Genomic DNA, 127,559 nt, shown 5'->3' with positions numbered 1-127,559 from the left:
AACCCCACATATTAAAGGCTAGGTAGGCCATGATGTATTTCTGACTTAAATGCCAAAATTACTTATAAGGTTTTAAAAAGTTAAATTTTAGTATTTTGAATAGAGAAGATATAGACAAAACTTTTTCAGGCCTTACAAAAATTCTAAGAGTCATCTAATTTTTTTTTTCTATTTGCTGATGGACCGCATGCCTTTATTTTGTTTTTATGTGGTGCTAAGTATCAACCCAGTGCCTCACACATGCTAGGCTCAACCACTGACCACAAACCCCAGCCCTAATAGATCCCTATTTAAAACTATTATTTAAAATAACTGTTTTTCTCTAAGAAAGATAACAGAATCAGTAGAAGCCATAACTAAAGATTATACTGTATGTTATCTGGTGAGAGGGCTATGGAATGAATTGAAGAAGGGACTTCATCTTTTCCTACTCCCACAAAAATAATTTACACATACACCCAAGCAGAAGCCCTACATTTAACAAAAAAAAAAAAAATTAATCCGAAATAAGTGGGGTTTTTAAAAAAAATTTTAGTTGTAGATGGACACAATATCCTCATTTATTTTTATGTGGTGCTGAGGATTGAACCCAGCGCCTCATACGAGTGAGGCGGGAGCTGTACCACTGAGCTACAGCCCCAGCCCCGAAATAAGTGTTTTAAACCAGAGTATTTTGTCCTTCGTAGTTTTCAATTTAATCATACTGTTCCCCTTAAAATAAGTTGCCAAAGATCCTAAATATTAGCATTTAAGAACTGTAATCCTGGCTCCTTGGGAAGCTGAGGGGGGAGGATGACGAGTTTGAAGACCAGCCTGGGGAATTTAGGGAGACCCTCTCTCAAAAAATAAAAGGATTGCAGTTGGTAAAGTGCCCTTGGTTTCAAACCCAATGCCAAAAAAAAAAAAAGTCTATTTTAAATATAAAACTCACACACTAAAAACTCTCTTTTTGGTGTCATCCTTACTGTAGAAATTTTGATTTCTTGGGCTGGGACTGTGGCTCAGTGGTAGCCCAATTGCCTGGCATGTGTGAGGCACTGGGTTCGATTCTCAGCACCAGGTATAAATAAATAAATAATAAAGATCTATCAACAACTAGAAAAAAATTAAAAGAAAGAAAGAAAGAAATTCTGATTTCTGAAGACCCGGAGTCTGTAAAAGAAATTCTGCGAGTTCAAGCACATTTGACCTGGTGTTTCCAAGGCTCAAATGACAGGCGCAGGCAGGGAAGAGTTCTGTGGCTTACAGCTCCACACCAGGAGTTCCGGTAGGAACCGCGCACCACCTCGCAGTTCCCACCAGAAAGACACGTCTCCCTTTGCGGGGCTCCGCCCAGAGCGCTGCCCGGAGCTGACCTCGGGCGCACCGCGGTCAAGGGCGCACAGCACCTGCGGGCCGGTTGCCGCCCGCCTACCAGCGGCAGACCCGCGACTCTCGCGACTCTGGGTCGCCAGCTTGCCACTGCCCGCGGGCCTCCTCCAGAGCACGCTCCCCTCTTCACCACTGCATCTGGAGGACTGATGGTGCGTCACAAGCCCGGAGTCCTGGGCGGCAGCACTCCGCAGGGGAAGCCAAGGCGTGCAGGCGGCGAGGTGGCTGCCTCGACCCCCGCCGGGGGACGCTAGCATTGCAAACTCGGGGCTGGACGGAAGCGGACTGCATGACGGGAAGGCTGGGGTTGCTTTTTGTCTTGTCTTTTTATAACTGATAGCAATTCCCACCACCCTCCTAAAGGAAACGCGGGTCACTCCAGTGACCACTGCCCAAGGCCGATCTTCAGAGGGAGCAGGAGCTGCACGCCCAGGCCCTCGCTCAGCGCCCGCAGGCCACCGACCCAGCGGCCAGCCCGCCGCCCAACAGTCCGGCCGCGCCCGGACCCGAGGACACCTTTGGGAGCAAGCGCTCTGGGCACCAGCCCACCCCTCGGCCAGGGACTAGAAGCCCCACCACACTCCACACATTGCATCCAGCCCGCTGCCTTTCCAAACACGGCGTGGGCAGGAGTGGGAGGCCAGCCCGAGACCCCAGGCAGAGGCAGGGCCGATCTCCAGAACACCGTAGTACAAAACCAGCACCCTTCAACCAGTATCCCCTCGAGGGGTACAGACTCCGCGAGTCCGAGTTGAGGAAACAAAGAGTAGGGAACAAGAGAACTGCTCCCACACACTCCGCGTCAAACACGCCACCACAGGTAGCGCGGAAAACAGCTCGAGCCGGAGGGCTTCGTGCGCATGCGCGCGGGGCCACGGCCGGAGCATTCGGGAGAGCTATCCGCCCCCGGTCTCCCGTCAGAGGCCAAAAAGTCGTCCCAACACGCATGCGCAAGGACGGAATGTTGGGGGAGGGGAGACCTGTTCCCTTCATTGTGAGATCGGCTCCCGCCAGCGAGCGCGCGCGCACGTCCCACTCTCACACTTGGGCGTGCTCCGTGCTTTCCTCCAGACCTGTGGCGCATGCGCAGGGACGGAGGCAGCGGCTGCAGCGCCTGCGGCTTTTTGTTGCGTTTCCCAGAGAAGTTTCTGGAAAGACGGAACCTCGGGGAAAGCGGAGGGATGGGAAACAAGCGTTTTCTGGAAAAAAGCGAAAAAGCACACCGCCACCGCCCTTCTTCCACCGGTCCAGCCACGGCCAAAGCAGAACCCAAGCCTCCCGAGACACCCACAGCAGGGGAAAAAGCGCGGGGACGGCGGCTGCGCTTCTCCCCCTGCCCGCGCGGACAGCTAGCGCGCTAGGGACGCTTTCGAGGCGGAAGGAAGTCGGGCCTGCGGGGCTGCCTTGGAGCGGCCCTTGCCTTAGGGCTCAGCGGGCAGTGGAGTCCTGACTTTGGAGCTGAGCCCCGCTGTCCTTAACTGCCCCGCCTCCGCGGCTCTGACGGCCCCTTGCCCCTGATTCACTTGGGGGAGCTGCGGGTGTGCACACGCTGGGAAAGGGGCCCGGGCGATGCCGCTCTCCAGAACGCAGGCCAGGCCTGCGGACGCGGCGTGGGGAGGGCGGGCGTGCCCGTGGCCAGGGCTCCCATGGCAGCGTTGGCGCGGGGAGGGGTCGGCACACCCGCCTTCGGCCCGGCCGGCTGCCATTTTGTGGTGCGGCCGCCATTTCGCGCGGCCCGCGGCAGGGGCGGGGCCGGGCGGCCCCTTTGTTCTTCCCGCCCGGTCGCAACGCCTAGGAGGCGGGCTGCGTGTGCGCGCCCCGAGCGCCTGGAACGTAGGATGTGCGCCCCACCCGTGCAGGCTGGAAGCGACACGTTCTGCGCGGGGAGGCTTAGCACGCAACCGTGGGAAGGCTCCCCGGAGCTCGCGCCAATGGCCGCCGCGACACCTGACGGAGGGGCTCACCCCGTGTAACCGGGAGGTTGCCCTCTGGGAAGAAAGAGCAGGCGCGGGGCGGTGTCCGGGGGCGCGGCGGGCGGGGCGCCGCTCTGGCCTCTGATTGGCCGGCCGGGCTCGCGCTGCCCCGCTGCGGGAGGGGGCGCTCGGCGCGCAGCGCGTGTCGGGGCCGCGGCGGAACAGTCCTGAGCCCCGCGATTGTGTGGACGCCGGCGGGCTTGATACCCTCCATGCTGCGCCAGCACCCTTTAAAATCCTGAAAGAGCTATTGTCTCTCGTTTCAGGGGAAATATTTAAATGTGGGTCCTGGTGCTTTTAGTGTTAACGTGTGGCTCCAATCAACAAAGCCAGGAAATTCTAGAGCAGGCTGCTAAATTTGTCTTCCAGCCTTGCTTTTGTGCGAGGGTTTTTGTTGTTGAATGACAGTTTTGTTTTTCTTCACAAGAGGCTGAGTTCATGAAGGAGCCAGTCCTTCCTGGCTCAAAGCTATGGGTGTCTCAGCTACAGGAGGCTTTGGGTTTTTGTTATTTTTTCCCCTCCTTACTCTGTATAATTACAGGGATTGGTTATCTGTTTCAGTAATAGGAGAGTAAAGCTCATAATGACAGGATGAAAAGGTCAAAAACGTTGTTGCTGAGGGAACCGGTCAGGATTTGATGGCTTCCAGATGGAAGAAATATCTCAGGGCTTTTAGATTCCAGATTCTGTTCCATTGTGAGTGGGAGCATTGCATAGAGCTTTAAATTTTGTGCCATATCTTAAGAGTCTAAATATTTTTAAATGCTTGCTTTTTGCATTGATTTCTAAAAAACATGTTAGGTGTTTAGTGCTATTTTGTTTTTTCTGTACATCCAAAGTGAAAGTACATTAAAATATTAGTTTTAACGGGAAATAATGTAGGCAGAATAATAAGCTGGAAGTAGAAGTTCAAAAAACAATTGCCCAGTACTTCATATAGACCCAAAGGTTCTGTTTAAGCAATTCTAATTCCTACAGTTTGTTTATATTTATGAAACATGTATTTGCCATATCTTTGACCATTATTCAACACAGCCAGGTGTGATGACATAGCTAGGGAGGCTGAGGCAGGAGGATGGAGTTCAAGACCAGCTTGGGCAACTTATGGAGACCCTGTTTCAAAATAAATAAAGGGCTGGGGATGTAGCTCAGTGATAAAGTGCCCCTGGGTTCAATCTCCCAGCACCCCCCAAAAAAAATTTTTTTTTTAACACAAAGTGCTGATTTGTATTTTCTTAGAGTAGTTGGTATTTTCATTGTTGACGTTTTCCTATGACCTATGGCAAATGTTTGCACAACAAATAGTTGAACAAAAGTCCAGGGATAACCTTCTCTCCTATCATAGTATTGGCCTTAAAACATTTTTCAGCTTTTAAGCCAGAAAGCCTGAACATTGCTGAACAGGTGAACTTTGTGCAGAGAGCTGTGTTCAAATAAATAGATTTTGAATCATCACAATCTCATGATCTGCCCCAGGGGTGAAAAGGCCTTTGTATATGTAGTCCTAGATCTCATTTGAGTTTAATCCAGCCAGACAGAACTAGTGAATTCCAGAATAGCCAATTCAATTCGTTGTCCCTTTAATATTTGTTTTTTGTGTTCTAAACTGAGGTGTCTGAATTAATTTGAACCCCATTTTGTGAGTAGGTAATCTTTGGTTCTACCAAGTTCCCTGAGAGGACCAGTGAAAAATAGAAATGGTATTAGCTAGGGCCCCTTTGGCTCATGTCTTTGGATTTGCTTATTTTTTTGCATTTGGTGAAATTTGTGTGCTTTTCTTCTGAACAATAGAAACACTAAGCTTCTCTGTCCATTGTTCCAGGAAAGTACAGCCTTTCATGCCAAATTTTGACGTAAGTTAAAACAATAACAATAATAATAACCTTTTCCTGGTAAAGATAAATGAGCTCTTTTAGAGACTTTAGTAATATGGGAAGTCCTTCAAAATATTTTTGGCAGCACTTAGCACTCCCACATACTGTAATAGGTTTTTTCCCCTTTGAGGCAAAATGTTTGGATAATTGGTTGTAAAATGCTTCCCTACGCTTCAGAAGTATTGAATCTGAAGGAACAAAATCTTGCTGCCAACAGTTTGCTTCTTAGAAAAAAAAAAGAAACATCTATAAAAGTAAAACAAAACAAAACAAAAAAAACTCCTAAAACATCCAACATTTGTTTGTCCTGTTGGAGTGGAAAAGGTCATTCCTAAAATAAAATTCTGTTCTGACAACTCTGCAGATTATATGGAATCTATAGATTGATCATTCTGGCATCATGATTTAATGGCCTACTTAACTACTATAAAGTCAGGATTTTAATTCAGTTATCCTTATAGTAAGCATCAATCAAGTACTAGATGCAACTCCTGATGCTTAGAATATATCACTGACTAAAAACAAGACAAAAATCTTTGTTGTTATGGAGCTTGTTTTGATGGAGGGTGGAAGGAGGCAGTGGCAGAAAAATATAATAAGAAAATTTAAAAATAGGAGTGGTAAATGCTAGAAAAATACAGAGGGGGAAGTATAGGCTGAGGATGGAGCTCACTGGGAGAGTGCTTGCCTAGCAAGACCCTGGGATTTTTTTCTGCAATCCCTCCACCCCTTGTAGTATTGGGGATTGAACCTGGGACAGTCTACCACTGAGCTACATCCTCAGCCTTCTTTATTTTTTATTTTGAGATAGGGTCTTGGTAAATTGTCCAATTGCAAACCTCAACTAGAGATTTGCAATTCAGGAAGTCTGGATAGAGAAATTTTGCAAACTACAGGAGTAAATTTCAGTATTTTCAATATGAGATGTTTATTAGATGTTCAAGTGGAGGTCTCAGGGGCTGGGGATATAGCTCAGTTGGTAGAGTGCTTGCCTTGCATGTACAAGGCCCTGGGTTAGATCCCCAGCACGAAAAACAAAACAATCGACTGGAGGTCTTATGTGGGTATATGGGTCTTGATTTCTGAAGTAAGTTTTGGATCTATGTGTTTTCATATACGTTACATATGAAATATATTACATGTGTACCTATGCCATAAATATACACACAAGTCACACTTCTCTTTAACAATAGGGATGTGTTGCTAGATATTTCTTCCTTACAAGAACATCATAGAGTGTACTTACACAAACTAAGATAGCTTCAGGCAGTATAACCCTATGGGACCACTGTCATAATGCTGTCACTCTGACCCTCCCATCATGATGCAGTACATGACTGTATATATTTGTAAAAGTGTGTGTGTTAGAGAGTTGCCGATTTCTTTTTTTTTTTTTTTTTTTTTTGGTTGTAGATGGACACAGTACCCTTATTTTATTCATGTATTTTTATGTGGTTCTGAGGATTGAATGTGCAAGGCAAGGGCTCCACCACTGAGCTACAACCCTAGCCAAGATGCCAACTTTTAAGCAAGCTTGAAACCTGGAAATTGATTAGATCACTGATCTAGGCAAAGAAGGAAAGAATATCAAGGAAGCTCTGGCACACTTCACACTAAGAGGTTTGGAGAAGACAGGTATTTTCAAAGCCTACTGAGGAGAAACCAGTTAGGAGGAGAACCCGTGGTATCCACAGATTCAGTTGAAGAATACAAGGAGGAACAAATGTCCAGTTATGGAGTGCTGCAGACATTAAGGTGCCTGAGAATAGAGAGTTGTATTTAGCAATGAGGAGGTCATTGGTGATCTTGACAACAGCTTTCGGTGAGGCAAAAAGTTAATTGGAATGAATTGAAGAAAGACTGTCAGTGAATCTGACCTCTGGAAAAGTCTAGCAGTAAGGCCTGGAGAGGAAGATGCCATAACTATCATACTGGGAAGTATCTTCAGTTTCAGAATGTTCCTGCAGTAAGCCAGGCATCATGGTGCACACCTGTAGTCCCAGCTACTCTTGAGACTGAGGCAGGAGGACCAGGTAAACCCAGGAGTTCAGAGCCTGCCTGGGCAACATAATAAGACACTGTCTCAAAAAAAAAAAAAAAAAAGTGCCTGCCTCAGTACAAGAGCTAGGCTGGAAAGCTGGAGGAGTTGTTGCTCTCAGGATATGGACTCCTAGCTCCACAATGACATGAATAATACACGTTTTCTTTGGAAAACAATAGTACTTCCTATAAAACCTGCAAATTCTGAACTTAGAATTTGGTCAAATGGGGCTGGGGATGTGGCTCAAGCGGTAGCGCACTTTCCTGGCATGCGTGCGGCCCGGGTTCGATCCTCAGCACCACATACAAACAAAGATGTTGTGTCTGCCGAAAACTTAAAAAAAAAAATATATATATATATATATATATATATATATATATATAAATTCTCTCTCTCTAAAAAAAAACATCAGAGTGAAAGTAATAAAAATATTAAAAAAAAAAAAAGAATTTGGTCAAAGATTTTTCTGGAATTTTGTAACAGTCAGCACTCACCAGCAGTCTGAGATGATTTAGCCAGCCAGGGCTATGCTTAGAGATGCCACAGAGCCAGCTTTGCCCTGCCTTCTGATGTGTACACCTCATGGTCACCAATGGCTTCCTTTGAACGTAATGGAACAATCAGGTGCATTAACTCCTTCTGGGGAATAATAATCCCTAAAGGCCTCTCAGGTGAGCAGTGAGCAGCCTGTCACCAAGCTGCACCCCAGCCTATTTATTTATTTATTGGGCTTAAAGCCAAGGATACTCAACCACTGGGCCACATCCCAGCCCTTTTATTTTTTATTTTGAGACAGAGTCTCGCTAAATTTCTGAGACCAGCCTCAGATTTGGGAGAAGCTTGCAGTCCTCTGCCTCTGAAGCCACCCGGACTATAGGAGTGCACCCCCACACCTCGCTTCAGATACGGAGCTTTGAACTTCAGCACAGAGTTGCAGAAGGTCCTCCTAGAGAGCGTTCTGTCTGTGTGAGTGGCATTGGGAATACATTTCCAGGTTTTCTGTGGTTTCACACTAGAATTCACTAGCAGTTTAACGTGGAAAGCTCAGGTTGCCCCACCCTGAGACCTGGGTCCTCATGACTGTTGGCTGAGCCTACACATTTTCACCCCTGGCACCCATGGTCCATGGGAAAGCTTGTTTGCTTTTTTTTTTAAAGTACCAGGGGTTGAACCCAGGGGTACTTAACCACTGAATAACCACTGAACCACATCCCCAGACCTTTTTATTATTTATTTTTAGAGGGGGTCCGGTCTCGCTAAGTTGCTAAGTGTCTTGCTGAGTTGCTGAGGCTGACCTTGAACTTGTGATCCACCTTAGCCTCCTTAGATGTTTGCTTTTTTTTTTGGTACCTAGGATTGAACTCAGGGGCTCCTGATCGCTGAGTTACATCCCCAGCTCTATTTTGTATTTTATTAAGAGACAGGATGTCACTGAGTTGCTAAGCACCTCGCCATTGCTGAGGCTGGCTTTGAACTCATGATCCTCCTGTCTTAGTCTCCGAAGCCACTGGCATTACAGGTGTGCGCCACCATGCCTGGCTCATTGTTTGCTTTTTTTTTTTTTTAATATTTATTTTTTTTTTAGTTATTGGCGGACACAACATCTTTGTTTGTATGTGGTGCTGAGGATTGAACCTGGGCCGCACGCATGCCAGGCAAGCACTCTACCGCTTAAGCCACATCCCCAGCCCTCATTGTTTGCTTTTAATGTAGAAAATATTACAATACTTTTGCACAACATTACTGATACAGTAGGAAATCGGTGTGAGTGGGAAAGAATGGATAGAATTGGCTAGAAGACTTGTGTCCTTAAGAAGAAAGGGGCTGCGGATGTGAAGGCATTGGCTTTGGATAAAAGTATACATAGCTGCCTTTGGGAAAGGCCTGGAAGACTGTGTGAAGACAGTGGCTGAGCCAGTCCATGCAAGAGTGCCAATAATTCACCAGGAGAGAGAGTTGAGATAATTATCTGTGCTTAATTTTTCCAACTTCAGCTAGGCACAATACACCGGTAAAAATGATTTGGATTCTCAAATCCAAATCCTGGGCAATTTACATAAATGTTCCTGGGCAATTTCCATAAATGTTTTTGGCAGAGTCTTGCTTAGTGTATTTTATTTTCCACTGAGTGCTCATCATATAGACCCCTGCCTGGCAAACAGTAGTTGCTTAATAAATATTATATGGATTAATTTTAGAACTGAATCAACTATACTGTATATGCCAAAACTACCCTACAAGTTTTTTTGTTGTTGTTGTTTTGGTACACTGGGTTGAACTCAGGGGTGCTTAACTACTTAAGCCCTTTTTATATTTTACTTAGAGACAGGATATGGCTATATTGCTGAGACTGCCTTTTTTTTTTTTTTTTTTCAGTTGTACATGGATGCAGTATCCTATATTTTGTTTATTTACTTTTTAAATTTTTTTTAAAGAGAGAGAGAATTTTTTAATATATATTTTTTTTAGTTCTCAGCGGACACAACATCTTTGTTTGTATGTGGTGCTGAGGATCGAACCTGGGCCGCAAGCATGCCAGGAAAGTGCGCTACCGCTTGAGCCACATCCCCAGCCCCGTGTTTATTTACTTTTATGTGGTGCTGAGGATTGAACCCAGTGCCTCACACATGGGAGGTAAGTACTTTACCGCTGAGCCAGAACCCAGCCACCTGAGACTGGCTTTGAACTTGCAGTCCTCCTGCCTCAGCTTCCTGAGCCGCTGGGATCACAGGCATGTGTCACCCTTCCCAGCTCTCCACAAGGATCCAATGAAATGAGATTATAAGTGTAAAAGTGCTTTACAATCTTAAGAATACTATTTAAATCTGAACTGTTTGCCAGGTGCAGTGGCACATGCCTATAATCCCTGAGGCACAGTGTTGAGGGCCACAGCCAAGTCGGGATGGCGCATGGCATTTTGCCAGAAGGAGTGGTTAAGAGATGACTCCAGCAAGCCATTAAGATGATGATAATTAAGTTATAATTGCTGTGGCTGGATGATGCTGGATTGAAACAGGCTGTGTATTGAGTTGTCTATGGACCCTGCTGACCAGCAATTGCACCGGATACTTTGGAGTTCCTTTGAGTTCTCGTGGGGTTTCGGGAGAATTGGCGCACGGAGCCCAGTGGTGGGAGTGTGTTCCCGGGAAGTGTGTGTGGAGTGCCAGTGAGAGTTTGGGAATAAAGAGTTGCTGTTTGAACCTACAAGGTTTTGTGGCGGCTTATTTGTGCCCAGCCAGACTGCAGGCAGCACAGGAGGGTTGCAAGTCCAAAGCTTGCCTCAGCAATTTAGGGAGGCCCTAAGCAATTCACTAAGACCTTGTCTCTAAATAAAATACAAAAGACGGATGATGATGTGGCTCAGTGGTTGAGTGCCCCAGGGTTCTATTCCTGGTACAAAAAAAAAAAAAAAAACTGAACTATTTATGTTAGAATGGAGATAAAGGCCATTGAGTTTTGTTTTGTTTTGTTTTTGATTTTTGTTTTTTTACTTAGATATGCCAAGACCTAAAGATCCGTGAATTATTTTGAAACTTGAGGGTGGCATATGATACTTCACAAGGTCCTTGCTTAGCATCTGGATGGCCATTTTATTTTATTTATTTTTTAGTGGTGCTGGGGATTGAACCCAAGGCTTTGTGCATACAAGTCAAGCGCTCTACCAACTGAGCTATGTCCCCAGCCCCTGGATGGCCATTTGTTTCACTGTCCTGCCCCAGGACATTTCTGAGAAACACCATTCTCTCACACCAACCCAACCCTTAACCACCGAGTTAGGACCTGCCTGGCTCTGATTCCTGAGCCTCCCCCATTAAAGTGCCAGAACCCCAGGCTGTGTTGCCTCTCTCGCCTATAGAGAGATGGCCTTTATTTGTCAGAGCTGACAAATACACTCTTGTGTGGATCTCTGCTTCTCTGTCTTTCATTTCTCGCTTACCCCTCTCTCATTCCTTGCTTTCCCTGCACCTATAAGCCACATAAACTTATAGAATTGACAAAAGTATACAAAGGCCAGAAAACCATCTAAGTCGGTCTTATGTGAATGTCATAAATTTAAGTTCTAAATGACATTTATAATGCTGGGCACTTGGGGGGTTATGTTACTTCTTTCTTTTTCATTTTCCCTTTTTTTTTTTTTTCCATTTTTTTTGGGATCAAATCCAGGGCCTTATGGTGCTAGGCAAATATTCTGCCCTTGAACTTCATCACTAGCACTTTTTATTTTTCTTTTTTCATATTTTTTTCAAGTTGTAGATGGACACAATACCTTTATTTATTTATTTGTTTATTTTCAGGTGGTGCTGAGGATCGAACCCAGTGCCTCCTATGTGCTAGGTGAGCGCTCTACCACTGAGCCACAACCTCAGCTCTTTAATTTTATTTTGAAACAAGGTTTCACTAAAGTGCCCAGACTGGCCTGGAACTTGAAATCCTCCTCTCTTAGCCTCCTGAGTTGGTGGGATTATAGTTATGTGCCACCATACCCAGCTCTTTTTAATTAAAAAAAATAGATTATAGTTCAATCCCTAGTACTAGTAAATAAATAAAATAGATTATAATTTCCAAAGCAAATGTAGTATTGGGGCTATGCATTTACTCTTTTAGGTAACAGAATGATGTTTTAAATGTATGGATGTTTCTGCTGAGAATTCCTAATTCCTTCCCAATTGGTCATACCCAACATCTGTTGCACTGTTTATTTTCATGATGTATCTATGTGATCTTCTCAAATATTTATAGGATTTGTTTGGACCAAAATTTTTTGGGGGGTTGTATGTTTTTGTGGTGCTAGGGATTGAACCCAGGGCCTTGTGCATGTGAGGCCAGTGCTCTACCAGCTGAGCTCTATCCCCAGCCCTGGACCAAAGTTCTGACTGATAAAAATAACTAGGAGGGGCCGGGGTTGTGGCTCAGTGGTAGAGCGCTTACCTAGCATGTGTAAGACACTGGGTTCAATTCTCAGCACAACATATAAGTAAATAAATTAAGGAACTGGGGTTGTGGCTCAGTGGTAGAATTCTCACCTAGACGTGTGGGGCACTGGGTACGATCCTCAGCACCACATAAAAATAAATTAATAAAGGTATTGGGTCCATCTCCAACTAAAAGATGCATTTAAAAATGAAAAAATAAGACTTAAAAAATAACTGGGAAATTCAGTACATTTCCATTTCCTTCTGTATTCAAGGAGCTAAAGCAATGTCTTTGCTTGCTGAAGCTTGAAGGCAGTTTCCCATCGGCTGAGGTTTTCTTCCTTCGAGAAGCCCTTCCTTATCTTTCTTCTTGAAGGAGTATCTGCAAGGAGAAGTGAATCAAGCCATGGCATCATTTTCACATTTTTCATCATAATTGCTGGAGATTAAGATATCACATAATTAGTCAAAGTCATAGAAGAGGATTCAGTGGAATGATGTAGGATTAAATGTAGGATTAGACCTTAGGAGCTCCGTGGGATTCCTGTGTGCTTTAGTGTTGCAGTGTGGGGATGCTCAGGGAGGCCTCCGCCTCATTCTGCTGTCACCCAGCACCAGGGCTTTGGGGATTAATTAGGAAAAGCACTCTGTTCTCAGAAAACCTCTGAAGCTGACTTGAGGACGAGGAAAGATTTTGCTGAGTAATGTGACTCAGTCCCCTTCCTTGTAAAGCCAGAAGTCCTGTGTGTTTTCCTAATTAGCCCCACCAGATTTTTGTAGGCATGACTGTGCTTCATGAAGCCAACCATTTTGTCACAGGGGACTTGTTCTCGGTGAGATTTCTCTGCGTCATCTGATATGGAAGTCAGCCTGTGCAAGTTTCCTGTAGCCTGTTCTGGGTCACACTGAAATATTGTGCCACATGATCATGACCTACTTTCCCCCCTACTGCCTCAGTAAACAACAGGAGTGACACCCACAAAATGTGACCACCCTCAAAAGTAACACCAGTCTGTCTTGCATGTTGCATGGGTACCGCTTAATCTCAAGGATGGCAAATCCCTTTGCAAACATTAATTATACTTTATAAATGTCTCACTGATACTAGGCTGCAAGCCCTATTATCCCCATTTTATGACTGAACATCCCAAAACTTAAGAAATAGAAACTCTTCAGTCTGCTCAGAACAAGGACGAGGGTGGGTCATAGCCCAGTTCTACTCACCTACTTAAGGGTGTCCCCTGGGCTCTGTAAGAACTGACTTCCCTCCATTTCCCCTGTCACTCAGAAAACACGTGTCTGTGTGGCTGCCCTGAAGAGCCTGCTTTGCTCTCCCCACTGACTGGCCTCTGTGCTCCGGTCTAAGTGCCTGCAATTTTTTTGTACTTAAATTTACCTTTGGCAGTTGTTCCAAAAGAAATGAGGGGAAGTGGCTGGCTGTAGTAGCTCTGCGGCTTAGTGGCAGAGTGTCTGCCTGGCATGTGCACAGCCCTAGGTTCAGTCCCCAGCACTCGGGGAGGATTCACCCTATCATGAATGCTTATGGCATCACCAAAAGCAGTACAGGCTTTTTTGATCGCATCATTTCCGTTTTTCCTTTAGGGCAGGACAGTACATCGATTGTAGTTTGAATTGTCTATTTTTACATTTCTTATTTATTTTGCAGTACTAGGGATCAAACCCAAGGCCTCTCAGGCTCCCACTGAGCTACACCCCTGCTATGCTATTTTGGGTGTGGATGAAGAGGTTGTACTTCTAGATTAGACAGGTATGAAACTGAGCAGAGATAATACATAGATAAGGGTCAAAAGTAGTCATTATCATGAGAAAACAAACCTGTGCTTATCTGCCTTTATATGGTAACGGGAAAAGAGCTTTATCAGGGAACCTGAGTTCTCTTTTCTGCTATTGGTTCACTGTGATCTCAGCCAGTTGTTTTCTCTATCTCTGCATCAAGTTCTCCATCAATACAATGGGAGCTTCTGCTGTAGCCTCTGATTCAGCAGAGTTTCTGTAAAGGGCCTTGTGGGCTGTATTATGTCCATGGTAATGACTCAGCTTTGCCAGTTTAGCTCAAAACAGGTAGAACGTTATGTAAGCAAATGGGTATGGAAGTGTTCCAATAAAGCTTTATTTTTATGAACACTTAATTTTGAATTTTATATAATTTGCACATGTCATGAAATATTACTCTTTGATTTTTCTTTTCTTCTGGTACTGGGAATTAAATCCAGGGGTACTTTACCACTGAATCACATCTCTAGCCCTTTTTTGTATTTTATTTAGAGACAGGGTCTCACTGAGTTGCTTAGTGCCTCACTGTTGTTGAGGCTGGCTGTGAACTTTACATCCTTCTGCCTCAGCCTCCTGAGCTGCTGGGATTATAGGTGTGAGACACCATGCCTGGCTCCAGCCCTTTTAATTTTGAGACAGGGTCTTGCTAAATTGGTGAGGGTCTCACTAATATGTTAAGGCTGGCCTTGAAATTGTGATCCCCCTGCCTCAGCTTCCCAAGAGTTGCTGAAAAACCAGCCTCTACCTCAGAGCAAAGCCTGTCCAAGGAAGGGGGCATGACCCTTTTCCTTGGAAAGACCCACAGAGCACTCCTAGGCACATACCTACCCTGCTGAGTTGTTTATCTACAAATAACAGGAGAGATCTGCTACACCTGGTATCCCTGACTCAGGCTAGGTGAGGACCCACAGAAACCCTCTAGCAACCACCAATCAGCATGAGACAGGGAAAATACCTGGGTTGCCAGATGACCCCCAGTAGTTTATGGTGGTTGATAAGGCGTTGGGAAACGACGTAGTTCAGCATGTACTCCCCTCGTGTCCTAAACCAATCAGTTCAAACCTCCTCTTGTACTCACCAATCACCCCTACCCAACTTGTTCCTGCCAGTGAATGTGCTAATCATGTTTTAGAGGTGTTTTATGATTTTCCCACGGTGTGTGATGATTTGCTAAGAGATGCTATGATGTATGTGAAGTCCCTGCCTTCCCCAAAGAGTGTATAAAACTGCTGCAAACCCTGGGCTCAGGGCCTCTCAGCGTCACCAGTTGCTGTGTGCACGCGGAAGACCGAGCTAGCTTGCAATAAACACCTCTTTGCTGCTTACATCGATCTTGGTCTCTGGTGGTCTTTTGGGGGCCAAAATTTCTTTTTTTTTCTTTTTTTGGTACTAGGATTGAACTCACGGGTACTTGACCACTGAGCCACATTCCCTAGCCCTATTTTGTATTTTATTAGAGACAGGATCTCACTGAATTCCTTAGCACCTCACTGGCTTTGAACTCAAGATCCTCCTGCCATTGCTGAGCCTGGCTTTGAACTCAGGATCCTCCTGCCTCAGCCTTCCGAACCACTGGGATTATAGGCATGAGCCACCACACCAGGCTTGGGCAAATTTTCTGACTTCGGGACTGGGGAGTCTCTCAGCCTTTCTGATGTGTCTTTGTACAATTTCCCCCCAAAGTACTGGAGATTGAAAGCACTGTACTACATCCTCAGCACTTTTATTTTTTTATTTTGGGATGGTCTTATTCAATTGCCTAGGTTGGCCTCCAAGCCCTGATCTTCCTGCCTCAGCCTCTTGAGTAGCTGACATTATAGGCCTATGCCATTGTGTCCAGCACCAATTATACAATTTTAAAATCTGACTTAAATACATTTTGCTTCCTTTTTTTCTTTTTCTTCACCCCCACCCCCACCCCGTACTGGTAATTGAACTCAGAACCTTGCACATGCTAGGCAAATGTTCTACCACTGAGCTACATCCCCAGCCCCTAAAATTTTAAGAGATTCCTGTGATGACATATTTCTAACGATGGCTCTGCTCCAGGAGATTATTTGTATTGATTTAAGATTTGTCCTTCATTCAATGTGGTATCCTTGGTAGGCATATTGCATTTAATTTTATCATCATTAAATATTAGATTAGTATTAGAATGTTATAGAAATTTGGGTGTAGATTTTGAGAGGAATGAAGGCCTCAGAAATTGTTTCTGGGAATGGAGGATGAGGAGTAGAGGTGGGGTGAGCTAAGGCAGAAGCAAGCTTTCCCCACTTGTGACCTTTCTAGAGGTTGTCCCTAATGTGTCTGGGTTCACTTGACGGTCTTTTTTAGGGAGAGAGCACTTGATGGGGAATCAGGAGAAACTGGGTCTTTACTCAGTCAAGGACTTACCATGTAACATAAGTAAGTCATTTTGTTCCAGTTTCCTCATTTGCAATATGGGGATAAAAACTCCTGCAAGCCAGACTAAGGCAGGAGGATCAAAATTTGGGAGTCAGTTGTCTCCAGGTACAATGGCGCACACCTGTGATCCCCGCACCTTGGAAGGCTGAAGCAGGAATCTTAAATTTTAAAGACAGCCTCAGCAGGGCTGGGGATGTGGCTCAAGCGGTAGCGCGCTCGCCTGGCATGCATCCGGGTTCGATCCTCAGCACCACATACAAACAAACATGTTGTGTCCACCGAAAGCTAAAAAATAAATATTAAAAAAATTCTCTCTCTCTCTCTCTCTCTCTCTCTCTCTCTCTCTCTCTCTCTCTCTCCCCTCTCTCTTAAAAAAAAATTAAAAAAAAAAAAAAAAGACAGCCTCAGCAACTTAGTGAGGTCCTAAGCAACTCAGGGAGTCCCTGCCTCAAAAATAAAAAGGGCTGGGAAGGTGGCTCAGTGGTAGAGACCCCTGGGTTCAATCCCCAGGACTGCAAAAACAAAAACAAAGCCCCCTGCACACTCTAGAGAATAAGAACTTAATGAGACCACCATGAAGCTGGCCTCACAGGTGAGAAGCCTTTGCCTTGGACCAGCTGTCTCTGGGCTCCCGCTGACAAGCAAGCTATCCTTGGTCCTTTCTGCTGCAATGCTGCTGTCACTACCGCCCTAAAATATCAGATTGGCAGTTCCAGGCCAAGGACCCACCCTGCCGTTAGTAACAGCTGGTCCAAGCTTTCCAACTTTAGTTGTCCCAGGTCACGCAGGCTGGCTTACTAAGTCCTACCTTTCCTATGGTCAGTTTGGAGGCAGCGCCTAGTTGGGTCAGCCCTACACAGCTCATGGGGAAGTGCCACACTACCTGGCAGGAGCTGTTCAGATGGGCAGTGCTAAAGCCCTCCTCAGGACACTGCGGCCGTTTCCTCTGTGCCTTTGATGGATAGTCTTGCTCAAGGTCCAGCTGGAGAAGGCTCTGTGACACCAGCTCTCACTTCCAACACGCTTCATCCCCTGGCCTTCTCTGACCACCGCGTATCCTCCCTCCCAAACCTCCCTGCATCTTTCCCTTGCTTTATTTTCCTTCCTTGTACCTATTTCTACCTGAAATTTCTTGTTATCTGACCAATCTCAGCACACATCTCTATGTGGGTTTGGTTGTTTTGTTTGTTTGTTTGTGGGGAGGGGGTCCTGCGGATTGAACCCAGAGTTGCTGAGCCACATCCCCAGCCCTTCTTTTTTTCTTTTTTTGAGACAACTTGCTAAGTTGCTTAGGGCCTCATTAAGTTGCTAAGGCTGGCCTTGATCTTTCTGCCTCCTCCTCCCAAATCCTTGGGATTACAAGCCTGCACCACCGCACCTGGACCTATGTGGTTTTGTTTTTTAATTTTACTTTTTTGGTACCAGGGATTGAACTCAGGATACTTGACCAAGCCACATCCCTAGCCCTATTTTATTTAGAGACAGGGTCTCACTGACTGACTTAGTACCTTGCTGTTGCTGAGGCTGGCTTTGAACTCTGAGATCCTCCTGCCTCAGCATGCCCATTGTGTGCAGCTGTTTTTTGTCTTTTTTTTTTTAACTGTAGTCCGACACAATACCTTTATTTATTTTTATGTGATGTTGAGGATTGAACCCAGGGCCTTACGCCTGCTAGACGAGCGCTCTACTGCTGAACCATTACCCTAGCCCTATTTTTGTCTTTTAAAAAAATTATTTTTATCTGTTGTTGATGGACTTTTGTTTAATTAATTAATTAATTAATTAATTAACATTCAGCGCTGAGAATGGAAACCAGTGCCTCACACATGCTAGGTAAGTGCTCTACCACTGACCCCCAACCCCAGTCCCTGCGTGTTGTTTTTGAGATGGGGTCTTGCTCTGGTGCCCAGGCTGGCCCCCAAACTCCCAGGCTTGAGTGATTATCCTGCCTCAGCTTCCCAGATAGCCGACTACACAGCGTGTTCAGTGCTTCTGTGTTTGTAAAAGTATTTGTTGGATCCTAAGTCAGAACAGTTAGGAAAAACAGAAAGTCTCAGTAGTTCAGGTAGAAGCGGATTTGTTCACAGGTGGAGGAACAAAGGCGGAGGGAATCCAGAAGCCCAGGCTTGTTTTGATGCTGATGGGCCGTGGCTGGGCCTGATGCTGCCTTGCTCCAGTGGGTAGCTGAGACACTGCCGCTTATCAGTGACGGGTCCTGCTCCCACATATGTTGAAGTTTGAACATTAGAGAAGCACACTGAGGCGAGCATATAAAGCAAGGTTTATTTTTAAAAAGGGGGGCGGAGGCTGTAGCTCAGTGGTAGAGCACTTGCCTCGCAAGTGTGAGGCCCTGAGTTGGATCCTCAGCACCACACAAAAATAAATGAATAAAAATAAAGATATTAAAAAAAGGGGGGGGGGGGTAACAGACTTCTCCCAGGAGGGAGAAGGGGGCCGTGTCTGGTATCCCAGGAAGCCAAGTATTCTGCCCTTTTTATGCTTCCTTTATTCTCCTGCTCTCTTCCCCTTATCTTTTTTTTTTTTTTGGTTTGTTTTCTTTTCCTTCCTGAGTAAGTGATTAGGCCCAGGAAATGCTTGGTGGCAAGGCCAACAGGTGGGAAACAGGTGGGCTGAAGGGGGAAGGGCAGGATGGAGCCACCCAGGACACATTAATTAGCAACCTTATAGCTCCCCTTAGGGAGGGACAATTCCTGCCACAGGTTTCCTTAGCTACAGGTTGGAGCAGGGGCAGGTCTTCATAAGGGTGGAGGAAGGGCTCTGAAGGAATCAACATTTCAATCCTTCAGGGGACAGCCTCCAACTTCTGGGACTCTCTCAAAATTGGCCTCCTTGATCTGAACTGACTCGATTTACCTATTTACACTGCCTGTCTAATTCTGGCTTCAGCTGCCCTGAAACCAAGAACAGCCTAGGCCCATTAAAGAAGTTACTTGACTTACACATCCAAGATGTGTCAGAACTATTATTACTACTAGTAGTGGTCCAATTTACTTCCTCCTCCTCTTCCCCCTGGAGATTGAGCCCACTACCACTGAACTACATCCCAGCCCTCTTTTTATTTTTAATTTTGAGGCAGGTCTCACTATATTGCCCAGGCTATATGCCCTCAGGCTCACAGTCCTCCCACCTCAGCCTCCTGAGTAGCTGGGAGTATAGGCCCTGACAACTTCTGATTTGGTCCCTTGAAAACCTCCAGTTCAGGACTCTCCTTACCTCAAGAAGTCTGGCTCACAGACAGCCTGCTCTGCAGCTGGTACCTGGGTGTCCCAGCCTGCCACCGACTACCAACCCGCAGACATGCAGGGAGCCCGGGTGCTGCTGCTGCTGAGCCTGAGGCTACAGCTGGCCCATGGTGTCATCCCAGTGGAGGAGGAGAATCCAGCCTTCTGGAACCAGAAAGCCGCTGAGGCCCTGGAAGCCACCAAGAAGCTGAAGCCCATTCAGACCTCAGCCAAGAACCTCATTATCTTCCTGGGGGACGGAATGGGCATGCCCACGTTGACAGCCACTCGGATCCTAAAGGGACAGATGCAAGGCAAGCTGGGGCCCGAGACACCCCTGGCCATGGACCACTTCCCATATATGGCTCTGTCCAAGACATACAACGTGGACAGACAGGTGCCAGACAGCGCTGGCACAGCCACAGTCTTCCTGTGTGGGGTCAAGGGCAACTTCTTGATCATTGGCTTGAGTGCAGCCGACCACTTTGACCAGTGCACAACAACACAAGGCAACGAGGTCATGTCTGTGTTGTACCGGGCCAAGCAAGCAGGGAAATCCGTAGGAGTGGTGACCACCACCATAGTGCAGCATGCCTCGCCAGCTGGCACATTTGCACACACGGTGAACCGCAACTGGTACTCAGATGCTGACATGCCAGCCTCCGCGCTGCAGGAGGGCTGCCAGGACATCTCCACGCAGCTCGTCTCCAGTATGGACATTGACATGATCCTCGGCGGGGGCAGAAAGTTCATGTTTCCCAAGGGCACCCCAGACCCTGAGTACCCAAGTGACACCACCCAGAATGGAATCAGGCTGGATGGAGGCGACCTGGTGCAGGAATGGCTGGCAAAGCACCAGGGGGCTCGGTAGGTGTGGAACCGCCAGCAGCTCATTCAGGCGTCCCAGGACCCAGCAGTGACCCACCTCATGGGCCTCTTCGAACCTGAACACTTAAAATATTGAAATCAACCGGGAGCCAGCGCAAGAGCCTTCCCTGATGGAGATGACAGAGGTGGCCCTAGGTCTGCTGAGCAGGAACCCCCGCGGCTTCTACCTCTTCGAGGAAGGGGGCCGCATCGACCACGGGCACCATGAGGGAACCGCTCACCTGGCTCTGACCGAGGCGATCCGATCATGTTCGACTCTGCCATCGACAAGGCCGGCCAGCTCACCAGCGACCAGGACACGCTGACCCTCGTCGCCGCCAACCGCTCCCACGTCTTCTCCTTTGGCTGCTACACGCTGCGGGGCAGCTCCACCTTCGGGCTGGCCCCGCACAAGGCCCAGGACAGCAAGTCTTACACGTCCATCCTGTATGCCAACGGCCCCGGCTACGTGCAGAACTTTGGCTACCGACCCGACGTCCCAGAGGTTGAGAGCGGCGCCCCCACCTACAAGCAGCAGGCGGCTGTGCCCCTGTCGGGGGAGACGCACGCAGGCGAGGACGTGGCGGTGTTTGCGCGCGGCCCGCAGGCGCACCTGGTGCACCAGGTGCAGGAGCAGAACTACATCGCGCACATAGTGGCCTTCGCCGCCTGCCTGGAGCCCTATGAGGCCTGCGGCCTGGCGTCCCCAGCAGGCCAGAGCATCACTGTAGGTCCCCGCCCTCCGCCACCATAGTGTTGCTGCCCTTTTGGTTGCTGCTGTTGCTGAGGACGGTTGTTGCGCCCTGACATCCAGGCCTGCTGAGACCCACCCAGGAACCCCGTAGCTGGCATCTCCCACCAACCGCACCCCCACTACCAGTCCAAAACTGGGCTGCCTATCCTGATGCCCCCACCTTTGGCTCTTACCAAGAGATAGAGGGATACAGCAGACTCAGACCAGGCAGCAGTGCCCATCCCAGCCCCGGACCCTCCATGACCAGGACAATACCGTACCCCCAAGGCTGAGACAATGACATCCACTGCCATCCCTGGGTTGCTCTTGAACTCCAACCTCAAATCCTAGGAAAACAGCAAGCTCAGCCACCCAGTCCCTCCTGTGCCTATACTTTGAGAAGGACCAAGTTAGGCACCAGGCACCCGCCACCGGATCAGGACTCCACCACAGGTGCCTTTGTTGGCCTCAGACGCCAGCACTGGGGTGCCAAAGACTCAGGCCTGTCCTGGAACCAGGAGACCCTGCATCTCGCTGAGCCACCTCCACACGCAAGCAAACTGCAGATGGGGCCTGCCCTGTCACTGCATACAGGGCAATCCTCTGTAACCAGCAGCTACATGCTCACCCCTCCCCAGAGCCAACTCTAGGCTGGAGGGGTGGGACAGGCCACCAGAGTGGCCCTTGGACCCTTTGCCTGGACATCTGGAAGCCGAGTATAGATCTCTGAACTAAGATTTTTCTGCCCTCCTGGGGCCTCCATTTCCCTGGGAGGGACAAAGCAATAAAGGGTTATACAACACACACACACAAAAAGAAGTCTGGCTCACTCAGGCCCGGTGGCACACACCTGTAATCCCAGTGGCTCAGGAGGCTGAAGCAAGTTCGAGGCCAGCCTCAGCAACTTAGTGAGACCCTGTCTCGAAATAAAAAAAAATAAAAAGAGCTGGGATGTGGCTCGTAGTTAAGCATGCCTGGGTTCAATCTCTGGGTCCCCCCCCAAAAAAAAAAGGAACTCTGGCTCAGTGTAGGAATCTAAGAAAATGCTCAATAGCTTTGCTGTGGAATTCAAGCTATTTCCCCTTAACTCTGAGTCAGTCCTTGGCTGCGGGGTGGAGAGCAGAAGAGGGAGGGCCCTGAGAAGGGAACAAAGCTTTGGCTAAAAATGTGGGGAATGTGTCCCAGGAGCTCAGGTCCAGGCTGTGATTCACACCATGATTCAGCTCTTACCCATTGTTATTTAAAGTAAGCAAACTACAAAACTTAAACATGCCTTTTTTTCTTCTTCTTCTCCTTCTTCTTCTTCTTCTTCTTCTTCTTCTTCTTCCTCCTCCTCCTCCTCCTCCTCCTCCTCCTCCTCCTCCTCCTCCTCCTTCTTCTTCCTTCTTCTTCTTCTTTGTTAGGAAAGGCTATAGAAAATGATCATTTGGGATAAAGTGCACCCAGGGCTGGACAGACTTCCATGGAACTCACATTTGGTGGGAGCTTTGCAGTTTACAAGTCATGATGACTTCAGCTCATTAGGGTTTTTTGGTTTGTGCTGGGGATGGAACCTGGGACTCCTGTACACTTGGCCAGCTCTCTGCCACTGAGCTACACTCCCAGCTGAAAGAGAGCTTTTTGATGTAGGCAGCATTATCCCAACTTTTTTTTTTTTTTTTTTTGTACCAGGGATTGAATCCACAGGTGCTTAACCACTGAGCAACATCCATAGCCCTTTTGTTACCACTGTTGACCGGTGACGAGTCCTTGTTTCCCCAATGTTGAAGAATAACACCAGAGAAGCATGCCGAGGCAAGGTCAGAGTGGAAAATTAGAAGTTTATTAAAGGACAGCAGAAAAGACTTCTCCGGGAGGAAGAAGGGGACCCAAGAGATGGAATCCGTGGAAGTGCGGTTGTTTCCCCTTTTTATAGTTCTTTCAGTGATGGAATATAGGTGAGAAGGCCCAAGGGGTGGGACACAAGTGGGCCAAAGAAGTAATCTGGTCAGGAAGGACTTCTGAGTCAGCATCTTCAAGTTTGCTGGGGGCTGTTCATTAACACTTCTTTGAGATGGGCTCTGGGCCTTGGGCTTTTCCCAGACTTCATTAATATTCCATGAGTTGTCCTGCTTTTCCTGGAATTCATTCTCAACATGGCCTCCATTTTAGATCTTACTCGATATTAGACCTGATTTACCTAACTACACTGACTACCTAACTTTAAATCTGGCTTCACTTTTTTATTTTTTTATTTTGAGGTAAGTTCTTGCTAAATTGCTTAGGGCCTCCCTAAGTTGCTGAAGCTGGCTTTGAACTTGGTATCCTCCTGCCTCAGCCTCCTGAGCTACTGGGTTATCCCAACTGCATTAAAGAGAAAACTGAATCAAGTGTGGTGGGAGGCGCCTGTAATCCCAGCACTTTGGGAGACTGAATTCATAAGATCATGAGTTTGAGCCCAGCCTGGGAAACTTCATGAAACCCTATCACACACACACAAAAGAGGAAATTGAAGCTTAAATAAAGTCCTCAGGATGGCAAAGCAAGGCTCACACTTGGACCTTCTCGGCTTCAAAAAGTTTAGTATGGGGCTGGTGTGTTAGTCACGTTTTTGTCACTGTGATCAAAATACCTGACAAGAACAACTTAGAGGAAGAAAAGTTTATTTGGGGGTCATGGTTTTATAGGTTTGAAAAACCAGCCTCTACCTCAGAGCAAAGCCTGTCCAAGGAAGGGACATGACCTTTGTCCTTGGAAAGACCCACAGAGCACTCCTAGGCACATTCCCACCCTGCTAAGTTGTTTATCTACAAATAACAGGAGAGATCTGCTGTGCCAGGTGTCCCTGACTCAGTCAGGCTAGGTGAGGACCCATAGCAACCCCCTAGCAGCCACCAATCAGCATGAGACAGGGAAATACCTGGGATGCCAGATGACCCTCCTAGTAGTTCATGGTAGTTGATAATGTGTTGGGAAACCATGTAGTTCAGCACAAACACCCCTCTTCGCTTAAACCAATCAGTTCAAATGAATCCCCCTCTTGTAGTAACCAATCACCCCTACCCAACTTGTTCCTGCCATGAATGTGCTAATCTGTTTTAGAGTTGTTATTTGATTTTCCTGCCGGTGTGTGATGATTTGCTAAGAGATGCTAGGATGTATGTGGGGTCCCTGCCTTCTCCAAAGAATGTATAAAACTGCTGCAAACCCTGGGCTCCGGGCCTCTCAGCATCACCATTTGCTGTGTGTGCGCGTGGAGGACCGAGCTAGCTTGCAATAAACACCTCTTTGCTGTTTACATCAATCTTGGTCTCTGGTGGTCTTTGAGGGGTCCCGAATTCGAGCATAACAGGTTCAGTCCATGTTTGGCCAACTCCATGCTCCAGGCCTAGTGCAAGGGTGTGATGGAGAAAAGCTGTTCAGCTCACGGCAGCCAGAAAGCAGAAAGAAAGTGCCAGAAATCAGGGGCAAGATATTGTATAAGGGCATATCCCGCCTGCCTAGAGTTTCCACCCAGTAGTGCATTCAAATTATTAGTCCACCAAATGGATTAATCCACCTTGGAGGTTACAGCTCTCATAGTCATCTCACCTCTGAACATTCCTGGATTGCCCAACATTAAAGATCCAAACCATAACATTCCACTCCAGTCTCACAATGCAAAATGCATTTGGTCCATCTCCAAGACTCTCCCGTCGTAGCCTTAACAGTTCCAGCATTGCCCAAAAGTTCAAGTCCAAATTTGAAGCCAGATTTAAAGAAAGGTAGTTAGTGTAGTTAGGTAAATCCGGTCTAATATGGAGTCTAATAAAGAAAATGGAGACCATAAAGAAAATGGAGTCTGGTCTGAGCCCAGGAAACCAGAACAACAGCTGGGAGATTGAAATGCTAATGTCCCCAAGGCCCAGCCCATCCAAAAGAACTGTTAATGAAGCAGCTCCCAGCAAAACAGTGAGATGCTAATCAAATCACCCTAGGCCCTTCCTGCCCCATCACTCTTCCCCAGCCCAGAGGCCCACCTGTCTTCCACCTTTTGGCCTTCCCACCTGCATCCCCTTTCATATGCAGGATAAAGGAAAATAAAGGACAGGAATGTGGGAGGGGAAAATAGATATAAAAGGGAGAAGACCTCCCCTTCCCAGAGATTCTGCCTTTCTGGTTCCCTTCTTCCTGTGAGGGAGGGGAGTCTTTTGTGCTATCCGGTAATAAAGCCTCCACTTTCCACTCTACACTTGCCTCCGTGAGCTTCTCTGGTGTTATACTTCAGTATTCAGGGAAGCAAGGACCGTCATGGTACCCAGCGGTATCAAAGTCTCCTCCAAAACTCGAGGCAAACTCTTTGACTGTAAATCCCTGTAAAACTTGAAAGCAAGTTACCTACGTCCAATATACAATGACACAGACTAAACATTACCTCTCCAAAAGGGAGGAATAGGGTCATAGAAAGAAGACATGGGACCAAAACCCAACCAGGTAGACATTAGGTCCTGTAGCTCCATGTCCAGCATCCAGGACACAGGGTGGCAAGACATGCACTCCAAAGGGCTCTGGCAGCTCTGCCCCATGGCCTTACCAGTTGCAGCCTGCATGGCCTCTCTTTTAGGTTGGCTCTTCTCACTTCCTGTAGCTTTCCTTGGCAATGTTCCATATTCCTGGCATCTATTAGTTCCTGGGGTCTCCCTTCTAGCTTTGGCTTCATTTTATAGTCTCACACATCACCCTCTCAGGAGCTTCCTACAGGGATTCTGACTCTGCTACACTTGGCCTAGTCTCTCAGGTCTTCCTTTGAAATCTCAGTGGAAGCTTCCATGACCCCTTAACTCCAGCATCCTGAATTCCTGCAGAACCAGCACCATAGGGGTGGCAAGGTTAGCTGCCAGCTCAAACAGTAGCCAAGGCCTCTTGGACCATGGATGCTGTGGCCTCTGAGTGTGTGGGTGGTTGGGCATAGAGAAATGAATCCTGGGGACACAGCTTTTTAGGCACCTCTATGCAATCTAGGCACCCCTAAATTTTCTTAAAGGAGTTTTAACTTTCATAACCTTGAACCTGGGATGGGTGGGTCTTGCTGATGTCTGAGATGCTTGAAGGCATCTGCCTCTGCAAAAGGTACTTAGCTTATCTTTAGTGACAGTCATCTCTTTTTTTTTTTTAAAGAGAGAGAATTTTTAATATTTTTATTTATTTTTTTTTAGTATTCGGCAGACACAACAACTTTGTTTGTATGTGGTGCTGAGGATCGAACCCGGGCCGCATGCATACCAGGCGAGCTCGCTACCGCTACCGCTTGAGCCATATCCCCAGCCCGACAGCAATGTCTTCAATGGTCACACTTCATTGGCCCCAATATTATGTGTGCTGCTTGTCTGGTCAAACTGAAAAATTTTCAAATCTTTCCTCTCTGCTTTTTGCTCCCAGTTCTCACAGTAAAGCTGGCCAAAATTTGCCATCAATATCCATGTCATTGTCTGAATGCTGTGCTGCCTTGAAATTTCCTCCATCAGATTAATTACTTCATCTATCTCCTTCCTTGCTTCATTCTTTTTCCATTGAACCTAGAGCTTCTTTACCACTGAGCTATATCCCCAGTCCTTTTTATTTTTTATTTTGAGACAGGGGATCACTAAGTTGCTCAGGACTCTTAAGTTGCTGAAGCTGGCTTTGAATTTGCAATCTTCCTGTCTCAGCTTCCAAAGTCTATGGAATTGCAGGTGTGTGCTGTTAGGTGGGTGGCGGCAACTCAGAACAAAGCAGCCCACTGGGGAAAGAAACATCAATCAGGCGCCCACAGAAACGGCTGTCAATCAGTGGGACACCCTGGCCAATCCTGGAGTTCAGCCAGCTCCCCCGACCAACTCCAGTGGGACAAGGGACCCTAAAAACGCCTTTTCCTGTCTCCAGCCCTTCCCTTCCTGCCGTGAGCCCCATCAAATCCCAGTCCGGTCAAGCTCCCACGCGGTGGTTTCTCCTCAAACCCTTCTCCCGTCCATCCACTCTGTCAGTCTGATTGAGTTCCACCCAGGAGTGAGTCTTAAATAAAGCCTCCTTTGGTGGCCTTTTTAAACCTGCCACCTTTGGTTGCTGCCTGCCTCGCCTGATCTTACATGTGCCACCATGCCTGGCTTATTATCACTTGTAAATTTGTCCTCACATAAAATCTCAGGACATGGATAAAATGTTAACGAGAGCCCTTTTCCAAAATGCAACCTGAATGGCTTCTAGTCCAGTTCTCAGCGGAGTCCTCATTCGGATCTGAAGCCGCATGAGCACAGTCTTTACTGTCCACATTCCTCCTGGCATTCTGATCTTCTGAGCTCCTGTCCGAATTGCCCTTTAAGCTCTGCTTACAACATTCTGAGGTATCCACAGCCTGTATCCCCAAACCATTAAAAAGTCTTCTGAGCCATATGGTCAGGTTAGTCACAGCCATTACCTCACCCTGGTACCAATGTCTATATTAGCTTTTCTTTGCTATGACCAAAATACCCCACCAAGAACAACTTAGAGGAGGAAAAGTTTATTTGGAGCTCAAGGTTGCAGAGGTCTCAGTCCATGGAAGGTTGATTTCTTGGTTTGGGCCTGGGGTGAGGCAAAACATCTTGGTAGAGGAAAACTGCTCTGCTCATGGTAGGCAGGAAACAGAGAGAGCACAAGGAGTCAGGAACAAGATATAGTTCAAGGGCATGTCCACAGTGACCTACTTCATTCATCCATGTCTCACCTGCCTACAGTTACCACCCAGTAGTTTTTCTTAATTATTAATCCATCACATGAATTAACGAGGTTATGGCTGTGATACTCTCATCACATCATTTCTAAACCCTCCTGGATTGCCTAACACTCGAGCTTTTCAGGGGATATTAAAGATCCAAACCATAACAGCTGGAGGTGTAGCTTAGTGGCAGGGTGCTTGCCTAGCTTGCATAGGCACTGGGCTCTACCTTCACACACAGTGGAATATTATCCAATCATAAAGAGAATGTAATTCTGTCATGTGCAGCAACATTAATGAAACTGTAGGACATTAAGGGAAATAAAAAATGGACAAATATCACACGTTCTTTCTCATACGTGGAAGTTAAAAAAGTTGATGTCAAAGTAGAAGAGATTAGAACAGTGATTAGAAGAGTTTAGGAAGGTAGGGGAGGGGTAGGTTGGGTAATGGTAACAAAACAGTCAGGAGGATTGAGTTCTAGGGCCTCACAGCACAGCAGGGCAACCATAGTTCACAGCAATGTATTGTCTAGTTTATGAACTGGACGAGAGACCCTCAAGGGTCCCAACCATGAGAGCTGATTAGGATGTTTAAATGTTCATTACTCTGATCATTCCACGCAGTGTACATGTTCTGAACTACCATATATAAGTATGTATGATTATTACCTGTTAATCAAAATGAAAAAATTCCAAAAGTCAGTCCAGGGACCCGGAGCCTTAGCTTAGCAGTTGAGTGCTCGAGTGCTAGCCTAGCACGCGTGAGGCCCTAGGTTAATTCCCTAGCATCGCAAAAATAAATATAAAATAAAAGCAGGCCAGGTTCAGTGGTGCATGCCTGTAATCCCAGCAGCTCAGGAGGCTGGGACAGGAGGATCTCTGGTTCAAAGCCAGCCTCAGCAACTTAGCAAGACCCTAAGCAACTCAGTGAGACCCTGTCTCTAAATAAACCCTGTCTCTAAATAAAATGCAAAATAGGGCTGGGGATGTGGCTCAGTGGTTGAGTGCCCTTGAGTTCAATCCCCAGTCCTTCCCAAATAAATTTAAAAAATAAAATAAAATCAGTCCAAATTTCCCCATGAAATCAAAAGATGCCAGGGAGAGGGGGACCCTGGAGATCTGCTAGTCCAGCCCTCATCCATGTTACTCATGGGGAAATGAAGGTCTTAAGAAGAGAAGCAGTTGGCCCACATTTACCTGGCAGAGAAAGGATGGTGATTTGGGCTGTAGGCCTGCTGCAGGATTCTTCTTTTCTGTCATTCATTCTCTTCCCTGGGAGCCACCATACCCTTGGGAATTTAGTGTATCACATCACTAAGTCCCATTGCCTCTGCCTGTTTGACACTTGATCTCATATAAATGAGGATATTACATAGACATTCTCTCAACCAAAGCTCAGAGTGCCTACCACGTGCCAGACTGTGGTGAAGTGAACAGAGAAGAGTCCTGCTCTTGCAGAGCTTATATTTTAGAGGGGACGTTTGACAAATAAAGAAATATATGAGACAATTTTTTTATTACTTTAAAAAAAATTTTTTTTAGCTGTAGTTGGACATAATACCTTTATTTCACTTATTTATTTTTATGTGGTGCTGAGGATCGAACCCAGGGTCTTGAGCGTGTGAGGTGAGCGCTCTACCGCTGAGCCACAACCCCAGCCTGAGACAATTTTATTTTTTCAGTACAGGAGATCAAACCTGGGACCCTGTGCATGTGCAGCAAACACTCTATGCTTAGCTACACCTTCAGCCAGCCCTAAATAAGATGATTTCTAACAGAGATAACAGCATGTGCTTAGCATGCACAGGGCCCTGGGTTCAATCCCATTCACAAAAACTAAAAAGTAAAATTACATCTATGCTGAACCTATGCAGATTCTTTCTTTGTTATTTCCTAACTAGTTTATCAACTTCTTATGTAGCTTTACATTGTGGTAGGTGTTGCAAGTGATCTGGAGATGAATTAAAGGGCACAAGAGGATGTGCCTAGGCTACATGCAAACACTATGGCATTTTATATAAGGGACTAGAGCCCCTTGGCATCTGCAGGGTCCAATCCCCCATTGAGTGTACATATTTCCTTCATGAGTAAAGAACTGTCAAGGACCCTTTCACTCCTTTGGATGAGAAAGGAAGAACCTTGCTGTTTAAATTGTGGCCAGGTGCAGTGGCACACACCTGCAGTCCCAGTGGCTTAGGAGGCTGAGGCAGGAGGATCACAAGTTCAAAGCCAGCCTCAGCAACTTAGCGGGGCCCTAAGCAATTTAGTGAGACCCTGTCTCTAGATATAAATAAATAAATAAATAAAATGGGCTTGGGATATGGCTCAGTGGTCGAGTGCCCTGAGATCAATCCCTGATCAAAAAAAAGAAAGAAAATATTGTTTTTAATAAAAAAAAAATGGTGGCATGGGAACCAGTGCCACTGACATCTCCTAGGAGCTTGTTAGAGTAAGTTCAGGTTCCGCCTCAGACCTAGTGACTCAGCATTGTACTTTAACAAGATCCCAGGTGATCTGTGTGTGCATTTTAGTTTGAGCCCACTGGTTTAGAATGGAAGATAAAAATATAGCTGTGTGCGGTAGCACAGGCCTATAATCCCCGCAGCTCAGGAGGCTGAGGCAGGAGGATGATGAGTTCAAGCCAGCCTAAGCAATTTAGCAAGGCCCTAAGCAACGCAGTGAGATCCTGTCTCTAAACAAAATATGAAAAAGGGCTGGAGATGTGGCTTACGAGCCCCAGGTTCAATCCCTGGTACCAAAAAAAAAAAAAAAGAGGGGGGAATATATATGTATTTATTTATTATAAAAGGATTATGTACTTGTTGTAAATAATTTAGGCAATACAAAAATGGTGGGAGTTATCATATGACCTTGTAATTCCACTTTATTTTTTTTCTGGTACTGGGGATTGAACCCAGTGGCACTCTACACAAGCTACATCCTGAGCCCTTTTTACTTTTTGAGACAGGGTCTCCCTAAATTGCTGAGGATGGCCTCTAATTTGTGATCCTCCTGCCTCAGCCTTCGAAGTAGCTGGGATTACATGCTGGGCCATGGCACTCCACATTTTTTTTCCATACCAGGAATTGAACCCCAGGCCTTGAGCATACTAGGCAAGTTCTCTATCACTGGGCTAACATCCCCAGTCATACCAGTTTGAGCTGTGTACTCAAGAGAAATGAAAATGTATGTCCACAGAAAAACTTGGACTTCAATGTGTATAGCAACATTATTTATAGTAATTAAAATATGGAAACAACTTGGGCTGGGGATATAGCTCCCTTGGTATAGAGTGCTTGCCTCCCATGCACAAGGCCCTGGGTTCAATCCCCAGCACCCCGCTAAAAAAAAGAAAAAAAAAGGAAACAACAACCTGTGGCCATCATAGGATATATAATGGAGTGTTATTTCATAATACAAGAAATGAAGTTCTAATGTGTGGTGCAACACAGAGGAACCTTGCAAATATCATGCTCACTGAAAGAAGCTAGTCACAAAAGACCACGTATTGCAAAAGTCCATGTGTATGAAATATTAAGAAAAAACAAACCCAGAGAAACAAGGTAGACTAGTGGTGGCTGGGGACTTGGAGAGGGATGAGGAGTGGGGCGTGAGTGCTGTCAGTGTGGGACTTCTTTTTGGAGTGAATAAAATGTTCTGAAATTATATATAGAGAGTGATGGTTGCCCAAATTTGTGCACATACTGAAAACTACTGGTAAAAAAATCCTTCTAGGCTGGGGTGGTGGTGCAGTGGTGAGCACTTGCCTAGCATATGAGAAGCACTGGGTTTGATTCTCAGCACTGCACACAAATAAATAAAATAAAGGTCCATCAAAAAAAAATCCTTCTAAAGGATTTTATGGTATGTGAATTATATCTCAATAGAGCTACTGTTGGGATAAAAAAAAGGGGGGGGAAGGTAGAGGTAGAAAGAAAAAAGTAAAAATATCTTTACTACTTTTTTTCTCCAGGCCGTTTTACTTTTTATAGCAGAATGCCCAGCACAAAGCCCCTGCCAATCTTAGACTGTGCAAAAAGAGAAGCTGCAAACAGGAGACACGGTGTGTGTGTGTGTGTGTGTGTGTGTGTGTGTGTGGTGCTGGGGATTGAGCCCAGGGCTGTGCATGCAAGGCAAGCAATCTACCAACTGGGCTACTTCCCAGCCCGGAGACAGGATTCTTTTAAAAAAAAAGTTTTTAGTTGTAGATGAACACAATACCTTTATTTTATTTATTATTATGATTATTTTTTAATGTGGTGCTGAGGATGGAACCCAGTGCCTCACATGTGCGAGGGGAGCGCTCTATCACTGAGCCACAACCCCACCCTCCCCCCCTTTAATTTTTTTTTTTTTTTTTTTTTTGTAGTGGTAGATGGACAGAACGCATTTATTTCATTTATTTTTATGTGGTGCTAAGCGTCGAACCCAGTGCCTCCCACAGGCTAGGCAGGGGATCGCCCACGGAGCTACACCCCAGCCCCCAGCCTCTCTCCTGGAGCTGTCCCCAGTCCTCGGCAGAGATGACCTGGCCAGGAAAAGGACGACTGGAATTTCTTTTAATTTTTTTTTTTTAGTTGTTAATAGACCTTTATTTATTTATACCTGGTGCTGAGAATCGAACCCAGTGTGTCACACACGCCCGGCAAGCGCGCTGCCGCTGACCACAGCCCCAGCCCCAAGGCTGGAATTTCTTAAAGGTCCACCAGTGGTCCCTGGTGGTTAAGTATTCTACATTGGTCTCTTGGCTAAAATACTTCTTAAGTCACCCCATTCCAAACTCCCCCCCAGGAAGCCACTCATTCATTCTGTAAATATCTACTGGCCCCGTGCGGGCTGCGGCGGCAGCGACCTGGTGGCCAGGGGACCACTCACCCGGAGCTGAGCCACCTCACACTCACGCCCACTCCTCCCGGCTCCCTGCAGGTTTCACCGGCCCCTCCTCCCTTCTCTCCCTCTGACACCCGACGCCAGCCACCCACGGACTGTGCCCGTTCCCCCCAGCTGTGGCGCGCTCTCCCCACGGTCCTCCTGGCCCGGCCCACGTCCCACGTCGGTCCCACCTCCACTCCCTTCCGCATTCCTCGCACGGTTGTCAGTCTGACCCGAACTAGCCCAGCTCTCCACCTGCTCTGCACCTGCGCCTGCGCCGGGCAGCTGGATGCAGCTGGAGAGCAGCCTGCCTCGGTCCAGCTAGCACCGCCCCCCGCCCTCCGCTGCAGGCCCTTCATGGGGGTCAGTGGTCATCCACCATGAAGGCTGCCCACCCGTCTTCTCCTCTCTGTAACAAAAGAATTCCTTCTCCTGGGGCGTTAGTACCTGGTGAGGTTAGAACAAAGGACAGGCAGTTAGGGTGGACAGATGATTGTGTGGTCCGGAAGGTGGAAGCCAATTCAAAGGACCTTCAGGACACTTCCCCCTCCTCCTCACCGGTGGCGAGCACCTGCCTCCAGGGAATTGTTCCTCCCAGCAAGGAGTTGTTTATGAGCACCCCCTGGGTGGCTCCCGAGGGCCTTCCTGGGCAGATCTGGAAAATAGGGAGAGGTACCCCCTGCAAGGCTCCTTTCCCGCCTTTTGGCCACAGGGTGGGATGAGAGGAGGGGACAGGAGAAGAAAGAAACTTGGAAACTAAAAGAGGAGGAGACACACACCCCTTCCACAGATACCAGCTCTGGATCCCCTTCCAAAGCCACCCCCAGCCTGCCCAGAAGTCCCCCCACCTGCCCAGAAGTCTATCTCTTCTCTCCTTTACATAAAACTTCTTTTTGGCACCTGCCTCAGCATTTCTCAGGTGTTCTACCATCCTCACAGGGGTAGATGGTGGAGGGCAAACTGGACCCACCCTGATTTTCAAGACCCGCATCACTGGCACGTAGTAATGTCATGCCAGATTCCTGGGACCCCCGATAGCCCTCCAGGAGCCAGATCGGATGCAAGCGCACAGGAGTCTTTATTGCAAGCTCGAGCCTGGACTCCGCTGGTTTCTCAAAAATGGAGTCACGTCAGTTTCTCATTAGGTCCTCCATTGGTGGGCTGGTTTCTCTGGGCCTCTCCAGGAGTTCCCTGGTGACTTGGTCTCTGTGGAGCCCCACCCTCCAGCCATTTGTTTTGTCCCAGTGGTTGGGCAGCCTTGGGCTCCCTGGCATGTCTGATCATCCCCCAGACAGAAGGAGTGGAATGTGCCAGAGGTGAGGGAATGGCATGGCTGAGCTCAGCCCAGCACTTCCTGCAGCCAGTGTCCTGGGAGAGGGGTCAAGCCTGACTCAGACAGTGAGGTCAGAAAGGAAAGTTACCAGGGGCTCAGAAAGGGTACCATGGGGGAGATCAGAGAGCCTGCAGATGGCGGCCACCCGCTCTGGGACTAAGAGCAGAGAGAGAACAGCTGCTGCCCTCAGGAATCCAGGCTCACCTCCCTCCAGGGAGCTGGGATCAAAGCCCAAAGGAGAAGGAAGTGAGAACCAGGTGCCCAGCGACACCTGGCATCCACCCAGGGCAAGTCACCCAGGGGACCCACTACGGCCCATCCCCCGGGTCAGCCAATGCACCTGCACAGTCTGTTTCTCCACTCCTGCCCTCCTCCACAGCGGAGGTGTCTGCCTGTGTCTACCAGGGGAGGGGTGCTAAAAGTCAGGACACCTGGGACTTGGCCACTAGCCCCGTGTGAGGCTCCCACGCCCTCTCTGGGTTCCACATTCCACACCTCTGCAATTCCAGAAGCCAGACTCTGCGGGAGAATTCTTTGGGGCTTGCCCCCACCCCTGCCCCTGCCCTCTGGGAAAAAAATCCCAACCTTGTCATGCAGCCTAGGGGGCCCTTGCTGATTTGGCTCCTGCCCCAGGCTGGATCTCATCCCTGATGATGTTAAGCTGTGTCCTGAAACACCCTCCAGATGCCACCTCACCAGCCGACCCCAGGACCATCACTTTCTCCATGGCCTCCTTCTTTTGGCCCACCAGTGGGACATGTGCCCACAGAAACTGTTCCCTTTCCACTCTGCCCCATTTGACTGTGCTCTGTCCTCCAGGGCAGTGACAGGCATATAGAAAAGGTCAGTGAGCCAGGCAGAGCGGCACACTTCTATACCCCCAGCTACTGGGGAGGCTGAATCAGGAGGATTGCTAGTTGGAGGCCAGCCTCAGCAACTTAGTGGGACAGACCCTGTCTCAAAATAAAAGCTAAAAAGAGCTGGGGATGTGGCTTAGTGGTAAAGCACCCCTGGGCTCAGTCCCTGGTACCTCAAAAAGGGGGGGGGGAGGCTGTCAATGAATGAATGAAAGAATGAACAAAATGGAAACTCCAAGCACAATGGCCTGGAACCATTGTTTGTCTCCTGCTCAAGGGATTTGAAGCCATCAGGAAAGGGGAACAGGGAGCTCTGCCGGGGCTGGGAACAGGTGCAAGAGGGAGGGTATCTGGCAAGGGAGGGGGAGGTCTGCTGGGCTCTCTGCAGTGCCACAGTCTGACTCACTGGCTCTGGGAGAGCTCTTTCACTTGTCCGGACCCCTCCTCTCTCTTCCTAGACCCTCAGGGTAGCCCCTTAGGTTTCTCTCCTGCTCCTGTCCCTCCTACAGGCTCCAAGTTTCAAGGTCACATGGGCTTTGAAAAGACCACGTCAAGATTCCTCGGCTGTGTTGCATATTTCAGAGGAATCCTCGCTCTGTTTATGGAGAAAAAAAAAAATCACCTCCCAGGCTAGAGAAAGGGCCTCCTCCTCATCCCTCCGCTCATCTGGTTCTACCTCCCAGAATCCCAAGGCATTTGGGGCGGGCGGAGGGAAGCCACAGCAGACCAGGCTCCCAGAGGCCTCCCGGTTAGAGAAGGGCAGCCCCCAAATCCCTTGTCTCCTCGGATTGCCTGGTCTCCACTCCTTGGGCGGGGGCCAGGCTCCTTCCCAGACGTCAGGTCTGATGGCCCCTTCTTGTCCTCACACCTGGCCGTGCATCCCAGAGCTCGGAACTCGGGTTCTTGGGCTTTTGCCTGTATCCTGTGGCTTTGTTAAACAGTGAACTTTTACTGTGGACTTTGTATTCATAGAGACCTGGCAAAGGTCATTCAGAGTTCCTTACGGTTTCCTTTTCTTCCTTTGTTTTGACACATATTTGTCAAAACAAAGACCCTGGACACCAGCACAGCACGGCTGGGACATCGCACATACCACTCGCCAACCCCGGGCTTTATGGGACTTCAACAGCTTTTCCTGTGCAGGATCCATTGAGGAAGCCACACGGCGCATACCTCATCTGCCATGTCCCTCTAAGTGCAATGAGGACCTCTCAGGGAGGAAGAAGGCATTTGGAGGGAAGGGGACACGGGCCACCCAGTCACATCCAGGAGGTGGAGGCAGTGGGGTATGGGCTTAGAACATGACCAGATTTGGAGCCAGTGTCCACTAGTTCTGTCCCCTTGGGCCTTTGCCTGTCTGCGTGAGGGGATCCCAGGGCTAAAGGACACACAGGTGCGGGCACATGTAGCCCCTGAAACGGTAGCTGCCGCCATTGGGACTGTGGGTGTCATCTACTAAGGGTTCCGGGCAGGTGCAGTCTCACCAGAACCGAGCTTCCTGCCAGGCACAGCCATCACCTCAGTCACCTCAGTCACCCCAGTTACCCCAGTCACCTCACTTCTGCAGCCGCGCCCAAACAAGAATGCAAGAAATGTCCTTCCTCCCCTCAAAGAGGTTGTCTTAAGGTCAAGTGGCCACTTAGGAGCTGAACCAGGGGAAGAACTAGCTCTTGACCTTGTTCTGGCCACCTGAGCAGGCCCTCCCACTTTCCTTTCTCAGAGGCCCTGGGAGGCCACTGCCTCCTGCCCGATGCCCTCAACTCTCCTGAGCAGAGATGCTCTGGTGCACCTCAGTGGTAGAATGCTTGCCAGCACGTTCAAGGCCCTGGCTCCAGGCCTAGCTCTGCAAAAACAAAACAAAAGATTGTTGTTGTTTTTTAATGAAAACCTCTAGGCATGGTGGTACAGGCCTGTAATCCCAGCGGCTCAGGAGGCTGAGGCAGGAGGATGGCAAGTTCAAAGCCAGCCTCAGCAGTTTAGCAAGGCCCTAAGCAATGTAATGAGATCCTATCTAAAAGGGCTGGGGATGTGGCTCAGTGGTAGAATGTCCCTAGGTTCACTCCCTGGTAATTAAAAAAAAAAAAAAAGGAAGGAAGGAAGGAAGGAAGAAAGAAAGAAAGAAAAGAAACCCATGACTCCTACACACCCATAAAAAGAATAAGTAAAGTATTAAGAATTTTCCTAGGGCTGGGGATGTGGCTCAAGTGGTAGCGTGCTTGCCTGGCATGCGTGCGGCCCGGGTTCGATCCTCAGCACCACATACAAACAAAGATGTTGTGTCCGCCGGAAACTAAAATAAATAAATAAATATTAAAAAAAAAAAAAAAAAAGAATTTTCCTAGCCAGGCCCAGTGGTGCACACTTTTAATCTTAGTGGCTCGGGAGGCTGAGGCAGGAGGATCATGAGTTCAAAGCCAGCCTCAGCAATGGCAAGGAGCTAAGTAACGCAGTGAGACCCTGTCTCTAAATAAAATACAAAATAGGTAGGGCTGGGGATGTCGCTCAGTGGCCAAGTACCCCTGAGCTCAATTCCTGTTACAAAAAAAAAAAAAAAAAAGAAAGAAAGGAAGGAAGGAAGAAAAGAATTTTCCTAGTTGGGAACACACCTGTAATCCCAGCAGCTCGGGAGGCTGAGAAAGGAGGATCACGAGTTCCAAGCCAGCCTCAGCAACTTAGTGAGCCCTAAACAATTTAGCGAGACCCTGTCTCTAAACAAAGAATAAAAAGGGCCGGGATGTGTCTCAGTGGTTAAATGCCTCTGAGATCAATTTCTGGTGAAAAAAAATTTCTTTCCTTAACTAACTCATAACTCATAAGGGAGCCAGGTGGATGTAATCACCAGATCCAAAAGGTAGCCCAGAAAACCCACGTTCATAGGTCAGGAATACTGAAATCAAAGAGCAAATGGAGGCGAAACAGGTCTGCAAGGGGGGGATAAATGGGACAGAGTTTTCATCCACACGCAAGTGACAGGGCTGAGAAACAAGGAAAGAGAAGGAAGGTCCGGAATCCATGGCCTGGGCAGCTGTGGAGTAAGCAGCGCAGAGCTGCCCGCAGAGGCCCAGCAGTGTTTTCTGCAGAAGCGTCCCTCCCCAGTCTCACCTGACCCCGGTCGGTCCTCTGGTCCTCTGAGAATCAGCGTGATTCACGCACAGGATGCCAGGCCCTTTCTGGGTAAACTGGGAAAATTTCAACTCTCTTGCAAACAAGAGGCCCGAGGTCTAAACTCGGTTTTTAAGAGGAAGGGCTCAACACATCAAAGATTTTTTTTTTTTTTCCTTCAGATTTGGGCCTCTGTTGCATGACGGCTTCTGGAACATTCTAGAACATGAATGTTTCTGAAGTGAGTCTGTAAAAGAGAGCCAGTTTCTCTGGACAGCCTTGGGCAGTTATACCACCTCTCTGGTGTGCAACTTTCTTGTCCTGAATTGGGCCGATGCTGGGTGGGGGTCACATATCTAAGCATCTGGGTGGGGCTCTGTTAAGAGGAGCCCTGGGGCCCAGTGACCACCGGGAAGGCTCAGGGCTCCCCAGCAACCCCATGCTGTTCTTTGCTCCTGTACTGTTCCGGCTTTGCCCTCGCTGAGCCAGGTTCCCAGGTGTCAGCGCGGGGACTTTCTGGCCAGCCCCTCTTAGCAGGTGGGCGTCTGGGCCAGTGTGTGGGGCTCCTTAGAGGGCATTCCCAGGACAGTGGCAGCAATTCCGTGGCCACCTCACTCGCTCTCTGGTTTTGCAATCTGCTTTCTTCTCTCAGCCTCACGGCAACCCGGTGCGGGGGCAACCAGGGGCGGGGGCGGGGGCCAACCACAACACCGTGCCCCTCCTGCGTTTGGAGAAGCCAGTGAGAGGCGTGAGAACCGTGGCGCAGGGGCCACTCCCAGTTCTCTAGCCCATGCTGCCCTCTAGTGGCTGTGCCCCACTCCTGCCTGCGGCAGCCCAGGGCCAGACCCTCGCAGTTGGGTTTGCAGAGAAGCCTCAGGACCCCACATAGCGGGTCACGACCCCTTGTCAGGACTCCTACAGCGAACTGGTACTTTATCAGCTCCTCTCCCTGTCTCCGAGTATCCATTTTTAGGTACACATATACATATATTGGGTATTTTTGTTGTTGTTTTGTTGCTAGTGGTGGAATGATGGAATCCAGGGTCTGGCGCATGCTAAATTTGGCTCTGCAATTGAGCGGCACTCTCAGGCGCAGCGCGTGCGCACGCATATATGTATTTTATATATTATCATCAATATTAATTATCATCACATTTTAATTTACAAATGAACAGGATTCACTGTGTTATTTCCACACATGCGCACATCATGCGATCCTGCATTGATCACATCTACTCACCTTCTCTGCCCTCTCTCCACTCCCCCAGACCCCTTCCCAGTCCCTTATGATCCCTCTTTCATTTTCCATCTTTTTTTTTTAAAGAGAGAGAGAAGAGAGAGAGATGATTTTTTTAATATTTATTTTTCAGTTTTTGGTGGACACAACATCTTTATTTTATGTGGTGCTGAGAATCGGACCCAGTGCCCTGCGCATGCCAAGTGAGCGCGTTACATCTTGAGCCACATCCCCAGCCCCTTTCCGTCTTTTTTAGCTGACATGAAATCCTCTAATTCCATACATTTTCCTGCAAATGACAAGATTTCGCTCTTCTTCATGGCTGAGTAATATTCTGCTGTGTCTATATACCGTATTTTCTTTATCCATTCATCTGTTGATGGGCACCTTGGCTGAAGCCATATCTTGGCTATTGTGAATAGCACCACAATAAACACTGGGATGCTAACATTGCCTACTTCATACATTGTTATTTTGTTGTCCCTGAAACTCTTGCCTGCCAGCACAGCCTCCTCCCCTCCCCCATAACAAAATTTGCTATCACTTTTTTTTCTGGGGTACTAGGAATTGAACCCAGGTCACTTTACCACTTTGCCCCCTCACCATTCCTTTTCATTTTGAGAAAGGGTCTCACTAGTTTGACGAGGCTGGCCTTGAACTTGCAATCCTCCGTCTCCCTCAGCCTCCTAAGTAGCTGGGATTACAGGCATGCTCCACTGAGCTGGCTTGTTCACACATTTTGGCCACAGTGAATAACACTGCCATGAACATGGGTATAGAAATGTCCCCTTGACACTAGACAATATTTTATCATTTTATTTTTGCAGTGGGAATTGAACCCAGGGGCATTTTACCACTGAGCTTTGTTCCCAGCCCTGTTATTATTTGAGTCAGGGTCTTGCTAAGTTGCTGAGGCTGGCCTCGAACTTGTGATCCTGCCGAGTCCCTGGGATTACAAGGACGTATCGTCACGCTCAGGTACACAGTGGATTTCATCTGTGCCCGTGAACTGCATTCAAAGGGAAGGGAAATTATTTTTGCCCAAGTGCTCTGTCTGTGCTTGGGACATGGCACAAGCCCTCCTAGGGTCAACAGAAGGAGGGAGAAAAGAGGACTGGGGGACAGGGGGGATGCAGATAAACACACAGCAGGACTCTCCCTAGAAGGGTCCTCTGATGAAGTCATTTACAAATGTGTAGCCTGGAAGCCAAGCCACCGCCCCCAGGGTTTCAAGAGGAATCCGCTGGGCTACATTTCACTAGGAAAACCCCAACCAAACTTGGCTACTAAGACAGCGCCGCTGAGGGCAGGCCACTGGCCCCATCCTCTCAGCTGCCCAGCTCGGACAAGGCTCCTCTGACCTGAGGATGCAGCAGCACTCAGCAGACATATCCAGGGCCCTGTGCCTCTGGGCCCACCCCCGACATGGACATGACCCCCAGGGCAGCCTCCGCCCTTCCCTCCCAGCCACAGCTGTGGTGCCCCACAAGGAATCCACCCACCCAATCGAGATCCTCAACTCCTGACAGCACACACCAGGCGCAAACCCCACTTCTGAAGTCCCCCCAGTCTCTTCAAGCTCTGGAGTCCCTCCTCACACCTGCTGACCAGGACACCCGAAGTCCCCCATGTCGTGTGGCCTAATAAACCCAGCTTTGTTGACGAAGAAGGTGTGCTCCTGGTGTTCCCAATGACAGGCACCACCAGCAGGACCCACGGGGCTGTTGACAAAGGAGCGTGGGCTGCATGACCCTGACTCGGGGCCAGGCACAAACCCCACCAGCCTGACCCTCCTTTCCTGCTCGGCAATCCGTGTCCCCAGCTGACAGAGGGGGTGTCGAGGCCCACACCCTGGAGCAGCAGAGGGAGGTGGAGGGCACCAGCCCCTCGATCTGGTGCTCTTTCCCACCAGGCACCCTGCTCTCTAGAGCCGGGCGCACCAGGCCACCCAGCGGTCACTGAGCTCGCAGGGAGGTGGGCCTGGGCAGGTGTGGGCCCTGAGAATGCAAACTGCTCCTCCTACAGGGTTGGTGGCTCTGAAGGGCTCCCTCCAGCAAAGGCTCCCCCCCCACCGGGCACCCTGTAACCTGTCCACTGCGGAACGGGGAGGGATGGGGCTTCCTGGTCTACCAAGCTGAGCCCAGTTCTGGGGAAGGAGGTGCAGGCACTTCCTGGACACAAATGCCACACACATTTTTCCAGGGCCACTACCAAACCCAGCACCACCCCTCGGGTCGTGAATGGATCACAGGCGAGCTTCTGACAGGTGCACATTTATTTGCAAGGCGTAGGAGGGGAAGACACACTCACGCTGTGTGGACATCAGTGCAAGGACTCACTGCTTAGCACGAGGCCCGAATGGAAGTGAAAGAAAGAAAACAGGACATGGAGCTGGCGGAGGTAACAGGACAGGTCTTCGGTTACCGTGAAGATTGAGGTGGCTGTGAAGGCTGAGGCTGGGCCTCGCTGCTCTAAGCTTAACGCAGGAGACTGAAAAGCCGGTCAGAGGGTCTGAGTGGCTCCGCCCCAGGGCCCAGAACCCGGAGCTCTCACAGGTGAGCATGCGGTGGGCCGAGGACCCCGTGGAGAAAAGCTGGTTTTAATCTGTTCTACGGGAGCCTGGTGGTGTCAGGAAGCAACAAGTGATTTTCCTTAAGAGGGAAGAACCTTCTAGATGTGGCCTTGCGGAGGCAGTGGATACAGGGGAGCCTGGGCTGCAGGGTTGGAGTGAGACATGGGGGGCAACCAGGGGGCTGGAGGGACACCTGCCCCGAAACCATCCTGAGGGGGTATTTGTGTGTGTGTGATGTGCACAGCCCCAGTTAAGGCTGCAGGAAGGATGCTCAGCCCCGTCCCTGTCCCCCAGCACACAAAAAGGCACTTAAACCACGTCCTGATGACTGGCTGCAGCACAGGAGGAGGCAGAAGGCAGGTGAGGGGCTGCTGACCTCTCCCCTCTTGCCCCAACCCAGCCTCATTCTGGGGTGGGAAGTCCAAGGCTGTGTCACCAGCAGGTGACATTCTTGTACATTTATGGACCAAGGGGGGATTTGTCCTAAGACTTCGTCCCACCCCAAAGCAAGTTATTCAAAGAAAAAAAAAATTATCTCCACAAATCTGAAGAATATCGTTTCCTATCACCTGAACCTCGAAATTCTTAAAAAAGCACTTTTAAGTGACATTGGAGTTGTTCTTCACCCCGCTTGGCCCTGTGCTCCAGGCTGGCCTCAGCACCCTCTGCTACATAGTTAAGTGTCAGTGACACAGGTGCCACCTGGGTCAGCACTCAACAGGGCCCAGAGGGGACTCTGGGTGTAAGGAGCCTTCGGGGGTAGGAGGAGGAGTTGACAGCCTCGGGTCACTGTGCACCAGCACCCAGGTGGCTCAGCTCCCGGCATCCCCTACACGCTGGGCTGAGCTGCCTGTTGGTCCTAGCGAGGCTCGGAAGGGAGGCTGGGAGACGAGGTCAGGAAGGGCCCCTCAGCAGCAGCCCGCGGCACTGCGCTTCACGTGGCACGGCTTGCAGAAGAGGTGGTCATTCAGCGGGTAGCAGCCTTGGTCCGTGGGCTCCACAGACAGGAGGATGCTGCAGTCCTGGGGAGACAAAGGCATACGTGGGTGTCCCTGGGGCTGGGAGCTGGCTGCATGGAGCCTGTCCAGGGGAGGAACTTGCTTGGGATGTGAAGAATAAACCAACTGGGGGTGGGCCTCCCCCAGGCTCCCCATATGCCCAGGCCCGGTGCCTAGCAAAGACCAGACACCATATGTGGGGCCTTCGAGCCACAGGGGCTGTGAGTGACAACAGCAGAGTCATTGCAGGGAGAGCCAAGGACACTCAGAGAGGGACAACCTGGTGACCCCTTTGGAATTTGAGTTGTGCCAGGCAGGAACCCTGCTGATGGCCAGATCGCAGCCTGGACCAGCCGGGCACAGGCCTGTGTGATGTCTGCTGAACGAGCCCCTGAGTCTAGTCCAGCTCCTCGTTTTGCAGGTGGGGAAACTGAGGTTGGGGGGGTCCGCCCCAGGTCGCATTAGCTGGTTCTAGAGCTGGGAACACACTGGGAATTGAGCTCAGGGTCTCACACAGGCTAGGCAAATACTGGACCTCTGAGCTAGAACCCCAGCCCAAACATTAATATCCCCAATTTCTCAAATCACAGAAAAATTTCAGAATGAAAAGGAGAGGAGGAATTTGGGGCCCAGACTTGATCAAGTCCGCCCTTTTGCCCCCAGTCCACACCTTTGGTGGGCCTCACCTGGGCACCTGCCAGAGTAACCCCGGGAACCATCCCCGTCCAGAGGCCTGGTCCAGGGCACAGCCAACTCCCTTTGGAAGCTGCGCGGATCCAGTCAAGGGGACTAGTCCCCAGATAGACAACTCTGGGCTGGCAGGTGGCCACCCTGACCCAGGGGAACCAGATGCACACCTGCCTCGCTCTGTGGCCAGCTGGGCAGGGCGCCCTCGCGGGGCTCCACCCGGAGGCTCTAGTGGAAACCGGCTGCTAAACCCCAGAATCTGTGTCATTCACAAAGGCTGCTCTTTGGTGTTGTGAGAGCATCAAGTGACAAACCTAAATGGGGACAATGAATATCATCTCCCCAGAGTGTCCTGGGGATTAAATAAGACGGTGTGTACAAAGGCATTTAATTATAAAACCCTACCCATGGGTGACAGTACTGTCACCCTTCCAACAACCATCATAAATACAGAGCCCAAGGCCAGCAGGGCTGTGGATGGTCCCGGAAACCCAGGTCCCTTCCTAGAGAAATGGCACCTCACTCCATTCCCGGCTGCTTGGGTCTGGAGCTTCACCTTCTGAAACATAACTGCTACAGACCTAATGCTGACTTACTTCAGTAGCCACGGTCAAGGTCACCAAGGACAAGCAGGGGGTTACTGCTAATCTAAATCACCACCGGAACCAATAAGGGCGATAACCGCACCTGCTTTTCCTCATTGGCCCTTACAGGTACACTATCAGTTGGACCTTGAACTATAACCAACAAAGACAACCTCAGTACAAGGCAGTTTTCTCCAGGTCCTTGGATGCCCTCAGTGAAAACAGGCTCTTGGGTCCATGTATCTTTTCTGTTTTTCTCCTGGGCTGGGGACTCACCCGTGCTAGCTGGGCAGGTTTCCTACCGCTGACTGAGCTGCATCCCCAGCTGTCTTGTCTTTTCTTTCTTTCTTTTTTGAGACAGGGTCTTGTTAAAAGTTGCTGAGACCAGCCTCAAACTTGCAATCCTCCTGCCTCAGCCTCCTGAGTTTGCATCACTGCCCCCAGCCCCCATGTACCTGTTTAAATGAATGTGAGCAAATAAATGCTAAGGATTACTCATTGACTGACTGAGGGATTTGCCTGGGACTCTCCGCTCCCTTTGTCACCAGTGGTAGAGAAGACAGAAACTTCAATGACATGGGGCTAGCAGCAGGTGTGGGAAGGGATTCTTGGTGCTTCTCCAGCCAGACCAGTGAGAGGGTCTAGGCTCCTTAAAAAAAAAACAAAACAAAAAAAAAAAAACAAGGAATAACAGGATGGTGACACAGGACTTTGTAGCCTCCGTGGGGCCCTGACTCCGTGGGCATTTCTTTTCCATCTTTTGTGGCACTGGGGATTGAACTCCGAGCCCCACAAGGTAGCTCTGGATTGCGGAGCTGCACCCCGGGACCACACCCACCACTCACCATGGAGGTCCCCAGGTGGGTCTCTGCTCCAGACCCACCTGGGGACCTCCATGGCCGATTCCTCGGGCTTGCTGCTGCTGCGGGTTCCACAGGCCCTTCCCTCTTTCTGTTTCCTGACTCCATCTCTCAATACCTGGCAGCTCTGCTCACCTGCCAGCCTCCGTTTAGGCACCACTGCTCTGTGAGGCTGCCTCTCCTCCCACCACCCTGCTCAGCCTCCATCACTGCCTTCTCCCCAAACCCGCCGATAAGTGCTCTCTTCAGCACCCACACAGGACCCGGGTGGCCTTACTCTGCCCAGGACCCGCTCTCCCTGCCTAGGGTGGTAGCAAGCCATCCGCTTCGTAGGATTCTGCCTTCCAGTGCCAGGGGCTGTCAATGCTGCTGTCACTCCTGGCACCCAGACACAGTGATTGGCTCCGAGGGGCATGCGTCACGGGCTGGGCCAATCAGGGGCCTTCTTGGGACTGTGTGGATGCCCTGCGTGGGGTTCGTTCTCGGCAAACACAGAAAAGGCAGAACCATGAGGCTGGGATTGTGGCTCAGCGGTAGAGCGCTCGCCTAGCACAGAAGATTCTCTCTCTTTAAAAAAAAAAGAAAAGAAAGAAAAGGCAGAACCGAGAGACAGAGAGACAGCCCTGATGCTAATCATCAAAGAGGTCACCACTGTGAGCTGACAGGTTTGCTTTCTTGCGGTAAGCAGTGTGACTTTGTGTCTGTCCTGGATACCAGGAATGCTGACGGACGGCTGTCTTTCTAATTCTTCCCATTCTCCTTTGTCTCTGCCACTGCCCAGCAGAGAGCTCGGTCCCCAGCCTGACCTGCCCCCCGTGCCCAGCCAGGGCAGGTGGGCGTGGGCCTCCGAGGGTCCAGGCAGAGAGAGCGCGGTCAGGTCATCGCTGCACCACTCACCTCGCACCTGTAGCAGTTTTCGTGGAAGTTTCTTCCCATGCACTCGATTTTGAAGGCATCCTTCCCATCCTGGGGGATGATGGGATTCTCACAGATGCTGCACACGGGGGCAAATTTCCTAGAGGGAAGGGAACCCACACTCAGGAGGCGTTCATGCGGACAGCCACCAACATTTGCTGGCAGAACTGTGGCTGGCTCAAGTTCACCTCCCAGAGCTGTTCCACACCTTGGGTATTGACGGCTCCTAAGGCCCCAACCACAGCGACCCCCCCTTCCCAGGGGGTAATTAGCTTGGAAGCCCCGGAGGAAGGTCCCTCTCTTTGACTTGCATTACAGATCACTATTTTTTTTTTCTTTCCCTCCTTTTCGGACAGGCACATCTGCCTCTCCCCTCGGACAGGGAGCAACTCCCGGCAGGGAACGAGTCTCCCGGATATCCACCTCCCCACGGCTTCGTCCAGCTCCCAGGGGCGGCGCTGGGGACTAGGGCCCCGGAGCAGGGTTCTGAATTGAAGCTTCGGTGCTTACCAGGGAAGAGCCTGGGTACCCAGTGGCTGCGTGCCTCGGTTTCTGCATTTGGTAAAAGGGACCTCTCGATCATACCCACCTGGGAGGACTACTTTGAGGATTCAATGGGCCGACTTAAGGGAAGTGCCGGGCAGTTAGGTGCACGGCCAGGTGTGTGGCCCATGGAAGCACTAGGCTCCTCTGGGCAGAGACTGCAGAGAGCTCTGCCCGGTCCCCAGCCCTCAGCAGGCTTCTCTGCTCTGCCGAGTCCCGCCCTGCCCCCCACAGCACCCAATGCCCCGTCCCCTCCCGTACCTGTAGAAGTCATCGAGGCAGTACACCTGGTTCTGGCTGTCCAGCGCAAAGCTCTCGTCCCCGATGCACCGGGCGCAGCTCACACAGGTGAAGCAGGAGGGGTGGAAGGCCTGGCCCAGGGCCCTGATGATGTGGTCCCGGACCACCTCTCCACACTGGCCACACTTCTCCAGGGTGTCCTGGGACAGAGGGCCCCTGCCTCAGAGCCGTCCATGGGTCCACCCATCCACGGACCCCAGACTCTTCTGACCAGCCACCCACAGGGGACCAAAAGGCCAGCAGTGCAGGAGCAGCCCGTGATCAGCCCCAAAGTTACAACCCAGACTCCTCCACAATGCCCTGAGCATCGCTCCTCGGCTTATAGCCAGGCACACTGCTGCGGAGCTAGGACTGAAGTCTTGTTACTGCGCCATGTTCGAGGCCAGGGTCTGCCAGAGCTCCTGGGAGATGCTTCTCCTGAACCTCAGAACCAGGCAGAGGAATCCCCAGGGAGTTGGCATGCTTTATCCTACACATGATGGATCTGGAAATTCTTTCCCTTTTCCACTTAACTACCTGGAAGCTTAGAGGCCAATTCTATGTTCTACTTTAGGAACCATGGGAGAGGTCTTTCAACATCCATTTATGGGCACTAACTTCTCCTCTGGTCTTATCTCACTTTCTACTTTGATTTTCCTTCTGTTTGGATTTCTTTCTTTATTTTATTTCTTTTAGCATTATAGGCATTCCTTTTTAGAAACTCTGTGTTCAGAATATTTAACTTGAGATTTGTCCTCTTAAATTGTTAAGTGCACAATATCACCGTGACTGGAGATATTTATAAATAATAATAATAATAACATTATTATTATTATTATTATTATTATTATTTTGAACTCAGGGGCACTCAACCACTGAGCCACATCCCCAGCCCTATTTTGTATTTTATTTAGAGACAGAGTCTCAGTGAGTTGCTTAGCACCTGCTCTTGCTCAGGCTGGCTTTGAACTTGCGATCCTCCTGCCTCAGCCTCCTGAGCTGCTGGGATTACAGGTGTGTGCCCCCACGACCAGCATGAATTATGTTGCAAGATGGAAACCAAGGTCTTGCTGTGATAGATAAGAGCTCTACTACTGAGCTACATCCCCAGCCCTTTTTATTTTTTGTTTTGAAACAGGGTCTTGTTAGTTGCTGAGGGCTGGCCTCAGGTTTTCAATTCTCCCAAGTTGTTTACAGGCAAGTGCTTACCATGTCTGCCCTCCTGTTCATTTTAACTGGATTCCACCTGGACAGGTGCACTGCAGAGAGCCTTTGCCCTTCCCCCTCTGTTGTGGTTTGGATGTGGTTTAAGTGTGATCTGCAAGGGTCCCTGTATTGGCAGATGGGTCCCCAGTGTGGTAATGTGGGAGGTAAAGGGAACCTGTCAGAGGTGGAGCTCACTGGGAGGTGGTTAGGTCCTAGGGGTCCTGCCTTCGAAAGTACTTCTCATAGTTTCCATGAGAGTGAGTTGTTATAAAAGAGCAAGTTTGGCCCTTCCCCAGGCTCTGGCTTCCTGTCTTGCCATGTGACCTCTTCCTCTTGCACACCCTCCTGCCATTGGATGCCATCTACCATGAGGCCTTCACCATAGCCCAGCTGATGCAGGCTACATGCCCTTGAACCTTCAGATCTGTGAGTCAAATTAACCTCTTCTCTTTACAAAGTACTCAGTCTCAGGTATTTTGTTATAGCAACAGAAAATGAACGAAAGCACACTCCCAGGGGCAGCTGTAGCTCTTCTGTCCCCAGAACACTGCTCACGTTTTCTTCCCGGCTGCTTCCAGCAGTAAGCCCCCTCCCTCTCCTCAGGGCCTCACTTCTGCCTGGCTCCAAGCTGAAGGAGGAGGTAGGGAACCCCCACAATGTCAACTGGATGCCAACAGAGGGATGGGGTGGGAAGAGCTGGGTTCCTTCCTCTTACGGCTAGGCCTCGCCGGCCATGGTGGTCACAGGGCTGTGACTGGATCATCCTGATTGTTTGGGATAGTCCCAACTCCAAGGAACCTAACCCCTGAGACCAGGGTTTTCAAGCTCCAGTGCACGTGAGACACTTGTTAAAAACACACTCTGCCAGCGCTTCCACCCACGAGGACACGGCGGGGCCTACACACAGGTGATGTGGGTGGCAGCCACCCAGGTCCTGAGCTCGAGAACTGTGAGTGTCGAGGGCCAAAGAGACTCTGCAGATGCGGTTACGTTAGAGACCTAGGAACCACCAAGTGAGTGTCCCTGTGGGAGCGAGGCAGAGGGGGACTGACAGAAGGGGGCAATGTGACAGTCCCTGGGGCCCCATGCCACACTGCTGGCCTCTCAGCAGGAGAAGGAAGCCAGGAAGGCACAGAAACCAGGAAAGTCCAGGGATGGCTTCTCCCAGAGCCTCCCAGGCTCCCCACCTTGACTCTGGCCCAGGGAGACCCATTTGGAACCTCGACCCCCAGAGCTACGGGAGAATTACAGGTACTGCTTGGCGCCACCGAGTCTGTGGCGACTGGTTACACACACCCCAACAGCCCATGTGTTAGATGCTTGGTCCCCATTGTCACTGTTGGGCTAAGGGGCCTCGAGGGAGGTCCTTAAGGGATATGCACTTTCAGAGGATCGTGGAATCCTGGCCCCTTCCTCTTCTTTTATATATATGTAAGTTGTTGATAGACCTTTTATAATTATTATTATTTATTTATACCTGGTGCTGAGAATTGAACCCAGTGCCTCACACTTGCCAGGCAAGTGTGCTACTGCTGAGCCACAGTCCCAGCACCCTTTCCTCTTCTTTTACTTCCTGGCCATGAGGTGAGGGGTTTAGTTCCACCACATGCTCCCACCATGATGTGCTGTCTCACCACAGACCCAAAATAGCAGGGGCAACTGATCATGAGCTGGAAAACTGTGAGCTAAAAATAAACCTTTTCTCTTTATAAGCTGATCATCTCAGGTGCTTTGTTATAGTGATGGAAAGCTGACCATCACATTATAGCAGCTCCGGGAAACTAATTCATCATGGCTGAGCTCCATCTTTTTGAGTCTCAGCTTCCTCATCCGTGAAATGGGCCTACCCAGGAGTATTGTAGGGAATGAATATAACATCTCCCAAGCACCCAGCTTGGTGCCTGACAGCTGGAGGCTTGCCTCAGGGGTTACCTGGTAGCAGGATTCACAGAGGGGCCGCCCATCCTTCTGGTAGAAGCTCTGCCCGGCCAGCTGGCGGCGGCAGGTGCGGCAGGTGAAGCACTGTGCGTGGTACTGTTTCTTCATGGCCTCCACGGCCAGCTCTCGGGGGGACACAGTCTTGTGGCAGAAGGCACAGATGTCTGGGATAGAGGAGGCACAGGCTATCACAAGGAATGCGGGTGGCCTTTGCAAAGCTAAGGTCAAGAACAGTAGGGCTGCGGGGTGGCTCAGCAGCAGAGCGCTTGCCTAGCCTGCGAGAGGCCCTGGGTTCCATCCCCAGCACTGCAAAAAAACTAAAAGACAAACGATGAACCGAGAAAAGTGGGTGCATCTCCTGCCTCAGACAGGACCCATCTCCCCTCGGGCCCAGGAGCGCGAGCTCTGCACCCAGCACTCCCATCCCCAGTGCCTGGGGCAGGGGTCTGGGTGGCAGGCACTTCCTGCGGTGCTCAAGGAGTAAGAGGCAGCCAGCATGGGTGGGAGGGCAGGTCAGGATGACTAAGTGGGCAATTCAGCAAAAATACCCCAGTTACAATCCTACCTACCCTTGGCCACAGCACTTCCTCTTCTAGGAATGTAGCTCAGAAACACGTGTGCATGGGCAAGTGACCTATCTGTGTGCAAGGTGACTCATCTCAGCAAGAAACCACCTAAGAATCCAGCCACAGGGGTGGTGGCACAGAGCTGTGACCCCAGGCACTCAGGAGGCTGAGGCAGGAGGATGACAAGTTTAAGGCCAGCCTCAACAACTTAAGGAGACCCTGTCTCAAAATAAAATAAATAAATAAATAAAAGGGCTGGGGAGGTAGCTCAGTGGTAAACCACCCCTGGGTTCAATCCCTAGAACCAAAAAGAAAAGGAAAAGTAAGAAAAAAAAAATCAGCACTTTTGCTGTCATAGCAAAGGGTGTGGATGAATATTTAGAAGAATTTTAATTATGAAGAAAACAGGTCACGGCAATAGAAACTAGATGGATGCTCAACTATTAAGCCCATGGCTCCCAGGTGAGCCCGGGCAGGCAGGTGGGTTGCTGTTCCCCTGCCTCTTGCCTAGCAGCCCATCTGGCCCCAGGGCCCTGGGGAGCAGCTGTGGCCATACCTGTGGAGGTGTCTCTCTCCGGGAAGCTGACAGGCTCTTCTGGGGGAGGTGGCAGCTCCTCGTCTCGGGGCCTGAGGTGACCTGGCCGAGGCTGGGCTGAAGAGCCCTCTGCCAGAGCCTGTGGGGACACAGGAGGAGGTCGTCCATCAGGGACTCCCTGGGCCCTCCCAGCTCTGCTCCTACGTGGGTGGTCCCAGCCACCCTTGGCCCCACTGTTCAGAGGAGGAAACTGAGGGTCTGGGAGGAATCAGCAGGGAGCCGTGGCCCCTGGAGCCGGGTCTCCCCACTCCTTGCCCTGGGCTCCCTCCACCAGGCAAAGCTACTTCCATTTCTATGGAATCTCCCAGAAACAGGTTCCCCCAGGACGCTGGGCTGAAGTGACCTCAGCCCTGCCCCAGGACACCTCCCATGTCTAATGGCCCCTGCGAAGGCAGGGGATTAAAGCAGTTTTCTATGCTATAAGGGATTTAGGTCACCAATCCTGACCACCCCCTTGGGGACTTTAAAGGGTCTTGAAGAGGCACTGACCTCAAGCAGAAGGGGCCAAACCACCTCCAGTCTCATAATTCTGGAAAGGCCTGGAAGACCCAGGTACCCCCGCCCCCCGCCCAGGGGACCCAAGCTTCAGTACCTGGGGTGGGGGTGGGGGTGGGGGCAGGTGTAGCTGCTCCAAGTCTGAAATGAGGGGTGTCCCCATTGGGGACGCCTCATCTGGAGGCGGCAGGCATGCAGGAGGGGGTGGCGGAGGCGGCGGGAGGAGGTCCAGGTCACTAAGTGTGTCCTCACCATCTGGGGTGGGAGGAGGGGGAGAGCATCCTGAAACAGCAAGGGGACAGGGGGTTGGCCAGAGTGCCACAGGGGGACAGAGGAGGCGTCTGCTGATCCAGAAGGCAGAAGAGCAGGTGGCCAAAGGCTCAGGTCCAGGGGCACCCAGACCTGGGTTCCATCTGGCTTGGCCACTGACCTGCTGTGGGTCCTTAGGCAAATGACACGATCTCTCTGAGTCTTAAATTGCTCAGTTGGAGCATTTTAAGGGGCTGGTGTTGAGGACATGACAGTGGCAGCGAGTGGCACACGCCAGGGCCAGCAGACAGGGGCTGGGAGAGCCTCTGGAGACCTCTGGGGGACACAAGCCATCAGCCCCTCAGGCTGCAGATCTCAAAGCCCTCTGTGCAAACTGGCATCACCGTCACCTGGGAGCCGGTCAGAAGCGCAACTTCTCGGTCTGCGTCAGGCCTGCAGAGTCAGACACTCTGAGGGTGGGGCCCCCACAAGGCGCTAAGAAACCCTCCAGGTGTCTCAGATGTGGCTCAAGAGGGAACCCCACCCTGACTACAGAAGATTCCAGTAACAATCGTAGGGTGTTGAAAGCATTCAGGTGGAGAGTTGATGGGGACATTTTTTTGTTGTTGTTTTTATACTGGGGACTGAACCCAGTGGTGCTTACCACTGAACTACATCCCCAGCCCTTTTTGTTAATTTTTTATTTTGAGACAGGTTCTTGCTAAATTGGTGAGTCTGGCCTCGAAATTGCCATCCTCCTGCCTCAGCCTCCTGAGTCACTGAGATTGCAGGTGTGCACTGGACCCAGCTGATGGGGAGCTTTCAGAGGAGCCCCGTGGTTATCATCTGAACCCAGCGGCTACCTTGGCAGACACAGGGGTCTCGAGACTCCTGTGACACTATAGGAAGCTGTGGGTACCTCCATGAAATGTCCCCACCCAAAATAACCCCCCAAAACAACCCCTGAGCTGTAATTATAAAATAGAAGCTGACTTCCACTTATAATAAATTTGGGACACAGAGAAGGAAGCTGAATGAGACCACAAGGCACAAAGGGACAAAGTCAGCAGGTGGGTTGGGACACTGTACAGACCCAGTTCCTATTTCTGCAACAAGTCAACAGCCTGAGGAGGAAGGGGGACTTCCCTGGAATTGAGACTGCAGAGAAAAACGACCAACATGATAAATCTGTTCCATTGTCCAACGGAGCCGCTTACGTGTGGCTAAGGAGCTCTTGACCTCACTGAGCGGTGCTCCAAGCCTTAGTATCAACAAAAGAATGTGAAAAACAGAAACACACAAACAAAGAAGAATGCGACCTGGTGGTGCACGCCTGTGATCCCAGAGGCTCCGGAAGCTGAGGCAGGGGGATGGCAGGTTGGAGACCAGCCTCAGCAACTCAGAGACACTCTGTCTCAAACTTTTAACAACAACAACAAAAAGAACATGAAATATCTCATCAACGATTTTTTAATAAGTGATTTCATGCCGAAATAATATGTTAATGTTGGATTCCATAACCCATTATTAAAACGAACACGGCTTATTTCTTGTAGCTTTTTTCAGTGTGGATATATTAGAACATTTCAAATCACATACATGGGGCTGGCTGGCAATTGGGACTTGACTTCTGTTTTTTTAAAAAAAATATTTATTTGGGCTGGGGCTGTAGCTCCGTGGTAGAGCACTTGCCTTCCACGTGTGAGGCTCTGGGTCCGACCCTCTGCACCACATAAAAATGAATAAAGATATTGTGTCTATCTACAGCTAAAACATTTTTAAAAAATATTTATTTATTTTAGTTACTAAGTTTTTTAAAAATACTTTTTTAGTTGTTGGTAGGCCTTTATTCATTTATTTACTTTTGTGCGGTCCCGAGGATCGAACCCAGGGCCTCAAATGTGCTAGGTGAGCGCTCTACCTCTGAGCCCCAGCCCCAGCCCCTGACCTGTTTTAGTTGGACAGCACTGACACAGACCTTATGTGGATCCTGAATGAAAGAATTAGTCACCTCATTTAATTCTCATTTTCTAGACAAGCAGAGGCTACATAGTCCACTGAATTATACAGCTCCAAAGAGAGATGAGAGTTGGGCGGGTGGTTCACGCCTGTAATCACAGCGGCTCAGGAGGCTGAGGCAGGAGGATCATGAGTTCAAAGCCAGCCTCCGCAATTTAGTGAGGCCCTAAGCAATTTAGCGAGACCCTGTCTCTAAACAAAAATAAAAAGGGCTGGGGATGTGGTTCAGTGGTTAAGCACCCCTGGGTTCAATCCCTGATAACCCCCCTCAAAAAAAAAAAAAAGACTACACATTACATAATCCATTCATCCTGCTACAGCAAAAAGGCATTTTCATGACCATCAGAGGAATTTAGTTATAAACAGAGTATTAGAGCATCCTAAGGCATTCCCTTAAATTGATTAGGTGGTGTCTGCATGGTGGCCATGTAGGAACAGGGCTACATTTAGAGACACACTCTGCCAAATGCATGAAATGCCACAATTATGGGGGTGTCTTTTAAAATATTCTGCAGAGGCGTGCTCAGCAGGCGAGAGGCCCTGGGTTTGATCCCCAGAGGAAGGTAAACAAGAAGATAAAATACTCCGCAAAGAGGAAAAAGAAGAAGAGAACAGGAATAAACAAATGTGGCCAGATCTTGGTGACCACTGAACTGATGTGGGTACTCGGGGCTGCAGGTGCTGTCGACCCCACTATCATGTACGTCTGAACACATGCACACGCACACACGCGGGCACACACGCGCAGGCGCGCGCACACACACTCTAGCACAAAGTCATTTCTGTTATTAGCATAGCTGCTCCTGAGACCCAAGACTGACGGAGGCAGGAGACAGGGTGGGCCCCGGGGAGTGGACTCGATCCTGAGTCTGGTCAGTGGACACAGACCTCCACGTGCTCCCGAGGTGGAGTATGAGGGGCTCCCCAGCCCCTCCTTTCTCCTGTAGAGACGACCATGCTCTCTACCGTGTAATGCCACCAACAGAGGCCAGAAGGCGGCTGGGGGTCAGGAGGGAAGCTGTAGAGGGGCTGTGTCATGCCCACGAGAACCTTCTGCCCACGGCCAGGTTCAGGGCGAGCACTGTACAGAGGCCCAGTGAGAAAGGGACATGGGGGACACTCTGCCCATCTCCTGTCACTGGGCACAAGTTAGACCAGGGTCTTGTGAGCTCAGCCTCCACGAGATGCCCATGGAAAGCAATGGAAAATTCCAGAAGCCCAGGAGCCTGAAGACCTAGGCCTCGCTCCGTTCCTAGCCAATTCCCTGGACACCCCAGTCTTCAGGTTTCTCAGGGACAGGATAAAGAGATTAACACGGCTTCCCGGGGCTGAAGGCACTGTGCGGAGGGGAAGGGCGGAGGGGAAGGGCGTGCTGCACACCTGGGAGCACCTGGGGGCTTGTCCAAACACAGACGGCTTCCCCACCCTGTTCCTGACTCAGCAGGGTTGGGGCAGGCTGCAGGAATTTGCATTTCTGGTAAGTTCCCTGGTGAAGCCAGGCCTGGTGCCAGGGCCACACGTTGAGAACCACTGTTCTAGCCCAGAAGTCACACCTCCCTGACCTCTTGGGACCAAACAACAGTTCCACATCCATTCATCCAATGTGGGACACCCAGGGTCAAGGAGTTCTCGGACGGTGGGACAGGAGAAAAACTTCTAATACTCTACGGCACAGGGGACTAGGGATGACAAGGATCCTGCATCCCCAAGTAGGTAGAAGAGAGGGTTCTGAACATTTCCAGCACAAAGAGACGGTACATGTGTGAGGGTATGGACATGTCACTGTCCTGACCACACTGTATGTTTGTTCACATGTGACACCGAACCCCATAAATATGTACAATTATTGTTCCAATTTTTTAAAAATATTGTGCCAGGCCTTGTAGTGCACACCTATAATCCCAGAGACTCTGGAGGCTGAGGAAGGAGGATTGTGAGTTCAAAGCTAGCCTCCGTAACTTAGCAAGGCCCTGAGCAACTCAGGAAGACCCTGTCTCAAAATAAAACGTAAAAAGGGCTGGGGATGTGGCTCAGGTACTGGGCTCGATCCCTGGTACCAAAAAAAAAAAAAAGTTGTGAGGCTGGGGACCAAAGATCACTTGAGCTCAGGGGTTTGAGACCAACCTGGGCAACACAATCAGACCCCTGCGTCAAAGTTCACAAAGTGTGGTCCCCAGACCAGAGCATCAGCTCGACCCAGGAAGGTACAAGAAATGCAAATCCGTCCTCAGGCAGCCCAGCTGGGTCAGAAGCACCCTGGGCGGGCCCAGCTGTGTTGGAACAAGCCCCGGGTGACAGGGATGATGGAGTGTGGGAATTGGGCTCTGGATGAGCTCATGAGTCAGGACTCAGAGCTCCGAGGCAGCAAAGAGCGGTGGCCTCTCCCAGGCCCTGCCTCGGGTTTCCAGGACACCAGCTGAGGAGGGTGGGCAGGAACGCGGGGCCCCAGGTGGCTAGGAAGGTGAGCCTGTCTAGGGGCCAAGGGCAGGAGGAGGGAGAGCAGGTTTTAAGAGAAGCCAAGAGGGGAAAAGCACCTCAGGTGTGAGAACCAGGCAGTGCGTCTGCGGAACGTGTATCTAGTGGTGGGCGAGCGGGCGAGAGAGCAGCAGGAAGCAGCAGATGGCAGTCTGCTGTGGAGATGGCCTTGTCCCCAGCACCCCGAGGTGTGGGCACCCCAGACTCAGGACTGAGCTGCTCATCTGGAACTTTCCTTCGAGATTCCCCATGCTCTGCTTGAGGGCTCCAAGTTGGCAAATGGCCACCAGCCACACTGACCGGTGACCGTCAGGCCACCGCCTCCCAACAGTCTGCTTTTCTCGCACACTCCCGGGGTCTCCTGCCTGTAACTCCAACAACCCCCGACCGTGGCCGGGGCCATCTGGCACCTCAACTGTATTTCCCGAGCGCCTCACCCACTCAGAGGGGCTGCGGGATTTTTCTCCCATTGGATCGCGTGTCCTGACAGTGAAGTCGGGTCAGTGTGGTCCTGGTCTCCAGAGGGAGCAGGCTGTGTCCGTGGGATGTGTGGTCAAGAGGCACACAGGGAGCGTGTCACATGAACATCCCAGCACACTGTCCCTGAGCCCGTGTGTGGCACTTCTGACCACTGTCTGGTTCCTGAAACTGGAACTTGCTATCGGTCTTACCCGCTGGTTTCCATGGTGATGGGTGAAGGGCTGTCCCAGTGTTGCTCTCGGGCAGCAGGACACCTGACCAGGCACCTGGGGGGCTCCAGGGACTGGGCTGCCATCTTAGGCTGGCCTCCTCTGCAGTGCCCTGTAGGGCAGCAGCAATGCCCTGCCCGAGGCCCTGGAATCACCTTCCTCACTTCTATCAACCCAACAGCTGACAATTTCCGTGAGAGTGACAGGGACAGAGGACTACAGCCTTCCTGTCACTTTTTCTCCTTTTTTTTTTTTTTGGTACCAGGCATTGAAGCCAGGGGTGCCTAACCATTCACCCCACCCCCAGCCCTATTTTGTATTTTATTTGGAGACAGGGTCTCACTGAGTTGCTTAGTGCCTTGCTGTTGCTGAGGCTGGCTTTGGACTTGGGATCCTCCTGCCTCGGCCTCCTGAGCTGCTGGGATTACAGGCGTGCGCCACTGTGTCCTTTTTTACAGACTAGAACCCGAGGCGCAGAGAGGGTGAAGCAGCTTGTCAACATCACACAGTTGAGAAATGGCACCAGGATTCGTCCCAGACAGACGGGTTCCAGACTCTGCCTGCACGTGGTGGTCACTCAGTGAGTGACTCAGAGCCTCTCTTCCTCCCCACCTGGTGCTGCCTCCGCCCTGGTCCCCCTGAAGTCACCCTCTTACCTCCGTTGGAGAGCTGAGGTGGTACAGTTGGCACAGGGGCTGCAGCCCTGCCGGAGGGCACCCAGGGGCTGGGCTTCCCCACCGAGGCAGCCCCCGCAGGCTTCACGGAGGCAGGGGTCTCCCAGGGGTGGCCACGCCGGGCCTCACAGGCCGCCTGCCTCACTCCCTCAGTCACAGCCACGTCGCGGCGCGGTGGTGCCAGGGTGATGAACACGGACGAGGCCACCCTCTTCTCCGGCTGGGAGGCCATTGCTTCAGCTCCGGCTGGCGCTGGGGACAGAGTGCGGCTCAGGCTCTGGCCGGACACACACCCGTCAAAGTCAGGGGCACGGAGTCTCCCTCCTGCCAACACAAGGGGACATCGCCCGCCATGCCGGTGTCCCACCCAGTCCAGCCACAGAGGGGGCAGGGCGGGAGTCCACCAGGTGACTTGGCCACAGGGTGGGACCCAAAGCCTGGACTGCACCTCCCCCAAAGCCTGCACACCTGGGGAGCAAAGGGCAGCCCTGGGCGCTCCACAGTGGCTACGGCACCTGCCCATAGGGCCACACCCCAAGTCACCTCCCTCACCTACCTGGACCCCAGTTCTCCTGGGAGAGCCTAATTCCTCAGAGGCTGTCAGGCCAGCTGCCCTGTGGGGGCAGAGAACAGGAACAGAAGTTCAGACAGCAGGGCCGGGTTCCCAGAGACAGAGGGGGCAGAAGGACAAATCAAAGACACCTTTTACCAAGACCTGCTCTGTGCTCACGTTGCCCTGAGCACTTGATGCTTATGAATTCAGAAATCCTCAAAGAGGTAGGCACCATTATTACCCCATCTCACAAGTGAAGAAATTCAGAGAAGTCAAGTCACTCATCCAGGGTCACACAGCAGTAGAGACAGCATTTGAACCTCAAGCCCATCACTTGGCCACTCCGTTCTGCTCCACCCACAAGCCAGTGTCCTTTCCTCCCTGCCTTCTATCGCCCAAATCTCTTCCTGCCCCATCTCCAAAACCATGGCCTCTGTACGGGCCCCAGCAGTGTGGGGGGAAACAGCTGGGTGGTCTCCAGTCCCACCTCCTCTCCTGATCCTTCCAGAGTGCTCATCTGATTTTAACCGACCTCTCTAGGTCTTTCTCTCTCACCTGCCTTGGAGGGTTCACCATTGGCTTTTCCTCTCCGGCACTGCCCCCATCCCAGGGTGAATTTCTGCTTTCCCTTAGAGGCCAGATCCCGCCACATGTCCTCCACAAGGCCTCCCTAGAGTCCAGCCTCAGCCAGGGCAGCTGTCTGCTTTCTCAGGACCATGATGGCTCCCCACAGGACACACTGCCAGCTCCCCATCAATGTGTCTGACCCCCACGCGGCGCTGCCTGCCTTCCGCTGCCTGCACCGTACCGTGCCGTGCCTGAGCGCAGCTGGTCTATAGCACAGACCTGGGAGGGGACAGCACCCGGCCTCAGGGGAAGGCGTCCTCCATCGCCCAGGCGGGTCCTGCAGACAGCAGCCTCTGGTGCCCAGGCTGAGGTGGGGCCACGGGTGGGGAGAGTTGATGGCCCTCGCCCAGCAGTGCTGCCAGGGCTAAAAATGTCCCCCTTTATCTCTCTAGCTCTGGTCTGGGCCACCTTGGATGACCCTGAAGTCCAGCCTTGGTACATGGGGGGAGAGTAAACAGAACGGGAACCCTGAGAAGTGGGCTAGCAGGCAGGAGGGGCAGAGCCTGAGGGACGCTGATGGTGGACTAGGAGCCTGAGTGGTCCCTCACAGCCCTCCTCTGTATCAAGTGCACCATGGGCTCTCTGTGGCTGACGGAGAACAACAAGGGCGGCATCTGCTGCCAAGCTCCTGGTTTATGTTTGGCTAAAAATAAAGATGCTTAGTCTGATAAGGAAATATCTGTTTGCAGTCAGGTGTGGTGACTCCCAGTGACTCGGGAGGCTGAGGCAGGAGGACCACAAGTTCAAAGCCAGTTGCTGAGGCTCTAAGCAACGTAGCAAGACCCTGTCTCAAAATAAAAAAAATAAAAAGGGCTGGGGATGTGGCTCAGTGGTTAAGCGCCCCTGGGTTCAGAACTGGTTACCAAAATAAATGCATAAAATAATAATCTGCCCTGAATAAGGAATCCATATAATAGGAAAGAGCTTTGAAAGTTGTTTAAAAGTGCCTCCCTTTTGTTTCTTGTTTTGAAGGTGATTTTGGAAGTATGTATGCTTATAGAGGCTGCCTTAGTCTTTGGTATTATGCTTTGTTATGAATTTAAGAATCTATTTTTACCCAGGACTACAGCACATGCCCGCAATCCCAGTGACTCAGGAGGCTGAAGCAGGAGGATCACAAGTTGGAGGTCAGTCTCAGCAATGTCGTGAGACCCTGTTTGAACCACGTACAGCCAGAGGAATGAGAAGTTGTGCTCCATTTATGTACTATACGCCAAAATGCATTCTACTATAAAATTAATTAATTAAAAAATAAAATAAAAATGGGGTTGGGGTGGTAGCTCAGTAGAGAGCGCTTGCTGAGCATGGGTGAGGCACTGGGTTCGACTCTCAGCACCACATATAAATACATAAATTAAATAAAGGTCCATTAACAACTAAAAATAAATAAATAAAAATAAAAACTTCTAGGGGTGGAGCTCGGTGGTAGAATGTCCCTAGATTCAATCTGCAGTACTGAAAAAAAAATCTAGTTTCCTACTTGGTTGTCAGAGTGCACCTGAAATTTAGAGAATGAACACCCATGGCACCTACTGGGTGCCAACCTCTGTGCTAAGCGTGCTATGTGACTCAAACTCACCTGGTTCTCAAGGCAGTTGCAAGAAAGGTCCATTATGCCCCCAGTTCTCAGATGGGCCCCATGAAGCCCCAGTAGTTCAAGTGAATGTCACAGGGGGACCAGAGCAGGCAGGAATTCTAACACAGCAGGGTCCAGCCTGGAAGTCCAGGGGTGTCCTAGGACCTGAGGTGGCCGCTAGCCCAAATTCACAGGCCTGTTCTCAACCCAGATGGCCCTATCCAGACTGGGTAGCTTGTGGTCAGCACACTCTAGACGGTCCCCAGAGACTGCTTCCGACCTTAGGGACACAGCCTCCACCCCCCTCCCCAGCTCTGACCCCTCCTCCATTCCTCCGGGAAATCAGATCTGCTTGCTTTCTGGGAAAACGTCCAGGGCTGAGGCCAGATGTTCACAGCTGTGCACCCCCCAACCCTCCCAAAGGTCCCCTGCAGGGACTTCAGGTCCCCACGGGAAGGAGCTGAGTTGAGGACTTTAAAAGAGCTGTCAAATCCCATCCGAGAAAGGGGGCCTGGGCCTGCCCTTGGTGTCCTGCGCCCAGGTCACCCTGGAAGGGCTCAGGGAACCCTCGCCCCACCCTGCTTCCCCCCAAAGGGCGAATCAGAGCGTCAGTTGGGAACGCAGAGAAAGTGGGAACAAAGGGAAGGAAAGCCATTTCCTGTCAAGAGGAAGGAAGGAGGCTGAGACCAGCCAGCCACCGGGCGGCTGCAGGCTTGGGCCCAGGGGCGGGCAAGAGCTGACTGATGGGGGGGCCGCCCCGCCCCCGCTGGCCCCCTTCCTGCTCCTAATTCCCCTCCAAACCACCTCTGAGCTTTGTTCTTTAATACCTTAATAAAGCAGGCCATGTCGGATCCAGAGGGAACTTTGCTGAAGTGGGGAGATGCTCCCCATCCCGCTCCAAGGTCCTGCAGCTAGCGAAGGATTCCCTCCTCCTCCTCCTCCGCCTCCGCCGCCGCCGCCTCCCCCACCCCCAGGAAGAGCACGGAGCTGCGTTGGCTGCGCCCCACCTCTTTCCCGACGGGTGACCCTGAGCAGTCACCCCACCTCTTTGGGCCTGGTTTTATTTAAAAAGTGAGAATCTGAGCCTGTCCTGAAGGGTGGCTGAGAGGACACGAGGAGAGTGAGCGCAGAGATCTGGGCACTTGATAGGTGCACCGAGAAAGACCGCGGGTCACCCGCCCGGGAGGAGGGAGGAGGCGCCCGAGGACAGCTTTCCCATTATTAGGAGCAGGAATCCGGGAGCTGCCCAGCCTCTTCCGGGGATTCTCAGATCTGGGCTGGAGGGGCCCCACGCCAAGATCGCCCCAGGCACACACCTTGGGGACCGTCCCGGCACTCGCCGTCCCAGCCTTCCCAGCCCGAGGGGCATCTGAGGCCTCGAGAGGGGCAGCCCTGGGCCGCTCCTCCCGCAGGGACCCCGTCTGGGGAAAGGCACCCCGAGCTCCGGGAGCTCCAGAAACCCGGACCCCTCCCTCAGGAGGGGAGCAGGGCGGCTGGCCGGGTCACCGTGGGGCGCCGCCGGGGACTTTAATTCGATCCATGTGCGGGACGCTGCCCTCTTTGTGCGGGAGCTTCCGCCCTGCGCGCCGGGTCCCTGGCGCCCCGCTCCGGGGCAGGGACACGACCCCCGCCGTCCCCGCCGCGCCCTCCCCCCCTCGGAGGACACAGACGGAGACGGAAGGACACAAGGACAGGACAGCACCTCCCCGCCCCTCCTCTCGGAGCGCCCGGCCGGGGTCCGCGGCACGGGGTGGGCTCCGGCTGGGCTGCCCGCGCTGTCACCCGAGTGCAGCCGGGACGCGACGCCGGGACGGGACCCCCCCCTCCCCGCCACTTACCTGCGCCCGCGCCGGCGGCTCCAGCCCGACGCCCAGAGCCCGGCGCCTCCCGCCGCGCTCCCGCCCTCGCTCCCTCCGCCCCGCTGCCCCGCGCCGCTACCATAAAAGGTGACGCTCGGGGGAGGGGGCCGGTCCCCGCCCCGCGGAAGCGGCCCCTACCTGCCCCCCCACCTGCGCGGCCGCGCCCCGGCCGCCCCCTCCCCCTCCCTTTGTTCCCGCGACCACTCCTCCCGGTCCCCTGCGCCCAGGCCCGGGGGTGGCGTCCTCCCCCGTCCCCTTCCTTTGTGCACCCTGAGTGGTCCTTATTCTCCCCCTCCCCAGGGTCACCCTGGTTGACCACCCCACCTGCCCGGTCTGCTGGGGGATGGTGCTCAGCCAGGAACTTAAGAGTCAGACTTAGGTTACTGACCCATTCCCTAAACATCCCTGGGCGGCAGGCCATCTCGCTGAGCCTCAGTGGCTTCACGGGAATGTCCCTCTGCCTATCCCTGCGGCCAGGCCTAGGGATAAAAGGCGTCAAAGCCAGTGAGGAGCACACAGTCAGTGCTCAATATATGCTGGGTTTGGGACTTTTTTCAGGAAATGCCTTGGGGAGGAGGGGGCTCTGAGTCTCCAGTGGAGCTGTCTGATTCGCTGTCTCCAGCTGTCACTGCTGGTCTGGATCCCTTAATCCCTCTGGGGGTGGGTCCCAGGGTCCTGAAGGCGTGGGGTGGATAGGTGGGACAGGCAGGGCCCAGCTGGCAATCAGCTTACCTGGTTTGGTAGCCTGCACCAGGCCACTGACCCCTCCCTGCACCTTCCAGTTCCCACCTGCCACGCAGAGCAGATAGAATGGGGGGGGGGGGAGGAGCAGCCTAGGCTCTGGGACCAGTGCGGAGGGGGTGGGCCGCTGGTCCCTGGAGGCCAGAGAACATGGCTGGGAAAAGGAATCCGAGTCTGATTCAGAGACAAACAGATTGTTCTCTTGATTAAAACCCACAGTGCTGGAGGCCAGGGGAGGGCCGGACCCAGTGCCATCTGGGGGTGTCCAGGCAGGTTCTGGCTCTCTCCTGCGCCCCTCAGCTGGGGCTACTACTGAGGGGCTCACATGATGGAATTCAGGAGGGTTTGCCTGGGTACCTGTTTCCGTCCTCCCTGAGCCCTCACCCCCGAGAGCCACCCCTGTCATCCCTTTCCCATTTGATCCTCACAACCTCTGCAACAACAAAGGCCGCAACCAACAGTAGCTGCTATTCACAGAGGTCCTGTGTGCCCAGGTACAGGGCTCTCATTTCAACCCCCCCAGCCCTGGGTGCTGAGGATTCCCGCAGGACTGAGGCCCCAGAGGCTCAAGGCCCAGCAGAGCTGAATTCAAAACAGACCCACGGGTGCCCCTAGGCACGCTGCTCCGCGGGTTCTGGGGTGCGAGACATGCCACGCAGGGTGATGAGAGCTACCACTGCAGATGAGGCCACCCGTGGCCTGTGGCTCCTTCCGGCCTGGCAAGGCGGCCACTCTGTAGCACTGTTAGGAGACCCAGCCTCCTCCGCTGAAGGAAGGAGGAGCCACTGAAGGCAGGGATGGGAGGCGGCACCCAGGGTTTCAGACACGTCTGCAGCAGAACCCCTTCTTCAAGCGCTGGGTGACCCCGAGGCCTATTTAGGTCAGGTCACAGGGGAGGTGCCCGGGAGTGGGCACCTCCGTGGCATTCCCTAAAGCTACCTCACCTGCACTGCCAAATGGGACAATGAGGCCCTGAAGGGTTGACTTGGGGGCTTGCAGAAGGCCACAGTGACTCAGTCTAGGGTGTCCCCGTGTCCCCTCTAGACCACTGAGGGGAGTGTGGGACGCAGCTGAGCTGCTCACCAGCTGTCCAGCACCCCTGGCCACCTCCCTCAGCTGCTGCTCCAGATACGGGGGACCGCCCAAGCTGAGGCTCCCACACCAGCCCCAGGATCAGTGTCCCCGATAGGCAGGTGCCAGACTTCCTGCAATGGAAACCCAGGAAGTGCGCTGGGCAGAAAACATGCCCTTTGCCTGCCAGCTCCGAGAACCTTCTCCCTCCTCCCTCCCGGCCGGGTTCTGACCAGCCTTCTCCCAACCCAGATGCCCCGGCAGGCAAGGGCTTCAATCTTTCACTAGTGTTGAGACCCTGGGTGGCAGGAAGCGGGTGGGAGAGAGGCTGAGGGACAAGGTCCAGGGCAGCAGGGAGGTTTGCTACCATCCGGGCTGCGGGCTGTTCGGCCCCTGCCGTCCACAGTGGAGGGCTTTGACCATGGACACTGGCTAGGCACTTCCTGCATGGGGGAGATGAGTCAGGAGCCAGCGGAACCAATCCAGATGCCATCAGTCCTGTCGCCACAGAACTTACAGGGAGGTGGGGAGATGGCGGCTGTAAAGGAAATTAATATCACCATTGCCCATTAAACTGTGCATTGAAGGAAGGGACTGAGACAGAAAAATGGGCGGGATGGGGCGAGGGACTCTCTGAGGAGGTGGCACTTAACCTGGGGGGGGGGGACAGGGGCTTTGAGGTCCGACCTGGCTGAACAGCTCTGGTGCTGACTGTGACCTTGGACGTTCTGTCCCTCCCTGGGGAGGCGTTTCCTACCTGTGGCCTGGGCAGCGCGGGGTGGGTGCAGGCTTCCCTTTACAGAAAGGTGGGGACAGGGAGGAAAGGGCACACACGGGTCTGGCCCACAGCGCTGAGGATTCCCGCCTCGCTCTACCCTGTGCCTGGAGCTTTTGTTCACCGTTCCCCCCACCCAGGGCAGGACACCCCGGGAAGTCCACTCTGCCTCGGGCAGGCTTCTCTGCAGGCTGTTGCGGGAAGTGCAGGGGGTGAAGGGTGTGGCAGGGTGGGCCCCGGCTCCCAGCACCCTCTGGCCTCTGTCCTGCAGCCTGCCTGCTAGGCCTCAGGGCAGTCCTGAGCACCCCTGTGGGCAGGGCCCTGTGCTGGGCAGGACAGGACAGTGGGCGTTCCCACAGGGTGGCCCCAGCACCCATCAGTATCCCAGGGATCCCAGCTCTGCCGTTTTCTCTGAGCTCCCTTTCTCCCACAGCCCAGGGCCAGCAGCGCCTTGTGGCCTCTTTGTGAGGATTCTTTTTCCCAGGCCTGGAGACGGAACCAGGGTGCTGGACCACTGAGCTCCATCCTTAGGCCTTTTTGGTTTTTTTTATTTTGAGACAGGCCCTCACTAAGCTATTGAGGGTGGCCTCGAAATTGCAATCCTCCTGCCTCAGCCTCCCAAGTTGCAGGGACTATGTGTGAGTGCCACTGTGCCCGGCTCAAACTCTGCACTATCATCACTTTTGGGGGGAAGGTGGGGTGGGTACCAGGGATTGAATTCAGGGGCGCTCAACTTCTGAGCCCCATCCCCAGCCCTATTTTGTATTTTATTTAGAGACAGGGTCTCACTGAGTTGCTTACAGCCCCACCATTGTTGAGGCTGGCTTTGAACTCAGGATCCTCCTGCCTGGGCCTCCCTAGATGCTGAGATTACAGGTGTGTGCCATCGTGCCCAGCTCGTCACCACTTTTAAGACTCTACTGAAGGTTCCAGAGGGCTTAGGGGTTCTGTACATCCCACGGCTGCATCCCAAGGCCGCTGCCTTGCGATTTGCCTTTAGTGAACCCCAGTGTCCTAACCCTGAGAACAAACAGGTGGAAACAAAGGGAGAAAGATGAAAGAAAAGAAAGGGCCATGGGTCAGCCCTGGCAGGGTCCCCTGAGGTCATCCCACGGTCAGGATCGAGGGCCCTGGGCTCCTCAGTGTATTTCAGGAGAGACCTTCCTGCAGCAGCCCAGGGCACTCAGGGAAGTCTGGCTCGCGTGGGACTGACTTGTGGAGGCAGCCCCCACCCCACGGGATGGTCACCTTGATGGTTGTGAAGAGGACCAACGCGGGTCAAATCCCCCTGCCCGACTTGAAGGAGGGAATAAACTTGTGACTCAGGAAGCTGGCAGAGGGCGCCCTGCTCTCCTGGCAAGGTCACCAGCAGCAAACGGGGGTGGGGGGGGGGACCGCAGCGCTTCTGCTTGGAGGTCCCCCCCTCTCAGTCCCTCTCTCGAGCCCTTGGCTTGCGGCCTCCTTCACCTTTCACTCAGAATAAAGTTCTCTCACTTGGCTTTTTGCGTCTGACCCTGAGGTTTTTTTTCGTCTGGACACAAGAACCCAGGGTTGGAGCTGCAGTCCCCCATCTCCTGTGACCCACGACCTTGAGGAAGTCACTTACTCCTGCTCCGCCTCAACCTCGGCTTTGTCCTGGGGAGGCAGACCAGCATCCCCTCCCTGCGAGGCCGGGGAGAAGGCCGGGTCCTACGGCCAGGAGAACGCTCCTCCAGGTGGCCAGGCTGAGGCAGGAGGAGGGCAAGTTCAAGACCAGCCTCGGCGGTTTAGTGAGACCCCGTCTTCAAATAAAAAATAAAAAGGGCAGGGGCGTGGCTCGTGGGGAGCGCCCCTGGTTCCCTTCCCAGTACAAAAAAGAAAAGGAATAAAAGCAATTCCTGTCGGGGAGTTGGCCCCTGAGTGACGATCTGCCAGGGACTCCGCTGTCCCCCAGGGAGGAGCCTGGTGGAGGCGGGAGAGGGGAGGTCTGGCCTCTGACATGGCCCCTGCCTCTGCTCCCGCCCGGGCAGGGTCTCCTTCCTCAAAGTGCTCCCTGGCCCTTCCCCTCAGAAGGGTGTGCTGAAGCCCAGTTGTGTCCACTGTGGGCTCTAGAGGCCCTGGTCAGGGTCCAGGCTTAGTATCCTACCTCCTCATCTTCTCCAATATCTCAGCAAAGGGGGACCCGGGGCACAGAGTGACTCGCTCAAGGCCACGTCCACTAGTGAGTGAGCTTTGTTCAAGTCCAGGCCCCTTTCTTTACCTACTGGGCCAAGTTTGTAGGGAAGTGTGACAGCCGCAGGAGTCCCCACCCCAGGCCCCAGGCCTATGTCCCCCTGCCTCACCCAGCAGGGCCCTGGCTTCCCCAGACCTGGCAGTGTCTGGGCCTTAATCCCCTCCGGGCTGGGGGCTGAGCCAGCTCTGGGAGGCTGGGATTCCCATGGCCTCTGTCCAGAGCCAGTACAGGCTCCAGAGAGGGGTGACAGTGTTGGAGGGCCAGGAGGGTCCCTGAGGCTCAGGACTGGGAGGGCTTCCCTGATGTTGGCCTGTGGCCCAGAGCCCCTCTGCCGCAGAGAGCAAAGAATTCTGGTGTCAGCCGCATGGGAGGGCCCTAGAGACCCCCAGTTCTCAGTTATTTTCGTCGGCAGAGACCCTGTTCCCTCACCAATCCCAGCCTCCTCCTCCTGGAGCCCCATCCTATTGGGAACCTCTGCTCCCAGTAATACCCACCCCCACCCCCAATCCCTGAGACCCCCTCCTTCCAAAAGTAGGATGGGCTGGCCCCTGGGGCTGCCCGTTGCCCTCTCACTTCTCTCTTACCCCAGGGTGACCTGACTGAGAAGCTAATGAAACCCAGGCTCAGGCTGTCCTGGCTCCTGTGAGGACTGGGGGATGCTGGGAGCTATGGAGTGTTGTAGGCAGGGAGGGAGGCCAAGTTCTGCTCGGGGAAGCATTTCCTTGAAATGTTCCTGGCAAACTACCCAGAGAGATGTCAGGAGGACGGACTCAAATCTCTGAGTCTCCAATAATTAATTGTGTTTTCCTTTCTCATTCCAAATAAATATCCCTTTTCAGAAGAGTTTCGTATTATTTTTCCTAAAGGGGTCCTTAAAATGGATTTGCCCACCTCAGTGACAGCCACGCCAACCCTTCCAGGTCCCTTAGAGTACTCTGGAGTCCTAAGACCCCCGCGGACTTCAGTCCACCCCCTTGGCCCATGAACTTATCATCTCACCTGGGTGATTCCAGTTGCTCCCAGACTGGTTGTCCTGTTTCCAAACTGTCTATTCCAAAAGCAGCTTTGAGAGGAATCCTTTGAAAGTGTGCATCAGATTTAGTCACTTCCGTGTATAAAACCCTCCCCTGGCTCCCAACATGGGGAAAAAATCCCGACACTGGCTTTGTCCCTGAGTGGTCTGTCCTCTGTGAGGCTTCTATAATGCTCCAGCGCTGCTCCTGCCCCAGGGCCTTTGCTCCTGCTGATCCCTCAGCCCTTGACAGTCTTCCCTCGGTTTCTTGCCTGGCTCGCTCCCACACTCCGCACAAATATCCTCCTCACCTCAAAGCGGCCCTCCAAGGAAGGCAGCTTCTGAACTGTCCCCAGGACCCTTCCTCCTGGGATTCACCATGTGGCAGTTCAGAGGATGATGGAAACCAGACTTACTTAGAATATGGCAAAGACACTGGGATGCACTGTCAGTATTGGGTTGTCCCTTGCTCTCTCTGAGGGAATCCAGCTGCCATGTTCTGGGACAAGGAGTTGCGGGAAGTCCCCAGCCTTGATGGCACTGCAGCCCCAGCTGACCCCTGAGTGCAACCGGCAAGAAACTCTGAGCCAGACGGTCCAGCTGAGCTGCACCCAGATTCACGAGCCAAAGAAAAAGCAAGACAATAAGTGTCCGTTGTTTTAATGCTGATTTCTGGGGCTATTTGTTACACAGCATGCGTAACAGAGACAGCCTGGCGCCCGCCACGCGCCCTGACCCCTTACCCAGCTTGAGGCCTCTCCAGCAGTTCTAGTCACCACTTGCTATCACCTTGTTTCTGTCCTAGCGGGGAACCTCTGTGAGGCCAGGGCTGTGCCCAGGAGGTCCACCCAGCGGTCCATCCATCACCTCAGCATGCTGGCCACACAGCGGCCCAGCAGCCCCTGACTGAAGGGGTAAGTGAAGGAACGCAGGACCCCCGGGGGCAGGGCATAGCTCAGAAGAGCCCCCGGGGGTCTCAGGAGGGGCAGGCCAGCTCACCCAGTCTCAGCCCACAGCAGGCACCACCTACTCTAAGCAGGGACTGGGGACCCGGCCTGGCACCTCGTCTTTATCTCTGCCATCTGGGAGGGGGACCCAGGGCCTGGCGCCTGTTAGGCAGGTGCTCTGTCCTGAGTCCCAGCCCCCGTCTCTTCAGAAGGATGTCACCCCATTGAGAGCCAGAGCCCTGGGGTCCCTGGGGGAGAGCCAGTCTCCCCTTGGGCTTCACCCAGACCCTGCGGTTCAGATTGCCCCAAGCCCTCGGGACCTAAGGCCATCTTTCCTTCATTTGGTGTGGAGATTTGCTGAACGCCTCACTGGAAAATCGGGACCCGCGGCTGGAATAGAATTCTTTTCTTATCAAATTATTTTGTGAGAATTATTTTGTGTCTGACAAGGGTCTAAAAATTAGATGGCTTTGTTTGCAAAACAGTCTCTGTGCCCATAAAAGGGAAAAGACTTCTGGGTCCAGTCACCACCCCCCAAACCCTGTCCCCAATGGGTCCCAGTCTGTGCCAGGGCCTAAGAGACTGGGTCACCTTCCAGCAAAAACACCCAGCCCTGGTTGGAACCCAGAGTCCAGTCTGGCCCTGCACCCACCCAGCTGAGCCATTTCCGCCTACACGGGCCTGGGCCTGGTTTCCTGCCCAGAGGGAGGGGGCTCTGGGTTCTGTCCTGGAGGAGGGGCTTCCACAGGCACTACCCACCCTCCTGACCGGCCACACCCTGTCCTGGGGGAGGGTTGTGCCCTAGCTGTCCCAGGGTGGTCACTCATGGGGAACGGGTGGAAAGCTCCGTGTCCAGCCCTGGGTATAGCCTGTCCTGAATCCCAACACTGAGGTGCGGAGTGGAGAATTCAAGGCCACCCCCACCCACCTGCTCCCAAGCAGCAGCCTACAGGTGGTCACGGTGGTTTTGCAGAGAGGACTTTCCCCCTCGGAGCCTGGAGTCCTCTAGTACCTTCTCCAGGTTTCAGCTCTTCCCTGCCAAGCCCAGACGACCTCGACTCTCCCACCCGTGGAGGCTGATGGCAGTGGGGTTCCTCAGTACCCTGAGTTGGGGCCCTTGATCCCCAAGAAACCCAATCACCCTGTGGGCTGGATGTCCTGCCTGTCCAGGGGCCTCAGGCTACCCTGGACAAAAGGTAGCCAGAACCACATTCCAGAGCGGGCTGGCCCTGTTCGCTTCCTGGATCCCACATCTCCAACCAAAAGAGGGAGCTAGGAACCCACAAAGCACTTGAGCCCTGGAGATGACTGCCTGCGTTCAAATCCTGAAGCTTACTCCCTCCTGTGTGCCCTTGAGCAAGTTCTTTAACCTCTCTGGGCCTTGGCTCCTAAATCTGTAAAAAGAGATAACAGCTATGGCCTCTTGGGGTTGAGGTCAAAACGAAAGGGGATAAGCCCCCACACCTGGTAGTGATTCTTCCCACAGGCTCAGAGAGCGCCATGCGAAGGCAAGCAGAGGAGCTGTGCCCAGGGCATTGGTCTCCCTGATCTTGGCCCAGAACAGGAATGAGATGGGAAGGATCCTTCCTCATGGTCTTATACAAGAGTCTTGGGATTCAGGGCAGGCTGTATCCAGGGCACCCAAGAGCACAAGAGGCCTTAGGGGGCCCTCTCCAGCTGGTTCTCAGTGTGGGATGGGACATTGTCCACCTAAGACTGCAGGTGGGTGCCAGACTATGTGTCCAGCCTCTCACCTCCTCAGCCACCTCAATACTACACCCTCCACGCCACCCCTGAGCGCCCTTCCTCTGTCTGCAAGGAGCCCGGTTCCCCAGGAACTCACCGAGCCTGAGCCAGCCCTGAGGAGCCTACCCCAGGACTCCAACAGAATTGCTGTGTGGCTTCTGAAAACCTCTTTTCCTTTCTGTGTCTTTGTGATTCTGAGCACTTTAAGAAAATCATATTTAGGGGCTGGGGTTGTGGCTCAGAGGTAGAGCGCTCACCTAGCACAGGCAAGGCCCTGGGTTCGATCCTCAGGACCACATAAAAATAAATAAGTAAAGCAAAGGTATTGTGTTCATGTACAACTAAAAGAATTTTTTAAAAAAGAAAATCATCTTTATTGTTCATGGAGGCGTAAAGGGGTAAAGCAACCTGAGGATGCGGTTGGCCCCCATCCCCCAACCCTGCCCAAGAAGTCAGTCCTGCCCATCAGAGAAGGATTAACTCAGGCCTCCAGGGCCCCCATCCCCCAACCCTCCCCTTCCTCTAGGGGGTGGGGGCAAGGCCCAGGTGGGGGCCAGCCCTGTGGCTGTGTCTCCAGGCAGTGTCCCAAGGTCAGGCCTTGCTGGTCAGCCGGAGCAGGCCTGAGACAGGCTCCAAGTCCTCCCCGAGGCAGGTCAGGAGGGGGCGGTCTTCTGGGACCCCGGGGGTGTGGAGGGCAGGGGCTGGCTGGGAGCTGGTGCGGAAGGCCTCTGGGACGGAAAGCCCTGGGGAAGGCGGGGAGAGGATCAAGAGGCCACCCACTTCCCCTCCCCCTGGGGGCCTCAGACCCCCCACTCATCCCAGACCCTCCTCCCCTGGGGCCTCTGAGTGCAGGCTGCTCCGGGCAGTGGGCGTTCCTAGTGACCTAGGGGACGGCTCAGGCTGGCACGGACGGACGGGGCAGGAGAGATCTCAGCTCCCTCCGCCCTCCACCAAGAGAGGTCACCCTGGCTCTCTTTAAACTTGGGCCTCTGGAGGCGCCAGGGACTGTTTGGGGCAGGGCGCTCGGGCCTGGGGGACCCGGGGTGCATGGGGCCCACCTGGATCTGGCAAAGGTCAAGCAGGGCGCGGACGCCCACCAGGCACCAGAGCTCGCCCAGCAGGGAGACAAGGATGCCCAGGAGGTCCATCCAGCGGCCGACGGTCAGCAGCAGCACGAAGAGGCCGCCCATGCGCACCAGCACCGTCTGTACCTGGCTCTGCAGGCTGAAGCGCTGCTGCTCCTCTGCGGGAGGGGCGCACCTGTCACAGCCTGTCGCGCACCTGTCACCGCGTGCACCAGGCCCCACTCAGACGTCCGGCTGGAGCCACATGGGCCTCTCAGCTCTCGCCTCCCCTGGCTGCCCCCGCATCCACCCCTCTCTCTGAGCACCCACAGGGTGCTGGGCACGCCGGCCAGGGCTCCCGTTCACCTGCTGGCCTCCCACTGGCCCAGGACAGAGCCCCGCAGTTGTGGGGTTGACCCGATTATCTTTCCCACACAGCCTCGTCTGATCCTTCAGCAAGCCCAGTCCTCCACACACGTCCCCAACTCCCATGGCTCCTCCGGGTCCAAGCCACCTCCCAAGGCAGCCCCTCCCAGGGCTCCTGTTCTTTTTTTTCTTGGGGCTGAGGATGGAACTCAGGGTCTCCTGCATGTTAGGCAAGCGCTCTGCCACCGAGTTACACCCCCAGTCCTTTGGCTTCTGTCCCTGCCCCTACGATCCAGTGTGTACTGACCTGCTAAAGTGACCTTCTAAACATGTCCAGGAGATGAAATCATCCCTCTGTTTACAACTTCTCAGGACTTTCTTCTGCATTTGAAAATCCAAACCCAGACCTGGGCCTTACCAGATCCTGCCTGATTTGGCCTGAGCCCACTCCCAACGTCACCGTGTCTCTAACTTGATCCTGCTCACTACCCCAACCATCCTGGCTTCCTTTTAGTTCATGGAGTATGCCAGGCTTATTCCCACCCCAGGGCCTTTGCACTTGCAGTTTTCGCTGCCTGAACACCTCCCTCCCCCTGCCTTTCCTAGACTATCTCTATTCTTCAGCCAGGGCTCTTCCCTAGAGACCAGATCAGACCATAGCACTCTCCCCTGCTGGGAACCCAGCAGCGGTCTCTCAGCAGATGGCCCAACCTGGCTGGCCAGGGCCTTCAGTTAGGCTCTTAAGCATCTAAGCAAGCCTGTAATCTCAACAGCTCAGGAGCCTGAGGCAGAAGGATTTCGAGTTCAAAGGCAGCCTCAGCAACTCAGTGAAAAATAAAATACAAAACAGGGCTGGAAATGTGGCTCAGTAGTTAAGTGTCCCCAGAGCTCAATCCTGGGAACCAACATAAAAGGAAACAGAGCAGGCTGGATGTGGTGGCACACACTTGTAATCCAGCAACTCGGGAGGCTGAGGCAGGAGGATAGCAAGTTTGAGGCCAGTCTCAGCAACTTTTAGCAAAAAGAAAAAAAGCTGGCCAGCCTCACCGCTTCCCAGTGCCCTTTGGGTGACAGCTGCACTGGACTTCTGTCCAAGGTTTGATGGTGCGGTGCAGTGCCCTCCCTCACTCTGGGCTTTGGCACATGTGACTCTCTGCCCATAGTCCCCCTCAGCCTCACCTCTCAGAGGGCCCTGCCCAGCTTTGGAGACCAAACCAGGCACGAGCTCCTCGGGGCTCCCCCGGCAGGCTGAAGGCTGAATCTGCCCTGAGTGGCCTGTGTGCCTTCTGCCCCTGGGTCGGTGCCCTGGGATGACAGTGGGCTGTGCCTACAATCGGAGGAACCCCGCCCCGGGCCCTCACCCTGCATGTGGATGACCAGCAGCGTGTAGCAGATGGTGAGTGGGGTCCAGAAGCGCACGGCCTCCGAGGTGCTCAGGAAGTCCTGGTTGATGAGGACCACGGCCGCCAGGTCGCCCACGGCAAAGGCCACGGCCAGGGCCCGGCCCAGCAGCCGGGGAAGGCCATGAGCCCCGGCCAGCAGGCCCAGGCAGACCCCGCAGTAGCGCTGGGCGCTGTGCAGCTCGTAGAGGCGGCAGACGTGGTGGTGGAGGCGCCGGGCGCCTGCGCTGAGCAGCGCGGCCAGCCCGAGGCTCAGCAGCAGGTTGAGGGTGCTGTGCGGGGCGCCCTCCTGCAGGACGCTCAGGGCGCAGGCCAGCCCGCAGCCCAGCGAGAACTGGCTCAGCAGGAACAGCTGCAGCCGCTCCGCGCTCCGGGAGCCCTGCTGGGGCGGACAGGAGGAGGGTGGCCGCGGGCGGCAAAGGCTCCACTCTGTGGGAGGCCAGAGCCCCCAGGGACCTTGGGACCATTCTCAAGGAGAGCCTGTTGGGACCCTTCCTCTCGCCCGCGTCCCAGCCTCCAAGAGCTGCTGTCACATCTGACGCTGGATGTTGGCCATGGATGAGCCGATGAGGGTCACAGCGACCCCCTGGCCGCGAGCGTCAAACGAGACGAAGCCTCAGAGTACTTAGCGCAGGGCCTGGCACGCGGGAAGCTCAGGTCACGGAACTGTCCCCATGTGCTTGGGACTGGGATCTGGGCCGTCAAAACCCCAGGGAACCACCCGCAGCCTCTTCTCCATCTTAGGGAAACGGGGCCCAGGGGTGACACGAGGGCCTGCAGGGACCCCCAGCCTCACCTTGCCCAAAGACAGCAGCGTGGACACAGCCCGGAGGGAGAACTCCAGCACCACCAGGGCGGCCACCCGGGACCCCACCACCGTCAGGAGCAGGGCCAGCCCGGCCAGGTGCAGGGTCTCCAGCCAGGCCCACTGGGCCCGCAGCCGCTCCTTTTCGGGCTGCCGCTTGGGGTCACTGTGGAGGAGAGTGGGCAGAGGAGCAAGACCACCCTCCTGGGCCTCAGGAAGGGTTTCGAGGCCCAGGGAGGAGGCCAGGGAGGAGGGTGGAGGGACTCCAGTGGGATGGGGCGTGGGCACTCACTTGGCACAGCCCACAAAAAAGTAGACTTTCAGGAGGCTGTTCAGGACGGAGATTCCGAAGGCCCCCACGAGGCCTGCAGGGGGGCGGGGAGGCAGCAGGTGTGGGCTGGGAGGGAGGGAAGGAGGGAGGGAGGGAGGGGACGGCTGGGGGGGGGGCGGGCCAGGTGGCACGGAGGAGGGGCTCACCTTGCAGGAGGCTGTCCAGGAGGCTGGAGCCCCACTCCAGGGAGGGGAGGCTGGGGAGCCAGGAGCGGAGGGAGAACATGGCAGCCCGACCTGGCCCCAGCCTCCAGCCAGGTCTGCACAGGGACGGACCCAATAATGACGCCACCACCGGCCAAAGGTGTCAGTGGAGGGCAGGGGAGGAGCCGGGAGGGTCAAAGGCCCAGGGAGGGAGGAGAGCTGGGGCGTTAACCCTCCGGGCTGCTTGCTGGAGCGCAAGGCCCAGCCAGCTCCACAGCAGCCTGGGGTGGCGAAGGGGTGTCCCTGGGCTGGGCTCCAGTCTCTGTGCCTGATAAAGTCCGTGTCCACTTGCCTTACCCTCCCAGAGAGCTTGGCCATACCGTGCTTTCCTGAAGCCCCGGGGCCTCCGCCTGCCCTGCCTCTCCTCTCATCCCAGGGGCTGAAGTAGGGGCTCTCTCCCCCACAGCCTGAGGTCTGGGGCCTCTCCCCTGCGGCCTGAGGTTAGGCTCTGCCCTCTTATCCTGAGGTTGGGGCCTCCCCCCTGCTGAGCTGGGCTCTGTGGCTTTCCCACGAGGGCTGGTAGCCCAGCTTCCTGAAGCCTCAGCTCTGGCTCTGCCCTTTCAGCGGGTGACCTCCAATCTCTGGCAGCCCGAGCTGGGGGCCCTGCCCCAGCCCTCCCCCGCCTGAACCCTCCCCTGCCTGGGCCCCTGGGCTGCCCATCCTGATGTTCCCCCTGTGTCCACTAGGTGGCAGCCTTGCCTGGCCAGGCAGGGTGGGGCTGGCCACTGGAAACCCTTCTTGGGCTCTCTTCCCAGAGGGGAGCGGGTAGCCCTGGTGGGGACTCAGGGGTGGGGCAACTGAGGCCACGGTGGAGGAAGTCCTTGAGGTAAACAAAGTAGAAAACTTTATTGTTTGGAGTGTGCAGTGGGGCTGCCTCCAGGGCCCGCTCTTCACACCCAGGGTGTGGCAGGGGAGGCTGCACCCACCAGGCCAGTCCTGCCGGCCAGGGAGCTGGTTCCCTTGGCAATACCAAGGTCAGTTCAGGCCTGTGGCAGGAGTGTGGCTGCCGCTGGAGGAAGGGCCAGGGCCTGCTGTTGGCCCTGTCCCTGGCTGTGCCCGCCACTCACCTGGGCAGCCATCCCTTTCCTGGCCTCAGCCTCCTGGTCTGAACCACGGGCTCCCTGAACCTCCTTTCGGAATCATCCGAACATGTGCAATTGCGGGGTCTCAGCGAGACCTAGACCTCAGGTGAGGTCTAGGCTGAATCACATCCCTGTCCCCTGGCCCCATGCATACTCTGAGGTCCCACCCCCAGGACCTTGGGATGGGCCTGCGGTGCAGACAGGGATAATCATCCTCTAGTAAAGGTGAGGTCACTGGAGTGGGCCCGAAAGCAATGTGACCTGAGTCCTGGTAAGAGGACATTAGGACACAGTTACACCAGGGGACACCTTTGCGGGACCCAGGGAGATGGCAGTTGGCTGCTAGCCAGGGGGAGAGGTCAGGAGAACCCAGCCCTGGGCTGGGACGTGGTGCAGTGAGGCCCTGGGCTCCGGCCCCAGCGTGGAGAGGAAGGAGGACCAAGCTGCGGCCCTGTGATCTCAGACTTCAGGCCTCCAGGTGGGAGAAAACGATTTCCCACTTCAAGCCCCTGAGTCCGTGGCCCCTTCAGGGCAGCCCTAGTGAACAGCCCTGCGGTGTCCCCACACCAGTCTCAGCCGCAGAAGTGAAGGAGGGTTCGCTGGATTCACTGCTGTTGGGGACCCAGGGGCCGAGACAGTTCGGTCCCTCGGCTCGGTGCTGCTCACCCAGGTCATTCAGCCAGGACTCAGAGAGAAGGACAGGGGCCACTCTGAGTGGATGCTCAGGGTGGGCTGGGTTGGCCACTGTTGTCCACACGCTGCCCCCACCTGTGGCAGGGCCGGGCCTGTGGTCTACTCTGGGATGGCCGGTCTCATGGAGGAAGGACATCACTTCTGGCCAAGTGCCAAACTGTGCCAGGCTGTGGGGTGAGGGACGAGGCCTAGGTGCCCTGGTGTTGGGCCCCCCGCCGGGCCAGTTTCCGCAGCTCATCCCAGAAGAGCATGCTGAGGATGGTGTGGGGACCCAGGCGCAGATAGGCAGGGCCCAGGCCCTTGTAGAGCGCCAAGGGTCCCTCCTGTTGACAGATCTTCACCAGGCAATCCGCGAGGCCACCATAGAGCTGGCCCTGTGGATGGACATGGACGGGTCACTGTAAGGGCTGTGAGGCCCCAGCTGGCACAACTGGGAAACTGGCACGTCTGTGTGTCCAGGGCTTCTTCTGGTACATCAGAATGCACTGGTCCCCAGCGGGGCAGGCTGCAGATAGGTGATGCTGTAGGTTGTGACATTAGGAAGGAGGCCTCTTCCTTCAGGCAGACACAGCCCGCTGCCAGGGCTCTCAGCCTGTCTTGAGGCACACGGGCACCCTGGTTTTGGGCACATCTGTGAGACTGGCAGTGCCATGGGAAGACCATGATTCCAATCCCAAGTCTCCCACTTAGCAGCTGAGTGACTGCAGGCAAATCACTTGACCTCTCTGAGCCTCAATTTCCTCTTCAGGAAAAAGAATAATAGCTGGATGTTGAAGTGCTTGGCGGTGCCTGGGACACAGCTGCTCATCAAACAACCCCAGGTGACATGCGTGTGTGCCACATGTGTCCCCCAGGCTCTGCTGTGCCTGTGTGTATTGGGGGGTTGATCCCAGCTCCCCACATCCTCCCCAACCCCGTTCCCTGCTCACCCTGCCAGCTCCATCCACAGGCTGATTGTACAGCCGCGTGCTGACCACGTCGAAGGGGGTCATAACAGCAGCCACCGCTACGCTGCTGATCATGCCTCCAGCCAGGGCCACCAGCCAGCTGTCCTCTGGGAGCCACTGTGGGGACAGCACAGACATCTGACCCCAGCAGCCGCCCTCATCCACCCACATGGTGACCCCCAGCACACAAGGTAGAGGGGCTGGTCAGGGAGGAGGCCATGCCCCCCAACACCTGAGCTCCTTCACAGCCTCAGGGTCACACTGCCCTCAACTCCTGCTGGGCCCAAGGGTCAGGGTCACAACATGGATGGCAGAGCCAGGGCTCCCAGCTTCCTCAAGGGGCCCCATCTGTCACCACCCTGGACTTCTTGTGGGGAAGGAGGCGGGTGGCCCTCCCACTCCTGTCTGTGCCGGTAGGCACAGGAGTCCCCAGCCCTCACCTGCTGCTCCTGCACCCAGGCCTTGGCGGAGGCAAAGGTGGCCAGCTGGGCGGCCGAGCCCACCATCACTCGGGGCACAGCCCCCCCCACGCCCCGCCACAGCCCCAGCAGGCCCTGCTGCCGCCAGATGGTCTCCAAGGCACCCAGGACACTCTGCGGGGAGAGGGTGGGAGGTCCCTGGTCAGCTCCGCCCAGCCTCGAACAGGAACAGCCCAGGGAGTCCAGGGCCGGGGCTCACCTGGTGCTGGTGCTGATGCCCCACTGCCATCGCAGCCACCGTCTGCGCCTGCAGCTGTGTCTTGACCTATGGGAGCAGGGGGCAGAGCCTGCAATGCCAGCTGGTCGTGGGAGGGGCCCTCTGCAGTGTGTCCCCGAAACCCAGATGTCTCTGGTTGCTACTCCTGGCCCGTACATCCTGGGCTCCAGGGCGAGACTCCAGTCTGCCTGTGTCTGCATCTTGGTGGGACTCAGGGCAAGTCACTTAACCTTCTCTGGGACCAGGTTTTGTCACTCCTGGAGGACTGAGTGACATGGTGACTGCAGAGTGCCCAGACCAGGACAGGAGGCCTCACCCAGTGCCAGCTCTCATTCTTAACTCACACCAGGCCATGCAGAGGAAACGGGACCAAGCCAGGTTTGAACTGGCACATCTACTGCCACCCTCTGCCCCCTTCCTTGGTTCAGGAGCCGCAGTGTAGGGACCCCAGGGGAGCAAGGGTCAGGGCAAGGGACGGATTCCAGGCCTGGGCCAGATATTCCCAGGCAGCAGCCCCACCCAGCTTGCCCCACCCCAGTGGGGCCACAAAGCCCTGGTGACTGCAAAGTCCCTGTGGGATCGAGTCCCAGGGTGGAGAGCAGGCACTCACCAGGTAGGCAGGGCTCCCCACGAAGGCTCCCAGGGCCCCAGCCACGGCGCCAGCGACCACGATGCCACCTGGCTGCTGGGTGAGGCCAGCTTGGCCTGCCAGGCCGTAGCAGTAGAAGCGGACACCGTTCATGAGGCCCTGGTAGAGGAGGCCGGCGGCCAGCCCCTTCTGCAGGCCCCTCAGCCCATCAGCCCGGGCCACAGCAGCCACAGAGGCCATGAGACCCCGGTAGGGCCGCGGGTAGGTGCCCCGGGCTTGCAGCTCCCCCTGCAGCTGCAGCCGCGTCTTCACCACCTCCAGGGGGTTGGTGAACACGCAGGCCAGGCAGCAGGCCGAGGCGCCCAGCACCAGGTCCACGGCCGGGGGCACCGTCTCCACGGCCTCTGGGCCAGCCGGCTGAGCCTGGGTCAGGGGCGAGGCGTGAGCCATAGGGTGGCGGTGTTTAGGCTGTCTGCACCCCTGCTGGACCACAGGGCTGGGGACCGAGGGGGTTCGGGGCCATGTCTAGAGGACAGTTCCCGGTATGTCCGGCAGCTCCGGTTCGCCCTTGGTCTATCTTGGAAATCCACCTGCTCAGCCTGCTCCGCGGACCAGGGTCTGTTGGAGCCCAGAACACGCCCCCTCCGGCTCCAACCAATCCCGGCCTGCTCTGGCTGGGGCGGGGCTGGACCCTGGGATCTGGGGGAAAGTTCACTTGGGACTGGAAGGAGAGTGGAGGCGGGGCAAAGCTGCCCACTAGCGGGGCACCTCCTCCGGCCCCATTGTCTTCCTGTCCCCCTCTAGGCTCGTCCTGGTCCAGCTCAGAGCCCCAGGCACCAGGCAGGTGTCCAGGGAGACTCCTGACATGGGGTGTGAGCGCCGCTTCGTAGCTGTCCTATCTCTGTTCTGGGGTCTGTGTGACTTCCCCTTCCAGGCCTCGGTATCCCAATCTGGCTCCTGTGACCTCGGGTCCCAACTTCAGCAAGAGCAAAGGGAAAGAGAGGAGTCTGGAGCCCTGCAGAGCTATTTCGCCTCTGTGTGTGTGTGTGTGTGTGTGTGGTGCCTGGCATGGACGCCTGACAGCGCGCTGTCCCTGAGCCATGCTGGCACCGCGCCTTCTCATTCAAGGGAAGCACTTCATAGCTTCTCTTTGGCATGTCCAAATTGCCAGCTATCACTACTCTTGAGCTTTGGGGCTACCATCAAGTAAATTAAGGGCTACTTGAACACAAAATGCCGCTATACCGCCTCAGGCCATCTGAAAACCAAGGCAACTACAAAGCCACTTGTGGGAAGCCAGTGTACAGCACAGGTATATGCGGGACAGAGGGAGGATCCTTCACCCTCCTCAGAATGGTGCACAGCATAAAACTGAAGAATATTTATCCCTTTGATATTTTCCTATTTGCTGGTACTGAGGATTGAACCCAGGGGCGTTCTAGCATTGACCATCATCCCCAGTCGTATTTTCAGTTTTGAAACAGGCTCTTGCTAGGCTGCTGAGGCTGGTCTTGAACTTGTGATCCTCCTCTCTCAGCCTCCTGAGTAGCTTGGGATCACAGACTTGCGTCACTGCACCCAGCCTGTGTAATATTTTTCCATCTGTAGTCGATCTCGGGTAACTGAACTGTGGGAGGCGACACCTCAGATGGGGGGACTGCTTCACTGATGGCCTGCTCCAGAGGGGACTTTGGAGGGCGAAGGTGGAACAGCTAGCGCTGCACTGCACTCAGTAAAAGGCGGCCCCACCCCCACGGCATCTGTGCCATCCCCCAACCCCTGCCCACCCCAAGACATCAGGGCCCCTGAGTGTGATGGAGATAAAAAAAAAAAAAAAAAAAAGAAGGGCATTGTTTGAGGACTGACCTGTGGTTGCAGTCACTTGGCCAGGAGGACCTGCCCACTATCCCAGCCCCTCCTCCTGGTAGTCAGGCAGAGACTCCTTGGGCCGCACACTTCTGGATGGTGAGCACCCATGGGGGAAGCCGCGACTGATGGGTGACAGGCATGTTGCAGAATAGGAGGGTCTGGAGATGACCCTACCTACCTTGCTCAAAAAGGGCCAGTGACGAGTCTTGGCAATATAACATGTCTATTTTATTTTAAAAAACAAAACCCACACCACCTGACCCCTTCCCGGACTCTGGACAAAGATGCTCAGGAAGCCCCAGGCCCCAGCCAAGCAGGGGACAGTTGGGAGATTCAGTGTGTGGTGGGTCCTGCTCTTCTCCCAGTCTCTCCCACCCTCCTCTTTGCTCCTGGCCAAAGGAGCCACCTGATCCCTGGGTTCTGTAGGCTCTGCTGAGGTGGGGGAGGTGGTCAGGGCCACGGCATGCAGGGCGCCTGGTGGCCTGGGCTGGGCTCTGTGAGGCGGGCAGCTGTGCGTGGGGTAGGTTAGTGAGAGGGAGCATGCGCAGACACCCGGTGCTCCAGCTTCCCCGCACAGACAGGAGAGTGTTCAAAAATGAACAAGGGTGGCTGGGCACTCAGGACCCGGGGGCCCTGAGCCTCTGCCCAGGCCCCTGACCTGGGGCGGGGAGCTCCCGCCTCCTGGTCCTTCCACTCCTCTGTAGATGGACATTCCTCTTGTCACCATCCTGAGGTCCTGACCTGGGAGGACAGCTTGTGTCTGCAGAGCCTGCCTGGTTCAGATCCTCTGTCCCCAGTAGCCTCTAGCCACTACCCATTGGGCAGGACACCCAGGTGTGTGGGCACATTCTGGATCCCTGGGAGTGGACAGATCCTGCCTCAAGCTGGGTGGTTCTGCCACCTGGGGCAGGAGTGGGCTAAGAACGTGCGTGGAGACCTGGCTCCGAAGCAGCACAATGACCTCGACCCTGAGCCTGCTGCTCAGCCCGCCTCCGCTTCCCTGACTTCCTGGGACACCACCCAGCTGCCTTAGCACCAGGGGTCCCGGGAGGCTCGGCCACGGCAGAGGCTATCACTTCGTTGCCAGGCGCTGTGGATGAGGCTCAGGGCATCCTCAAACTTCTGCTTGTTGGAGGCTTCCTGGATGGTCTTGTGTGGGAGGTCCACCTGGGTCGGGGCAAGACAGGACCACTGAGGGCTGCAGGCTCCATGCTCCCAGGGGCCACAGGACTCCGGGGCTCAGCCTTGGCCATGGACGCCTATCAGGCCTCCCCCACCAGTCCCTCCACACCTCTCCCAGGGAACCGCTTCCACGCTGCCAGATCCTCCTGCACTCTGGGGAGGGCCTGAGCTGACGGGGTGCTCCCTGACCACCTTGTCCTGGGAAGACCTCTCTCCTCGGTGGCCAGGGAGGTGGCCCTGTGCTCCCAGCAATGCTGCCTGGCGAACCTCTGTCCGAGCCCTTCTCTGACTCAGGCCAGCCTGTTTGGGCTCAGTGCAGGTGGGACAGTCCCCGGCTCCAGGCCAGTGAACTCCTCTCACTCTGGGGTGAACTGCAGGGCAGGTGAGGGTCCTGCCCCTCCTGTGCCCAGCCTGTCACAGCTCCAGAGCCACCGTGAGCACTGTGACTGGAGCCGGGTTAGGAAAGGCCGCTCCTGGACCCGCATTCAGCTTTCACCCCAGCCTCGTCCCTGTCCCTGTCCCAGAGTGCTGGCACACTGCTGTCCTCAGGATCCTGGAGGGAAGGTCAGGTCCTGGGAGTGGCCGGGGCTTCTGGGCAGCTGGGTACCTGGTAGATGGCTCTCCACCCGGAGCTCAGTGCAGACAGGAGCCGGTCCAGTTCAGAAGTGCAGCTCAGGTAGATGACCCAGGGGGCGGGGGGCTGCGGGCCCTCCGGGGAGAACTCCTAGGGAGAGCGGGCGCGTGAGCACCTGGCCCCACCCCGGCAGGCCCCTCCCCGCCGCCCTCCCCACTTACCAGGACGCAGTACTCCTTGCCTGGCTCAGTGGAGACGGCGCTGATGTCGGCCAGGCTGGCAGTGCCCAGGGAGCGGAAGAAACTGGTTTGACAATCCTCATGGCACGTGAAGAGGCGGTCCTCGGCAACCACCAGGCAGCAGGGGATGCAGGGGCTGGGGGCGACTCCCTGGGGGATGACCTGAGGCATTGGCAGAGGTGGAGAGGCGGCTGCGTGTCCAGAGTGCCCAGCCCAGAGGCCCGGCTGGTTCTCTGCCCTCCCTGCAGGGTCCAGCAGGTTCTGCCCACCTCAGGAGTGTGGGCGGGGAGGAGGGTGGGACAGGTGGTCCAGTCCACAGGGGACTCTGAGCTCCAGGTCTGTTCCTGAGATGTCCCCTGGGTTCCCCAGCTGTGTCCTCCCGGGCTGCCCAGGGCTGCTGTTGCGTGTGGGGATGGGCCCCTGGGGTCCTGCGCGGTCAGGCAGGCGAGGTGGGGGAGACGCTCACCCCCTTGGACACGGCCTGGCAGAGGTGCTGCATCCAGCCAGCCATCTCGGCCTCGCTGTCGGCGCTCAGCTCCAGGCAGGGCCGGTCGGCAAGAATGACCTGGAAGGCGTGGGGCCGATCCGTGGTGTTGGATCTCCGGCAGCCACCGCACTGCTCCCCCCTGGGCCAGAGGAGGAGGGTGAACTGGGGGCGAGGAGGCGGGCGGCAGGAGCGGGGCCCTGGGGACATGGGAAGGCTGCCCAGGCCCTCTGGTGCTGACAGCCCCACCCTTGCATCCCCAGAATCGCCAGTCCTTTCTGGACACCCACATGCGGCCAGGTGAGGGAGAGGCAGGTGAGTCAGCCGAGCTCCCCGTGGCGAAGCGGCCCTGCTCGCCCTCCCTCCCCCTCTCCGGGGGCCTGTCCCCACCAGGCTGCAGCTTCCCCTGCAGACGCACCCTCTCCAGGCAGGCAGCACCGCTCGGTCTCTGCCCTGCCTCCTGTGGGTTGCCCTCAGCCTCAGGGTGCAAACCCCAGGGCACCAGTCAGAGCTGCTGGACGGGGCTGAGGGACAGACACCTCACAGGGGAAATGGGAAGGTCCCAGGCTTAGCCTTGACGCCCTCAGGCAGCGACACTCACCCCATGTTGACGGAGAGCAGGGGAATGACGTCGGTGCGGTCAGGGTACTGGTAGAGGATGCCATTGCTGCAGGGACACGCACAGTGGCGGTGAGCCTGGCCAAAGGGGGCGGGCTCCATGTCCCAGGGCCCCCAGACTAGCCATAATCCCAAAGGCAAAGGAAGCCAGGCCTGCTTTCCAGGAGGGAGGATGAAAGGAATCAGAGAGGGACAGCGGAGAGCACTGCCTCAGTGGACCTGGGCAGCGGCAGGCCCTCCGTGGCTGGCCCTGGTCCCTAGCTGAGGCATGGGGCACTCCTGGGCCTAGCTCACTCACTGGCTTTATAGAGAAGCCCTACAGCTCTGGACCGTGTCCACCCAGGGCCCTGTAGAGGGGAGGCACCTCCCTCAGACCTCTCTCCCCAGTGAACTGCTGCAGGAGTCCCTGCTGGGGACCTGACAGCCCGATGCCCTGGCCTGGGCCGGCAGCGCAGAGCCCAGGGCTCCCACCTGAGCACTACGAAACAGGTCTTCCAGTGCTCCCTGCCCAGGTAGGAGGTGCCCGCCTTGTAGTGCAGCATGCCTTCTTTGGTGATGGCACCCTCAGGGGGTGAGCAGCGGCAGGGGACAGGGCCCAGAGACTCATCCGCGGGGTCCTCCCAGTGCACAAGCCCATAGAAGTGCACAGTCACAGTGGATGCCTGGGGTTGGGGGCAGAGGACAGAGTGAGCAAGGCCAGGCAGGTAGCTGGGCTCACCCATGGCACAGTATCAGGAGTACTCGCTGAGAGAGAGGCACAGGACGGGGAGGGGGAGGAAGTGACCAAGAGATGCCAAAGCATCACCTGCTTCACTTGTCTCGAGCACCAAGGCTGGCCACCACTGGCCCCTCATGGACTACCCCGAGCATCCTCTCCAGCCCCTCACCTCACACTTGGATTCCTGGGCCACAAACTTGGCAAGTGCCAGCTTCTCCATGGTGGCATCGGTCAGGATGCTGGGGTAGGGTGGTTCCCGGCAGCCCTTGATCATGGCTGACTTCAGAGAGGCCAGGAAGAACCTGCACAGGGAGTGGGTTGTCAGAGGCCTGGGGACAGGCTTCGTCCTGAGAGCTCCTGACCTGGAGGGGTCACAGAAATGTGGGGGAGGGGCCTGGCCCACGCAGCACTCAGGGCCTTTTGGGGCAATGATGTGGCTGGGTCTGTGCTCGTCCAACAGTGACCAGAAAAGGCCTGACTCTTTCCTAACAGCCCAGGGCCTTGGATCTTGGCAGAGGAGGAAGACCCGAGATGCTATCAGCAGGACTTGAATGAGGGACCTCGAGCTGGTGCCGTGACGTGACTTCATGCATGTGATTTCCATGTACTGGCGGGCAGGCCCCGGCCAGCAGGGCCCCGTCTTCCTCCCCGTCAGATGCTCACGCCAGTCCCTTTGCCCTCTGCAGGCCACAAGGCACTGAGAACACCTAGGCTGCCACATGAGTGGTGGGTCAGTGACCGTCCACTGTCCTGCCTCTCTGACCAGACTGTGGGCTCTGGAGAGGACACACTTGTTTTCACTTTGATGTCTCCCACTTCCCACCCTCCACCCCATGCCACGGCCCCGCAACTCACTCAGCCAAGGCCACGTCAGCTGTGTCCAGCAGAAACTGCTTCCTGCGATTGGTGCACACCAGCCTCACCGTCTGCTGGTCAAGGCCAACCTGCCAGAAACCACACGGGCTTGGCTGCTGCCTGGCGGAGGAAGCAGTGCAGCCAGGCAGCCAGGCAAGGGCAGGGAGGGAGGGAGCACCCAGGGTGGCCACCAGTGAGGCCTTCAGACGGAGCCCCGCAGGAGCTGCGGGCAGCCAGGCCTCGCGCTTAGCTCTCGTCCCCAGCACGTGTACAGAAGCTTCTCTGAGAGTCAGGTTGGTGCCCATCCTTGGGACGAGCCCTGCTCCGGGCTCTCAGGGTGGGTGGCCCAGGAAGCCCTGCGCCTATGGTGGTCCACCAACTCGGAGCCTGAACTCACCGACACATAGTCAAGTTCATTGTAAGAAACGGCCTCTTCCACCAGGTATGGCTTCTCTGTGGCCCCTGAGAGAGGAGACCCCAATGCCTGTTACCCCCTCTGGCCTCTTGTCCCTCCAGGCCCCATTTTCTAAGGGCTGGCCCCTGGCAGAGAGGACCCCTCCTTGCCCTGAAGTGACGGAGCAAGAGAATGACATGGGTGCGAGTGGCGGGGTCAGGCCCACCTCAGCCAGCCACACCCTCCTCAGAGGCCTTTCTACTCCTACATGCCACTGGAGGGGGCGACGGCTGGGGAACAGGGGTCTCAACCTCAACCCGCTCTCGATCTGGGGCGGCAGGCACCTTTCCGGAGCAGGTAGACGTAGCAGTCCGTGAGCAGCACGAACAGTAGCTGCAGGTTGCCCTCCATGTGCCCAGTGCTCATCCGGATCATCTGGGGGCCAGGCAGACAGAGGTCAGGGGCAGGCCTGGATTCTCGCCTTCTGGGCAGGCTCAGGCCATCTGCCTGGCCCTTGCTGGGTCTCGCTGGCTCCTGAGTCCCCTAGACTTACTTTGAAGAGCTGTTCTTCGTTTTCCCGAAACACGTGGATCATCAGCAGGAGCAAGTGATTGTTGTCCACCCTGTGAGAGGGACAAGTATCGGGAGGACGAGGGTCAGGCTGGGTGGCGAGATCACGTCTTTTCCCACCTCCCACACGGGTCTGGGTCCTCCGGGAGCTGGGCTTAATTCACTGGGAGGTCAAGGACTGGCGGGGTCCCCTACCAGCCACAACTGTCCCTCACCTGAACTCAGAGGCGTGTGTCACCTCGGAAGGGCTGCCCTGGCCCTCATCTACCCCAGAGTCCTCAGCGCTGCTCAGGCACGGGCTGGGCTGGTCCCGCTTGAGCTGGCAAAGAGCCTCCTGTGTCCCAGGCTCAGGCTGGGGCTGAGGCTGGGGCTGAGGCTCAGGCACAGGCTCCTTGCTGACCAGGGGCACCTGGGTGTCCGGTTCCTGGGTCTCCAGCTCCTGATCCTCCCGTGGCGTGTCCTCTAGGGGCCCAGGAGTCTCTCCCTCTTTTCTTCCTCCCTCTTCTTCTTGGCCAGCAGCCGCAGGGCCACCAGGAACATGCAGCGGTTGGCCAGGCCCTGCAGCGTCATGGTTGCCACCACCTGATGTAACAGTGCTTGGACTCTCAACGGTAAAGCGGTAGAAGTCCATGGGGGCTGGAAGCCCCTCACTAAAGTCGCCAAATGGCGGCTTCTCCGGGGCATCCCCGGGAGAGCCGGTCCGAAAGGACTGGTCTGGGGGCTCGACATGGGAACACCAGGTGCTGGGGTCCAACTGCCCGTGGAGCTGGTCGATGACCTTGCTCAGGGGCTGTCCCAGGGAGTCCATGGAGGTGTCCTTCATCTCAGGGATCAGCAAGCCCATCTGGCCAAACTCCGAGTGCTTGCTGCTCTCTGCTGCGCTGCTGGGCCCCTCTCCCTCCTCCTGGAGGGTGGCCCCGGGGTCCTGGGCGTCCTGCCCCAGGCCTGGGCAGACCCGGCCAGCGCCATCGCCCTGTGTGCTGAACTTCTGTTGGCCGGAGGCGGGGTGCAGCGGACTTGCCTCCTCATCCGACCTGGTTTTCTTCTTCTTGCCAGTTTTCTTCTTCTTGGTGACCCTGGATCAGCAGTAATGGGGAGGGACTTATACCCGAGTGCTGGGGACCAAGGGAAACCAGCCTGGGTCAGAAGGGCCAGCCTGGGCACATGCCCTCCAAGGTCAAGACCAGAGCCTCTTGGTCTGGGCAGTGTGGGGCCCTGAAGTAGTCCCTGGTGCTGGCAGAGGCAGGGGTAGGGCCATGGGCTGGGGACAGCACAAGGAGGCAGAGGTGGCAGTAGCCAGGGGGTCCCCTAAACAGATCCTACAAATTCCAGCTGATAAAATTAAGCTGGTCTTACCCGCCTAGGGAATGAAGCCAGGCTGTGGTCAGCCAGGCCAGCACTCCCCTGGGCTCAGGTCTTCTCTTAGGATGAGGACATGGGTCCCTGCTGACCCCACTACCCGCTAGGTGTCACCATGGATAAATCACCGAGAAATATACTCAGTTTCTAGGCATAAAGTCCTGCCCCACCCTGGTTCCATGTTAGTGGAATGGGCCTGGCCAAGCCACCCTGAGGCTGAGTGGCTAAGCTGCTTGCTTTTTTTTTTTGTTGTTGTTACTAGAGATTGAACTCAGGGCACTTTACCACTGAGCTACATCCCCAGCCCTTTTTATTTTTAATTTTGGAATTTTGAGGCAGGGTCTTGCTAAGTGGCTGAGGCTAGCCTTGAACTTACAATCCTCCTGCCTCAGCCTCCCAAGTTGCTGGGATTATAGGCATGCACCACCATGACCAGCTTAAGCTGCTTTGTTCTGAAACCAGCCTGTGGGTTTCAGGCCCTGGGGAGCAATGTCCCTTCCTCAGGCTAGCATGTCTGACCAGTATATGGGGCTTCTCTTCTCATTCAGAGTGGAGAATTCTAAGGACCGGGCCCAGGGAGGTCAGGCAGCCCCCACTCTGCTGAGGCTCTGGAAGAGCCCCCAACGTGTCACTGACCTCCTCCCTCGCCCCATGTACCTGTCCATATGACAAAGATACTTTTCTTCCAATGAACCAGGCTGGACTAGGTCTCTGAACTGGCACACTGACTTCTAACAACTTCCTCAAGAGGAAGTCCAATCTGAAGGTGTTTTTTGATCTTTGGGGGTGTGTGTGTGTGTGAGTGTTTGTGTACTTGGGATTGAACTCAGGGGTACTCAACCACTGAGCCACCTCCCCAGCCCTATTTTATATTTTATTTAGAGACAGGGTCTCACTGGGTTGCTTAGGGCCTCACAGTTGCTGAGGCTGGCCTTGAACTCGCCATCCTCCTGCCTCAGTCTCCTGAGCTACTGGGATTACAGGTGTGTGCCACTGCGCCCGGCTGTTTTTTGATCTTGAATGGACCAAACAAAATGCCCCAGTAGCCTAGGCATGGCCTCAGAAGCCAGCCATGGTTGTTATGTGTACAGGCCACCTACCTCCAGGGCTTGGGCCGTGCCCTGGTCCCAGTGTTTGTTTCCCTCCAATTTCCATGTGGAAGCTATAATTCCCATGTGGTGGGATCAGGAGGTGGGGGCCTTTGGAGGTGAGAGGTCCCGAGGGTGGAGCCCTCTTGTGCCCACACAAGAGCAGCTCCAGAGAGCTCTTTCTCTGCTCTGCCACGTGCAGACAGTGGTGTGGATGTCATCAAACTTGGAAGAGGCCCTCGTGGGAACGGCCCATGCCGCACCCTGATCTCATGCTCCGAGCCCCCAGAACCTCGGGAAGTAAAGGGTGCTGTTTAAACCGCTCTCTCTCCTTGTCCTGGTGGCTGCAGGACAGGCTGCCGACTCCTCTGGCTCCAAGGACTGCCTGGGGCTGGCAGGGCTGCTTCTCAGCCTCCAGAAAGGGGCTCCGCCACCATCAGGGGACACCCACCCGCCCTGGTCTCAACAGTGAGGCAGGAATGGACACAGACGCGGGGACACTTGCAAACTCCCCAGGCCCCTCCCTGCTGACCTGATGACCTCCAGCTCTGTGCAGGCGTCCAGGAGGCCCAGGGCCTGGGACTCCCCCCTCTCCTGAGAGCTCCCTGTGTGCACAGGGGTGGTGTCGGAGGAGGACACGGTCTCCGCCTGCTCCTCGTTGAAGGGGTTGTGGCGCTGGGTGGGGCTCTTGGTGGACGCCTTGCTGCTGGTCAGGTCTGAAGCAGTGGAGCGGGGGCCGCTGACAGTGTCCGTGAGGTCGCCATCTGGGAGGACAAGGAGATAGGAGACTGCCCATCAGATTCCCGCTGGGCCCCAGAGGATAACCACTGGGGGGGGGGGGGGGGCGCGAGTGACTCCTCCAGGGAGGCCTGACAGGGTGGCCCTGTTTAAAGAGCTGAAGCCCCAACCCAACAAGTCATGGGACTTGTGCTCTAGGAGCAACCTGGAGGGACCGCCATCTCGCCACCCCGGGACCCTCAGGATCTGGCCTGTTAAGGTCAGTGGTGAAGCAGCTTCTAGGCCCAAGGGCAGGGTGACCTTGCTGCCTCCAAGGGAGCCAGGAGGGACAGGCCGCACACCTCCTAGATGAACCTAAGAGCGCTCCTGCCAGAGGACAGGCGCCCGCCACCTCCTGCAGCCCACTCCCCGCTCGCAGGGCTGAAGGAGGCCCAAAGTCCTCTGAAGGCCACAGACAAGAGACACAAAGGAAGCAAGGAGAGTGGAGGAAGACACCGGAGAAGACAGGGGGGGGGGGGCTCAGGGGGGAGCCAGAGGGGGCCTGGTGGGCAGAGCGCAGGGGGAGAGTGGGAGGGCCGACAGGAAACAAGGACCCGAGGCGAGGGGGGGCTGCCCAGACGCCTTGCAGGCCCTTCAGAGGGTGTGGCTTCTCTTCCCAGCCCCCATCAGCACTCCCCGGGGACAGGCCAGGCGCCCCTTTAAGGGTGGTGCTGAGAGCCCGGTTCCATTCAAACCTCAGCTTGCTGATGGGTCCTCTTGGGGTCACCCCCTCACCCACTGCCCCTCCAGCGCTGGCCTAAGCAACTTCCCCCGACCCCCTTCAGCCACCTCAAGTCACTGGGACAGGCAGGGGGCACCGCCATGACAAGCACCAGGCTGCAGTGGCAGACGGGAGCTGGCCAAGCAGAGAACTGAGCCCAGATGGTGCAACCACATGGGCAGGTCAGCGGCCAGGGACACAGCTGTTTCTGCCCCATTTGCTGGCATATGGACAGCTTGCTGGCCATTATCTGCCCAGAAGAGAGGTGACAAACACGCTCCCCTCAGCCCCACTGGAAGGGCCCAGTCTGCTGTCACCTTCTTAGTGGAACTTAGAAACCATGGGCAGCTGCCTGCTGAGCCTGCACATCAGCCGTTTTTAAAAAAAAAAAAGAGCACCGTCTTTTGCTATAGAAATCAGGAGGGAGCTGGCGTAATCTCCAGCTATGCCGGAAAACAAGAGTGACCCACGAGGCTCTCATCAGATCCCTGGGACTCTAGGGCCTGGCTGTCAGAGGCTTTCAGGAAACCATGCCCTGACTCCAGAGCCATCTCCTGCTCGGCGTCCAGCCCTATGCTGTCCTCAGCATGTGAGCTGCCCATGGGAGGGGTTCTAAGAGGCAAGGGGGCAGACCCCTGAAGTGTTGGGCAGCAAGGCAGAGATGCCACCAGCCCTGCAAAGAAGCCAAAGACCACTGAGCATGGTGGCTCATGCCTATAATCTCAGAGACTTAGGAGGCTGAGACAGGAGGATCACAAGTTTGAGGCTCTCTTTAGCAACTTAGTAGACCCTGTCTCACTAAAAATTAAAAAGGCTGGGATGCAGCTCAGCAGTGGAATGCTCCTGGGTCCCTAGTACCAAAAAAAAAAAAAAAAAAAAGAAGAAGAAGCAGAAAAGCTTGAAATGGCCACCCCCATCCCACCCCAGGGCCCTGAAAATTTTTTTTTTTAAATGTCGATGGACCTTTATTTTATTCACTTATTTGTATGCGGTGCTGAGATGGAAACCAACGACTCTCACATGCTAGGCAAGAGCTCTACCCCCGAACCACAACTCCAGCCCCCAGGGCCCTGAATTTTGAGGTCCCCTAAGTCCAGTTCTCCTCCAGGCCCCTGGGGAAGACGGACCCTCCCTAGGCAAGTGCCCCAGCATGCTCAGGAACTCTTCAGCGCTCAAGGAGCTTTGGAAAGCAGGAGGTTATGGTCAGTGGAGACACATCTCCCCCTGCCCTGGGCCTGAGTAAGCACTGCATCTGGGCAATTGGTCCTCAGGCCCCAGGGAGCTCTGAAGGGCTGCAGAGGCCTGTCAGGCCCTGCTTGTCAAATGGTGTAACAGGCACGTCAGGAAGGGTTAGTTGTTAGAGTCAGAGGGAAAACCAACGCCTGGCACGTGTGCAGTAGACAGGCTGAGAGGTGGACCAAGTCCTGATGGAATTCTGGGTTCAGGCTGATTAAACTAGAACCATTCGCTTGGCCAAGTGACATGATTTATTTTTCCCAATGCTGTATCCTATTTCCTTCAAAGTTAAGCTATTTCATACTAAAATTACTTGGGAAAGATCTTCTGTCACCTATTACTCGGAGATCATGTCTTTAATGTAGGGGAACCCTTGCTCCTCATCCTTGGGAGGGGACCACCCTCCGGCTCCCGGCAGCAAGCCCTTCAGGAAGGGGGTCTGGGATGGCCCGAGATGTAAGGAGGACACATTGACCTATCAGAAATGCCAGCTCTGCTCGGAGTATCACAGCAACCTGGGCAGCTGCTTTATGAATTTATGTAAGCCCAGCAGCAGGTGACAGGCAGAGAGGTGCCCACACGCTGCCACTGCCCAGCAGATAGGGTGGGAGGGTTGGTGGATCTTATTTTTGTCTGACTTAAAACTCCCAAGAGAACCTCCTGGAGGCCGTTTCAGCTCTGCCTGGGCAGCTCCCTGACTTGGACCTCAGTCTCCTTCAAAATATCTTCAAGGTGCCATCAGGAGTGGACCGCCATGGTCAAACCCTCTCCCAGACCCTCATCTAGCCCAGGGAGCTCACAGCCCACAGGTTTAAGGGCCTCATTCTCCAGAACAGCCTCTGCTCACTGGGTCAGGCCACTAGGCCCCACAAATGAGCCGCTCCCTCTGTACCCCAACTGCCCCTGCAATCAGGAAGGCGGATCTAGGAGTCCCGAACAATCACTAGTGACCCCCGACCCCTGTGCAGAGGCAGGAGCTCCCTGGGGAGCAGGGGGGGCGCCTGGGCTAAGGCCAAGTTCTCCTGCAGAATTCCATCGACAGAAGGCCAGGCCTGGCTTTGTTACGATCAGGGATTATCGTCAGTAATAGGGAGCTGATCTTGAACATGCAGCAAGCTTGGCATGGAAACATCGCACAACAGGAAAAGAGGGTCACAGCGGACTGTCCCACCTTCCCAGTCTGTGCTGGGTACAGACGGCACTGCTGGAAACACATCTCCAAAATCATAATCTACAAAAACGAGGGACAAAACTGAAGATTAGAAACACAGGAGTCGAGGGGGGTCACGAGGGGTCATGGGGGGACATGGGGGGAAACGGGAGGGAGCTCCCTACCTCTTTCCTAACCAGGAGTCCGGAAGCCCAGCTCCTGGCCAGCTGTGGGGCCTCTGGGGGCCATTCCTTTCCACACCCAGAACCTGCTCTGGCAGAGACGAGCAGGGGGGCCCTCCGCCTAGCCTCACGCTCTGCTCCTTGCCTCCTTTCCCTCCAGGCCTGGGGGGCAGCAAGCCCCCCCGCCCCCAGTGCCTGCGTCTACTCTACAAGCTGCCAGGATGAGGCGGCTCGTGGGGGGTCTGGCGGCTTCTTCAAGGCCGTGCCCTGACTGCTCCTGAGGCGGCCCACGCGGCCAGCAGAGCAGCTGGAGCCTTCCCCGGGCACAGAAGAGTGCAAGTCGCACCCCAGCCGGGACAATGACCCATGGCACAGCAGAAGTGAAGAAAGGGGAAGGTCAAGGCCCTGTGCTGAGGCAGTTCTAAGGAGGCAGAGGGAATCCCCTTCCCTGGAGTGAGGTGAAGGGACCACGGCCCCCACAGGCACGAAGCCGGGGCAATGGCCAGTTTAGAAATGAACACCAAGCCCTAAGGTTTGAGAAAAACCAGGTTGTTCTATCGGATGTTGGATTGAAACAGAATGACCAAAGGCACCTCTCGGTCTCTGCACCCACGGTGCACCCGGCCCTCCCACAGCAGCAGTGTAGGGGGAGCTCAGTGGACTTGGGCACACACAGGGACCTGGCCAGCATCCCTGCACGTCTGACCTGCCAGCTCTCTCCTCCTTCCAGAGGTGGCTCGGCCCGTCCTGCCCAGGACCTTGTGTGGTGCAACCTCCCCAGGGAGGCAGCACTCGCCCCGCCACGGGAGGCAGGCGTCTCCAGGACACACCGCAGCTAACCCTCCTTGCTCAGAAATCTGCCCTGGGACTGCGACAGGAGCTTCTGGAAATGTGTCTAATACTCATAAAATCTTGTTTTGGCTCTTTGTGCCTGGAATCCATTCTTCAGCCACCACAGGACTCGGTTGGCTTTGCTGGACTGCAAGTCTCAACCACTGAATCAAAACCACCAAGAGAGATGTCACCAGCCAGGCTCCCACGGCTCCAGTCCATCTGGGGCAGAGGCATAGTCCCCTTCTGCCCAGGGCCACTCACCCTCGCTGGATGGGGCGATGGCACTGTCATCCCACTCCAGGTTGGTGGAGGTGACAGAATTGAAAGAGTTGAGGGACAGGCTGTCCGAGCCATGCACGGAGCTGGGAAGGCGGTCTTCAAAGTCCAGCAGGTACTGAGGTTTATAGTAGTCAGGCATGTAGGGGGCCAGGTCCAAGTAGGGGGCATCCTGGGGAGAGTGGAGAGGACGTGGGGTGGGAGGTCAGGCGGATCAGAAAACGCCAGAGTCCAGGCAGGGAGACTCGGGTCTGACGCCCCCGCCCCGGGCTCTTTCTCCTTTGGGAAATCAGGGTGCCTGACAAGTGAATGCAGAGATGCACTGCTAAGAAGAGTAAGGTGAAGGGTAGGGGCTGGGCTCAGTGGGCCAGATCCACAGCACCACATAAAAATGAACCAACAAAGGGGCTGGGGCTGGGGCTTAGTGGTAGCGCGCTTGCCTCGTATGCATGAGGCACTGGGTTTGATCTTCAGCACCACATAAAAATAAAGACAATAAAGTCCATCAACAACTAAAAAAAATATATTTTAAAAAAATGAATAAACAAAATAAAGATATTGTGTCCACGTATAACTAAAAAAAAAAAAAAGAGTAAGGTGAAGAGTCTGGCTCTTCAAGCTGCGGCCCCAGCTATGGAGTCAAGCGCCGTCAGGGGTGGAGCTGGCCCAGCGAGAACAAGGCCATGTGCTCCCTTCCCAGCCTCCAAAAAGAGAGGAAAGACAGGCGCGGCGTGCACACCTGTGATCCCAGCTACTTGGGAGGCTGAGACAGGAGAATGGCAAGTTTGAGGCCAGCCTTTACAACTTAGCAAGACCCTAAGTAGTGAGACCTTGTCTCAAGAAAATTAAAAGGACTGTGGATGTGGCTCAGTGGTAAAAGCACCCCTGGTACCCCCCCCCAAAAAAAAAAATGAAGGAGAAGAAAGAGCCGTCAGAAGGCACTGCGCCTCCAGTGCCTCGCGGGTCTCTCTCACTGTCAGCACCCCTTCCCTTCTCTACCACTGCTGGGTTCCCTTTTCAGTCTGTGCTCATAGGGAGGGTGACGTGACTAGGACAGGGCAGCCAGGCCCCCCTGGACAGCCAAGTCCATTGGTGCTGTGGTCACCACCACATCTGTGCAGCAGTCGACCCTCGTCTGTGGTTTTGCCTTCTATGGTTTTAGCTACTGTGATTCAAAAAATATTAAATGGAAACTTCCAGAAAAAAAACAATTCATAAGTCTTAAATAACTTTCATTACAGGATATCGTTATAATTGTTGTACTGTACTATTAGTTGTTATTTCTTTATTGTTGTGTGTGTATGTGTGTATGAGAGAGAGAAAGAGAGAGAGAGAGAGAGACAGACTAGGGATTGAATCCAGGGGGGCTCAACCACTGAGCTACATCCTGGTCTCTCTTTTTCTTGAGACAGGTCTTGCTAAGATGCTGAGGCTGGCCTCAAACTTGCACTGCCTTATGAGTCCCTGGGGTTACAGACATGCACCACCACGGCCAGCTGATATCCCTTACTAAGCCTGATTTACAACTAAACTCCACCTTGGGCACATTTGTGAAGGAAAAACCACTCTCTAGAGAGCTTGGTACTCTCTGCAGTTTCAGGCCTCCATTGGGGTCTGGGGGTCAGGGGGACCACTGTACAGTGCCTGGCAGTGAGGGAAGCTAGAGAATTTGGAGAGAGCAGCAGGGAGCACAACAACTGGAAAGCCAGAATCCCAGGAAACACATAGGTGGATGGGCCTTGTCCTTCTCAGACACACATGTCCTAAACATGAAGGCCAGTGCTTCTGGGAATGTGGTTTTTCTCCATGTTGCCTGGAGAGGGAGAAGTCACCTATATCAGGAATCCTCGCCACAGGAAGCTGGGAGAGATTCCTCCTCTGCCTTCACTTCTCCAAACCCCAAAAGCTTCTCTCCCTCTCCTGAGCAACTGAGCATTGCTCAAGCTCAGCCACACCCTTCGCACTCCGAGCATCGAGAGCCATGGCGTCTCACCAGATCCAGGTCAAACCGAATGAACTCCAGCCCAGACACCAAGGTCAGGAAGAGCGTCAGGTGGTCGTGGCTGCAGACCAGGGCGTTCCTGAAAGACATGGAGGAAGGGACACTGGTGTTCTGGGTCTGGTTGCCGGCTCAGCCCAACCTCACTAGCAACCAACTGTGTTGCAACCAGATATGTGACAGCCCCGCCGGCTGGGGCACTCGTCCCCACTCCCTTCTTCCCAGCATTCTCCTGGGTGTGAGCCACACGGCACTCGGCGGCCACTGTCTCTAGAGCTGGGCCTGTGGCATAAGGCTTGTCAGACTCCCAGCAGTTGCTGTAAATAATCTGTCCCTGCAGTGACCCCAACAAGGGCTGAGGCAGAGGTGGAACACAGGCTCAGTCTGAGGCAGGGCACCAGCTGTGCACAGGCTCCGCAGGACCCAGAGCTGCCAGAGGAAGCCACCACACTTCCAGCAAGCCCCCCAGGGCTCTTTGGCCACTGCCACTGTGTCCTCAGCATGCAGTGCCAGGCTAGGTCTCTGATGTGGCACAGTAGGGTATCCACATGTGACAGGAAGCTTTGGGAGGAGGCTCAGGGGAGCTGGAGGCGATGAGACAGCGCCGCACTCACCTGACGTAGTACTTCTGCAGCAGGCTCAGGTTCTCCTGGAACAGACGCAGGTAGCTCTCCAGGGAGTTCTCGTTGAGGGCCAGGTACAGCCAGGCCCGGCCTGCAGGCCAAGGCAGAGAGGAGAAAGGGCCGCTGAGGACCAGGCTCTCCGACCACCCTCAGGCCCCCCCATGGCCGGCCAGGAACATCTGAGAGAGGGCAGGGACACACTCGGCCAGGCTGAGCTGTGTGTGGACTCTTTCCTGTCCTGCAGGCTAACCCAGATCCCAGCTCGGGACAGAAACCAGAGTCCTCCCCCGTGCTCAGCCTGGGCTCTAAGAGCAGTCCAGTTCTCGTCTACGTCACTCTCCCCCTCATCCCCAAAGCACCCACAAACTGTCACGTGCAGGGAAAGCGGGGTCTTGTGGAGCATCTTAACGCCCCTGCCACCAGATGCCACAAGGCAGGCAGTCTCCCAGGGCTGACGGGGCTGAACCTGAGCCCGAGCTGCCCATGGCGGGGTGTGTGTGTGACTGGCCTCTGCCCCGTGTCTCCCTGGCACTACTCACTGCGCCCCAGGTTGGTGGCCACGTGCTGCAGCACCTCAATCTGCTTGATGGCCTCTCTCCGGGTGAAATGCACGACAAGCACCCAGTAACCAGAGGAGAGGTCTTGCAGCCTGTGAGGACAGGAGGGCAGCGCTGGGGCCTGGGTGGGGCTGACCCACCAGCTGCCACCAGTCAGGCCACAGGCAACCTGTGCGTGGCCCCGAGCCTTCCCCCAGGTGGGTGCGCCTGCCACGTGGGTTCACAGAGCTACCTGGGATAGCTGTGGCCCACTTCAGCGAGACCAGCCTCCCTTGGCAAGGCAGACAGGAACTAAGGCAGATGAGGCCGGGCATCGCCTTCTGCAGGCACCAGGGCTGGGCACCCACTCACCCGTACAGCAGCGCGTGGTCCAGGTGCTCGCACAGGCGCTGCAGGACCTTGTCGTGGTTGCGGATGGCAGGGGTCTCGTCCTCACATGCGGCAAAGTAGCTCTGCAGCTGGAAGAAAAAACGTCAAATGTGGATAAAGAGCAGGGCTACAGAAGTTCAGGAATCAAGAAGGCAGCTGAGAAAACCCCTGCCAGATGACATCCCCACAGTGACCTTCAGTCTGCCTTAAAAGCCCAGCCCTGCTGCCGATCCGCCCTGGAGTTCCAGAGGATAAAGCCCGACTCCTCACAGCCCTGTCCCCGAAAGTCCTTCAGCAAGCGCCTTGCGTGACAAGATGATGCTGGTGAGCGAGTCCCAGGCACACACCGGGTCTGGCCAGGGGCACCACGCAGGGTGCCATCCTCATAGCTTACAGCACCCACACCTGCACAGGCACCCGGAGCTCAACAACAGCGGTCCTGCACGGAGCTGGCTGCCCTCTGCACACACCAAGGCCGATGTCCTTGCAGAAGGCTGCTCAGGGGCCATGGACGGCCTGAGGACACTGGCAAGGCTGAACGTGGATCTGGGCACGTGCCAGGCTCATGTCGGGCCCTGCACCAAGGAGGACATTGTTCCCAGGTCCAACTGATGCAAGGAGATTTGGAGGGCAGGTGGGTGACCCACAGCACAGAGCGGGCTCTGTGAAGACCGCGGCAGCTGGGTCAGCCCCTGAGGGCTGGGACGCCGCGCTCCGGGTCTGCGTCCCCTGCAACTGCAGCAAAGCCCTGGGAGAGACGTCTGACCTGCCTCAGGTTAGCACGACCTGGTTAGCCGTTGCCAGAGGGAGAAGCTCGCAAGACACAAGAGCACAGACCTGGTCTCAGGTTTGAACTCTGGGGACAAAGGTGTTCTGAAGCGTTTTCTGGAAGCAGTGGCAGCAAGGGCTGCAGCAGGCAAGACACGTCCATGCACCAGGAAGCATGTGCTCCTGGAGGGAGGCCAGCCATTCAGCCCCACAACAAATGGCCTCTCTACCCCATGGCCCAGGGCAAGCCCAGCAGCCCTGCTGGCTGGGGACAGTCCTGTGGGGTCTGCCCATCCCCCAGGCAGGCAAATGGTGCCTCAGGAGGAAAGGCTTCAGGAGATAAAGACAGAGAAGGGAACGGCCAGACCTGCCCTGTGCCTCTGCAGTGGCTGGAGGCACTCCTGCAGGCTTCAGGTCAAGTTCAACACAGGTATTAGGGAAAAAGGTACTTTAATTTTTAATTTATTTTCTTCTTCTTTTTTTTTTTGTAGCAGAGTTTGAACCCAGGGGTGCTTAACCACTGAGCCACATCCCCAGCCTGTTTTATTTTTTATTTAGAGACAGAGTATCCCTGAGTTGCTTAGTGCCTCACTAAATTGGGCTGGCTTTGAACTTGCAATCCTCCAGCCTCAGGCTCCCAGCCACTGGGATTACAGACTGCACCACCACAAGGGCTTGTTTTTTAATTTCAAAATGTGAGATCAGAGCATCTTAAATAGATGAAAGGCTCCTTAGAGATGTAGCATAACTTCCTCATTTAAAAAGCAAGACCTGAAAGAGACAGGGGATTTCCATGAGAACAGAGGAGAGATCAAGGCAGCAGAGGAAGGGGACAGACTGAGGGAGTCGAGGGGGATGGGAAAGAGGAGGAACAGTGGGACAAATCTGATCAGACACCCATGACACACATAAATACACCACGGTGAATTTCACCTTGATGTATATCCATAATGCACTAATGTTCTAAGAACTATAAATAAATAGAAAAAAGATCAGCAGAGAAAAAGGGAACAGGAGGGGGAGGAAAAAGGGAAGTACTGGAAATGGACTTGGAGCAAATTATACTCCATGCATAATTATGTCAAAATGAACATCAATATTATGCATATCTATAATGAACTAATAAAAAAATGTAAGGGGCTGGGGATATAGCTCAGTTGGTAGAGTGCTTGTCTTGCATGCACAAATCCCTGGGCTCAATCCCCAGCAACACACACACACACACACACACAATTTAAAAACCCTGTAATCCCAAATGCTCCAGAAGCTGAGGCAGGAGGATAGTAAGTTCAAAGCCAGCCTCAACAACTCAGCAAGACCCTGTCTCAAAATGAAATGAAAAATGCGGGGGATGTGGCTCTGTTGTTGAGTGCCCCTGAGTTCAACTCCCGTTACTCTCCCCCAAAAATAAATAAAATTTCAGAAAAGGGAGGCTGAGGGTGTAGCTCAGTGGTAGAAGACTTGTGGAGCAGGTGAGAGGCCCTGGGTTTAGTCCTCGACACTACAAAAAATAATTAGCTAGGAAAATAAAAACATCAAAAGCATAAGAAGGTTTATTCGTCTTCTTGATTATGAAAGTAGCCTCAGCTGTGGTGACACTGGAGTGAGGGGGTCAGGATGCGTGTGGGCGTGTGCGTAGGTGTGAACAGGGAGGCGGCCCAGGCCAGGAAATCCCGGCAGGCAATGAGATTTTTAGCTGATAGGCAGGAACTAGGATTCCTTTCTCAAGCCAAGGTAACAAAATTAAATGATCCACAGACAACAGCCGTTTACTGGGAAAATATAGGCAACATGAAGGTGTGCATGATGCCTCAAGTCCTCCTGCTGTCCTGGTCCCTTGTGGACAGCAGGGTGCTGTGCCACAGAGCCACACCCTCAGCCCGTGGACAGCATGGGGCTGCACATGGAGCAATAATCTCAGCCCTTTTTACTTTTTTTTTTTTTTTTGAGACAGGGTCTCACTCAATTACCCAGGCTGGCCTTGAACTAGAGATCCTCCTACCTCAGTCTCCTGAGTAGCTGGGATTGCAGGTGTGCGCCGCTGCACTGGTTTCTTTTACAGCTTTAGGACTTTTTATTTTATTCTATTTTTTTGTAGTGCTGAACATTGAACCCAGGGCTTTGCACATGCTAGGCAAGCGCTCGACCACTAAGCTACACCCCAACCCTTTTTTTTTATTGTTATGTTCAGATCTTTATATATTATGTGCAATAAGGATCCAGCTTCATTATCTTCTGGAAGGAAACCATTTCCTCATATTAATGAATGGACCAGCCCTCCCTATTGAGATGTGACTTGATACGCCCCTTTCTAAACTATTCTGCGTTATTGATCTGCTGTCATTCTGTGTCTGCACCCTGTTTTTAATTATTTTCACTTTATTCATTACTTGGATGTGGGCAGATAAGTCTACTCCTTCCCCTATCCCAATTACTCTTTTTCAAAACTGTTTTGATCATTGCAACCCATTCTTTTAGAATCAAATTTCATTATAATTCCCTTCTGGGTTTTTAATAGATTCATGCTGAATCCAGAGATTATCTGTGGAAAGAAATGAAATCTTTGCAATATTGAGTCTTTCTATCGAGGACCGTTGACCCCCAGCCCATTTATTAAGGCCTTTTTTGTTTTCCGGTTCTGGGGATTGAACCCACAGATGCTCTACCACTGAGCTATATTCAGCCCTTTATATTTTTTAAATTTGAGACAGAGTCTCACTAAGTTGCTCAGGCTGTTCTGGAACTTGCCATCCTCCTGCCTCAGCTTCCCAAGAAGCTGGGATGTGCTGCTGCACCCAGCTATTCAGGACTTCTTCCCCTTGACCATGAGGAGAGAGCTCAGGAGGTGGGACACAGGGTACTGCTGCTACAGAGCTGCACACTTTTGTTAAATTACTTGACACTTTAACCCTAATTTTTTGTCGTCTATAACACATGTTAAAAGGATTTTTTAGAGCTGAGCTGTCAAATCCGTAGCCTCTACCCCATGAGGCTATTTAAGCTTAAATGTAAATGAAACAAAATTTTAAAAATCAGCTCCAGTTGCACTAGCCGCATTCCAAATGCTCAGTGGCCACATGTGGCCAGGGGCCACTGCATTAGTGTAAGTCCAGAGCACGTCTGTCACCGCTGACACTTTGCTGGGATACTACTGCACAGGTCAGGTGAGCAGCAGGTGCTCACTAAGCAGTGGAGATTATTTACAATGTTGAACCCATTTTTCTTGGTCACACCAGTGGCACAGCACTGGATAAGCATAAATTCAGATGCAAGCGCACAGCGCTGCCTCTGCTCTGTCCCTCACCTCCTCTTCACCAGCAGGGTCCTAACTCCTACTCTTGGTACTGGTACTTCACCACTGAGCCACATCCCCAGCCCTTCTTATATTTTATTTAGAGACAGGGTCTTGCTAAGTTGCTTAGGGCCTCACTAAATTGCTGAGGTTAGCCTTGAACTCAGCCTCTAGACCACTGGGACCAGTGCCCTCTTTAATCATTCTTTACTAAAAGAGTAATCCCATCATCTCAAGTGACAAAATGAGCCTGAATCAATGCTATAGCCCAACACAGATCTCCTACTGAAAAGGAAAAGGAAAAACAATGTCCAGGAATCAATAATGCATAGGGCTGGGGTGCGGCTCAGGGGCAGAGCACTTGTCTGCCAAAGCCCTGAGTTCATCCCCAGCACCAAAAAAAAAAAAAAAAAAGAAGAAGAAGAAGATGATAAATGATGCAAGAGCCCGTGGAGCTGTGTCAACAGCTTGAGCTTGTGCCTTGGGATCTGGTCAGCAAAGCATGGCACCAAGGTAAATAGAAGCAGATGCGCTGTCCCTTAGCCACAGACAGGCCACAGCCAATGGCCACCAGCAAGACTCTGAAAGAACAGCTGTGGAAGACAACCCTCACATGAACAAGGACCCCTGGATGACAGGACTGGGACGAGCACAGCAGACAGCCCAGCCTGGGAGACAACTGCCATCTTCCAGCCCAGAGACACTTGTGGGGAGCCGATGCCGGCTGTGGCGCGAGCCACATTTACCAAGCACTGCTCAGTGTGTGGATTCTAGGGTCAGATAATATGCTTGAATCCGACTCTGCAACTCACTTGCTGTGTGACCTCTAAACTCGGTGTCCCCATCTTTAAAAAGGGCTTAGTACCTTCCTTGGAACCCCTCTAAAGGATGTCACGAGGGTTCAGATGATGGTCGCACTGTATTGATCAAAGGGCGTGACACCTTGTAAACACTCAGGTGCCAGCAGCTGTGATGACAGTGCAGCTCAGGAACATACTTAATCATCAGAGCAACCCCATAAAGTGGGTCGCCAAGCCAGTAAGCAGCAGAGCCAGATTTTAAACCCCGGTCTTTTCTCTCTTTCTTTCTTTCTTTTTTTTTTAACCTAGGGGCTTTTTACCGCTGAGTTACATCCCCAGTCCTTTTTATTTATTTTTAAAATTTTGAGTCTCATTAAGTTGCCCAGGCTAGTCTCAACCTGCCATCCTCTGCCTCGGCCTCCCACGTAGCTGTGGTTGCAGGCATGCGCCTCATACCCAGCTCTCCCAGGTCTTTTCACCAAATGTGAGCTCCAGAACCTGAGGTAATAATGTACACAAATGTTAGGACATCTGCATTCCTTCCTATATGTTTTAGGAGAATTAAAAAAAAAAAGCAGTGTCCCTTCCTAAATCAGGAGAACTGAAGAGCCATGGTTGATATGGACTCTGGGTCGTCTGTAGTCGGTTCCTTGCAGGCACTGAGGCCCGCCAGGCCGTTTCTGAGAAGGTGTGCCAGTGACCCTCCCTCCTGTGCCCCACACCAGCTTCCCTCAGAAACAAGGAAGTGTCTTTTGAGTCACAATAAGCCCTAGCTGCTCGGAGGAGACCCCACTCCTAGGAAGAAATTCATCCCGCGGCTCAAGACTGTCAAGTCGCTCTGCTGTTGGCCTCTGTCCATGTGGACCTGGAGAAGGCAGAACACTCCTGGCATGGGGTGAGTGGAGTTGGCCAGTATGGCCAGGGGCTTGCTCTTGTTTTTGCCAATAAAGTTTTATTGGAACCCACATCTACACCTGCTCTGGCATTACAACAGCCAAGTTGAATAAAGGCAACCGAGACTATATGGCCTGCAGAGCCCGAAATACTGACTATTCAGCTCTCTAAGAAGAAACCTGCTGATCTGCTGGGTAGAATTTGGCAGCGGGGGCAAGCACCCTTGGGACAGGTTGGGCTGGGGAGGTGTCTCTTGCTCAAAATTCAGTTCAGCAGTGGCCAGAGAGGGTGGCTCAAGCCTGCAGAGTCAAGTCATCCAGGTCAAAAATATAACTGAAGGGCTGGGGTTGTAGTTCAGTGACAGAGCACTTGCCTAGCACATGTGAGGCCCTGGGTTTGATCCTCAGTACCGCATAAAAATAAATAGCCTGGCGGCGTAGTGGCACTCACCTGTAATCCCAGCAGCTTGGGAGGCTGAGACAGGAGGATCACGAGTTCAAAGCCAGCCTCAGCAATGGCGAGGTGCTTAGCAATTTAGTGAGACCCTGTCTCTAAATAAAATACAAAATAGGGCTGGGGGTGTGGCTCAGTGGTTGAGTGCCCCTGAGTTCAATCCCGAGTACCAAAAATAAAAAATAAATAAAGGTATTGTGTCCATCTACAAAGAAAAATATTTTTAAAAAAATATTACTGAGGGCTGGGGCTGGAGCTCAGTGGTAGAGCGTTTGCCTGGCATGGGTGAGGCCCTGGGTTCTACCCTCAGCGCCACATAAAAATAAATAAATATGTGTCCATCTATAACTAAAAAAAATTTTTTTAAATTACTGAGCACCTACTTCATGTACATCAGGTACTATTCCTTTTATTTATTTACTTCGCAGTACTAGGGATTGAACCCAGGGGTCTTCTGCCACTAAACTACTACATCTACATCCCTAAAGCTGCTGCTGCTGCTGCTGCTTCTTCTTTTTCTTTTTTTTAAACAGGGTCTCACTAAGTTGCCCAGCTAGGCATGAACTTGCAGTTCTGCCTCAGTCCTCGGAGTAGCTGGGATTACACATGTATGCCACTGTGCCCAGTAGATACTATTCTTTTACAAAGTCCTTAAGTCCTTATAAAACTTACATTCTGGTGGCAGAGATAAACTATGTGCAAATATATAAAATAGCATCCGGGAACCATAAGTGCTATTTAAAAAAAAAAGGCAGGGCTAGGCACAGTGGGGCACACCTGTCATCCCAGCTACTGATGAAGCAGGAGGATTGCAAATTCAAGGCCAGCAGGATAAATTACCAAGGCTCTGGCTCTAAATAAAAAAATAAAAAGGGCCAGAAACAGTTCCGTGGTAGAGAGCATGCCTAACATGCACAAAGCTGTTACCATGCACAAAGTTCGATCCCCAGAACCAAACAACCCAACAAAAACAGAGGCAGGGTATGCAGGCCAGGCGCGGTGGCACACGCCTCTAATCCCAGTGACTCAGAAGGCTGAGACAGGAGGATCAAAAGTTCAAGGCAGCCTCAACAACTTAGGGACACCCTGTCCCTAAAATAAAATGGAGCTAAGGTTGTGGCTCTGGGATGGAGCTAAGGTTGTGGCTCTGCGGTATAGCACGTGCCTAGCACGTGCAAGGCCCTGGGGTTCAACCCTCAGCACCACATAAAAATAAATTAAAAAAATAAAATAAAGGTATTGTGTCCAACTACAACTAAAAAAATAATATTTAAAAAAAAAGAAGGGGCTGGGGCTGGGGCTGTGGCTGTCGCTCAGTGGTAGAGGACCCTGGGTTCTATCCCTGTACAGCAAAACAAAACAAACTGAGCTGGAGAAGGTGCCCCCGAGGGCAGGGCTGTGGAGGTTTCCGGGGGCAGAGTACCCCGGTTAGGGAACAGCAGCCGCAGCAACTGAGGACCATTAGAAAGGGAGATGCTGGGAAACTTGATGAAGGAAACCTGGGTGAGGGGGCAGGACACAGAGAGGGAGGGTGGGAAGCGTGAGGGGAACCTGCTTAACAAGCAAGCATGTCCAGAAACAGCCTTAATGAATGAAGCAATTGGAGCTGAAAAACTCAGCAGAAATTTGATGATATTAAGGAAATTTTAATTTTTTTGCACCAAGAGGTGCTATAAACTGGCCTACAGCCACACACCTTTTCCTTTATTTTTTTACAATTTTGAGACAGGGTCTCGATAAGTTGCTGAGGCTGGCCTTGAACTTGTGATCCTCCTGCCTCAGCCTCCTGAATGAATCACTGGGATGACAGGTGTGTGCCATGGTGCCTGGCCAACTTTTTAAAGATGTAAATGTGGTATTGGGTTATATGAGAAAAGAGTCCTCATCTTGGAGCAATAGATACTGAAGTATTTTTGGATGTCTGGAATCTGTTTCAAAATAATGGAGGGATGCGGGCATAGCTGACGCAAGACTTTCCATGAGATGATGAGAGAGGTGGGAAGAGGAGGGGGAAGAGGGAGGAGAGGGAGGAGAGGGAGGGAGCTGCAAGGAGGGAAGGAGAGAACAAAGGAGCATGTGACAGGAGAGCAAATAAGGAAAACTCCTTGGACCAGTTTTGCCAAAAGGGTGTTGGGAGAACAAGAACGGGTGGAGTCAGCCAGAGAGTTCCTTCCAGAACAGGAAAGACGAGAGGGGCTCCCCTGTCCGGGGAGGTGGCCACAGACGTGAGCCAGAGGCAGGTGGGCTGGTTCTCCTGACCAAGGGAGGATAAAAAAGTTCTCATCAGAAGAAAATCTAGAAACAAGCAAGGTCAGTTGAGGGTGCAGAGGCCGCTCATTCTTACAGTGCCCTTTAGAACTATGCTCCCCAAGGTCCGGGAGCGGCCTGGCCTCCATCTCAAACACCCAGGATGGGCTAAGTGACTCTTCTGTCTGGTTTTTGGGGGGACTCAGGCACCAGGCCTGGGGACAGCTGGTTCAGCTCATCCCAGAGCCCTTCCCAGCCAGGGGGTGGGTGCTCCCTGAGCCCCCTGGGCAGACTGGCCATCAGGAGACTAAGCCAGACCCCGTGGCTTCGGGGAAATGTGGGCGGCACTCTCCAGCAAGCCAAGAATGCCTGACGCAGAGCCTTTTAATCAGGGTTGGTCCCACTCTGCTCTGGGCTGCCCTTGTTTTGTCTCTTTCGTAGACACACAAACACAAAACACTATAAGTGCCATAGCTAGTACCAAGCAGCCCTTCCAGATTGTTCTATAATAGGTAACTCAAAGGCAGCTGTGAAAGATTATAAATGGGCAAATGAAAAGATGGTTACAGCCGGGCACAGAGGCACACACCTCTAATTCCAGTTCCTTGGGAGGCTGAAGCAGGAGGACCACAAGTTCAAGGCCAGCCTGGGCAACTTAGCAAGACTCTGTCTCAAAAAGCAAAAAGGGCCGGGAATGAAAATAAGTAGAGCACCCCTTAAACCAGTCCCCTGAGCTGGGGAAAAAAAAGAAGAAGAAGAAGAAAGTAAGGAAGAAAAGATGGTGACCTCCTTTCTCTCTCCCAAGTCAGTCAAGCCACAGGATTTGATGCTGCCAGCCCAACAGATGGGAGATCTGGATCCAACTCTGCCACTGACTCCCAGGCTATCCTGGGAAGGAGGAGGGGTAACACCTCTATATTTATAGTGGACAAAATCCTGCTCCAACAACATCAGGAAGCTCTGCAGGGCTGAGAGCGGGCTGCACGCACGAGTGCTCCACCTGGTGACCACTACAGGCTCCTCCGCGACCCCTGCCATGCCTGTCCCTGCTTACCCACAGAACGCAGGCCTATGGCTGTAGGAAAAACTCAGCCTGGCGCCACCTGAGGCATGCTCTCATGGGGGAGATCACCAGGTAACAGCAGCCTCCCTACTAGCTCCAAGGAGACCAATCGTATTTAGATGACAGCAAGTTTAGGACAGCCTCAGCAGTTGAGGTCTAGGAGACAGAAATCCAAGAGCAGGAAAGACCCCAACCAAAGGGCTGCTTCCTCACCTCAAACTGTCCCAAGAATTAAATCAGCCATGCACAGTGGCACACACCTGTAATCCTACTCGGGAGGCAGAGGCAGGAAGATTCCAAGTTCAAGGCCACACTGGGCAACTTTGGCTCAACTGAACCTTAGAGACAGACTGTAGCAAAGACCCCCAGGTCCCCTTAGTCTACAAGGCCTGTCCTGAGACCCTGCAGGAGCACTGTGGGTGAGGACAAGCCTCGGGAGAAGTGACAGGTGCAGCCAGCCTTGTGTTTTGGAGTCCTACTCCAGCATGGCCACTGATTGGGCAAACCTTCCCCAGATCTTCTGGGACATTCTTCCTCTCCAGGGCAGGTCCCCAGAGGAAAGGCAGAGTTCAGGCCACTTGTACCATTTACTACCTCATAAGTTGGGGTACCCCTAAGCCTTGATGCATGGACTCCTCAGTGAGGGACCCCAAGAGGACTAGTGTGGATCATGGCAGCTGGACAAGGGCTGCTGTGGTCAGAGCTACCTACTGTTCCCTTGGGGAGGCCACTGTGACACCTCACCCCCGCCCTACCTTGCATCAGCCATATGGGCCAGCCTCCGGCAGATCTGAAGGGAAAGGCCAGCGCTCTTGATCTATCCCCTCAGAAATAAACAAGCAGACAAGCCAATAAATGCTTTCGTCTTAGCCAGGCTTCTTAAGAGCAATGCCTGTTACACCCCCCAGGCCTGGATCCCCACTGCCAACAGCATGTCTATGGAGGATCTAGCAGCGTCCAAGGCGAGGCCAGAGCTGGCTGGAGAGCCCTTAGTTTTTAGCAGCAGTTTCCCAGGACTCAGTGAGAACCTCCGTGCAGGAAGCGTGAAGGGAGCCAGAGACTGGGGCGGGGTGTCTGTGAATGGAACTGACTGCTGAACCTGCTGGAAAGGCAGAAATAATCGCTCAGCCAGAGCCTCCCATTTTAGGAGGGAGACTGGGGCTCAGGCTTCGCCCAGTGTCCCTCTGCTTCCTGCAGTCTCGGCCAGATGCCCTCCAGGAGAAGGCCAGTGCTGGAGGCGGCCACCCACCTGGGTGAAACAGCTGTTGAGCCGGGGTGGGGCTGGGTGTACCTGCCCAAACCCTCAGAAAGTGCTCCTCCCTGCACCCTCCCCAGGAGGGCAGAGCGTGGGGCACTGGGCCATCCCAGGGCTTCAGTGACTGAACAGAATGGGGAGGTAGGGGCTGGGCAGGAACACTCTAGCTGCTTCTTCCTAGATAGCGTGAGGGTGTCAGCAGAGGTTCCGGTTGCTGGTGACTGCTGCTCCACCAACCCAGGCAACCGTGATGCTTCTGCCTTACTCTAGTGATTATAGAATCCCTAACCCGAGATCCCACCCCTTCTTAGCCAGGAAATGACAACCAACCACAGGACAGCGGACTATGGGGCAGAAGAACTCAGAGCCCTCCCTGCATAAGAACCAGAGGTCCTTGATTTGGAGAAGATGGTCCTCTAAATGGGCATGAAAAACCATGTCCTTCAGCTGAGGTCCCTGGGGGATGGCCAAGCCCCTGCCCAGGAAGGACTTGTGCCAGGCCGTGGGGACTGGCTTGGACTGGCTGGATCCCTCCCCCAGCAGAGCTGTCACAAAGGGTTGGCCTGCCATGGCCCGCACTGCTTCATAAGCAAGACTGGTGAAACTGAGGCTTCTTAGCCACTTATTTGCCACCAAATACAGCACCAGCTCCACATTTTCCTTCTCGATCTCCCAAATCGCTGCTGCTGGTCCCTTTGCTGGAGACCTGTAGGTGCTCTGCTCTGACAGCTCTGCTGAAAGCAAAAGGCAGGTAGGGAATCATTCGTGGGTTTCCTTTTCCTGCGCTTCCTTTGGGGCGCAGGAAGGATGATGGCCAAGAAGGCCAGATCTCTCGGTACTTGGACCGAGCACAGTATCTACAGTTAAAAGCTCCTCCCTTCAGGAAGGAGAGAGCACAAGCCTCAAGGCACTGTGACGGCTCTGCCCTGGAAACGGGGACCAAGGATGTCTCTCAGAGTGGGCAGAACATGGCGAGGCTCTGCCAAGAGGTTCCTAGGCAAACACCAGAGGCCCAGAAGCCACGCTGGCCTGGAAGCCACGGGCAGGCCTGGCGCCACCCCGTTCTCCCACTGCGGGGCTGGAGGCGGGCGTCTGCAGGAGCCCTGCCTGGGGTTCTGAGCACCCCATGCTCAGGCTGCTCACGCCCTGACGGGAAGAGGGCAGTTTCTCAAAGCCTCATTTGAGCCAGGCCTGTGGAGCCTGGAGCCGGCTGCTCTGGGTTGTCTTTCACTTCCCCTTTCCTGGGGCTGCGCCTGTGCAAGACCACTCAAGCAATCCCACCCAGACACCACTGGGGTGCTGGAGGAAAACAGTCCCCAGAGTCCCTGTCTAATCACATGGCGGGGACCCCGATTTCCCTCCAAGGCCTGAGCAGGGTAATCAGCTACCCCAGGGTGAGGAAGCATGGGGGAGGGGGGACTTCACAGATCACAATCCATGGTTGGTCGGTTGGTTGGGTTTTCTCTAGGGATTGAAGCCAGGCGCTCTACCACTGAGCTCCTCCTTGGTCCTTTTCATTTTGAATTAGGGCCTCACTAAATTGCTGTGGCTGGCCTTGAACTGGCCATCCTCCTGCCTCACCCCATCCCCTATAATCCCAGCGACTTGGGAGGCTGAGGCAGGAGGATTGCAAGTTGTTTGAAGCCAGCCTGGGCAACCTGGCAAGACTGTCTCAAAATAAATTTTAAAAATTAAAAGGGTTGGAGGGCTGGGGTTGTAGCTTGGGGCAGAGTGCTTGCCTAGCATGTGTGAGGCCCTGGGTTTGATCCTCAGCACCACATAAAAATAAATAGAGATATTTTGTCCAACTACTACTAAAAAAAATTTAAAAAAAAATAAAATGAAGGCATGCTGTCCATCAAAATTTTTTTTAAAAAAGGGGCGGGGGTCGGAGGGCTTGGGCTGTAGCTCAGTGGCAGAGCGCATGCCTAGCATGTGTGAGGCACTGGGTTCTATTCTCAGCACCATATATAAATAAATAAAATAAAGGTCCATCAACAACTAAAACTATATTTTAAAAAAGCGGGACAGGGAGTTGGAGATGCAGCTCAGTGTAGAGTGCCTGGTGGTCAAATATCATCAAAAGACACAAAAACAAAGAGCAAGAGCCAAAAAAACTGCCTCTCATCTCGGCGGCACCCCTGCAGGCCTTCTGACTTTGGACAAGTGGCTTCTCCACTTCGACTGTGTGTCGACAGGCAGCAGAGCCATTACCATGCCCTCCTGTCCTCCCACAGCACTGGGCTGTGGAGATTCTATTGGTCACCACAGTTCCCGGGGAGCGGGATGATAGGAAACGAATACCTCCTCGTCACTTCTATAATGAGAGCAAGGGGAGATGATAAGTCACAATACACAGATGGCGAAGCTGCTCTGGTGGCGAGAGAGGAGACACTCTCACACCCCGAGTTGTTGTATGACCAATGGATCAGTGGCCCCAACTTTCAGTTCCAGCCTAAAGGACTCTCCCAGAAACTGTCCCGATTCTCTGGCCTCAGATGGAAGCTCTAGGGTGTCCCCTCAAGCCAGCAGCAGGGAGAACTGTCTGGAGAGCTCACCCAAACTGGCCAGCGCCACCACCTGGCCCTCCAGGAGGCCAGCTCTCCGCTCCACTCCGCAGGGCAGGGCTCCAGATGCCACTGAGAGAGCCTCTTCACGGGCAGCGAGGCCACCTGTTCCCCTTGCACACGAGGGCACTGCCAGCTCTGGTGGCAACATGCCCTTCCCATGGTGGTGATCCTGAGGCCCAGACATCACCAGATTCCTGGGGGAAGAATGACCCACCCAGGATCCCGAGGTACCTGCCGAAGCAATGCCAGCCTTCTCCCCTCAGCACACCTCTGATCCCTAGCCCCTCCTCCTGCCCTCCTATTTTTCCAGCACTGGGGACTGAACCACTGACCACGTGCTCAGGCTTCTGTATTTTATTTTGAGTCAGGGTCTCGCTAAGCTGCCCAGGCTGACCTTGAACTCCTGGCTTAGCGCCTGAGTACCTTGCGGCCACAGCGCCACCCAGCCCCTCCCTGCCTTGGCATTAAAACCTGCCCTGACCTCTCCAGGTCAGGTCTCCAGGCCAATGGCTCCGCGAGCTGGCATGGGATTTTCAAGTTTTCTGTGAAATTCTCTTCACACTGGGTTCTAGCTGGAGAATCTGGAGGAAGACTCACACGAATAGCCTGCTCCACTGGACACTCTGGGGTGTGATCTGTGACTACAGAGTGACCACAGTCAGCCTTGGTCCTCCCACTTGAATGTGACCTGCTTCTCTCTAGCCCCAGATGCAGGTGAGCTTCTGCCGCGTTCAAGACCTCACAAGGCCTTCGGATCTGGAAGGGCCTAAGCTAGGGCCACACCACGGAGACAGGCCTGGGAATGCTTGAGCCGGGCTGGAAGGACGGTAGTGACAAGCTTCCAAGAGAAACCTGACGCCAGAGAAGCATTTCAGAAAAGGAGAACCAAATCCAAACCAAGCCAACGGGCGGGGCTCAGAAAAAAAAGTCCTCGCTTCTCCACCAGCGTCTATTCCTGGGCCGGGCGGGTGACCTGGATTGGCGCTCTCTGCCCACACTGGGGGCCCCTGGTTCCTCCTGGCCTCTATTATGCAAGGCCAGGAGCAAAGCTATGGCCAAGGCCAGGATCCAGGGAAGAGGAAGCAGGGAAGAGGGCCCTCCTTATAAAATGCTTGGGTAGTATTATTTTATTTAGATCTTTGCCCTGGAGATTCGGGTCCTTGGGGACTTCCAGAACAATTTCCCTTGAAGCCAGTGAGAACAAAACTATTGATCTAAACCCACACATACCTAGCAACCCTCTCCAGGAACGAGCTGATTTAAAGTACTGCAGACCCAGCTCTCGGGGACAAGGAGAGGGAGGAAAGGCCCTGCCCTCAGATCTTCACCGACAGACCAGGATGGCCAACAGCTGCGGCCAGTCACTGCTGTCCCCGGATTCCAGACTGACAAGGAGCCCCCTGCTCCATGTGGCACGTCTGCCGGAAATAGAGCCTAAGGTACCTGACCCAGGAGGACCTGAACAAGTCACTTCTGGTTAACCACCGCAGGACTCATTTCTCCTGCTTAAGGGGGAGGGGAACAGGGGCGGTTCCTATTCATTCTAGGTGCTTCTGAGCTGGATTTTTTTTTTTTTTGCTGTTGTTTTTGTTCTTTGATACTAGGGATTGAACCCAGGAGCCCCCAACCACGGAGTCACATCCCAACCCTTTTTATATTTTATTTTGAGGCAGGCTCTCCCTAAGTTGCTTAGGAACTTGCTAATTTGCTGGGGCTGGCTCTGAACTCGCCATCCTCCTGCCTCAGCCTCCTGAGCCTCTGGGATGACAGGCGTGGCCACCTCACTACCTATTTTCTTAGATAATGTCCCTTCTCTGCACCTGACCAAGGTTCCTTGGGAAGGCAATGTCACTGCTTTGGGGAGTGCTCCCTGGTCACCTCCTCCACAGACTTCCCTGCCCATGCCCTGTCACAAGGTCTGTGTGACGCCTGTGTATTGCCACAGTCTGAAATCCTGTTTATCCATCCCTTCATTTATTTCTCATCTCCTACTAGAATGTCACTTCCATGAAGGCAGAGACCTTATCTGCCTCCACAGCGAGTTCCCTGGGGCCTAGATCACGGGGACCGAGGGAAGGAGCTCAGCAGTGTTTTAAATAACTGAACACACGACCATGGGGCAGAACTCAGTGTCCACGTCCACTCCACAAGCCTGATGTGAAATGCGACAGATCAGGTCAACCACAAGCCAGAAGGTGACTCTGCGCCCGCCTCAGTGAGGACTTTTTTGGGTGCACACGTGTGTAAATAAAAATACCTAAAAATACCGCCTGTGGGCCAAAACAGCATGAGGCCTACTTTGGTAAATAAAGGTTTACTGGAACACAGCCACGCCCTGCATGGCGGTTGCTTTTGAGTTCCAAGGGCAGAAGAGAGGAGATGGTTCAACAAAGACCCCATGTCCCCAAATATTTACCATCTGGTCTTTCAAGAAAAAGCTTATAGGAAGCATAGCGTGGGGCTGGGGCTCAGGGGGAGAGCACTTGCCTAGCATGTGGGAGGCCCTGGGTTAATTCTCAGCACTGCGTGTAAATAAATAAAATAAAGGTCCATTGACAACTAAAAAAAAAGTATTTAAAAAAAAAAAAAAAAAAAGCATAGTGTGACACACACGGAAAACTGCTCCCAAGTCATAATGGTGGCTTCCTTTGGTTTAGGCCTCACAGTGCACAGGCGCTGGCTGCGTGCTGAGTACCACAGGCAACTGAATTCTCCTTAGAACACCAGTAGGTTCTGGCTGTCACCAGCCAGGACTGACACAGTCAATGACAAACCCGGGCTCCAGGCCCAGGCCCAGGCCCGAGAACCTCTGAAGCCTGTGTCTCAGCTTCTAGGCTGGATGGCTCCCCAGAGAGCACCTTCCAGCCCCACCCAGCAGGATCCCCTGCACACTCCTCACTGTCCCCAGAAGACCACCTGGAGGGCTCCACGTCCTTGGGATGCTCCTTCTAGTTTGGATGCCTGCTTCTTTTCCTTCTCTAAATTCTACCAATTTATCAGGACTTGGTGAAGCCTTCCTTCTCTGAGGGCTTCTCCTTGCCCCTAGCTATTTTATTTAGTTAGTTATTTTTTTTTTAGTTGTAGATGGACACAATATCTTTATTTTTTTATGTGGTGCTGAGGATCGAACCCAGTGCCTGACACATTCCAGGCAACTCAACCACTGAGCTACAGCCCCAGCCCCTTATTTAGTTATTTTTAATTTGTGGTTCTGGGGACTGAACCCAGGGGTGCTTTACCGCTGAGCTACATCTCTGGCCCTTTTTTAAAGTTTTTGAGACAAGGTCTTGCTAAATTTCCCAGGCTGGCCTCAAACTTAGGATCTTCCTGCCTCAGACCCCCAAGTCCCTGGGATTACAGGCAATGTGCCACCACCCCCAGAACCCTAATTATGTTTAAAATTTCCCCCCCAAACTGTTAGAGGGCCAAGGCTGCTTCTTACAGCAGATCATTTGCTTAAACTGCATGTGTACTTAACAGACTCACTCCTCAAAAACAGGACAAAACTCAAAACTGAAAACCACTGCCTTCCCTTCCCTGGAGATGATGCTGTTTAGTAGAACCACCTGCCATCCAAAATGCCAACACGCAGGGCACGGTGAAGCACCCTGTAATCCCAGAGACTCAGGAGGAGGATCGCAAGTTCAAGGCCAGCCTTAGCAACTTAGGGAGACCCTGCCTCAAAATAAAAATAAATAAAAGGGCTGGGGATATAACTCAGGGGTAAAGCGCCCCTGGGTTCAATCCCGGGTACCAAAAGTTAATAAATTATTAATAATATCAAAGAAAGAAAAGAAACAAAATGCCAACATCCTGCTAGGATGCTTCTCTATTAACAACTCAGCAACCACAGGCTTTGTTAGCCTCTGCTACTCGCTCCCTGCCCAGAACCGTGGAACCATGGGGTTTGTTCCGTCCTGCTGACCGTCCGACTCTAATAGCCCCCAAATCCTATCTCCATCCAAGAACACGGTTCCCTGAGATTCAGGTAGGATAACAGCTATGTCACCTCTTGGGTGCTAGAGTATGTGCTGCTCATCACAAAATCTAGGTGTGACAACAGTGGAACTCATCTGGGCACAACGGCACACGACTGTAACCCCAGCAACTTGGGGTTGTCTCCAAATAAAAATGGGCTGGGGATGTAGTTCAATGGTAAAGCATTCCTGGGTTAAATCCCCAGTACCAATACTACTACTACTACCAACTACTACTGATAGTAATAATAAGACTACTAATAATAAGATAAGAAGAAGGAAGGAAGGAAGGAAGGAAGGAAGGAAGGAGGGAGGGAGGGAGGGAGGGAGGGGGAAGGAAGGGAGGGAGGGAGGGAAAATTGCTGAACTCAACTGCTTGGGGTGGGGGAGCACTTGAGGACACAGCTTCTTGGGGTGGAGGGACTTCTGGGACCATGGTCACATTGTTTCTAGTCCTAGGGGTCAGATATGTGAGTGTGAGAACATACTAAGCTGTTCTTTTAGGCTCTCTGTACTTCTCTATATGTACTTTTCTTTCTTTTTTTTTTAATATTTATTCTTAAGTTTTAGGTGGATACAATATCTTTATTTTACATTTATGTGGTGCTGAGGATCGAACCCAGTGCCTTGTGCATGCTAGGCCAGCACTCTACCACTGAGCCACACCCCAGCCCCCATATGTACTTTACAATAAAAAGTTTGAAAATGGCCAGGCATGGTGGCGCATGCCTGTAATCCTAGTGACTCAGGAGGCTGAGGCAGGAGGATCGTGGGTTCAAACCCAGCCTCAGCAGCTTAGCAGGTTCTCAGCAACTCAGAGAAACCCTGTCTCTAATAAATATAAAAAAGGGCTGGGGATGTGGCTTGGTGGTTAAGCACCCCTGGGTTTAATCCCTGGCACAAAAAAACAACAACAAAAAAAAAAGTTCGAAAATACTCTGTAAACACAGTAATACACAGCACACCTTTCTTTTTTCTTTCTTTCTTTTTTTTTTGTGGTGCTGGGGATTGAACCCCCGGCAGGCCTTGCTCATGCTAAGCAAGTGCTCTACCACTGAGTTATATCCCCAGCCCCAACACAACATTTTTTTTGCAGAAATACACATCTCATTTTCTTCCTGCAACATCCTTTAAAAAGAAGCAGTAATGTACTCCCAGTTTGAGAGGCTGAGGCAGGAGACTCAAAAGTTCAAGGCCAATCTCAGCAATTTAGCAAGACCCTCAGCAATTTAATGAGACCTTGTTTCAAAATAAAACAAAAAGGGCTGGGGATATGGCTCAGTGGTAGAGGGCCCCTGGGTTCAATCCTCAGTACCAAAGACAAGCAAACAACAACAAAAACCATTTTACTGGTGGCAGGAGTGGAACAAAGGCAAAGCAACTCTCAGGGTGCTAGTGCTGTATGACAAATTCAGGTAAGACTGGTATTCGAGGACAAATCTGACCTGCAGACTGCTAGCCTGCGATGTCTGTTGCTGTAGCTGAACTGATTCCCATTAGAAGCAGATACCCTGATTCAGAAAACCACACACACTTCAGGATGCAGGAATCCTATGGCAGTTGTCTGAAACAAGCACACAGAGGAAGTGCTACCAAGTACAAATGGGTTACACAACAATCTGGAGGGCGAGAGGCGCCTGGCCTGCCTCAGACCTTGAAGAAGCAGAGCTGGTTCTACCACCAACAGAAAAGTACCAGCACCATGCTAGACGCTCTCATACTTCTATTAAATCTTCACAACAACTAATTTTATTCCTCTGTTAACAGATGAGAAACTGAGACAGGGAGAGGTTAAGGTTATGGGTTACTAATTGTCAGGGTGAGGATTCAATTCCCCAGGAGCAGGACTCTAGAATTCTTGTTCTCAACTGTGATGCTAGACAGGCCTTGAGTTGGGATGCACCCAGGGAAGAGTTTCCAGTTTCTAGTGAGCAACTTATATTTTCTGGGATGCATTACAGCTCAATAAAATGTGCCTGGACAAACACATAATTTCTAAGCATCTTGACAAAACACACCCAACTCCTTCACGAACAACAGCTGGATGTACAGAGTGGATCTCTGCCTTCAAATGATCCATGTTTTACATGGTTGGTGCCCATGTCTACCACCTCTCTGTCTAGGACTTCCCCAAGTTTTTTTTTTTTTTTTTTTGAAGTTTAAAAACAAAATTGTTGGCCTTCCTAGAGCCATAGTTGGCCCAGATTAGACTGGAAAGCTCGGCAGTCTTTTCTGTTGTGACAGATGCACTGCTTGTGCTGTATATGTGTAATAAGAGTTGCAATACATTCCGCTGTCATTTATTTTTTTAAAATCAATAATAATAATTTAAAAAAAGATGCTCTGCTTTTTAACAAAGTCCTTGCTCCTCCTGCACGCCTCCCAGTGAGCAAGACCAACCGAGACCCCATTGCATTCGCAAAGCTCAGGACAACAAAATAAAAGTTCATTGGACCGCCCGTGTCACATCCCGATGGGCTTTTTGCAAGATTATTTGGGGTCTACTTTTCTTTTTAAGCCACACTTGTCTTTAGGAAGGGTAAAACTGCTGGCCCGGGTCACTTTCTGAGGAATGTCAGTGGGATAGAGCAGTTATTCACACACAGGGTGGTTTCACGAATCCCCTTGTCTGGCTCCCTGAAGTGATGAAATAACCTAGTGAGTCTTGTCCCCACCAGGTCGTCCCCAGCTCCCAGATTCGGGGCTGACCAGGTGACCCAGGGATCAGTCATAAACAGGGGACATCCACTCCGGCGGCCCCGAGGGTCGCAGGATGAACTCCACCTTCTTTCCTGGGATGGCCACCGACGCGTGCCCTTGACAGGTGCTCCGCAGCACCTGGCCCCGCCGAGAGGCCCTGGCTGGACCGGCCCGGGGTGCGGGGACCCGCCGCCGGTGCAGGGACGGGACGCGGCGGCTCAGGCTCCGTGGCTCCGAGGCCGCCGCCCCAGCCCTGCGGCCCGGCGGCGGCCGCGCTCACCTTCTTCACCGACAGCGAGATGTTCTCCAGGATCCGGTCCTTCACCTCCCGCGGCTCCATGGCGCCGCCGCCGCCGCCGCCGCCCCGCCGCCGCTTCCCGCGCCGCGGGCCCGGGGCTGCCGCCAACCGCTGCCGCCGGCCGTGCGGGGGCTCCGTCGTGCCGGCCGCGGGGCCCGGCGCCCGCCGCCCGGCCCTCGCCTCGCCCGGGCCCTCGCTCCGCCGCGGCCCGGCGGCTCCCGAGCGGCCGGCGGGGAAGGAGGCCGCGGGCGGTGCGCGGTGGCGGCGGCGGCGGCAGGAACTGATGTCAGGCGGGGCGGCGCCAGGGCGGGCGGCGGCGCACGCGGGCCTGCGGACGGCGGCGGACCCCGGCCCGGACCCCTGCCCGGACCCACCGCGGCCCAGGGACCCCGCCCACACCCCCACCTGGGCTCCAGACCCGCCTGTGCCCAGGATCCCACCTACAGACCCACCTGGGCCCAGGGACCCCACTTACAGACCCAACTGGGCCCAGGGACCCCCACCCCAGACCCGCCTGGGCCCAGGGACCCCGCCTACAGACCCACCTGGGCCCAGGACCCCACCTACAGACCCACCTGGGCTCAGGGACCCCCAGCTACAGACCCACCTGGGCCCAGGGACCCCTCCACACAGACCTGCCTGTGCCCAGGGACCCCCACCTACAAATCCACCAGGGTCCCAGACTCAGCCTACAGACCCACCTGGGCCCCAGACCCACCTGTGCCCAGGGACCCCTGCCTACAAACCCACCTGGGCCTGGGACCCCAGCCCAGAGATCTACCTCTGCCTACAAACCATCTGGAAGCCCAAGACCCCAGCCATAGACCCTCCTAGCAGCCCTGGACCCTGGGCCCCAGACCCACCTTGCATGGGAACCCTGCCCACAGACCACCTGTGCCAGCAGACCCAGCTGAGCCCAGGACCCCTCAGCCAGCAGACCCCACCAAAGTCCCCCTGGGCCTCCTCAGTGCTCAGACCCAGGCCACTGGGACCCCTCAGCCAGCAGACAAAGGCCCCAGCACACTACCTTGGCCCTGCCTCCAGAACCCAGGCTACCTGGGCCCCATCAGGTGGCCACTTCCCAGTCGCTCATGCTCAAGGAGAGCCCTAACCTTCAAGTTGCTCCAGGTTCCTGGTGACCCTCTCCACCTCCAAAATACACCCTCTTAACTTCCCCTTCAGGTCTAAGGCCCTTCCTACCCAGATCCCACTTTTTCAGACCCACTATCTGGAGAGCCTCCGCTCCCGCATCCCCACCTCCATCCCATCCCAAAATCCACCAAATCTACACTTAGGAATTCTCAGTCTCCTACCTGGCTCAGTTCTCTCATTTGGTTCCCAAATAGATTTGTCCTCACACATTCATTAGTCTCTTCTTGAATTCTTAGCCCAGTTCTGAGATCTGGCTCCCCAGTCTTTCCTTGTCCCTTCTCAGGCTGTCTTATCCCTACAAGTTACCCCAGCAAACATCTGAAACTCCCACAGGTCATCCAAGAGGGGCCCCGCCCCACATACATGCAAAAGATTCCCCATTTCTTAGTTTTCCAAGGAAGAAACCCAAAGTGGTGATGGTTTGTTTTTGTGAGACTGGGGGTTGAACCCAGGTTTTTATTTTGTGACAGGCTCTCACTAAGTTGCTTAGGGCTTTGCTAAAGTGCTGATGCTGGCCTTGAATTTGTGATCCTCCTGCCTCAGCCCTGAGTCACTGGTATTGCAGGCTTGTGCCACCGCACCTGGCAGTTATTTTGTTTTTATGTGACTGGAGAAGGGGACAAAATAAGCTTGGGAAAAGGAAAGAGAAGCTCTTCTTAGGAAGCTGGGATTGCTGCATTCATTACCACTTCTGGGCGAGGACAGAGTTGCCAATACCACCAGTGATGAGGGCCGGCGTGCGCCAAGTACACTGGGCTCCCATAGCCTCCTGTGGCCCCTCTTGTACAGATGAAGAAGTTGAGGGCCGGGAGTTAAGTCATTTGCCTGCAATCATACCACAGTTGGTGGAGCCCAGACAGCAACCCAGGCATTGGCTCCAGAAAACATTCCTCTGCTTTTCTGGGCCTTTACATTTTTACAGATTATTCTAGGAGGCAGCCCTGGGGGCTCAGGCTAACCTTTATAGAAAGAATCAAAGTCTCTATAGTAACAAAATTACTTATTCTTGTGTAAGAATAAGTAATTCTTAGGGCTGGGATATAGCTCCATTAGTAGAGTGCTTGCCTCCCATGCACGAGGCCCTGGGTTTGATCCCCAGCACCAAAATAATAATAATAATAATAATTCTTCAGACTGAATTCAGGAAAATAAAAGATGGCTCTGTGGAGCTGGGCAGAAGGCAGAATAAGGACAGGTGGAAATTGAGGCTGTAGTTCCTAGGTAGGCAGAGGAAAGATTGAGGGCAAAAGACAAGTTACTTTGAATGACAAAAGAAGTCACCAGGTGTCTAAAGGTGTTTGTGGCAAGGAGAAGGGAAGTGTACCTCCCTTCCCTCTCTTTCCTGCACATCCCACTCTGCACATCCCACTCTGCCAGATGCAGTAGCCCTGGCTCATGAGGACCCACTCAGCCCAAAGTCGAAGCAAGCTTTGTGATCCTTCTCTGCTGTGAATCAAGCCACCTTCTGCCAAGCAAAACATTCCTATGATTGGCTGTCTGTGGCAGATTCAATAGGTATTTTTTATTTCTTGGTTATATACCTGGGGTTTCTACCTGGTCTCTGTGCCACCACACCCAGAGGGAGTGACATCTCTGCCATATTGTTTTCATCTGCATACATTGGGAGATGGTCCCATTCAATTTTCTTTTGGGGGGGAAGTGGGTACTAGAGATTGAACTCGGGGACACTTATTTTATTTAGAGACAGGAACTCACTGAGTTGCTTAGCACCTCACTTTTGCTGATGTTGGCTTTGAACTCGCCATCTTCCTGCCTCAGCCTCCAAAGATGCTGGGATTACAGGTGTGTGCCACTGAACCCAGCTCCCCATTCAACTTTTAACAACATTGGGAGGGGGCTGGGGCTGTAGCTCAGTGGCAGAGTGCCTGCCTTGCATGTGTGAAGTACTGGGTTCAATCCTCAGCACCACATAAAAATAAATAAAGATATTATGGCCATCTACAATTAAAAACCAAACCAAAACAAAACAACAACAACAACAAAAAAACACAACATTGGGAGGAACATGCAGTCTCCTTGCCTCCAGGGTCTCTAAGGTTTGCACAGGTATGTGAGTGTGTGGCAGAAGAGAAGCACATTTTAGTCCGACAGACTTCTTGCAGGGAAGGAAAAGAGGCCAAGTTTGCCTTCATATGCAGATAATTGTTCCATGTATAGAGTTCAGACGTCTACTAGGGATCCATCCTGTTTGTCACAAAGAGGGCAACTGAAAAGCACAAGGTGCCTATCCGCCCTGTGCTGGGAGTCACTTAGCCTTCAACTTGAAGCCCATTCATTTCTTGCACAAGAGTTCACCAGTCACATGGGACGCGCATGAGACTCTGAGTCAAAGGCATCAAGAATCAAAAGCTTCTGCTGATTCATGACAGGGCCTCAGGCAAGTCACCGGCAGTAGTTCCCAAATCGGTGACACAGAAACATGATTTTGTTCTTGTTTATTCTTGTTTTTAAATATTGTCTTCCCCAAGTCACATAGTGCTAAATGCCATCAGGTGAGGAAAGACCCCAGAGAGGGGCACTGGTTCTCTTTATTCTTCTTTCCAAAGATGTATGTGTACTACCTCAGAGAAGGAAAAATAGGGGAAGAAAATTATGGCAGCTTCATCCTGCCACACCCCTAAAAAGTCATTGGACAGAATTGTTTTTTTTTAAATGGGGGTGACCAGGGTGTAATTTGGTGGTAGAGTTTTGTCTAGGGTGTGTGAGGCCTTGGGTTCCATCCCCAGTAACCAAAAAAAAAAAAAAAAAAAACACGGAGGAAAGGAACTGATTCCTCCCTTTTCTCGCAACTCAAGGCAAATATATATTTGTGTTTGTAGAGGAAGGAGGGAACACAGACTTGGGAAGCTGTTTCATCCCCACTGGAGAGAAGACAAGCGGGGCTGGTTGTTATAACCACAGCCATCTGAGGTCTCAAACCTCATCCCCAGCACCTGAGCACAGACACTCTACGGTAAACCAAAGCAAGACTGTTGGAATCTAGGCTACTTTACTTTATCTAATTTTTGGTACTGGGGATTGAACTCAAGGCTGCTTAATCAGTAAGCCACATCCCCAGCCCTTTTTATTTTTTTTAAATCTGAAGACAGGGTCTCACAAACTCTTCTAATTTCCTCCTGAGTTACGAGGATTTCAGGTGTGTGCCACACCCAGCCCTTTATATTTTTTATTTTGAGACAGGGTCTCACCATGTTGCTGAAGCTGGCCTTGCACTTTCGATCCTCCTGCCTCAGTCTCCTGAACGGCTGGAATTACAGGTGTGCGCCATCACATTGGGCTTGGCCATTGCATTTTAAATGGTTAAACATCCAGTTCTGCTGGACACAATGGCGCACACCTGTAATCCCAGCGGCTCAAGAGGCTGAGGCAGGGGGATAGCAAGTTCAAAGGCCAGCCTCGGCAATTTAGCGAGGCTCTAAGCAACTCAGTGAGACCCTGTCTCTAAATAAAATACAAAATAGTGTTGGGGATGCGGCTCAGTGGTCAAGTGCCCCTGAGAGTGCCCCTGAGTTCAATCCCTGGCACCAAATAAATAAATAAATGCCCAGGTCTTTCCCATCTTCATCTAGTCAGCATGATGAGCTGCTAAAAATTGGGACATCAGCTGTCCCCGATAACTTCCTGTCACAGAATTTGGAATAAAAGCCATGCTTGCAGTGGGGGTGGCAACTTTAGAATTAGTAATAATTTTTTTTAAGAGAGAGGAGAGAGAGAGAGAGATGGGGAGGGAGAGAGAGAGAGAGAATTTTTAATATTTATTTCTTTTAGTTATTGGCGGACACAACATCTTTGTTTGTATGTGGTGCTGAGGATCGAACCCGGGCCACACGCATGCCAGGCGAGCGCGCTACCGCTTGAGCCACATCCCCAGCCCGAGAATTAGTAATAATTTTTAAAAACCCTGTTGGGCGCTGTGGTGCATGCCAGATATTTGGGCAGCTGAGGCAGGAGGATGGCTGGCATCCTATCTCAAAATCAAACATCAAAAGACTGGTGAGGCAGCTCCAGTAGAGCATCCCTGGGCTCAATACCCACTACTGAAAACAGACAAAAACAAAAGCCACATGTTCTCTGGCCTCCAAGGCCTCGGTGGCTGATCTAGCCTCCCTCCACTGACTCACCTCCCGATCTCTCTGCTGATATGTGGTCACCCGAAAAAACCTTCTGATAAACATATTAGTCTGTTCACACCTGAGGGCCTTTGCTGAGAATGTTCTTCCCAAGTGTGGCCAAGGTCTGTAGCTGTTTGCCAAAGTCTGTACTTTGTACAGCAGTAGCATCCTGACCAGGTACGATGCTGGATGACATTTCCCAGTCCCCTTGGCAGCAGACATGGCTGTGCGAGAAAGTCCTCTCCAGTGGAACACGGTCAGCAATAAAATGATCCCAGCCTGAGTGGACGCCCCTCTTCCCTGCTGTTCCAGGTGGGAAGAACCAAAGGGAGGTCAGATTCACAAGAGGGAGGAGCCTTGTTCCCTGAATCACTGCATGGAGGAGAGCTGCCCACCAACCAGGACCGCCTGCCTTGGGCTACGACGTACATAAGATATAAACCTTTGTTGTGATCAATTTCCTCAATTTGGACTGGGCGGGTAGTGCACACCTGTGATCCCAGGGACTCGGGAGGCTGAGGCAGGGTTTAAGTCCCAGAGCAGACTCAGCAATTTAGAGAGGCCTGGTCTCAAAATAAAAAACAAAAAGGACTAGGGACAAGGGTCAGTGGTAGAGTGCTTGCCCAGCCTGCCTGGGGCCCTGGGTTCAACTCGAAAGAGAGAGTCGGGCCTCTTTATTCCTTCTGCCTAACCTAATATACCCTAAGCCCTCACTTGGCAGGAGCCTGCCCATCAGTCATCGCTCAAGAAGGCTTGCTTCTTGGTGACCTTGAGTCCCTCCCTAAGTCCCCCTTTCCACTACCTGGCATTCATTGTTTTGCTTGACGAGGCTCTCCAGAGGCTGTTACGATGCCAGCTCCCCGGGGACACCACCCTCGCTCAGTGCTGTGCCCACAGCGCCAACTCAGTGTCAGGCACATGTGACTAAATGTTCGTTAGATAAATATCTCCTGATTATTTTTTCTCTTTTTGGGGGGCGGGGGTACTGTGCTGGGGATGGAACCTAGGACCTCAGGGCTGATAAACATGAACTTTACCACTGATTACCTGTCCCCCAGCCTGACAATGAGTTTTTAATTCTTGGGATACAGAAAAATTTGAGTTGGCCACGGAAGTAAAAGATCAGAAAGAGAATCGAGAACAAATGTAAGGTTGCTTCTCTTTGCCCCAGATGGGGCCTTTCTATTCTAGGGAGACAATGGGTGAGGGGCTCTGATCACCATCTTCACAACCATTAGCAGAGAGGTACTGTTGTCCTAAATGAGTCTTACATATGAGTATGATAATTCTTTAAAAAAACACTGCTGGGCGCATGCCTGTAATCCCAGTATCTCAGGAGGCTGAGGTAGGAGGATCACAAGTTCAAGACCAGCCTCAGTAACTTAGCGAGGCCTTAAGGAACTTAGTGAGACCCTGTTTCAAAATAAAATAAAAAAGGCTGGGGATGGGCTTAGTGGTAGAACACCCCTGAGTTCAATCTCTAGTACTAATAAATAAATAAATTTTCAAAAATGCTATTTCCCATGGAAGCCTGCACACTTACTAACCTTCGTATGTCCCCTGTCTGTCTTTTAAATCAACCAAACTCAAAGTCAGCAGTCCTCAAGGGTTGGAATCTCTACACCTGCAAACTGACCAGGTTCCAGCCACAGTTCTGCCATTAGCCATGCCACGCCACCGGTGGCACAACCCGTTATGGCCTTTGAAATGAGGAAACTGAGGTAGTATAATGGTGTTCGTGGATTTATTTACTCAAAACACACTTAAGTGGCTACTTTGCACAAAGCATGGTTCCTGGGCACTGAGGATAGAGTGGTGGAAAGGACCCTCCCCTCCTGGACCTTACATTCTTTTTTCTTTGGTATTAAGGGGTTAAACCCAAGGGTGCTTAACCACTGAGCCCCATCCCCAGACCTTTTTTGTGTTTTATTTAGAGACAGGGTCTTACTGAGATGCTGAGGACCTCACTAAATTGCTGAGGCTGGGTTTGAACTTGCGATCCTCCTGCCTCAGCCTGCAGAGCTACTGGGATTACAGGTGTGTGCCACCATGCCCGCCTGGCATTATTTTTTATGTAGAGACTGAATCTCACTGAATTGCTTAGGGCCCACTAAGTTACTGAGGTCCGTGATCCTCCTGCCTCAGCCTCCTGAGCACTGGGATTACAGGCGTGCGCCTGGCCTGGCGCTGACATTCTAGTGGGGAAGAGAGTCGTGATGCCATGCAGAGAATGCCAGGTGGCAGTTGGTGCAGAGAAGGGAAGTGGTGTCGGAAGTGAAGGTGGCCACAATTTTAGATTAAGTAGCAGGAGAAGGCCTCAAGGGGTGACACCGGAGACTGGGAGGTCATGAGAAAGCCGTGAAGGCACCTGGGAAAGAGCGCCAGGCTGAGGACCAGCAGTTCCAAGGCCCGTGGTGGAGTAGGCATGGTGTCCTGGAGCCAGGGTGGCTTGGAGCGGGTGGAAGGGGGGCAGGAGGTGAGGCAGAGAGGTGAATTGGGAGGACTGGCTTATGCCTTGAGTGAGATGGGAGCCCACTGGGGGTTTGGAGGAGAGCCCTTAATCTAACAGAACCCAAAATGCAGGTGGAGAGAGGAGGAACGGGAAACCTGTCCCAAAAGTCCAGGACAGCGGGGAGGGTACCTGGGAATAGGCTTGTAGAAATGACCAGACTGCTAATATATTTTCAGGTGGAGCCGACAGGATTCAGGACAGGTCTGATGCAGGCGGCACGGGCTGGGTGATGCAGTACTGCTGGCTCAGGGCACTTTGGTTTCATATATCTGGGGCTGGGCAGGGAAAATTTGGCTGTTAGTGACTTTCTAGGAGGAGCCAAGCCACACTAGCTCTGTTGTTCTAGGACAAACTCCCTAGTCAAGGATTGGTGATTGGTTAATCCTATTAGCACACGACCAGCTCTGAACCAGTAAGAGGACCCACAACAATTTAGCCCTTCCTGAAAGATGGAGGTAGTTCGCCTTGCTACATATCTTGAGATTTAGATCTTTTTTTTTTTTTTTGGTACCAGGGATTGAACTCAGGGGCCCACAACCACTGAGCCTCACCCCCAGCCCTATTTTGTATTTTATTTAGAGACAGGGTCTCACTGAGTTGCTTAGGGCCTCACTAAATTGCTGAGGCTGACTTTGAACTTGCAATCCTCCTGTCCCAGCCTACCGAGCTGCTGGGATGACAGGTGTGCACCCTGACGCCTGGTCAGCTCCGTCTCTTCTTATTGGACACCAGCAAGTCCACATTTCCCAGCTTCTCCTTCCGCTGGCTGAGGCCAGGTCTGTTTGCTGATTTGTGTAAGAAATGAAAGCACGATTTCCAGGTCTGGCCCATAAAGACCCTGGAGCTTCGCTTCTCTCCTCCATCATCTCCAGTTGGATGAGAGAAATGGCATAGCTGCTGCAAGCCTGGCTGCTGAATGGCAGCATGGAGGACGCTGCCCTCCCTTCCCACTCTCCTGACCAGGCCCAGCTGGACTGTTGGTGAAGGAGAAGCAAGGCTCTACTGGTTAGGCTACTGATATTTGGGGTTGGTTTGTTCTAGCAGCCCACCTTAACTAGTACAAACATCTAAAATATGATATTGTGCTCCCAGGAGCTGCAGGCTGGGGCCAGGCACTGCCTAAGCTGCAGTTCTCCGGGGAGACTGTGTTCCCAGCACCCAGCTCCACCCCAGAAGGCATCTTCCCTCCTGCCTGCCTAGGGTTGCAAGTAAAGAACACCTCATTTAGGTAAAAGAGAACCCGGGAAAGGCTTTAAACAAAGACAGACTTATAGTTTACTTTGTATTTTTTTTTTTAAATAAATGCACTTTACATTTAAGAAAATTTTAAAATAGGGCTGGGGATATAGCTCAGTTGGTAGAGTGCTTGCCTTGCATGCATAAGGCCCTGGGTTCAATCCCCAGCACACACACACAAAATTAAAAAATAAAATATGATACTGGTTTGGTTGTTAAAAAGGAAATCGAGCCAGGTGTTGTGACTCATGGAGGATCACAAGCTCAAAGCCAGTCTCAGCAATTTAGTGAGGTCCTAAGCAACTTAGCAAGATCCTGTCTCAAAATAAAAATAAAAAGGGCTGGGGATGTGGCTCAGTGGTAAAACATCCCTAGTTAAAAAAAAAAAAAAAATCTGGGCTGTGTGTACAGCTCAGTGGTAGAATGCTTACCTAGCCATGTGTGAGGCCCTGGATTTGATCCCCAGAAACACATACACACACACACACACACACACAAAATTCCCTTACTCTTACTCCAGTTAAGAGAGAAGTTTGAAATAAGCCTTTGAATACCAAAGCCCAGTAAGACACAGCCCTATAGCAAAAA

At 53.2% G+C, this 127,559-nt stretch overlaps 5 protein-coding genes and 1 pseudogene across 14 annotated transcripts; 2 read left to right on the top strand and 4 right to left on the bottom strand.

The window, feature by feature from the left end:
* The first annotated feature begins 19,690 nt into the window (after positions 1 to 19,690).
* Positions 19,691 to 21,235, top strand: LOC114105414 (intestinal-type alkaline phosphatase pseudogene; annotated as a pseudogene).
* Positions 21,236 to 41,565: 20,330 nt separating this feature from the next.
* On the bottom strand, positions 41,566 to 62,312 carry Fblim1 (filamin binding LIM protein 1). Of its 7 annotated transcripts, none has more exons than XM_071617384.1 (9): positions 62,247 to 62,312; positions 58,209 to 58,266; positions 57,635 to 57,976; positions 51,644 to 51,828; positions 51,013 to 51,130; positions 49,885 to 50,054; positions 46,729 to 46,907; positions 45,907 to 46,024; positions 41,566 to 42,902 (listed from the first exon to the last, which is right to left on the bottom strand). In XM_071617384.1, the coding sequence occupies exons 3-9, from the start codon at positions 57,882 to 57,884 to the stop codon at positions 42,789 to 42,791; spliced, it is 1,134 nt and encodes a 377-aa protein (XP_071473485.1). In that variant the 5' UTR covers positions 57,885 to 57,976; positions 58,209 to 58,266; positions 62,247 to 62,312; the 3' UTR covers positions 41,566 to 42,788. The 7 variants fall into 7 exon arrangements, with proteins under 7 accessions (XP_071473485.1, XP_071473481.1, XP_071473484.1 ...); XM_071617380.1 differs by having other exon boundaries at positions 57,635 to 57,904; XM_071617383.1 differs by having other exon boundaries at positions 57,635 to 57,929; positions 62,247 to 62,306.
* Positions 62,313 to 71,209: 8,897 nt separating this feature from the next.
* On the bottom strand, positions 71,210 to 75,697 carry Tmem82 (transmembrane protein 82). 3 transcript variants are annotated; one of them, XM_027951953.2, is made up of 6 exons: positions 74,884 to 75,052; positions 74,699 to 74,771; positions 74,398 to 74,572; positions 73,563 to 73,980; positions 71,830 to 72,014; positions 71,210 to 71,514 (listed from the first exon to the last, which is right to left on the bottom strand). In XM_027951953.2, the coding sequence occupies exons 1-6, from the start codon at positions 74,960 to 74,962 to the stop codon at positions 71,425 to 71,427; spliced, it is 1,020 nt and encodes a 339-aa protein (XP_027807754.1). In that variant the 5' UTR covers positions 74,963 to 75,052; the 3' UTR covers positions 71,210 to 71,424. The 3 variants fall into 3 exon arrangements, with proteins under 3 accessions (XP_027807754.1, XP_071473478.1, XP_071473479.1); XM_071617377.1 differs by having other exon boundaries at positions 74,699 to 75,697; XM_071617378.1 differs by lacking the exon at positions 71,210 to 71,514 and having other exon boundaries at positions 71,938 to 72,582; positions 74,699 to 75,697.
* A 64-nt stretch (positions 75,698 to 75,761) lies between these two features.
* Slc25a34 (solute carrier family 25 member 34) lies at positions 75,762 to 79,589 on the bottom strand. Its single transcript, XM_027951888.2, has 5 exons — positions 78,969 to 79,589; positions 78,341 to 78,406; positions 78,103 to 78,255; positions 77,645 to 77,779; positions 75,762 to 77,089 (listed from the first exon to the last, which is right to left on the bottom strand). The coding sequence occupies exons 1-5, from the start codon at positions 79,395 to 79,397 to the stop codon at positions 76,904 to 76,906; spliced, it is 969 nt and encodes a 322-aa protein (XP_027807689.2). The 5' UTR covers positions 79,398 to 79,589; the 3' UTR covers positions 75,762 to 76,903.
* A 1,433-nt stretch (positions 79,590 to 81,022) lies between these two features.
* Positions 81,023 to 118,077, bottom strand: Plekhm2 (pleckstrin homology and RUN domain containing M2). Of its 2 annotated transcripts, XM_027951867.3 has the most exons (20): positions 117,921 to 118,077; positions 97,604 to 97,710; positions 97,235 to 97,344; positions 96,687 to 96,786; positions 96,067 to 96,154; positions 94,059 to 94,245; positions 92,803 to 92,862; positions 89,430 to 89,661; positions 86,666 to 87,526; positions 86,434 to 86,503; positions 86,225 to 86,315; positions 85,884 to 85,948; positions 85,487 to 85,575; positions 84,801 to 84,933; positions 84,385 to 84,575; positions 83,897 to 83,962; positions 83,278 to 83,437; positions 82,794 to 82,973; positions 82,606 to 82,722; positions 81,023 to 81,983 (listed from the first exon to the last, which is right to left on the bottom strand). In XM_027951867.3, exons 1-20 carry the CDS (start codon positions 117,978 to 117,980, stop codon positions 81,846 to 81,848), a joined length of 3,105 nt encoding a protein of 1,034 aa, XP_027807668.2. In that variant the 5' UTR covers positions 117,981 to 118,077; the 3' UTR covers positions 81,023 to 81,845. The 2 variants fall into 2 exon arrangements, with proteins under 2 accessions (XP_027807668.2, XP_027807669.2); XM_027951868.3 differs by lacking the exon at positions 92,803 to 92,862.
* Positions 117,979 to 119,049, top strand: LOC139707366 (proline-rich protein HaeIII subfamily 1-like). Its single transcript, XM_071618580.1, has one exon. The coding sequence runs from the start codon at positions 117,979 to 117,981 to the stop codon at positions 119,047 to 119,049; it is 1,071 nt and encodes a 356-aa protein (XP_071474681.1).
* The last annotated feature ends 8,510 nt before the right edge of the window (positions 119,050 to 127,559 follow it).

Source organism: Marmota flaviventris, chromosome 10 (assembly GCF_047511675.1).
Source record: "Marmota flaviventris isolate mMarFla1 chromosome 10, mMarFla1.hap1, whole genome shotgun sequence".
NCBI lineage: Eukaryota > Metazoa > Chordata > Mammalia > Rodentia > Sciuridae > Marmota > Marmota flaviventris.
This window is presented reverse-complemented; position numbering and strand designations above follow the sequence as displayed.

Excerpts from the sequence above, each read along its gene's own strand:
- Fblim1 (XM_071617384.1), bottom strand. The coding sequence starts at position 57,884 with ATGGCCTCCCAGCCGGAGAAGAGGGTGGCCTCGTCCGTGTTCATCACC. Across the intron at positions 51,829-57,634 it reads ACCTCAGCTCTCCAACGGAG|GATGCTCTCCCCCTCCTCCC; the intron begins GTAAGAGGGTGA and ends TTGCTGTTTCAG. Across the intron at positions 42,903-45,906 it reads AAAACTGCTACAGGTGCGAG|GACTGCAGCATCCTCCTGTC; the intron begins GTGAGTGGTGCA and ends TTGTCTCCCCAG.
- Tmem82 (XM_071617377.1), bottom strand. The coding sequence starts at position 75,258 with ATGGCCAAGCTCTCTGGGAGGGTAAGGCAAGTGGACACGGACTTTATC. Across the intron at positions 73,981-74,397 it reads CGCTGCTGTCTTTGGGCAAG|GGCTCCCGGAGCGCGGAGCG; the intron begins GTGAGGCTGGGG and ends CCGCCCCAGCAG. Across the intron at positions 72,015-73,562 it reads GCTGGTCATCCACATGCAGG|AGGAGCAGCAGCGCTTCAGC; the intron begins GTGAGGGCCCGG and ends CCCCTCCCGCAG.
- Slc25a34 (XM_027951888.2), bottom strand. The coding sequence starts at position 79,397 with ATGGCTCACGCCTCGCCCCTGACCCAGGCTCAGCCGGCTGGCCCAGAG. Across the intron at positions 78,407-78,968 it reads TGGGGAGCCCTGCCTACCTG|GTCAAGACACAGCTGCAGGC; the intron begins GTGAGTGCCTGC and ends CTGCTCCCATAG. Across the intron at positions 78,256-78,340 it reads GGCATCAGCACCAGCACCAG|AGTGTCCTGGGTGCCTTGGA; the intron begins GTGAGCCCCGGC and ends CTCTCCCCGCAG.
- LOC139707366 (XM_071618580.1), top strand. The coding sequence starts at position 117,979 with ATGGCGCCGCCGCCGCCGCCGCCGCCCCGCCGCCGCTTCCCGCGCCGC.
- Plekhm2 (XM_027951867.3), bottom strand. The coding sequence starts at position 117,980 with ATGGAGCCGCGGGAGGTGAAGGACCGGATCCTGGAGAACATCTCGCTG. Across the intron at positions 85,576-85,883 it reads ATGAACTTGACTATGTGTCG|GTTGGCCTTGACCAGCAGAC; the intron begins GTGAGTTCAGGC and ends GGTTTCTGGCAG. Across the intron at positions 84,934-85,486 it reads GCTGACGTGGCCTTGGCTGA|GTTCTTCCTGGCCTCTCTGA; the intron begins GTGAGTTGCGGG and ends CTCCCTGTGCAG.